Here is a 144,179-nt window from a genome sequence, read left to right on the forward strand (position 1 = left end):
ACGTCCCACCCTCAGTGTGCCTGCTTAGGCGCCTCTGCGAGATAGGACCGCATTAAACACGACTTACTAGAGCCCGTGAATGAGTGGTTCTAGCTCTCCCTTTTTATAATTGTATAATTATTCATGCCAAATTGATAACGGTTAATATTTGTAATTTGGTCGCACCTCTACAGGCCCAAAACAGCCAGTCGCGGGCCGCTTCCATAAGCCAGCCGCACGGTTCGGGATAACTTTCCCCATATAACTATATAATATATAATATATAATATATTTCCCCACATAACCATATTGTATATTAAAAATCTCACAATAAAAAGCACAAGATTGTACCAAATACAAATAAGTGTACAGTCATTTGAGATCACGGAACGTCGGGAATCGACGGACCGTATCACTGTTGTTTAGGAATAAAATTAACTTAGTCTGATAATAAAATTAATTAACTCAAAAATTACTTAACAATATGGAAAATAATATTAATAATAATTACTTGTTATTTAACATAACTTTTTAACTTGTTAATGCTCAGTTTTCCTTGCAAGTGTGTAGTACAATAGAAATATACAATGAAAAATTTTATAAATGTATATTGTGTAGGCTAATAACCTTTGTAGTTGAAGCATTTTTCTCCCTTTACAATAATAACAATGATAATAATAATCATGATGATCAAAATAATAATAATTATCCATCAAAATCCTCGTTCGAGTTTTGATTCAGTCTTGTCTACAATTTTAATTGTTAAAGTGTAAAGTATAACGTTAGCGCGCTCTACTCAATTATTTTGACGATAGTGCTATCTAACCAGAGTAATACATGTAACCCAATAGATGGCGTGAGGTGCATTGCTTAGTAAAAAAATATTTTATTTTATATACCTACCATCTATATAATTTGTCATAATATTATTATTTAATTTATAATATTATTTTAACACTAATAGTATTACACTTTTAGAAAAAAACATATTTCATTCAAAAATATCAAATATTATTATTCAAAATACGCATTCATATTATAATATTATTACTTTTCGATTCAGAGTGTTTTTTTGTGAGTTTTATATATATTTGTCAATATTTATTCTTGTTAGTATACAACTAAAAATATCACCAAATATAATTGATCGTTAAAAACTAAATAATATGTTTCTAAAAAATGTTCTATTTGCTTGTGATAGTTGTATTGTTGTAGGTACTGTTGTACTACCTACGTTTCTAAATTCTTATAACAATTTAATCAAGAAATTAATTGTTTTTAAAAAAGATTTAAGTTTGAACTTTTTAATAATACAATATTTATTTTGAAATAATTCATTAAATTAAATTTGTTTTCTTGTACAAGAATGATAACAAGTTATCTTACAATAATTTGCGTCCAACCATAATAAGCTTATAATTATTATATTATAACACTGATATTTAAATACAAAAGTTCTTAACGTTATATTATGTATAATGTATAAAATAAAGTGATTTATTCAATAAATATTCAACAACTAAAATTACTTTATTTTATGGCTCGTAAAGTTGCAATTTCAAAATCTATTTTTATTAAATATATTATTGTGTAAGAAACCATGGAAAATTTGATGACCTTTACACACTAAATAATAATAAAAAAAAGTTATTTTATAGGTACCTTCGTGATTTTAATATTTATTTTTGTGAAAAAAAAAATTACCACCAATATTAACAACAATATATATTTTTTTTAAAATTGATATATAACTTGCAACTATATGAACTAATTGAACTATTTAAAAAACTATACCAAACTAATAAATTGGCGTCATAATTTAACAATAATTTTTATAATAAAAAACTTTATTCTCCATAATTCTTCACTACCTTCTTATAAAATTCACAAAATTCCAAATGTTTGTAAATTTATTTTAAATATTAAAAATTAAATGAACGTCACACTCCCGCTATTTAAGATATTTTACATTACCTATATAAGATATTTTAATGAAATGTTGAGAAGAATTACAATTTTAAATACAAATAATAAATTCAAAGTATTTTAAAAGTTGTCCATGGCAGTAGGCACTACGCTACCAACAAAGATTGCTGCGTATTTGCGAGATTATATAATAAATCAGTTTAGTGTGGGAAAAACTTAGAAAAAAAGATAGTATTCTTGAAAGCTTACAAATTTTTGCGACATATAAAAAGATTTTAAACAGTTTCGTTACGTATCGATATACTCAATAGTTGCTTATAAACAAATTAGCAAAAACATAATTAAATTAAGGTTTACAAATGAACGATTTGGATTGTCTTTAATTTATACATTAAAAAAATGTTGTAACATAGATCAGGTTTCACTCTATGAATCGTGGAAAAAATACTTTAAATTTAGTATGTCTTTAAGTTTGCCCCATGCCAAATCGTTTTAAATAGACAAATTACTGATAGTGTACCGTTCTCTTAAAACACAAATCGTGCGTTGCAAAATTATTACAATATATATTTTAATTATGTCATATTTTTTCGACTAACAATAATTATTAATAATCAAAATTAAAATTAAACTAAATACTTAAACTTTGATTATGAATATAATTTACAACCATGAGGGACTTACCTTGTTATTTTAATTCGTGTTCTTACTTCTTATACTTATCTTATATCTCATCGTCGTATCATCGTCGCTCAGCATTATTTCATGAATATTTCACATACAGGGATAGAACAGAATTATACATAAGTAGCAACATATTTTATATAAATTATCACTTCTACATAATATTATCTTATATTATACAGTTAGGTACTTGTAATAACTTTGAGTATAAATGGTTTTATTAATTAAAAAATCCTTAACTCCTAACACAATATAATTAGGTATATTATGTAAAATATTAAGTAAAAAGCAAAGGTAAGTAAAATAATATTGTACGTCAGTTAATTTTAGATTATGAGCGGAGCGATGAATGTATTGGTTTTACAATAATGTGGGTTTTTAAATTTTTAATTGTTTTATTATTTGTGTCTGTGTACACGATGAGTAGTCGAAATAATGCTTCAATTTTCTACTTCAGTATCTTGTTCGATGGGAAAGTAAATCTAGTTGGTGTATTGGGTTGGTAAAATTTAAAATTCCCAGTAATTTTCAAAAGTGCCGGGGAAAACAAAAAAAAAATTAAGGAAAAACGGGAATTTTTACACAAAACTAGTATTTGACATACCTAATCGATTTTGGTTTTCGGTGTAACTCTAAAATAAATGATCGTAGAAACATGAGATTTTCACTGGTTGTTTATATTAGCATTTTTCCAGCAATTTTTAAAATGTTTTGATATGTTTGAACTGTATACGAATTTTACAACACTGGATATTCACTCGATTTCTCATATAGCGATTTTAAGTTCAATTTTTGACAAAATTTATCAAATTTAAAATTGAATAATTATTTTGTAGTTAAAAATGTATAACATTTTCAACTTTATATATAAATTACTTTATTTATAACAATATCATTAAATATACTTAGTAATATCATAAGCTGTCTGACCTTCTTCACTCATAATGGTTTTCTTATACAATGATATTATTATTATATCATTGAATTTAAATTTAACACCATCCATTACAGCTTGTAACCTACTGTACAACAGAGCAACCCCCCACTTGCCCACCTTTTTAAAAAAAAATGTAAATACAATATTAATATAATTTTTTTTCATAACTATTAATTTACTGCTTTTATATAATATGAGAAACATAATACTAAACTCACGCATATAAAATATCTTATATATTTAAATATTCTAGTATTTACTTACAAATAAAAATTGTATTATACTTAATAACATGGAAATACTAAAAGAAATTTAAATGTCTATCAATAGTTCAATACGTACTAAAATATTTTTAAAATTATATTGTGTTTAGAATAGTCTGAAATAAATATTTGGTGTACATTCCAATATGCTATAGTTAGTCATTTTTGAATTGCAATAAAAGAACAAACCCGCAATTTTGACTAAATGTGGTTATTCGTAAATATTACAATTTTTCATTTTCTCTGTTCATTTTGGAGGTAATAATATATACTTTTGACCTCTCAAGTTACTTACTTTATCCAATTTTCCACCAGAAATCACTTTTGGAGTTGAAAAATAACCCATTTTTTTCTTCAAAAAGTTATGACAGACACAGCGAAAAAAAAGACAAAATAATGTAAACACACGTTATTGTAAAACCAATGCGTTCAACGCTCTGCTCAGAATATAAAAGTATAATTCTCAGAGTAGTGGTAAAAATGTGTACATAAAAACGCAGATTATGTTGCATGAAAAATTCTACACACGATGAATTATGTTATATTAAAAATTATTATGTGACGGCAGGAGGGACGAAAAAGAGTTGACGAGGTGGATATCCTGCAGATATCTTTTTTTTTTCTTTACGAGTAATTTACGGTAATTTTTCAAGGTGAAAAATCGATTAGTTATAAAAACGGTGGGGCCGAATATTGTGTTAGTTGCGGTTGGTTTGCGAAGACGTTGAGATAAACGGTGAATATTAATAATTATATTAGAAAAAAAAGCTAGAAAATTAAATTAAATTTTATAAATGATGAATAATTCAAGTTTTTGTGCTCGATGTAAAAATGTAATACTTATATTATTATAACTACCTGTATTTTGTGATACACATAAAAAATAATTTATTCTTTGAAAGTTATTAAAGTAATCTTCGTCCCTATACAAATAATAATAAAAAAAAAAACTACTTGTTACTGAAGTGATTTTTTTTTTAAATAATTTAAGTATAGTAGTGTAACACCTACCTATGTAAGAAATTATACATTAACACTGTATATAAATAATTCATTTAAATGTATTTTAAGTTTGGTAGTTATTTTCTGAGGAAATGGTTCTTTGAAAATTGTGAATATAGAAACACAATGATCTTCCTCCGCGTGACGAAAAATGTTTGACTGTAGGTACCTATATCTACAATAAGTCTTTAAAGCCATTACGAAATAATAATAGTACAATGTGCCGTATAAATACGACAAACTGATAATCAATACCAGTGTTATATAAATAACATTTAAGATAACGACCATTTGGAAAAATAAAACGTTATGATTTTTTTTATTATAGATTCTTAGTAAATTTAAGAATAATTGTGTGGGTTATGATATTTTCTTTAACTTTTGCATTACCTATTTTTTCTACATACAATGATAAATCATATATATTACCTAACTATCTGAATCAATACAGATTCAATGCTCTTAAAACATTGTATTATTTTTTAAGTTAATACTGCTGCATAGGATACATTTTCTATGTAAGATAACAAGGCCATGTGGGATAAATATATTAACAGTGAACACGTCTTATTAAAATAATTTTAATAAGCACAAACATTTTATACTTCCAGCATTGTTTTAAAGTGAAATTCATTTGATTTCATCTAATCCGTTTTGAAATCGTAACAAGAATTCTCCCAGAGATTAGAGTTTTAAAACGATAAGTATTAGAATGACACTACGTTAACAAAACAATCTGATAAATATTTATGGCCACAAGTCAAAACGATTGCGATCAATTTAACTAAGAATAAAATGTATTTGGTTGAATAGATATTAATTCAATTTTAAAAATATCTGAGTAATAATAGGTGATTGTTTTTTGCACTGTCGGGAGGTACCTATGTTTTAACATGGTATACGGTTGATATCAGGAAATTAAGATTGATTCCATGTGTCTCTCAGCCAAAGCTCTAGGAAAAGCAATACATTTGAAAAAAACATTTAGGTAAAAATATAATTGAGCCTAAAAGAGAAACGGGGTTAAATCTGATTACAATAATGGCATTGAAAGGCTATCGCGCACAATAGAATTGCACTGATAGACAGCTTTATTGACTATCGAAGAAAAAATGTGAGTACTGTATACCTATATGTGTTACGGTAAAATTACATCGGTAAAACCACGGTTTTTACAACGGCTCTTGGACAAAGTTCGAATGACGGGCTTTAACTGATTGACTTCGGAAAATGCTAGCTGGATATATACAAAATAGTACGGTCTAATACTGAATGATTATTATGGTTTGTGGTTTCGTTATATAGAAATAGTAAATCTTTGGAGGATACACTGCAAACAGCAATGGTAAACGTATAAATATTATTGGATTTTACGGATCTTTGTAATTTAACCTTCACGTAATGTATTATGCATTTATACAGAGTTCTTTCATTCCAACTCTGTTTGAATTTGTTTTATATAAAACACATCAGGCGATAAATACATTCACATTTAATGTAATAATGTAAATACCTACATTAGGTACCTAATACATTATTTTTTATTGATTATCATTTTGTTTCATTTAAACTAAAAAATTAATTAAATACCTATCTATTAAAAATAAGTAAAACAATAACATGACTGTTTATAATTTTTTTGTTTTTAGTCAATACAAAACAGGATAAAATCTATTGAGGAAAATATTTTGTACAGATGAATTTTTAACAAAGCGAACCACAAACTTTGATGAAATTGTACATACAATTAAGAATGACAGCCGTCTATATACGGAAGGAAATAAACCTTAAAATATTGTATGTATCTAAATAACTAGTGGTGGTGGAGTAAAACTTTTATTTCAATTAAGAGAAATATAACGTATGCAATGAAAACTGTCTAAAGCGGAAACTCTAGACACAGAAACAATTCCATTTATGTTAATTTCGAGTTTTATTCGGGTACCTACCTACTTGTTTTGTAAAAAAAAAAAAGAATAATACAAATTTAAATTTATCAAAACTATAATATATTAAAAATATAAATTTTTCTTCTTTCTTTAATTCATAGGTAAATATTTAGATGTTCCTAAATTCCAAACTATCAATAGTATTATTTTCTTACCGTTTATCATTACTTTTGTTAGCATGGTAGTTACTAGTTACATCTTTATCTATGATGGTTTCCGGTAATCAAATTTCAACCAGTTGACTTGATCTGATCGTCGGAAAATATGTACCCATTTCCTTGTAGGTGGGTACCAAGATGTATTTAATTAGTACTTTTGAGATGTTGAATTAAAATTTTTAGCTATTTTCTACAAATACAAAAAAAAATCCGAAAATGGCAGAAAACCGTAAAAACACTGTTTTGTCCTTTTCAAGTTTTGTTTTTTTCATGGTTCATACTTCCAAAAACAATTATTTTTAATTATACAATGAAAAACATTTAATGAATAAATATTGAGCTAATGGTTTCTTGAACATGATTTAGTGACCCATAATTGGTCCATTCAATTTAGTGAACCATTGAATTAAATAATTTGTTTGTAACCTGACATAAGTCATAATGTTATTCTTATTTTTCTTTTTATGAAGTAATATGTACATTGGTGCATCTAGACATTTGAAGTAGGGGGTGCTTAAGCTCCAGGTTTTTTTGTGACTCAATGGGACCTAACGCTTAACGATTTTTTAGGGGGTGCTAATTTTAACTTAGGTGGTGCTAAGGACCCAAAGGACCTCTCTAGTTGCGCCAATGCATATGTATAATTGTATGTTAAACATACATAATAATATTATTAACATATTAATAGTAAAGATCATAATTTAAATGCAAATACTGTCTATTTTTTTTTAATATATTATTTGACAATATTTTATTCATAGAATTCTATCATTGTTTTATAGGTTTGAAAACTAATTATATTTTTTTGTATCTATTTGGTTTTTCGTAGAAATGCTTGTTTTTATTTATTTACTTTCTGGTTAGTTGACATATATAATAATTTTAAAAACGTAAATTTTTAGCACAAAAGGTAACACAATATTGCATTTGCATATCATTATGTTTTAATCTATGGTAAAATGTAATAATTATAATTCAATATTATTGCATACAAAAACATGCATTGTACTTGCATAATATCACAAACTAAATATTCCGATTCACGATACCCATAGGTATACTACAAACGACAAACGAATAATTATGATAATTGAATTAATCTATTCTTGTTTATATTTTATGACTTATCATATATATTAATTTTTTCTTAATATGTCTCAAACTCAATAGTCGGAGTTATTTTCAAGTATTTGTATTTTTAAGTACTGTATATTTACGTACATAGAGATTGTACATGGTGATTGTTAAATGTTGAGTACTTATCTCGCCTCGCTCATAATATCGACGCAACAAAGTTTAGCGTTATTTTTAATAAATTTGGAAACAATGATAAATCATTGCAATTTAAAAATATTCTTAGTGGAACTCAGTTTTTAATACTATTTATGTGGTTTTCCAATTTTAAAGTGCTCGTAAAAAAAATTGTGAAAAACGGTTTTTTAGATTCCTTAAATATAGTTATAGTACGATATCATTAACTGTGAATTAACATTTCAAGTATTCGAAACTAAAATTTGGAAAATTCAACTAAAAAAAGGTTAAATAAAATACGTCGTGATTCATGAAGCCAATATATTTTGCCCCAATTCCAACTTTAAAGAGGTAATTATGTTTATAAAAAATAGAATGGATAACTTTAATAAGAAACTCCTTAAAACTTGGTATAGCAAATGATATCACAATAGATTTAAAAAGCTCGTGGGTACCTACCTTGTGTACCATAGTATATGTTTGAAAATGAACTTGAAAATAAACCATAACATAAGCATTTTGTTTTGCTTACACGAGTACACAAGTGAAATAATACAAGGAAATAGTTTTTAAAATAAATTATTTACGTTTAAACGCTTTAATACAATTAATAGTTTGAAAATATTATTTTCTTTAAACTTAATTTACTCAAAAAAAAAGCATAGGTATTTTACGAACGTATAATAATATTATTGCCTGTAAGTTGTTTAATTATTTTATATTATTATTATACACGTAATTGTATTTTTCATAATTTCCATTAATGCGCCCACTTAAAAAAAATGTCCAATACTTTGCACTTTGTACCTTTTATTTCGCCATAAATTAAAATATTATTAACTTAATATTTATTTCTATAATTCTATCATTATCACTCTTATTTTATAATAATTCTATTGATTGATAACTGCAGTACAATACAATCATATAACATTATGAAAAAAAAAGTTGTGAACGAAAAAAATTATTTAATAATAATAATAATAATAATAATAATAGTTATATAAAATATCGCTGTGTGTGGATATTACCACTTTTATTTTGTGTTTTTTTCTCTGTAACTGTATTCATGTCTCAAGTGATATTATTACTTACTGTGAAATATATACGTTGAATGCAATATTTTCCGAGACGAATAAAAAGAGCCTGACCTGGCTCTTTTGATGTTAGTTAAATTCAAACAACAATGAAAGTGGATGTAAAATATACATTTATTATTATATTTTAACTTGTTGGTAAAAGTTTTAAATGTCACAACTATTGGTAATTTTTGAAGATACTATTATTAAAGTATGGTCAGAGTACGAGTCTATATAGTCTCATCCCGATCGACTCGGAGAAGCCAGTTTTGTATTGTTAGTTTAAATTCAAACCAACGATGAATACCTCCTTCATACAGAAACGAGTATGAATGAAGTTGGATCTGTAGAATATATTATATATATAAATTACGTCATACGTAATACATAATAGGTTTCCTGAAAATTAATTTTTGAGATGAATTTTTTAAAAATATTTAGTACTCGTAAAATAAATTGCGAGTACATATTGCTGATGGTAAATATTTGAATATAGGTATTTAATTCAGTAAATAATATATATCAGTGGCTTCAAAAATTAAATTAATTATTTTTCACCCCAAAACTACAAGATATTGTTTTCAGATAAATCTAAGAATAAAAAAGTACAACCTTTTAAGTAATTCTATTAAAGTTTGAAAACTTCGCCAAACATAATCTATAATGTGATGATATTATATTGAATTAAACGTTAATTGAAATGATTGCATGTAGTATAACTAACACGTATATATGCATAACTTAAATTAATTTACTTATAATATTTTGTTTATACGAAAATCTCCTTGGGTTTCAAAGGATGAATTAAATTACAACAAAATGTGTTCAACTCTTTTTACATATTTATCTTTATTCTACATACGAATTATTTTATAAATACTGAATAAACTTAAAAATAAATTGTACAATTATATTATGTAGGTAGGTAGATAAATTTACTAAACAAAATAAACTCATATATATATATAGTCATTAGGCATATACATAAGCGTGTAAAGAACTTAATATAATAGGTACATCATAATAATATGTTTTACTTATTTTTAAGTGTTTAAATTAAAACAAAAACTTAACGAAACTCAATAGCAAGAAAATTGTAGTAAAGAATACATATACATTGAAGTCGTAATGTTGTAAACGAATGGACAACAAACTATAATAGCTATTTAATTGTTGTACGAATAATTTAATGAAAAGCTATTTTAGGAAAAAAAAAACACGGTTCAGTCAACCAAAATTTTCGGTGCGCTTATAATAGTTATATAGACTTAACAGACTAGTTAAAATAAAACAATTTTAAACCTTTTCGAGATCACAATAATTAATTGTTAAAGAGCATAAAATAAAGTGGCGACCAACGCTTTAAGACAAATCCCGATTTGCGTAAATGTTTGGCGTAATTCCTACATTGAGTGGACGATGAATAATCTCTTTTTTTTGTTGGTGGCACAAACTATTATTTTAAGAAATCGATTTTTGGTATAAATGATTAAACGTGTATAATATATATGTATTCGTTTCAAACTATACATTTATGTGTAAATAACAAACGCACACGTTATTTAAGTATATATAATAATATCTAAGCTAATAATGTTTATTCGTGACTAGAATATACATACCAATATATAATGTTATATACATATTATATAAATGATATTATTTAATATGCATATAATATATAAATAATAATAATAATAATATTATTACAGGCGAAAGAAATTTCACATTCAATCGGACAATGCTTGACAGGGATACATACATAGCATCATAATATGATCGATGTCGGAAAACTTACGATTAACAGTTAATACAATAAAGTGACAAAAAACTTCTTACTACATAAGTACGTTACACCAGCGTTTCTCAATATTTCAATTGAAAATTTGCAATGCAGTTTAGATCGAGTGATTTGATTCGGAAATTATTTAAGAATATTATAACACTTTTTTTATACTATTTTCATATTTAAAACTTTTGACTTTTTGACATCTTTAACAACACGAATTAATTAGATTCGCCACTGATGAACAAACCTAACATCATGTGGATATTAGGATAATGAAAGTCAAAATAATAGTAAATTAAAACGATAGCTGAATAACGAGTAATTGACATACACCGACACTATTTCGAAAGCATTTAGGAGTACAAGTATATGTGAAAAGCGAATAACTATAAGAATATATGGGTACTGTAGGTTACCACCTTACCGCCCCATCAAGGGTCTACCCTCAAACTAATTTTATCAAAAAAAGTCTCCCGCAAAATTATGTAAAATTTTCGGGTGGCTCATTATTTTGTTATTAAATGACAATGGAAAGTTGTGTGTGGCAAAAAAAAATGCGTATTACTATCCGTTGACCCCATCATAAGCGACGCACGACTTGTGCGCGTATCCGAGGATAGTATTTTAGATCGTGAGATGGGGAGAGGGGGATTCGTCTTTACCGATGTGAAAAAAAAAAAAGAGGAATCCGATTGGAAAATAATCGTGAGTCGTGGGCAGGATGTCCGACAAATTTCACTATCGAACGAATCACACGCAATGCATATGACCGGAAATTCACGGTATTTCGGTGGGGTGCGGCAGGTGGGGTTGAACGGAAACGGGCCGACTCAGACTAAGTGTCCTTCCGTCTCGTCCGGTTTGTGCGCGAAAGTGGTGAGGACGTTTTGCGACGAGAACACCGTGACGTCAGGTGGCGGAGGCGGTGGAGGTGGCGGCGAGTAATAGTTAAGCTTGCTGACCATTGGCGGTATCGTTGGAGGTGGCACCGGTCGGTTGTGCAAAATCGGTGGTAATGGCACGGCCCGAGCTGTCGGTACGCCCGGCAAGGCATGATGAGGTTGCTGATGCTGATGCTGCTGCGGCTGATGATGATGCTGTTGATGCTGTTGCTGCTGCTGCTGCTGCTGATGCTGCTGGAGGTGGTGGAGATGGTGGAGGTGGTGGTGGTGGTGGAGGTGGGAAGTTCGATTTTCTGCAACACACATGATGAGCCAATATTGTTTCGGTCTAGTTTTTGTTTGTTTGTTTTTATATTGTCTTTTTCGCTAGCAGACTAGTGTCGCTAGCTGACACGTCGTGTGTTTATATTATCACAACGCACAGAATATTGCGATGATAGGTTAATCGAAACGTGCCATTATTACACGTTTACCATAGAATTATTAAGATAATACAATATTGTTAATATAATATTATCGTTATCATCATAATTTGTTATTTTTATTGCTGCGTTGTGTTATGTTATATGCATAAACCGAAACCATATTATTAATTCAAGCGTGTTGTATGTATAGATATACCTATATATATATAAATTGTATTATAATTATGTAAGACTCCGTCCATGCGAAGGCATTTTTTAGGACCGTCTTGCAGGCCTTAAAATTTAATTTGTGGCGGTTAGCGGAAGGTTTAACATTTTCTCAATTTACCGATATTTCTTCTGTCGTTTGTGTTTTCGTGCATATTGTAATGTTGCATCGATTGGTCGGAACTCATACTTAAGCCACCGCCGTATTGAACGTGTGGCTGCAGTGGATGATCACAATCGTTGATGAAAGGATAATCAATCTGTTCGATCAAATACGATTGTTCGGCAGACTTTTGCTGTTGATCGTCCTGTAAACAGTTTTCTATTTACTCGAGTTTCCGTGACAGCCATACCATATTTTCTATTTATTGCTTTTATATAATATACATATGTATCCCTTTCCCTTAAACCGCTTTATATGTATATTATTATAAATAACAAATATATTTATTGTTTCCTGTTTTTTTTCTTTTTAGTTCAACATACATGCAAATAACACTGACACAGATAGAATTATGTGGATTCTACTTACGTTATAATCCGGAGAAACATTTGAATATGTTTCCGATTTGGCCGAAATTGAGCTTAAATTTTCTTCGTATCCTCCGTTATATGTATTGGGTGCATACATTTCGATCGTTGGAGTTTTACTACTAGAATCGTTGTTTTCTGTAAAGTAACGGGAAATTCTCAATTGTAATTACATCAAAAAATTATAAATTATTTAACAATTACCGCTGGGACGCAACCTTTTATAAATATTTACATTAATAATAAACATCAGCCTAACAATTTTTTACCACTCTTTCGTAATAAATTCTTCTCTATAGATAATGTTGTGGATAATATAATATTATAATTATGCATACCATTGTTTATCTGTTTGTTGACGTTACGACGCCTGTGAATGCAGTACGACACAATAAATATGCTGACAAGTATCAATACACCGCCAAAAACTCCCAAGAAAGTGAACACGACGCGCATTCCTTGATCTTCGGCTGGCTTTTCTGCATTCGAATCAGACTTGGGTTGCACGTTTTCCTCTGTAAATCATAATATCAAAGGGTTTCGAATTAAAACGATTGAAATGATAGGTATGACCATGAAGACGTGTCTTCTCATAACATTCCATCGCCAAATACTGCCGATGTGAAATCCAGCACAATATTATCACAGTATAATATTATCATACAAATTGTTATTAGGTAAGTGTTTAAAAATCAAGATAACCTCATGTTATATGACTTTTTCACGAACGGATATTTATGGTGCTTCTATCACGTCATGAGTTAAACCGATAGAATGACTAATGACTGTATGTGACTAAATATAATACAGTGAAACATTCATATAACGAACTCAAAACTTCCATTTAACCACATTTTTTGTTTAACGAAACCAAACGTGTTTAATTATATTTAAGGAAATTCTCTATAATACGAATATTTTTTTGTTCCCCGTGTGACTACGTAATATGGAAGTTTCGCTATACTTATTATACAAACAAACAGGTGTACCTAAGTACCTACTTATTATTGTTGATTATTAAAAGATATTTAATACTATTATTTATCACATTATTACGTACTTGTTGTTGTTACTTTGAGACTCTGGGACACGTAAGAGCTGTCTCCATACAAGTTACGAGCCATGATGCTGAACAAGTATGATGTAAATGGTTCAAGTCCGACGACCGTGTGATGGGTTTCGTTTCCGAGGTCCTCGTACCGGTACATTTTACTGTCGGACGCCCGGTACCGAATGCGGTACGTAACCGGTTCGCCTAAACAAACGAATATTTAGCCCATGGAAATTATAATTGTATTCAAGTTTTTATTAGGTAAATAAAAAGAACAACTGTTGTTATACCTAATGTCTTATTACGCTATCTATTTTGCCCAGAGATGGACAAATTACTCGATTAGACGTAAGTTGTAACTGGTTACAAGCTACTAATTACAATAAAATCATGTATCTTGTAACGAGATACAAGATATTTTGGAAATGAGTAACTGCTTACTAGCAGTAACAGTAACTTAGATACATTTACAGCAAAAAGTTAGGTACTAAATGATTTATGTTTATTGTTTGAATAAAATAATAATGACACTGCTAATTATATTCTGTTGTAAGGAGTTAAAACATATTTATTTTTTTTTAAATGACTACAAATTATCACAAAATATAATTAATAGCTAATATTTGTATTATTCATTTAGAGCATAATATTTTTTTAGTAAAACATATCAACATCAAATAGTTAACGAACTTTAATGTATACTAAATAATATTTTGACACGAAATATGAATAACCTACTTAGGTACGCACAGAGAGTTCCTACTTAATTGCCATGCCGTATACGCCAGTCAACAATATTACAAGTTTTTGATATAATAAAATAATACATTAAGAATTTGCCATACTTATTATTTTTATCCTTCATACATATATTATTGTAAACTTGAAATATTACCAATATAACTACTGATTATAATGAAAGTACCTAATCGGTATATGAAATAACCCGTGTGAACGGATGATTATGTTCAAACTTTAAATACATATAGGCAATAGTTATATCAATATTTTTTGAAAAATAAACCACTTACATTTCGATGTTCGTTATATAAGTTAAATGCAATTTAAATTATAAATTCAATAATTACAACAAAAACTATATCGCTATCGTTCTACAATTATACCTATATAAATTGGTATGTTTAATTTAACGTTTCAGTAGCATTTTCAACCATCCACATTTTAAATCTACCTGCTAGAATATCATGGAATTGATTACTAGTCACAAGTTAAAAAAAATATGTAACTTTGTTACGTAACTTTTATGATTACTTCCCACCCTTACGTTCATACGCATCATCAATAATATTATAGTATGTCAGACGGTCATATAATCATATAATCGTTAACTAACACAAATAATATGTTTACCATCAGTGATACCTAAATATAGCACTACAGGTGCAACGAGTTATTTTCTCGATGTCGATTCTTTAAGAAGTTCAGCTGATTTTCTGTGAAAAGGTATTCATAAGAGATAAAAATATTGTGAGACAAACATGGAAACTAATCTTTAAATCGGTATTCATATCAAATACCCAATCTTGTAAATTATTGAGTATTGATATTTAGATACATTGTTTTGTGCTTCTCAAAATCAATAACTCATGTTTTATTACTAAAAACTTTTATTCGCATCAATTTTTTTATTCATAAGAACCGACCTAACTTGTAACCTGTGTAATTTTAAGTTCATAATTTGATAAATAATATATAGACACAAATAGGTAGTATTTATGTATATGATTATTAAAAATATTATCATTCAATATAAAACGATCGCCGAATAAAATCTTGTTGTTTGGTTGCGGAGGGAAGGGGGGGGGGTGAAATAACTCTTCATACGGATATATACAAATAAGTGCTTACAAAAGTAATAATAAATAAACAAACCAAAATTTAAAAAAATTTAATTTATACGCAGTTAACTGTTTAAATATTTGTATATTTACAATAATATTTCAAGGTAGTATTTAGAATACTTTTTTTTTTTTGTTAAATCATTAAATATGTACTCAAATACTTTTAAAAATGATCTTGTACAACACTCCCTATCCCGCTGTACATAATATTTTAATTACGAATGGAATACAATCATCGCAATAGCCCAAGTCCGTGCGCTCATGTCGACTACCAATTATATTATTATTTTATACGGGTGCCAGCTACTACGCGGATCGCGCGTATTGTAGCTTACGAGAACATGAAAATCAAAGAAAAATGGAAAAAAAATTGATCGAAAGAGTCGAGACACTCGAGGTTCGCGTTTAACATTCGTTTCTGTCCGGGTGTCGGAACGGAGTAGGTACGGATAGTGGCGTCTGATGCAGACAGAAAAAAAAAATAAACATCGTCACGCCCCTTATCTCGACTAAAATATACCTAATAATATTATAATACACGGCAACGTGCGTGCGTGCACCAGCCGTACGCGCATATTATAAAAAAAAAAATCATTAGACGTATTTTAAAAGTCGTAACTACAGGAGCAGCAGAGCAGGTCTTACCTCCGTCGAATCCGGGGGACCACGTCAGCATCACTCGGTTGTGCGTGGCGTTCGCCAATCGGAAGTTGGACGGCGGGTCGGGGTGCGAGAAGACGGTCAACCGGTTGACTGAAGTCGTCCGCCCGAGATTGTTGGACGCGGTGCACACGTAATCGCCGTAATTGAACTGGTCCACTTGCAGTATCGTCAGCGTCGACTCGTAAAACGTTTCGTTCAGCTGAAACGCGCGGCGCACAGTAAATTATTATTAATATCAGTTCGTATTATGACTCGTGCGTTGTTTATAACACGACGTGACGATCGACGATTATTGTTATATTATTATTCGTAGTGGTAGAAGAAGAAATAATCGTATTGTTGTATAACGACGCCGTATTAAATATGATCCCCCCCCCCCCCCGAGCGACGCCGAACCGCTGCAGTCGTAGATTATAATACGAGTAGTAACACAATAATATATTATTCATATTATCATTATATAATATTATTATTGTACCAGTCGACTTGGCACGACGCCGTAGGTATCAAAAGATGAGTATTAGGTGCCTACCTATACTAAAACATGTGCCTGCTACACTGCCTATTATACGGTGTGATTCGGTTTTGGTCGAAGAAAATCTAACGATCACGTAGGCGATACTATCTATAGGAGACTTGTTGATTACTTTTTCGCTTTATTCGTATTATTAATAATATTATTATTATTATTGTAATATGAGGAAGTAGTTGTAGTTTTCTATGCAAAATATGTTGAGTATATTCATAGAAAGCATTGTTATGATTATTTTTTTTCTTGGTAAATGTTGTGTTGAAATACAGAAAATAAGAATCATGTAGGTCAAAGTTAAATAAAAAAAACATGATATAGCAATAAATAAGTATCTACTGCTCATTCGTATTTATTATACAATATTATTAAACCTTTAGGTGTTATTTTGAAAACCATCTACGTTTATATACCACCAAAATATCTATTGAATATAATATACTAACTAAATATAATATTGATTTTTCAGTCAAATACCTAATAGGTATACAACGTATATACTTTTTTTAAATAATAGAGCAATATTATATTTACTCGTTTCTGTTCCACGATGTATTTCTCAGATACGCTTGTTATGTTCGACCCATCACGTTCCCAAGAAAATCTAATCATTGGAGCGCCAACTGCTCGACAATGAAGTTTAGCTGACATACCAGCATTGCTAGCCGTTTTTGATTCGTTTTCCATTGTCAGGATCTCAGGTTTATCTGTAACACACATGATTTGTAAAAAACTTAAAAAATAATCTTAATTGTATGGTTATAAAATCATTTTTTCTATTAAAAACAATAAATCTAGGTATAAGTAGGTATCGTGTAATAATATACAATTGCATATATCTATATGTAATACGGGCATTTTGTTTTCTTAGTGTATGGTTTATTGAATTATTTTTATGAAATATGCAAGTTAATTATAAAATGATGATATAGTGTTATAGTTCAAAAGTGTTTTTTTAAAAAAGGCAATACTTACGCTCCACAATCAACATAACAGAATGCGATGATTCGTTCCCTATACCATTGTTAACGACACAATAGAATAGCCCACTATCAAATTGTGTTGCATTTAAAATAGTTAAGTATGAAGTAGTGTTCTTAAGTAATATTGAGGTACGTTCATCAAAGAAAAAATTTGGACGCGTCCAGCTTATGTGATCCGGACCTAACGGAAAACCATCTATTCGACACCAAAGCTGAGCATCGTGTCCCTCCCTTACAATGACGCCACTTGAAGTATTTGTAATAGTTGCTCGATCTAGAAAAAAAAGCATAAATTCGATTTAGAAAATAGGTTAGTACCTATACAAAACGAATTCCATGTGTCGACATAAGTTATTTATTTATAGTAATGAATATAAAAGAAAAAACCGCCTCACTAAAACAGATAAATTATTGTATTGAGTAAGATTTAAAAGTGAGTTTAAAAAAAATTGTGGTGTAATATAATACTGATAATGATAAAATATCATATAGTATAATAAAAATGATTATATTATTGCCGACATGAAATACAAATATAACTAAATCATAATAATATAATATGCTTAGATTAGGAACTCAGATAGCTTTGAAATACAATTCGCATTGATCGGACACAAAATCAAATCAAAATGTTTTGAACAATTTTTTTTTTTAAATCTTAATCATAATTAGTTATCATCAAAAATTCTTACGTTTCACTAATATGATAAACGAAAAGGTTGAAAACCCTTCTGTATTTCTCGCCTCGCAGGTGTAATTTCCAGCGTCGTCGCGGAATATACCCGTGAAATTTATATTGGAATCTTGTACCCGTCGGTTGTGTAACGAATACAACAGTTTGTTGTTTTTGAACCACTTATAAGTGATCTGCGAAGGCCGTCCTTTTGCCTGCAGCGTGACGAATACGTTATCCCCTTCTGTATACGTCATTGAGTCGGGATACGAATCAAAAGTTGGTTTGTCTGTAAAATAATTATTTAAATATTTTCATAGCAATTCCTTTACATGATATATTTTTTTTTATCGTTGTGATTTAAACATTCACGGAATACAATAATATTTCGATAGGGTAACAATAATAATAATATATATATGGCATATGCGTATGGGTAGGTATGTCAAATATTCTGATGGAAATATAATTGAACGAAATTTACTGTTATTATTATTATTATTTTTTTCCTTTGGCTTATTTTTTTAGCCAATGCCAAATAATAAATAAAATGTGAAAAAAACATTAGATATATATTATGGGTAGGTAATGGAAAAACTATCAAGAGTAATATCGTTCTTTTTTCTTTTGGAAAAATTGGCATTCATCGTCTGATATTTATTTGGTAAAATTATTATGCTACTAAAAACAGTAGGTATAACATCAAAAGTATTTAAAAAATCCGATTTATTTAAATGCTCAATACAGATTCAGAAAAAATTTAGGTCAAACTTTTAACAGTGAAAAAGGGTTTTACACTCGTTCATCGTCATAGTACGTAAATTAAAAATAATAAAAAGAGAAAATCGAGCAAATGAAGGTAGTAAGCTAACAATATTATCGAAGCCGGTAAATAAATTATAAAAATAGAGAATGCAGAAAACCTAAGGGGTTTTAAAAACAAATTATAGTTAATTGAATGATATACAAATATAAATTTCCGAAAATGCTTAGGAAAAAAAATGTTTTAAATAACTATAGAGAGGATATAGTATTTTTTAAAAACTAGGGAGTCTTGTGCGTATAGACACATTATCGTTACACATGTTTCAATTTAATAATTGTGCGTACCTATATAATAGAACTATGCAACAATAAATTTCGTCTTTGCCGTTTTGGATGTGAGTTATATTAATAATAGAAACTACGCAGACGAGAGCCCACGCGAAATAGATAATAGTAACCACAATTTAGATTTCGAATGAAAATGATACATTTCACTGTGATCGAGGTCGACGTGAGTCGTTCCCTTAAATCCTGATACAAATAATAATATAGTATATTATTATTGTAGATAAGTAAATTTGTCCGCTACAGCGTATATATAAAATCCCCCGTAAGTCACGTAGTAATCGGGTGGGGTTTTTTTTTATTTTCGGTTACTAATAAAACGGTTTGGGCATCCGAATTGGCTCACATAGACAGGCCACGATTCATGATTGATAAAAGTGACATGGAATTGGTCCCTCGAATAAGTGATGTAAGTAGCACGCTTAGGATTCAGTATACAAACATATTATTATGTATACGTCTTTAAATCGATTTCTAAAGAAGGATTTAAGTTTAAAACCAATATACTATTAAACTAATAATAACTTAAATGTCGTCATCTATTATCTATTTACACAAGGTAGAAAAATATATTATTTATAGAAGGTCAATAATCAATGTATCATCGATACATTTAAAATAATCGTCAGTCGTAACTAGAATAAAATCGCAAGTGGAGATTGAAGAAATCGAATATAATATTATTAAAGTATTATTATTATGTGGTCTAGACATGGTTCACTATTAATGTAAATATTTTAAAAAAAAACTATAATATAAAACTACTAATAAGTAAAATACAATAAAAAAGGCACTTAATGTCGTTATCAACAGTTGTTGACAATATGGTACGATACGTGTTTGATCGAATCATATTAATATTATTGTTATCATCGTCCACGATTCGATCATGGATTATTTCGGGTGAAATTGGAATAGGTAGTAAATTCGGTGCAGTGATCTGTGAAGCGCAGTATCAAACATCGTGACATGTGATATTATGGTGGCAAGAGAGTGTTTAGACTTTTGTTTGTAGAAAAATAATATTAAACTGTTTAAGTTTGAATAAAACATTGTACACCTAGCTACAAACCCTTAAATTTTAAAATTGCAATGATCAAAAAGCGATCAGTATTCACCAATTAAAAAAAAAATGGACAACTCAATTTGTTGTATATTTGGATTAACACGTACTTTGCTATTAAAAAGATCATTGGGAATTGTAATTTTTGTGTTTGATTTGAATTAAATGACAAATTATCGCACACGAAAAACGTTTCTCAGCAGAAACGGTGGGTCAGTCTATATTTCTAAGAATAATCTAAAATTTATTTTAGACGACAAAATAAAAATCGATTTGGGTTAAATTTGCGTACAAAATGCAGTTTATACCTAATTTTTTTTGTTTATCTTAATTATTAAGCAAAACACTGTGAATTTAAAATTTTGACCTTCTAAAATTACCAACCAGATTCACTTTCCTACCAGAAAATATATATTGGAGTTGAAAATCAAAGCATTTTTTATACTATAAACTGTGTACACATACGCACAAAATATATAAACACACACTGTAAAATCAATACATACATCACTTTGCTCAGAATCGAAAACACCCACATCATCGTAAAACCAATACATTTACAACTCCGCTCAAATTCTCAGAATATTATAGGCAAGTTGAACCTGGAAATCCACCCCACATATACGATCACCACTGAGATGTTGGGTAATTATTTGAAACGGATCCTACTTCAACCAGAATGTTAAGTCATTAAAAATTATAAAAACGAAATCAGTACCAGACAGAGTTTACTATCGTCTCGAGTTTACTTCTTTCAAATTTGTTTAGGTACGAATGTCATAGTTGTAAGATTCGTAAAATATTATGAAAAAAACATTCAAGAATAGTGTCTTAGATATCAGACACCAGCCAATAAAATATTGCGGTAAGAATATAATTTAATTTTATCATTTCATTTAGCTATTGGACGTTTCATAATATTTAATTTAATTTTTAAATTTTTATTGAGTTAAGACTTCATTAGCTATGGTCATTAGACTGAAGGTTATTTTATAGGTATTTAACTGTGGGGGAGGGGACGGTTGGTTAGAATTCGTGTATATGTGGTGAGGTTTTGTCACTAAACCCTAGGCGGTCACCCATCCGAGAACTAGTGACAATGACTTATGATTGACTTCAGAACATGTTTGTGACTGAACCCAACCACCGGGCCATACCAGGCCACTGTCTTTAAATAAAAACACTCTGCTTATGGAAGTATTCTCTAAATGTTGATTGTTAGCGCGACTGAAGAATTATTATTTTTATTTGAATCTTTGGTTATTTGATCACTATAATATTTACAGTAGTTATAGTCGTTATTTTGATTATGAATTGATGAACAGCAGTTTTTAGTTCTACCTGTTTGCTGAATGTTGTAAGTACTTTGAAATGCAAAGTGCAGATTTTATGTCAAATTAAAAAAAGAAAAATATACTAGTTCCACTTTGGAAAAAAAAAACGAGCAGAACATATTTTAAAAAGACATTGCGTGCAATCCGTGCAATACCTTCTGCCTAGTACAAGTTGTCGAACATTAAAATATATTTTAGTGAGTCTACACAAAATATATTTGCAGGAAAAAAAAATATAATGACGATGGCAAAAACCCGGCAGGTTAATGGGATACGTAAGAGTCGCGTTTATTATAAATTTAAATCTTTTTAAAAACGATTATTTTTATTTTGAACATAAAAAAATCTACCCTATCCAAAGACGAAGTCCGGAGCTGCGTCTTGTTTTTGTTCATCGTAATATTATTATCTTTGGATTCATATTTTACGCTGAATCTGGAGAATTTGACAACAATTATTGTAGGTACACCGATTTAATTATAATACCAGTTATACTAGTATAGTAGCTTACCTACTCTAGTTTATCGTGTGTATTCACGTCGTCGTACTAGCTATTCTCACAATGTTACGCATTGTAATATTATAATAATATTATGAATCACCGCGGCTATATAATATTATTTTATGTGGTGCCATTTGAGCGTGGGGGGGGGGGGGTAGGTTGCCATTGGGGTTAAGTGTACATTTGTACCCCTGTTTTTTCTGCGTCTAACTTTCCAGCCATACAATTTACAAACATATCGAATATGTGCGTAAATAGTTAAAAGTACAAATACATTATGCATCATACCTATTCATGACCAGTGACCACACATACGTCCAACCTTCCAGATAATTTTTTTTTTTTTTTTAATACAATTATTAGATATATACAATATACCTAGATAAGTGTACCCATTTATTAATACAATATAATGTCTTTATCACTAAAAATAATGATTAACTACCTACGGCCGGGAAAATACTAGTTTTCAGTAAATCAGATCCTTTAAAAATCTTGAATATTAAATGTACATTTTAGCAATACACCAATTATATATCTTATATTATATATCTCGAATTGTTCGAAATCTCGTACCTACCCAATTTAAATCCCCTTGAAATAATAATAATTGCCATTACAATAAAACACGATATTTCGAACTTTTTTTGGTTTCGCTTGAGTTACGTACCTACGTAACGAGAGTTTTCTGTGTATTTATATTATGTATACCAAAATCCAAACGGCTGACGACGAAAAAAGTTCATATTTTAAATTCAATTAACTATTAAACAATAACAACCCTTAAACCCCCAGCACGCATGCGCCGCTGAATAAAATGCGCGTAGATATAGCTAGGCGTATAATATTCACTATGATGAATTATAGTGGTCCAATCGCGGAAACAATAATTATTATCCTCCTCGAGACGTGTTGACAGCTCACAAAACTCACATGGCGCTACTGTTAAATTAATGTACTTATATTTTAATCACTTACGGTAAACGTCGAGCGTGACCTCTTTGTGTATATTCTTGGACATCAGTGGATTGGAGCCTTGGCACATGTATAAACTGCCGTCCACTTCGGGGGTCACGTTGAAGGTCATCTGTATGGTAGACAGCTTGCCGCCGTGCAGCCCGGGCTTGGTGTAGCTGTTTATGCCCTCAGAGACCGGCACGCCTTGGTGCCACCAGCTCATCTTTAACGCCGGATTGCTAGAAGTCGCCTCGCACGTGAGCGTAGCCTGATCGCCAGGTTTCAGGTGCACCGGGTCGTGTTTGATGTTCAGGTGATCGGGTAAGACTATACGAAATAATAAAATATGACATCCATTATCCATATTGTGCTACCCTTATAATACTATGTGCACGGTTATAATGTTGTTTTGTGAAGAAGTATTTTTTTGAGTGTTTCTTATAATAATAATAAAAAAAAAATTTTCAATTTTATCAAATACCCAATCGAATAAAATTTAAAATTCAAAAACCGATTAACATCTTATTATGCTCCTGTAGTGATGCCCAATTAAAAAATGATAGTTTTAGGTCTGTTACAAATTTGCACAACACACGATATAAACCACACGTAACATTGTTTTTATAAAATATGCAACAGTTCGAAATTTCTAAATCTAGAAATATGAAACACTAACAGGTATGAAGACAATAATTAATATGAATTCATATAAAAAATGAAATATAAATTACAAATATAATATCTTACACAATATTACTACTTTAAATGAATACAAATTAGGAGTAACTCGTATGTATTATACGTCATGTGCATATTAAATTTATTTCATCTTAAAAATTAATTTTCAAAAAGTATTTTGAACTCTGAAGTAAAATCATTATTATCCAAACATAATTCATACGTATTTTTTTTTACATTTCCTTGTATAGAGTAAATGTAAAATCAACTTATAATGACTAAAGTGTCGGTTGGCATAAAAAGATTTATTTTTTGCGGCTCAAAAATATCAACTTTATACAGTACAATAATATTAACTTTGTCAAACGTTACGCTGAAAAATAATCATAACGGTCCTGTCCAATAACAGGGTAGGTAGATGTGTGTGTGTGTGTATAATATGTATATGGGAGTTAAACACATAATAAATATTCGCATTTTGAGTTAACCTGCGAAACGAGCCACAACACCAACCCGTTAAATTGTATTCAGTATTAATATAAATCGTAATAATAATAATATATAATAAAAATAAGCGCAACGCAAAAATAATATATAACACATTAATGGACCATCCCACCACTATTATAAGGAAATGTCTGGTGGTACCGCTACCGGTAGGGATACCACAGCGGTTCTGTATAGATTAGGACGCGTTTACGTTAATACTGCTTCGGCCTGTTGTGCAATGCAGGTGCATAATAACTAATAAAAAGTAATAATGCGATTAAATATTGATTTTTTTTTATTGGTTTTTAAACGTCCTGTCTTCCCGTTATCCAAAAACTATGCGTAAACGTTTCCGTCACTGCAGTAATATTATTATCATTATTATTATGACGTGCAACAGCAATAACCGTCGCGTGGACTTAGAACCTACCTACCGAGAATAATTATTATAGTATACCATAACGTTTCGTAATTTTTACGATGACGATAGTAATAATAATATAACTATTATTGCTCTACAGCGTTGTAGTAGTTGTTCGACTGAATAATATTATTATTATTTTAATATCGACGAAGATTTCGACAAGTCGGCGAGGTGTGCGAGTGGGTGCCGCCGCCGCCGTGGAAAGCGGTGGCTGCAAACAGATATAACCCCCACGTGCTGGTTTGCGACGAGGTACACACACATATATATATAAGTGGCCGGGAGTGGGCGCTTTCCGCTTTCGCGCGATAATATTATTACGATCTCGATAATCTATACAATATATTATTATTATTATTATTATTATTATGTCGTTTCGCGTGATCGGACGAGTGCAACTCCAATTCTATAATATAGACCAAACAGTAGGCGCACTCGACCAGCGACTTGTGTTTGTATTTGTGTGTGTGTGTGTGTGTGTGCACACACAATATCCGTAGGTACACCTAAACAGTGTTGTGTTCGTTCGAGAGCCGCGCACCGGACGCGACTCCTCGAGATTGGGTGTGCGCGCACTTAGGTAATCGTCTGGATGACATATTATTATATTAAAATAATTATGTAAAGACGCCGAAACGGGATACGAGTCCTACAACTACAACTGCCTACCACCATACGGACAGACTGCATCAGTCCACTTACTATAGTCGTATAGATCGAATCGGTCCGCGTGATTTGTTTTTCCCGCATTATATTATTATTATAATATAGTAGGTATAATAGTGCGACGACTATTATAATACATATTATTATTATTATATTATAACCGAACGTTTTTCTGCTTTTGTTATTTAAATTTAATTTCGCAAGTGGGCGGTCCCGCGACCGTCGCGTTGTACATTCAAAACGAGGCGAATAAGCTGTATATAGGTACCTACCTACGTCGCCAACGAGTATTTTTCTCGACAAACGTGCGTTTGGGGACAATATTGTAAAAGCGATTGCTATTTTTTTCTTTCTCAAAGTCCGATTTTCCGGTGGTGTTGCGAAAAACTGCAACGGACGCCGAAACGTTTGGTACCTTATTAACGCCATCAGTGCGTGTTAAAAATTATAATTATAATTTATAATTACTTATTGTTAATAGAACGTCGCAATTAACTATGCGTGCAGTACGTCAACTTTCAATTATTTTATGCTAAATATTCGGAAAACATAAATATAATTACATCCGAGAAACATTATCGTAATTCAATATTTACCATGCTCTCGAGTCTTAACATATTTTTCCGCGTTGTGATCTAACTAAACATTTTCCCATCAACTCAATCTTACCGACGAATGATTTTTGTTTTTTTTTTTTTTTTATTATTATTAACGCATTAATATAAATATTAAGTTTGTTTTGGTAATAACATGTTATAATATAATATTATCTTAGTGTAAATGTACTTCTCTTACATAGTACTTTGAGTTTCTGGGTTTTCATCAAAGGCACTGTTAAAGCCGGATGAGTCACTTCACATTTATAAGTTGCATCATTATCCGTATAATTGACCACGAATGCCAATTCAGCTGAAACCGAATTTTCCCCAGTTGTTACAATTGAATGTACCTAAAGAATCAAACACAATAAAATTTAACATTTTCTGGTATATACCTCCCATATAAACAATATCATACATAATATATTATATTATTGAGTCTTTATAGTATAATAATATATTATTAAATCTCTTACATTTTTTTTTTACGTCGACATAATATGTCAAATAATTTTTATGACGTTAGAAATAATTGTAACACATAATATTATATATCTATCATTGTATTGTTAATTTAATACAATTTTATAAAATCAATATACAATATTTTCAATTGTATTGGTTTGAGCGTTGTGGGTAGATTTTGATTTATTCATAGATATTATGATCTTATATTATATTTCAAATTTATCTCCGATTGAAAAATTTTAATCCTGTTTATCCTATTTATAACATTAATTAGTATTCGTTAATATTATAAATTTCAATGCGTCAAACTGTTTGACGTTTTAATAAGATATTACCTCGTGTAACCTAACCATATATTTTACAGTTATTAAAGTTACGACCAGATCAAGAATATAATTTTGTTCCGTTGGTTCAAATTTGATCTTAGAACTTTTATTATTTTCATCCAATGGCAATGCTTTTTGTAAATATAATTACGATAAAGAATCATTGTCTTTTATTCGATTTCACAATAATATTGTAACATAATAATATGTATGAATGTCCCTGTACAGAATGCTTAATAGTCGATGACAGACGTTTCGATAAAGCATTATAATAATATTATGAAGTAATAATTTATTCAATTAATTGATGAAATAGATTTTTTTCCCGACTCGTAGTATTTATGTTGTACCTTCTACCACGAATTTTTTTCTTCTAAATCAGTTACAATAGTATTTTATTATTAATGGTATGAATACAATTTCACAGTTATATGTACTCTGATTGTCCGACTATAATATTATAATATATTCATATACGCACTCACACAAAATAATATGTGAATAATACTCGAATGATATATGTAACAAATTACAATTCAAAAATTATTAACGGTTATGACGGTAACTAATTTAAATTAATTTAATATCACACTGTACCTTTTTATCGTTTTTAAACCATGCGACCGAAGCCAGTGGATTGCCGCCAGTAGACAGACAAGATATTTTGTGGACGTTTCCCGATGGAATTGGATTACCAGACGAGTGGTCGATTATGATCGGCGCTCCGGGCGGGTCTGAAACGTTGGAAAAAATATAACAGTTTATTATTATGATAATATTTAACGTGTATAAAACTTCCGTTAAAATTACGGACTCTCGTTAATATAAAACCCTCTGCTGGACTTATTCTATATATTTTGTTGAAAAACGTTCGCGTGTCTTTTTCTTTTAAATCTTCCAGAAATTTAACAGAAATAATTGTATTGAATCGATCTTTCAATAAAAAAATACCTATACTATAATAATATATATATAGGTACCTAACTCAGGTTTTTTTAAAATCATTTCGTATAGATATCAAAGATGACTCGCTATAAAACGTTCGTGCGATTTGTTTGTCATTAAAACATTCAGAAACACGATAGGATTCGTGAAAAAGAAAATAAATAATATTCTACAGAAATATTGGTACATAAAATTATATATATTTTCGACTACCGGTAAATAATAACTATATGGATTTGTTGAAAAGCGATGCGTTTGAGATGTCTTATACTCGACTCGGGTACTAATTACGGTATAGGTACTCCGATAAGTTTAATTCACGGCACCTGGATATATGATATTTGTATACTGATTTTTGACGGATGAAATTAATAGGTCAACGGATATTTAATATCTAGGAGTATTGCTCTAGACCATTTGAGCGTGTAATTCAATATACGTGTGACTTCACTACACAATCTTTGATTATGACATATTTGTACATACATATCCGTTTGTTTTAACATTTACTCCACATCTGGCCGCGCTATTATACGTCGGATTACTCGTATTATTAACAAATGTGTTTTCGTTTCACCAACACACATGCGCCAAAACATAATAATAATATAATAATAGTATTAAAGCGTATCAACCACCGGTTCACTAATGACTCCGGCAAAACGAGACACGTAAGCGAGTCATATTTCTAAACGCCGTATTCCTAATAAATAATACAAATGCGATATAAAACTGTACTCACGAAGTATGCTGATTTTATGCGTGTCGATGACTTTATCGAACACGCTGTTACTGATGGACTGGCACGTAGCCACAACGTAGCTCTGTCCGGTCGGTACGACAAACGACACGTTGGATTTGGTTATCCAGCTGGACTGCGAGGCTGGCACATTAGTGGACGTACTGTTTTCTTCCAGTTCACCGGCCACCGTCCATTTTATTAGCGCCGCTGGATTGCTGCGGCCGGTCTCGCAGCTTAGGGTTATCATTTCTCCTTGTTTAGCTTCATCTGGTCCCCTGATACGGACGTGATTCGGGCCGACTGCGCGTGCGCCATGTTGAGATTTAAGTTATGTATTAGGTGGGTTATGTTAACATATCGATATTAATAATTAAATGAATTGATTGATTACCACTATCGTAATACCTCCCAATACCAGACACCCACTCATTATACTTGCACAACGTAAATATTATATCAACACATCCGGTATTACAAATCGTATTTCTTACGCATTTGGATATCATCAGGTTTTTGCCCAAACCAAAAAACCATACTAATACGGATATTTCTTAAAATAAATTGTATTTATTTATCAATGACTAAATTTGATTTTTAAACTAATATGAATTTTATAATAATTCAAACTTGGTAGCATAGATGTAAGTAAAAAAAAAATATATGTAAACGCTCCATAATGTTTAAATATCAACCTCACGTGAACATAATGAAGAATTCAAATATGTTTAGTGATTTTTTTTATCATATTACTAGAGGTCAATGGTTTTTTATAATAGTAGACTACCCCCATTGGGAAAACTATCGCCTGTTCATGCGCGTGAATCCAGTGAGTTGAAGACTTTTACTTACACGAGCATGAGCTTTAAAATTGAAGTGATAGAACGCCATCACTAATACAATGGACTCGTCCTCGCTCATGATAACATACATTAAAAGCACAAAATCACTTGAAATAATAACAATATATTGAACTTCTAAAGTCAGCTGGCACTACATTAGATGGACATTATCTGTGTATCCAGAAGTCTGCGATTTTAGGTGATGAACAAAAATCAACAGCTTTACGATTTCTAACTGCCATCCGAAAATTATAGTCAACATACTAATATTAATATTTAATAGATGGATATTCCAAAACAAGAAATCATACTTTTGATAAGAATGACGTTATGTATGTATTTATTACTTCCATTAGTAATCAAGCAATATTTCAGAATAACAAAACCAAGGAGATGTATAGCTAAAAACAAATATCTCACTAATTAATAATTATATTATTTAATTATATTATACTATGGTGCGTATTTCGAGATAATACAAACCAAATATCAAATTATACATTTTAATTATAAATAGTAATATTGAACTTACTGTAGGAAACAAATTTATTGAAATAAGAAATAAATTAACGTTTTATGCTTCAACAATATACTTTTATTGGTGCATTTTATTCCATCGATAAAGATGTTTTTATTAGAAATAATATTGTATTAGATAGATAAAAAAATGTTAACTGCTTTTACTAATTTTATATTAAAAAATAAACGAATCTAAATTAACTGAAAAAAATACGCTAATGGTACACGCAGTACATAATCACTACTAGGATTTTACATCACGCTTTAAAAACATAAAAATATGCATTTGAAAAAAAGCCTATAATATTATGTTCTAGAATACGTGTTAGAATAATAGCTTAAAGCATTATTATAGCTACCTATGTAATTCATGTTTATTTAAATAATTTATAATTTATATTGAGTTAATAAAATATTTTAACTATTTCTTACATAATACCTATATTATACGCGTTGGTAATAAGAAAACAGAAATCAAATTCATAATCGCAGTTAAATGGCTGCTGCAGTTTGGTGCAATATTCCATAGTGCACCGACTAATGAGACAAAGTAAACGTTATTGCTTGCACATATACTTATTAAATTTAATCTGAACAACAGCCAACATCAAGTTACTATTTGGATATATAATATGTAACATAATATTTAGGATACATGTACAAGGAGTATTGTCGGATATCGCGAATCGACGTATCTATAGATATTATTTAGGTCTCTTGCGGAAGTCTTAATTTTCGCCCTTATTAATTTAAGAGCCATGAACGGTTTAAAAATCTTATGCGATAAAATAACTATTAAAATGGACGAATACTCAAGTTGCTATTTTGCGTATAATTTGTGTTAGTTACACAAAAGTAGGTTCACCACACATTTAAAATATGGAGTGTAATACGAAGCTCAATCAAAAATTAATATTATAGTAATTTTAAAATTGCACTTTATCTAAAAATACCGAGAGGAACACAATAACTCACTGTTCTCCCTAAACACATACACTTATAAATACAAAAGTACAAACTATTTTTCAAACCAAAGATTTATCTTTTTGTTTTTTTTATAACTCTATGTTATTTTTTTATAATAATCAAAACGTAAAACAAGAAATGAAATAGATGTTAATTTTTTTTTGAGGTTGAAAGTAATATAGTTAATTTTCTTTGTTTATAAATTGATGTGTGATAACTGGAACTTAAACTTCGACATCACTATGTTATGTATATTATATTTTAATAAATCCAAACCAGTTGATTGAATATATTATCGTGGTATCCTCTTATCGTTAAATTTTGGAAATTCCGATAACAGCAATAATATTAATTAACTATTGATACGATCAAGAACAATAATTTGTTTGTGAAAACATCGCCACTAGATGAAAGAGACACACCGATAGCCCTCCCCCCCCCCCCGCATAAAATGCACTTCAATATCAATATTCTACTCATTGATGCACAACAAAATATGAATTCATTCACATAATTTGAGGTAAAATAAACATGGCATGTATAACATATAGTGTGTACATGCATTGAGCTCAACCAACACAGATTTTAATTACACTGGAAATGAAAAAAATAACACTTACATGACACTGAGAGTACAACGTCAGCATATTGAGGAAGTGGGCTAATTGAGTTTTTTGCTTCACAGCGAAATCTTGCGCTGTTGTCCGAAACATTAGCTATGAATGAGTACGTGCTCTCCGACACTTTTTCCGTTGTACTGAAATTTGTGTTAGACGTGATTATTATTCAAGAAAACTATACACACATAAAAATGTTATAATATTATGTACACAGTTAATAGGAACACTCTAGTCGTATAACTACAACAATAATGTTTCCGAGATAGGATGATTGGATGAAAGAATAATGTGTCTAAATTATATTATAATATAAATATGTATAAACATTTATTCGATAATGTATTGTCTGTAGTGCATACAAAATATAACCGAAGTATGTAACTGAATATATTTATGCGAAAAGAACCACCGCTGAGAAATGCAAATAATATCCGCTTCGTATCAAATTGTGCGGTGGAGGTAGGTAGATACCTAATAATAGTGACGCGCATTAAAGGTACGGCGAAAAATATTTTATCGTAGGTTATGCGATTTGGATGTAATAAATCAAACTACTAAACAAAATACAATTTTGAAATAATAACGAATTGAAATGTGTGGATAATGTACCTGTAGTCGTTATGAATCAATTGGCCGTTTTTGAACCACGCAAGTTGTGATGGTGGATTTCCATTTCTCGATACGCAACGTAGCGACACATGTTGCCCTTTTTCCAAAATATCGCCTTCTGTGTATCCTTCGATGTGAGGAACTCCCGGTGGATCTAAGTAAATTACATTTCACGTATTTTGTATTTTAATATTTCAATATAAAATACTATAAAATATATATATATTACATAATAAAGTATCTGATACTTTGCAATAATTAGTTTTAGAGCTATAAACTGTTACAGTATATTATTGTTTGGTAAATAAAACATTGAAATTATCAAATAATATTTAGCGCGTTATTTATAAATTGCAATCTATCGTTCAGTTGAACAACTGCAGCCCACTATTCAGTTCAACTGTTGCTGCAGTAACCCTTATATTTTAAGAACGCTAAAAGTTCGTTCAAGTAAATAATTTATAAGTTATAACAACGTTATTGTTATGTACCTGCCTCGCGATATTTGTTAAATGCAAATAGATTATAGTTGGACGGTCGCAGGTCCTTTATTGACTGTTCTTTATTAATTATTACTATTATAAACGTTTGGTATTTGTGTACGAAAAGTTTGTTTGCTATAAATTTATGTTCAGCATAATGCAGTTTAATTTTTACTATTAATAGGTAAGTACTTGTATATTTTACGTTTTAGTTAGGTTAATTTTTCATAAAATGTTCAATATATTATGTGCTACATATATTCCTTGGATAATTTAGAACGATTAATTTTAGATTAACAAATTGTATTCCACAATTCACATAATGTTATATTAAAACGTTATTGTATTGGTTCAGGTAAAAAAAAAAACATGCCTCGTTTGCAAGTCCCTATAATAGTCTCACGTTTTATTATTTCATATAATGAATGTGAATTTAAACACATGATAGTACCTAAAATGTCTATTTTTCAAAATAAAAATATCACATTTTGGAAAAAGTTTTACAGAATCGTCTTATATATATAACGCATTTGTTAACTGCGTGTTTTAGTTACCTATATATTGCTGGTGATTATCCAAGAAATGTATTTCATTACTTTTATTCATATAAAATAGCGGTATAGTATAAAACCCAAGAAGTCGGAGCAAATAACGATTTATGTTTGGTTTATTTTTTCATTTTTAGTAAAATTAAAATAAGTCTTAATTGTTTATAAATGTTATTTATGATGTATTCAAACACAACTATTGTTATTGATAGGTATTAGCTAAGGTTAGATTAGTTATGTCTTTATTTCAAGGAATATCGAACATAAACAATTAATGCAAATCTCCTTTTATTAATTATGTAAATGTGACGAAACAAAAAAACAACATAATATTATGCACACTTTTGGTTCGCAAAAAAAATTAAAAATTGGTTGAGGTCTCACGATAATTGTGAACTATTATAATGTACAACAAATAATATTATATTCAATTGAATAATATTATGTATTGAAACACATTATTTTTATTTAATTATACATTAAAATTGTATTTTGAACGGTTTTTATATGGTTTATTTAACAAATTAAATATTTATCATATTATTGAACTAAATAAATTGGTATTACGTGTACAGAATTCATACTATTCAGCATTATCAAATAATAACAACTGGCAATTTTTATATTAATCGATTTGCATAGACTTTGAATGGCAATCATGAAATGAAACTAAGAAAAATCAGCAAGCTAATATAGGTAAATGATCAATAAAAGTTATTATTATGGCAACCCCTCCAAAAATAATTTGAAACTAAAGTATAAAACACGACAATATTACAATATATTAAGACTGTGTTTGATTTTCTTTGGCTGTCGGTGATATACATTTTATAATTTATTGATTTTATGATTTTATAGTCCAACGGTGATTAGAATGTAATGGTTATAATTATTTTTCATCGTTAGAATTTAATCGCAGAATCTTTCGTATAAACTTGGACTGAATAAACTAATATTACGCCACTTATTTTGTACCATTATTAGGGTAGGTATTATAGTAATAATTTAATGAAGGTTTAACAAAACATATATTATCATCATCTGCAGATTGAGTCTGAATTCCAAAACCGATAGTCTAGTGAAACGGAGCACTTTCAATGATAGGTACCTACTCTTTAAAATCAAATTTATATTAATATACGAATACGGCATGCAGATAATGGAATACACAATATTGTGGAATGTGAATAATTTCGTAGATGCTGCCGGATAATAATATATTTTATACTATCGAAAGGTATGAGATAGATAGGTACCTACTACAACTACAGTGCTACGCATCGTTAAATACTACGAGACAGTACATAATGTTTAAATAGTGTGTACCGACTCAATGCTGGAAAATAATATGATAGTTTTTAGAAACATATTATTAAACCGACGATCATTGTGTGTAAAATAATAAACTTATGGAAACTCACATAAAACCCTTATCTGAACGGTGGTTGAAAGCGGATCCGACAGAGCTTGGTGATGAGCTTCGCATTTGTATTTCACACGGTCGTCGTTCGACTTAGCGGTTACTTTTATTCGGCTTCGGACGGTGAACAGTTTTAATTTTGTCTGGTCCGCGGTTTCTTCACTTATGTTATCGGACCGTTGCTCTGGTAAATAATAATACAAAAAAAAAAAATAATGGTATACCTATTGAGTGTATGTTTTTAAATATAAATAACATTTTTAATGATTCATTGTCGTCATTATCGTCGTCTTGTCGTCACAATATTATTATTGATTTGTTTATTGAGCACCATATGGACATTGAATGTGATTCAAGTCCGTTCAAAGTAGGTAGGTATACATAATAATAATAATAATAATAATAATATAGGTACTCACCGGGATTGATTTCTTCATCGCCGCGAAACCATACTATTCTCGAAGCCGGTTTAGAGTTTCGAGCTACACACTCAATAGAAACCTCGTGGTTTTCTTGCACTTCCAATTTTGAGCCTTCGGATGTGTTTATAATTTCTACGGACGAAGGCGGCGCTGTTCAAACAATATTCAGTTCACATGTTAGACATTACCATCGAAGTAAAAATTAAGTTGATGATTTCAACCTTATGTTTGTAATCAAAAATGGGCTGTAGAAAAACAGAGAAGACAATTTATACTACGCAACCCCTCTCCCCCCCCCCCCAATTAATTGTATGGATAAATAATAATGATAAGCAATGATAGTAAGTTTATTATACAATTGCTTAAATGTTATTTGACAGTAAAAACATGTTTAACATATTTATTTATTACTGCGAGCGGGGTTCGTCATTTATGATTTATAATAATTCATGTGTTAGCCTTAAACTTATTTTTTATGGTATAACAAACATCTGGCTTTATCCCCTCTGGGATTTTAAACATAAAATGACACAATTAGACTAAAGGATAACAAACTAAAATACTTTTGCTCTCTAATAAAATTATTAAATTTGTTTAAAAAAAAATAATATTTTTATTTAGTGAAAATGATAAATTTGATTCGTTATTATAATTTATCAACGCGTATTTATGCGATGGATTTTGAAATGTGGTTGTCGAAACATAATAACATTGTGCTTTGTAGTGTGAATAAAAAAAAGAATTATTACTTTACAATATTTTTCTTAGGTTTCAATAAACAAATTGCAAGGTAAACGGTAGTATTATATTATTAATTTAAACGCGTCATTTGATTGTAAAAAAAATATGTAAACATATACCGGAAATTAATACTTGGACGTTAACATTTTCGGGTCTTACGAAGGGTTTCGTTGTTTCAATTAAAACTTCTAAGGGTTTTGTAAATTATATATGCGTCGTAGTTACTCATACTTATATAAGTAAAATTTTCAAAAATAACTCGTCACCGACAAAATGTTAAATTATAACAATAGAATAAAACAGAAAAATATAAACATTTAAAACTATGGTGTAGGTAGGTATAGGTACCAAAATTCAATTTTGATGACAATTAAAAATATATTGCAATTATTATTGTTTCTTGAGTTCACGGTTAGGATTGATAATGATGATGATAATATATAATTGTATAGGACCAAACGAGTAATTATGCAATGAACTTCGTAGAAAAACGAATTATTATTTTTTGAATTAAATACAACATATATTTTTTAAGAATATTTAAATAAATTTCCAAATATATTCATAGTTTTATAATACACTTATATAAGCCTATATATTTTAAATAAGGGGCGTCTAATACAAACCAATTAATTGTAATACATGCGATGTTGTTCTTTTTTTTTTTTACTACCGAATTTTTGACTAGGTTAACATAATATTATGAAAAAAATATAATTATAGGTTCAAAATATGATTCAATGTATTTAGAAATTAGAAACCAATTAGTTTTATGTTAAAAGAAATAAAGTGTTTTTTTAAATATATTGGTTCTATATGTGCACTAACCATTGATTTTAACATTTATAGAAGCCGTTATTTAAAATGTAGAATAAACATGTATGTATTTATTAAATGGTGATTATACGACGATAAAATAGAATTTAAGTAGAAACGAATAAATAGAGTTAAAAAAAAAAAATGATTGCCCTTACTTGGCTAATTAATTAAAAATTGCATTATACCTACGTGGGAAAACATGGGAAATATACCTATTTATATAATCATCAAATTAAAGTTAATTAATATTTTTATTAGTTCTACTTTTTCGTGAAAAAAAAAAATGAATTGCTGTTATTTTACGATTGCATTTCGTTTGAAATACTTATGTATTAATTAAATGTATAATATTATTATTATATATTATGTGTAATTTCCAATTTATTATAGTTTGTGGCATTAATACCGTACAAAAATATATTTTATGGTCTTTGAACTGATAAAAAATGCAGTGTGAGTAATAATACACGATATAACGATGTAGTATAACTTTTAAATCATCACATATGACGTGTGGGTGTGAAATATTTAAAAAGCGCATTATTTCCTCGAATTCAAGTATCCGGAAAATAGCTTTGTTACGCCGGTGTGAGCGACTGGATAAAAATCGGGTTATTAGTAATGCATGGTATAAAAAGAAGGTGTACTCATTATACCTAAAAAAAAAACAAATCGACTCGTTAAACAGCCCACACAATAGTATGTATATAGCATACTGCAATAGGCACTGAACAATTACGGGGCAAGTAACGTGTGTAGTGTGTACCCAAATATAATATATACTTTTTTCTCGAAAATCTCGAAGAAGTTATTTAGTGCGTTTTAATCGTACGCCTACCTCCGTCTCAGTAATCAGTCAATTGAAACGAAATTTAGGCGTCATAGTTATTTATTTATTATTATTATATATTATATAGGCACTATTGGTCAGCAAAAATAAATTAGTTTTTCCCAAAGATGAAGAACAAAAAAAAAATTAAAAGACGATGTGAACTCTGTACAATAATTATTCACTATTGACATACTTATTGAAAATAATTAAACAAAATAAGTAGGTAGGTATACAAATATGTCATCAGATCAACAGCTTTTTTAACAGAAAAAAAACAGAAAAGAATGACGTAGTAAGTATCACAATAATATACAATGTTATTATACTAGATTGGAGCTAATAAGTGTATTTTCTCCTGTTAGCGTATACATATTTTTAACAAAAAATCGTTGTGGCTAGTAGAAAAAAAAACAAAATAAATATCATAGGGCAACGGTTATGTTAATTCATACGATCCTATACAACTCTATTTATGTAAATACTGGTTAAAAATATTGGGTTCTGCAGGTGTGTGTGTGTTTGAGCGCTAGAAAAATAATATTATAATGATTACGATCAAAATCTGTGATTGTATTCAGTGGTTTTTTTCGAAGCTACGGACTTAATTAATTTTATTCCGTCGCTACTGTTACCACATATTTAAATTTTATCGATTTTTGTTCGTACGAAACGACAAACACAATAATTATGTATATACGGGGCTCTTGTGACGATAAACTAAACTGATGTATGCGTATATAACGTATACCATACTATATATATAACCTAACCTTTCTATATATATAAAACGATGTATATGTATTTACAGCGTTTATGATTTGACAGCGTACAGTCAATAATGTGATTAAAAATTCAGACTGAACGGATTCAATTTAGCAGAAGTCCCTAATAATTGTCGGGCACGTTAAAATATTTTCATTGGAAACTGTACGTATACGGGCATGTATTATGAAACTTAAAACGGCAGTGATGCGGCGATGATACTCACTCAGGACGGACAACGTGGCCGATGATCTAATTGGTTTGCTCCCCGCCGCCGGCCCGGGGCTCACTTGACACTGGTACAGCGCATCATCCGTTATTGTCACATTTCTGACAAGTAAATTGTACACCCCATTTCCGGCATCGGTCATCATAGAGTGCCTCGGATGTCCCGGTATTTCGGCTGCATAACCTGAAATTGAGACATATTATTATTATTATTATTATTATAAGTGTTTTTATTGCCGTGCCGATTTTTTTTCCGTGCACATTTTTGCCCTCTATATACAGTAAATTTCTGGACGTCCCCTGCCGGCCGGCCAGACGATTCACTGCGGCTATTAAAAAAGGTCGACATTCTGTCCGAAATAATAACATTTGCATAACGCGATTAACCTACCCAGAGCTAAACCGTCTTTAGTCCACTGGACATCACCAGTGAGGTCGTCGATTTCGCAGAGCAACGTCACATTCGAACCTTCTCGAGCGTTAACGTTTTTCGGTTCCACCCTGAACTTTTGCTGTTTGAACGTCGTCACTATATAAACAAGAAACGAAAAATTTTAATTATATCATCAAAGTCACAATATTGCGTGTTTTAATCACTATATTTTTTTATAGATCGTTACGACGAGATAACAATATTATAATAGGCGCAATACAATGAAATCGACAATTCGACCAACGACAACGGATATTATTTTATTTTTTTTTTTTGAGTTAATTATATTATAACCTCGTACAATGGATTGGATTATATTTCTAGTTCACTTGTATTATAATAGTGTCCACTGTAGTCTTAAATATAACACAATAATATAGATACGTTTAAAAAAGCAAAATGAGCACATTATTAACCGTTTCTGTTTACGTCCCACCAGCGTTGTCACAATATTATTATATTATACTTGACGGGGAACGATGATAATATCTAATCGTAAACGAAATCCCGTTAACGAGGATAAAAGTGATAAATAAACGAACTTAAATGATTCCAATCCAAGTGTATCAGACGATCGCGATTGTACAAACCATATACACCATGAATTGTTTACGATATTAATTGATGAATAATAATATAATATAATATGGGTGGTGTTTGCCACGGTTGCATTATTTTTTTCACGAACAATATATTGTGCACCATAATAATATTATATTATAAAAATACCCGAAAATAAAATGTAATTAAACGTGTTTCTAGAAGAAAAAAAAAGATGAGTAGGTACTTTTATGATGCTGTTTTATTGCGAAAAGTCAAGTTTGGGACGTCTTGTTGGATGGTTGTTTGTGATCTCGAACGTAATTAAAATTATTAATTGGATTTTTGAGATCATTATGTTATACCTTCTCGTAATTTCCAATATCAATATAGCATAATATTTTACATAGTATTTGAAGCTTATATAATACAATTAGCTTTATCTAACCGTTTATGCTTTGATATACAAACATCGTTTTCAATATTAAGTTAACACAATACATACTAAAATGTAGTATTACTACTGTATTACTACATACGTTTATAATGAATTACACGAAATCTGTTATAGGTGCATACATCTGTTTTATGCTGACATCGATTCGGAAGTTGCTATCACAGAATATTATAATAATTTGTAAACACACTTTATGAATAGTTCTGTAATACTATAATGGGTACTTTCTATTACTTATTATATATTTAAAGTATTTTTTACTGGAGTAAAAATATGCATAATGTTTAATTAAAACCGGTAATGTTTCATAATTTGATAATAATAATAATAATAATAATAATAATTGTAATAGTTGTGTATTTGACGTAAAAGTTTTACATTTAAATGTATTGTTATAACTTTTAAATAAAATTATAATAGTATAATATTATTACGTAATGTAATATTGTAAGTTCATAGTTTTGGTTAGTTGGATTCCATTTATGTGCAAGTAGGTGTATGATTAAAAATGAATTAGTTTAGATTAAGTATATTCAATTATTTTTTTTATTTTTCTGTTGTATGCTTAAACCACAGCTAGACCGGGCACAAATGTTAATTAACAAAAAAAAAACCCACATTTAGTATATTTTCACACGCCTAAAACGTAGTGCATGTAGGTACCTACATACTGCATAAGAAACCTGCTTTACGACGAATACGTAATTTTGAACATAATATAATATTATTATGTAAAAACCTGATTATGCGCACACCAATATAATAATAATAATAATAATAATATTTAAAATTATATAGGTGAATGACATTATAAAAACCATAATTGATTGACAAATGTTATAATTTTATTTAAATACAAAACGTTGCGCACAAACGTAGGTATCTCCGTATGTCTTAAAACAATGTTTATACGATATGTTTGTATTTTTATTACCACTGTTGAACGTGTTTTATAATAATAAAAAAATATATATATGGATAATGTTTCCATTCCGGTACAACTGTGGTTTCATGTTATAACCACGTTGCAGTTATGGTGTCTTATCGAATGCTTAAATCTTACGTGATGATTAGTGCATGGTCCATCTGTTTTGTTTCGGTTTAGCCTACGCATGTAAATGATCGATAAATAATTACTGTCTCGTGAGTGTCATTTTTTTCCACATTAAATAATCGATTTAAATTAATAACATCTGACGGTATTGTGTGTACGAACATAAAAATCGAGAGTAGTCGTTTTTTCTATATTTTTTCAAACATTGTAATTTATTATTGAAGTGTAAAGATTAAACAATTAAAAACCGCATAATTTATGCACTTTCCGGTGGCGTAGCCGGGATTATTGGGGCTGTAATGTTTATTTTAAGAATGGGTGTGTGTATTCTACTCCTGTAGAATTAAAAGTAAAACTATTATTTTCAAAACAAATCGTGAGAAACTTGATAATTGTGTATTATTTGGAAGGCGAAAACAATAATTGTATCCGGTTTTAATGGAAAATCTAGATTTAAAAATTAAGAGTATTATTTTTTGAAAAAATTAAAATAAATTGTATATAACTATAATATAAATTATGCGTGTGCCGTGTGCGGATGTAGCATACGAATTATATTTAAATAGCTTGAGATATTTTATTCAGTAGTGTATGTATGATAACGATTTGCCGTCTTCGTAATTAATAAATTAAAATACAAGTCTCGATCAAAATTACACGGTAAACAGGTAATCGTTAGACAACTTGCCTTGCTCACTTTTTTAAACATCTTCGATAGGTTCACATTAAACATTCATAGTTATCATATCATATTAAAGGCAAATGACCAATACAATACAAATTTAATCAATTTAATCTCAAAGAAACTTTTGTTTTTTTTATATAGCATAATCTTTTTAAGTTGAATGATAATTTTGTCAGTTTCTTGCTTTTTTTTTTTATTAATTACGTAATTGAGAACAATATTTGTTTAATTTGAAATACTCAAATTGTGACCCATATTGTCTATCTAATTTTCTAATATTGTCAATTTGATATTATTTAATCAACTGCATAAATGAAACATTTATGTGGCAAGTGGAATCAATGAGTTCGGGCCCCGTTGGCTACTACCCACCTCATCATAAGCTAAAATGTTTATAAATAATAAACTGTTGATTCGATATTCGATATTTAGTTTTCGAAATCCAAAAATATGTAATTAAGCCCAGTTTTAATGTCTAAAAAATAATGATATAAAAAAGGATTTAACATTTATAATTTTTAGAATCATTGTTAATCGTGTAATAATTAAGTTTAAAAATTGCATAAATCTAAAACTAATTTTATATATTATATAATATATTGTATACCTTTATTATTTATTTAGACTATAGTAGTATATTGTATATTATATCTAAAACTCTCATAACCTTGTCAATTAAAAAAATATTTTCTCTTGAATAACGAAAATTATCCAACAATAAATAGTAATTTTATTGTATAATATAATATTCTATCATTATGTAATACCACGTGGGCAATATTATGCTTGACGGCTCAAGTAACATAAAAAAAAACATGACATTTTTCCAATAAAATATTAATTTTACTATAATATTTCTGTTAAAAGGCAATAATTGTAATTATAAAACTATGAAGTTTCGTTTTTATCGCGAAGTAACAATGTTATTATAGTCTAGGATTATTAATTGTAATGGTTAATATCAAAACATTTTAATACCATCATTACCGCTTTATTATTCATTTATAAGATAATACAATAAATACGTATTTAATTTTACAAAGTTGATACTAGGAATTTATAATTATTTTATTTTACGGTCAAAGTTGTTAATAATTTTTATTTTTAAACAAACATGTAATGCATCGAATTCGACGTATAAAATATATATAATATAATATATTTGTTATATTTCAACGAAATAATTTCCTATCATACTTCCCATATTTCATTGTAGCAATTAAAATGTAAATTACTAATAACTAGGTACATTGAATAAGTATATTTAATTACATCGTAATTGGTAAATATATTTAATCTGAATTATGTAAATATTGACGCGAAAACATTCTCATGCAACTGTTATATTTATACGTACAATACGTTTCAAGCACACTATTTTTTTTTTAACAGCGTTGTACTATACAGTTAAGTCATTGCAGATTGCAAAACTAATACATTTTGAATTTTTGAAATTAATATAATTTCAAACACATTTTGTGGGTCCCTATGTCAGAATTTTGTACGAATGAAAGTACCCGTACATGTACATAATACATTTCTGTACGTTAGTATCTACCTACTACCCACACATTTTGAGAAAAGTAAAAGCATTTAATAACGATCATATTATTATAATGATTTTCCGCTTTACAACATGTATCGACTCTCACAGTATTCAAAGTAAAAAATATATAAACTGACCTCATACATACACAAAATGTGTATTTTTAAATATTAAAATAAAGACCGGTCTTCTATTAATTACTAAAACAGCTCGAAAGAGGCATCATAAATGTACATATGGTAAGCAGCTGGAACCGTCTCTAACCGAGAGTGTATACCTCGTCAAGATGTGTGCGATACGAAACCACACGGTATTATTATTATTATTATTATTATCAAGTGTCTACGTGGGAGAGGGGTGTTTAAAAAAACAACACAATATTTTGTTGACGTTTAACGGAGTTATTATGCGAAAATCGTACGGCCCAAATGTACTATTTTTATATATGTACAACATAATACGTACATGGCTAATAATACATCGGACCAATTTGGAGTGAGTCTTAAGTAGGGGTCGTGGTTTTTTTTTTCACTCTCCGTCTGAGATTGAATGTCAAAAGGGCGTTAAAATATAATATGGAGTACAACGCGTGTGTTGCAAGTGTGTGAAACCACACGCATCGATGAGTGAAAGGAAAACGCCAATAATATATTGCATTTTCGCAATGTATACTTCATCTACCAACGGGTTGGGCTAGGATGATGCTATTAAAATATTATTATTTTCCTACACGATTTCCGGTCATTAAAACGCACAAGAAAAAACGGACAATAATGATATAATTTTTACATATTTTTTATTACGATAATATTATTCTTGTTAGATTAGCCGAACACAAAAGTTTGGACCAAATCGCCCTCGACAGAACACCTGACGATGTAGTTACTCTTACAGCCGTTCCAGGTGTTTTCCTCGATTACTGATGTGTTCATACTATAGGTACATTGCGCAAGGTGTTTTTTGACCACCTGTTATTTTTTGAAATATATTAAACAAAAGTTGATTATTTTTGTCTGGATATTAAAATTTCATGATATTACATATTGTCGAAAAACCAAAATTTAAATATATTCATTGCATGGGCAATTTAATAATAATTTGTTATTTATTATACTATGACTATTGAAAAGTGTAGTATATCCTCAGAATAAAAATATTACGTGTGTAATTATTAGAAAATAAAACGTCCACTCTCAATAATTATTATTTTGCAATTTATTTAGATTGTGTTGGTACACATTATTTTGTTCGAAGCTTCAGTACCTTGCTATTCAACACATCCTGATTGTTATGAATTACCTTCTGGTTGTTTAAATAAAACTCAGCTAAACAATCAAACGTTGTGTGGAGGATATTACAAAATCGTTAATATGCTTTAAAAGTAAATATTAACAATATTAATACGATATAATTACATATTAATATGAATATACTATATTATTATTTTATGGGTAACTATAAATTAGTACCTACTTATATAAAATAATCGATATAATTTGTATACATATAATGATTGCAGAATCTTGAAATTAATACTTTTTTGTGTTCCTTTTTATTGTGGTCGATAATTATTTGTACAAAGTTTACTGTGACTTAAACTAATCTTTTTTTTATTGCATACAATAAATAGTATATTATTTATAAAGCGTCACTTGGAATTTAATATCCCTCTTTCTAAAATAGAACAGAAAATTTTTTAAATATATAAACATATATTTTGTATATGAACGACCTTTTTATTGCGTTACTATTTTAATTAATTATTTTTCCTAAGTCCTAAACCTCTCATTGAGTATTGTTAACTCTGAAATGTCGTGGATTACTTTTCACATCTACCTTGCCATAGAATTAAAAATAGAAGGATATAAAATAATGGTATGGATTTAAAAACAAATTAGAACGCGCACAGAAAAAAAAATATAAAAATCGTAATATTTGTATTTAGATTATATTTTCACATGCACAACAATACAATATCATGATTCTTGTAACAAATATAAAGCGTAAATATTTTTTAAAAAAATGTGTTTGTTCATGGTAAAACACACAACTGCACACTATCATCTATTTTCATAATAGTGCCCTCTTTTTTAGTAATATTATAGAAAATAAACGCGTTTATGCGTCTAAATGCATTTAAAAAGTTTTTCGCTAATAACTAATAAGTAATTTAGGCATTGGTTAAAAGTTTCTAGAAGTATTGTGCGTTCTTAAGATTCAACAATTATTTTACGATCGTGTCTATTGTCATAAAGCACACGTGTACCAGAAACTGATTACGTGTTTTTTATTGTTATTTCTTAAACATTAAAACTCGGCGGCTCTATTGAAGTTTTGTATTTACGCTAAGTATCGATTTTACTATACACTTGGGTTTTTATATACAAACACGTTGTTTGGGGATATAATAGCGGCAGCAGAACGCTAAACAACTTCATCGATAAGTTGATAAAGTTAACTTTTTTTTTCTTTCCTAAAATTTGATTGTTAAATTAAAATATAATATAACTGTCGTCCAGACAATAGTTGTAGTCGTATAAGAATAAGACAAATTATGAATTTATTAAACAGTTGGTATAATAGGTACAGCGCGTGGGGGTATTCTTTGCTGGGACATTGGTGGCGTGTTCACAACTTTTAAAATACGATAATTGATAACCTAATTACAGCTATTATGACAGTCGACATAGTGAACATGTATTATATTATATTTAGATAACCAGGACAGATGAACGCCCTTCTGCGTAATATCCATGTGGCAGCGGGTGTTGTGCGTTAAAATATTATATCGCTCGACGTGGGTTGTTATCATTTGGAGGGAAGTGAAAACAAAAATATGATTCATTTTTCGTACATTTCAGACACATTATTGTTGTTACATTACGTTTGTATTTTTTTTTTTTTTTTTTCCCACTTATGAGAATAATGTTTTGATGCGTGTATTTCATTTATATAAGTTGTTTGACCTCCATCAGGCGTGGGCACCACTTCTTGCGCACCTCTCTCATTCACATCTCGCGCGCGGTTTCGTTATAATATTATTATATTATAGCAGGTCCAAGGAACATATAATATACGATTATTCTGGAAAAGTTGAGGTCCTCGTGTAGAGGCGTATACAAACGCTCGCGCACTTACGCACACGCATACATATACACACACGCACACACACACACACATTCACACTCACACACATACACATGCATACACTCACACACACACCGCAGACGCAGTCTTGTGGCAAGACGCCAGGTTGACTCTATTGACGAGACCTAATAGTACTCGTCGTCCGAATTACGATCATCAATCGGTTAATAACGTGACGGCGACGACGACGACCGCTCCGAAGCCGACGGGATAGGCTTGTAGAGGAAGATGCGATGACGGGGGAGAGGGGGGGGGGTATGAGGAGGAAGAGCAGAAGAAGAAGAAGAAGAAGGAGAAGAGGAGGTGGAGGAGGAGGAAAAAACCGGAAGTTGGGCCGCAGGTTGCAGGTGCCGAGGCGACAGGTGCCCCGCCGCCGCCGCCGCGCCGGACCCACTCACGGATACAGAGCGACGGGCAATTATTATTACTATACAACCACTACTACACCGACGACTATACGGCTACTATATATACTACTACAGCGACCGACCACTATTCTAGACGTAAAATATATTTAATGATGGCGTGCAACAGTCCAGTTTTTTTCCTTCCTTCTATTCTTTTGGATCACACGGACACGGCACATCCCTTTTACAACAGCGTGTGTATTATATTATATCCACTACGCACCACCCGTTTCGTAAGTCATAACATACACACGATGGTTTGATATATATTCTTTCTCTTTTTTTTTTTTAATTCAACAGCCCAAAGACCCCTTTTCACTTATTATAGGTGTATCATATATAATATATTAGATACACGATACCTACCGGACGAAAAGAAGAAAAACTTTAAATGAACGCCGCGAACGGTCGCTCCCGTAACCCATCTGTGTGTGATTGTGTGTGTGTGTGTATGTGTGTGTGTGTGTGTGTGTGTGTGGTGCGCGTGCGTGTGTTCTCTCTTGGAAACTTTTATAATATAATCACAAATGCATTATTTATATAGAAACATATATTTATGGTATGTACATAATAATAATATAAGCAAACCGCTATCTCAATGGTATATCGTTAAACGTTCGAATTAATTTATGAAACACGTTTTTGGTTTTTTTTTTTTTCTTTCGATGGCGTAGTTGCTAAAATATATATCGATATTATTCATGTTTGATATTATTTTACCATGTTGATAAGTGTTTAAAATTTAATACGATTTAATGAAACTAATTTTTTCGAACGTTTTATATTTTAGAATTATTGCAATTAGTAATATTGATGGTCTACTATTATTGTAAACATAATATTTTATCATCATGGGATAAGAAATAAAATTTAATTTCACACGAAGATTAAAAAAGTAAAACGTTATAACAAACTAGTTATAGGCAGGTAAGCTCGGCCGGCACCATAAGTTTGATTTAATGACCACAATGTACTTTTATCGTGTAAATAAAATATTACTTATACATTTCAAATCGTATTTTATAGGATCAAAAATAAGTGTAACATAATATTATAATATTTGTTTTTGTGTCTGGGTACAATTACAATTTTGGTCGATCGTGTAAATGTTCATGATTCATGAAGTCGAAATCAGTTAACGAAAAAAAAATAATAAAAAATGATTATGGGGCAGGTTAGGAACAACACAATCGATGTTCTGGTCTGATGAAGATGGTCGTGTTTATATTCCGACTGTTGCATTGGAAAAAATGTCTTTCAGACTTTCTTCGGTTGTATTTTAATATATAGGTACTAGTTGAATACGTTTAACATTTTAGAGTACAAAATTAGTAGGTGAAACGGAATTGTATTTTTACGCTTCAAAACGAACCGTGGTCATTTGTGTAGTAGATGAGTGATCCCTAAATTTCGAATAATTAAACATATTTTTATTTTAATGGTATACAAACGGAAATTTAATCGTTCTGATATAATGCAGATTACCTGATTACATCTGCTTGACAAACTATTATAACACTATCAACGCAAATACTTTTTAGCTTACGCATCTAATATTATATTCAGGTATAACTAGTTCTTTAAATTATGTTGGCTGACTTTGGTCAATTTGAATGTTACACCGACGAACGTATTTTAAACCATTTTATAAATTTTAACACCAACGACGTGATAGTTCATTTTCTTATATATCGTACTATAGTGTTGATTCGCCAATGGCAAAGTTGTCAATGCGGTATGAATATAAAATAAAAATAATAATTTCCCACTAAAACAAAAATTATTATTTTAATTTATAAATATGAATGTTTTGTTTATATTTGATTTAATGTATTGGATTTTCAAACATTTAATTATGATATCGCAGTTACATGTTTTCGATAGTTAATTTATTTAATTATTATTAATACATTCATTTTAGTTGGATATAATATTATGTCATTTAATGTTTACATAATAATTTTTCTAATAATTTTATAATGTTTCAATTAAAATTATTCATAAAATTATGTAGCCGTAAGTTTATTCGGTTTATTTAATGTGTAAACGTATACAGACAAACCGACGTCATCCACCGGCATTAATTTGTATTAATATATTTATATATTAATATATTATATGCTTTTTTTTTATGAATGGTCTGATAAGTTTTATATATTTTATTAGTACTGGTTGAAAAAAAATCATGTTCCCACGGATGCCAGTTCGGAGTGACCGTAAACAAGATCATTAAGCGTTCAGCAGTATTATATTTTTATTTTTTGTACGTTTTATTCTATTATTATTTTTTTTTCATCTACAAAATTATAACTACCATTGGCAGAAATCAATTAACAAAAATTCACTAACTATGTTTAATTATATTCTGTGACAAAAGTGTACAATCCGTTGTCTTGGCACTGTGTCAACACAGTTTTTTGTTTTGGTTATTTCATTGCCAAATAATGTATAGAAAAAATACAATGAAACACAAAACAAGAAATATTTTTATAATACATCGCGAAATCATATTACTGAAATGGCCACTTGATTTAATGAAATTAAATCGGATAATAATATTCGGATAAGATTAAATAACTGTTTATTATTTTGAGGTTAATGATAAATCCGAAAACACCGTGTGTAATGGGTGTTTTACAACAGTAGTCCCCATTGTATATAATAGAAATAAATAAATAAACAAATGATTAAAGATGTACACGATAATGTTGTGTTCAATAATATGTAACTAGTAGATAAGTATCGGTTACGACTGGTGGTGTGAATCTGAATTACCAGTTGTACTACGGTTCTGACAAGAATTTCAAGACAATTAAGATCGTAATAGGTTCACATAAACGGGTCGTGGAATTTGACATTTCGTGCTGCGGTGTCCAGTGTCTATGAGTATAATAATCGCGAAATTGTGGTAAATTTCCCTTTGTCGAGGAAAAAAATCAGTTTCACTCGATTTGTCCACCAGCCACAGTAATGGTAATAATAATTATTATTGTAGACAATATAATATACGATCGAAAACGTCTACGACGACGACGACGATGACGTCCTGTTTCTGGGCAGTGGGCTTTATTTAAAACGGTCATAATGACATGGGTAGGTACCATCATAGTGTACCTGATCCCAATCAGATTTTATTATTAATTTTGTATTGTCACGGCTGGAGGCTTCGAGCGTACATCCTCCATGGGTAATCGCTGGTCACGTCCGTGATTAAAGAAGACGGTGAAAAAAATCTGGCGTGAAAAAACTCACTGCGATGACCACCCATTATCAACACATTCGGCGGCAGCTAAATCAACATTTTTGCGAATAACGCGAAGAATTATTTTGAAGAGCGCACATCTCCACCGTTGACATTAACCGCGTGACGAAAAACATCGATTCGGTGCCCGAGATTGGACACTTCACTTTCTACAAACAATATTAGTAGTGGCTTATATGTCGTACTCTCTGCATGTATATATATATATTCGACTTCGGCACTTATTTTATGTTATTGTTGCTATAAATATTGAAACCGTCAACGGGGGGGATTAACTTTCATAATGAGACCCTGTGACGATTTAGTTTACGTAGGTGACCTTATATATTGTTTGTTCTACACAACGAAGGCGCAGACGGAATCTATGGAACACATTGGAAAATATTTTCACACGCTCGCAAGAAGCATCGAACCACAAACGTCTGGTAATTAATAATTTATATACCTAATAATACTGCAATAATTATCAAGTTATTTTCAGGACTAGGATAATATTACTTCACTCAAAACCGAAACAATCGCGATTGCAGTTATTGTGTAGGCATTGTGCAGTATTAATATTGTAGCTAACTAAATAGTTCACCGTGGTGTTGAAGAAATTAAATTGTGTATAAAATGCAACGACGGTATTTAAAAATAAAGTAACGAAATTAATAGATAATGATATATAACCATTTTTTTCAGTAAAATTTCTATTAAGATATTTGTATTAATTTGTGCGCGCACTTAAACAAAACTTATTTCAATATTGATCAATAAAATAGTTAGGGTTGTCTCAAAATATTTTTATATACAAATGTAAACCAACGCATAGGTACATATAAACATTAACACATTTAAAACTAACCATCTACCAGTGTGGTGCATTAAAACCAAATCGCACTATGAAAACATCCTGGTTTTAGTCGTCATTGGAATCGTATTTACATTTAGATTTTTTAATTGAATTGTGTTTTGTTAGATAATATTATTGTTCTTAATGGTTTTTTATCTATATTATTTTAAATAAAACATAAATAAAGCATCTCAACAAAGGCACTTGTACTATTGTGATAATATAATATGTGAGCTATGAGTTATTGCGATACATACATCAGGTCAACTCTTGTGGTTAAACGGGCAAGTTAAAGTTTTTCAATGCGTTATAAACATCACAGCATTACCAATTTGTTTCAATAAACCACAAGATTGGAAAGTTATAATAGATGTATAGCTGATATTTTTAGTAAACGTACCAATTGTGATGTATTTTTAAAAAACAGTAAGTTGTGTGATTGAATTTAAATTGTATTAAACTAGTAAGCAACGTACAGAATAAAGAACTTATCGATAAACTTATACTATACATTTTACATATTATTCTAATGATTTTAGTAGATAAAATTACTAAGTAAGTAAAATTTGTTTTACAATAATAATAACGATATGTCTGAAATATTATTAATTAGTTATTCGTCTTCAATAAAGTAAGTATAATATTATGATTTATGTTTAATTTATTAAACCATAATCGTTTTGTCGTGATGTCAATGACATTTATTCAGCTATATTATTAATTAATGTAGCTATAATATCTTATATCATGAATAAACGATGTAATACCTACGATGTTTTAGAAAACGATTTGACCATTAAAATGTTGCAAGTTGTTATACCCCAAGTAAATTTTATTCGTACTTATTATTTCATAATTTTTATAAAACGTCGTAATCGCGTAATGTCTTAAATAAGAAATCACATGATTATGAAAATAAAATACAAACTTGAAATGTGTAATATTTTCAGGTGCAACGGACCTGATTATTTATAATAAATTAATTATTCAAATATTAGTTTTCGCGATTTCACTCATCTCAGTCATGTAGATCGTGTAATCTGCACCTACTTAACGGACATCCATAATACAAACTCATTGCGGTTTATGTTAATTGTGACAGTATAAACTCTCAAGTGCATTAAATTTCATTGTTTAATGGATTCCGATTCACTAGAAATGGATTATCAATTGATGGAAAAAGTTGAGTGTCGATTAAAAATATTTACGGGATTATTTAACTCAACACTCAAGAGGGTAACAAATAAAATTGGAAAAATAACGTTTTTCGGAGTGTACGGCGAAACATGTTAAATTCAGTGTTAGCACAAGTCGAGATTTATCAAAAACCGCATAAATTACGGCCGTTTTAGTGCTATTGTTTCGTGTTTTTTTTTTTCAACTTCGTTTTTAATGTCTTCGGTAACGTTTGTGTACGATGGTTCCCTGAGTTTTGTAACCGTCAATGATAGTTTTAGGTACACGGTTATATATTAAAAGAGCGGTACACGTATATATTTAGTGTACAATAACAAAATACAGTTGGGGTGGGGTAGGGGTTTTGTCTTATTGGCCACCGAGTTTCGTTGATGTATTAGCCAACATCTACGTGTTAGGTATTATTACAGGGGCCCAGACAGGATACACAGAATGGTGCGAAACCGGAAAAGCCGCGTCTTTGTGGAATAAAGGACTATTTAAGCGTGTGGGAAACTCAATGCACCGTAACACAGAAGGCCAGGTCTCATCTACAATCTACAATTATTATTATTATTATTATTATTATTATTATTATTATTACTATTACTATTATTGTTATTACTATTCCCTTTGGCTTCGTAGTCCAATTAATGCAGTATAATTATTTGAAAAATAAAACTACAATAATAATAATATAATAAATTAGACTGACAGCACTGTGCTGAATTTTGAATTGAATTTTTTTTTCTTAATCTATACGACGGCTGTTCATATCGATTCATACAACCTTATATTAACATATTTTGTTAAACGCATTTGTTGGGAATAATGATTAAGTAACCGATCCAAATAAATAGCTCCATTAACATTTAATATTATTCGAACAAAATGATATTGACATGTTCGACGTAAAAATAAAATCGCATAAAATAATTATTTATAATTGGTACCTACATAGCATAGGTAATAAATAACAATAATAACAATAATAACAATGACATATATCTTTGAAATAAGACATAAAAGTATTATAGTCAAAAGGTAAAAACATTGTAAGGAGACCAATTAAAAATGTTAAATATTCACGGAAGCGCATTTATGTTTTAACTATTGACGATGCTGTACTGCAATAACTCACGATAGTTTATGGATTACTTTTATATGAAATTAAAATGTTGTGTTTCGGCACTTAGGTAGGTATTAATTGCCGGGGTAACAATTGGGTATGTATTATACACGTCATTGTACGTATATATATTATGATATGAAGTTTAACCAAATTACTATTAAAATCTAAAATAAAATCTATAGTTTGTTCAACTTAGACAATTTAATTTAAAAATATATAATCATTCGTAAATACATTTAATCTGAAACTGATTAAAAAAAATTTTCAATTATTAAATGGCATTTTGCCAATTTTATAATGTCGTATTCAATTACGTTATTTTTATAGTTTTAAAAAAAAATAACAATCAAGTGTTAAAAGTAAATGTAATAAGCAATATTTAAAAATAATTACATTTTTCAATAAACACAATTATTTCTATTTTTCGTTATTAGTGCTTATAAAATAAACCAGATTTATAAAATGTAAATTCAAAGAAATTGTACTTATAAGTTATAATAGATATTAAAAAGAAAACATAATGAATTTAAACCCACTCCTCCCTCTTTTACTATCAGACAAAGGCATAATATATTTTTATTAAATAAAGCTTACTACATTGTATTTTTTTCGGAAGTTGGTATAAGAAATGTTACTTAATGTTTGGATTACATTATAAATATAAGATCAATTATTAAAAGATTATTATTTATTAAACAAATTAAACATATAATATTATTGAAATACCTACAAGTTTTCTCGGAATATAAAATTAACTGTGAAAATATAGTTTACATCACCAAAATATTAAGCTTCCAAACATAATATTCGGGAAAAATAAACAGTGAGCAAACACACTTGTCCATAACGCTCCATACTTTACAATCTTATTACAAAATAAGATAGGTTACAATAATTTAAACTGATGTAACATGTACAACCCTTTATCGGCTAAAATACATATTAAGTTATATAATAATTTAAGTATTAATCATACTTCTTCAAATAAAACTATGACAGATCTTTATATCAAAGTTATTTTATCTTTAGACAGGTTAAAAAAATAATCGTAAAACATAAAAGATAATATTATTTACCAATCAATCTTTGAAACCAAGAAATGTAGCGAACATATAACGTAATAAATGTCACAAATTCATGCGAAAAACCTCAACTAATTTAAATTGCTGTTACTCTGCTAATTTTACACTCAGAAAGTTGGCTAAGCCAATATAATTCATGGAGACATAAAATCAGTGATCAATAGGAGGGGGGGATTGTCATTTAAGAAAAATAAATTGTAAAAAGCATGAGAAATTATTTTAATACGCAGTAAAAAATCCAGAGAGCATGTAAATGTTTATCAATAAATATGATAAGTATATAAATAATAAATAACTGAATAAAATCGAATGTTTCTACGCAAAAATATTTAATCTCTTCAATTAGCGTTTACGCACTGTAGATACCTATGTCATCTAGTAAAATGTTGTTATTTTAAATACCTATTTTAATTTATTAAGCGAAGCATTTTATTATATTTTTCGCTGACGTAAGTTATTAACATAATAATTACAAAACAACCGTTACAGAAAAAAATGTCCAATTACAAAACGGGTGCCAATAATGAATCATGTAATAGACAGGGTGACAAGAACAGATTCTGACATTTCGTACGGTATTTCTCAAAATAGTGGTCACGACCGCATTTTGGGTCACGAATGATTTTGAAGGGGTCGCCGATAGACATAATTAAAGTGTTTTGTTTTAACATTCAATTACATTTCGTTTATAGGCAAATAACAGCACACAGCGCATATGATTATCAAAATACCCACTGCACGCACCGGTACACTATGCCTTAGTGATTCATTAAAACTAACTAATAAAGACACTAATAGTGTAAGGCAGTGTCAGTATGAAAAATTTATTCAATTTTGTTCAAATAAAATGTATGCGTTTATTAAATTATCAACGGATCAGTGTCACTCAAAAATATTTGAAAAATCATAAAAATGTATGATATAACAGCTGAATACGTGGGTCGGTATAAATTATCGATAGAGCATTTAAATGTATCGATTGTTTTATTTAAAAACTAATTTAAATATAATATTATTAAAGTTATATTATAGATACCTACTTTGTTACAGAAACATATTACCTATTACTGTTTTTAATTGTGTTGCGTTTCTTATTTGGTTTTTAGTTTTACAAACAATTTAAATCAATGTTATTTCTGAATTGCTGTGAAACCATTGTTCCAATCGGAGACAATATTTGTTTTACAATGAAACTATTTTTCCTGTAAACACTTTTTAGTATTATAGAAATACTGTGAAAGTTTCATTTAAGTTTTTCTATTGAAATTTTGATACATGTAGTTGTATGATGCTTCACCATTGTAAATTTGTCAATATACATATATGGTATTTTTTTCTCCCCCAAACTTATGAATTTATAAACTTTAAATTTCTATTAAATGTATATATTTAAATGCACGAACTTCATAATTCCATACCCTTAATATAAACTCAAAAAATTATTCCATTTTCTGACACAATTGTTACCTTAAATTCCATTAATGACGTATGTAGGTAATAATGTTTTGTTTATTAGCGTTTTAGAAATGTGAAACCACAGTTTAACCTAGAAAATACTATATATTTGTACAAAATTAATTTAAAACAAACCGATGTCTTAGATCTATATTATGTTCTTTTTTTAATTTAATATCCACCACTAAAATCAAGATTTGAAATAAAAAACCTTCATTGTCTAAGGGCAATGTATTTTATTAAATTAATTTTAAAAAAGTATTGCTTATTTTTGAATTTCATCTGGTAAATCTATCATTGATTAGAATATTGTAGTAGGTGCCTGCTATTGTTTCGAAAATAATAAATAAACAAACACTTCCAACAAATATAGTTATAATATTATTTTTAAAGCACGCATCATTAAATGATATAAATTATTGTTTACTTAACCTTATATCTAGTTTAGTTAGTATTGATATGATAGATCGATGAATAAAAATAGTATACATTTTAAAAGTTAGTCAGGTGTGATGAAATTGTCGTTTTTATCGCATACATTATTGGAAAATCAATTTACTAGGTGGTAGTATCAATCTATGTCAATTAATATTCATCATAATATTATGTAAAATGATTTAATATTAATACAATTTAAATGTCATAATATTAATTAATAGGTAGATGTGACAATTTTAGAACATACTACGTGTATTATAGTACGTACCTACTATGCCTAGTACAATACATTAGTTGGCTTAATACTGTCATAATATTATACTGCCGTGTTATGTATTATTATAGTTATCATCAATAATGATTGTTATTTCAGTAAATTAGTGGAAATTATTTTAAATGTACAAAACGCAGATTCGTCATTTGTTGATATAATCTCAGCATTATTAAAATATTGGTTTTGATCAGATTTTGCTGGGAAAGACTTGATTAAAACGAGTCTGGAAAACTTAAATGTGTCGTTTGTTTATATTTTAATATTATCAGTATTGACATGATTTACTACAACCGTTGGGCAAAATATTTATTTCGTTTAAAATATCAATGTTATATCATGGTTTGTTTGTAATTGCAATTACCAATTCTTATGAAATATAGCGTTAATTTTTTTTTCATTCCTATGTAGTTTGGTCGATAGCTGTTCTCGTACAGATGATCTTGTTGGTAGCTAATTTTTTTTTATCTTCTCCGTGCGAACGTTGTTCGAATAAGACTAATCTGAATAAATTACGATGTCTGTTATAATTATTACTATCAAAACCGGTTGTAGTAGTAGCCCAAGTGATCTGATTTTGTTGGAAACCCATTCTCCTCCTCCCAGTCCGCTTTTTTTATTTTACACAACAAACATGATCCTACCGGTGTGTATACGTCCTAACTCCGAATTCAGAATGAGTGTTGGTTACTAACACGTTATTAAGTTAACAAAACATTAGAGATTTCAACTTCCCGCGAGAGACTAGAATGAAAACAAAAAAAATAAACATAATATATATTATATATACTATAATATCTGAATGTTCGAACATTTTTAATGTTTATTAAAACAAGTTTACGGGTAGTAAATATAGATTTATTTTTATATTTACATTACAATGAGTCCAGGTATCGAAGCAAATAAACTTGAATTATTGTGTATTGTTTTATAAGCTGTTTATAGTGTAAATGTAATATTTTCCTTAGTATTTTTATTAATTAACACGTTAAGGTATTTATATCGTTTTAAAATTGATTCAAATATAACTTATAAATACGCATATTATAATTTTTTATTATTTAAAAAGTATAATTTAATTAAATTACAAACTAAAAATAGTTAAGTAGGTATTATAACATTTAATAGTAGATTATTAATTGTTCTTATTCAATTATTGACATATTTTTACAATATTATCTTTCAAGTTGAGTAAACTCATATACCAGCTTATTAGTTATTTACTGTTAAGACTTTTTTCGTTTGAATTTCTAATAACTTGTTATAACTTATAATACTTTTATTTCAGTTTGAACACAGAATCAAATTAATATAATTTATATATATATATATATTATGTGCGTATGAATTATGTATATAAATGTGGATCATACTATTTATTTATTTAAATATTAATTAACTCAGCGTAAAAAATGTCAAACTAAATAAAAATATTAAAATTTAAAATTTTGAAACTAAAAGTTATTATTGTTATTAAGATATAATGAAATACTTTTGGATACGACATCCAGACCAAAATAAAATCTTCTCGGACTCGACCCAACCTGTTATTAGTACATATAACCAGGAATAACATTGTTATAAAATCATTAATCATAAATCATAGACATCATTAATTATTGAGTACAAATAAATTATCAAATAATGTAATGTGCATTTGGTATTATAAGATTTACCTAAAGTTAATACAACATATTAAAGTACCTATATTTAAATTGCATTTTTTTCTTTTTATTTAAATTTAAAATAATAATAAAAACATGTGTTTGATAAAAAAAAATAGAAAATTCTTTTCAAACTTTTCAAACTTTTTAAACATTGTTGATGTTATGTCATTATACACGAATTGCGTCGTTTTGGTGTTTTTCTGACTATAAAACGAACCCCGTACCTTGATGTTTTTAGAATATAATATATATTTGAAAATGCAATATTTTAATAATAAATTGAACTGGTATAACGTATTATGATGAGGATTTGACGTGTCGTCGATAATTCTGTACAGGTTTATAACGTGTCATTGTTGCCATCGTTCGTCCGTTCTTGTCGTCGTGCTTTACTATATTATTATATTATTATTATCATTATTATATACTTTGTCGAGTCACGTTGGCGGTAAACATGACCGATGCATATTATGCATTTAGGCGTATAGCACATATTATGCACTTACTTCGCCGTGTAGTTCCTATACAATATTGTCATTACAGTAGTATAAACGTTAATTAATGTCTCCGTCCAGCTGCCTAGTCTCAACCTACAGCCTCAATGTATATTATACGCAAGACGTATGTAAATATGCGTTAACTAGACGAGTAATGCCCATGCGGTGCTTACCTCTCAAACACGAGAACAGCAACAGAAGCAATCCGATCTGCGGAAACGATCGGAGTGGATTTCGTCGAATCCTCCTGCCGCTGCAGGTACGACGGCTGCAACGGTGCATAGCAGCAGTTATAGGAGTCGGTCAGCGGTGGTCGGCCGTTTTCGCCGGGTCGTACGACATGGACGTGTAGGGGGCGAATCGCGATGTGGGGGGTTGGGGAGAAGACCGACAAAAAAATTTGGGAAATTTAAGGGATGAAAAATTCTATTCGGCAGGACTAGAAATATTACACAATACTATTATGATAGTCTTTAAATCTAATGCACCACCGTCGACGGACGCGTGTGGGCAAAGTGACGACGACGACGACGACGACGACGACGACGATGGATAAGACGCGCGCGAGCGAAGAACCGACCGTGACCGAACGACTGACGATACTGAATGGTAGCGCGCGAAGACGAGACGCCGCGTGTGTGTTGCGTGTGTACCACCGCGGCCGGTCGGTCGCCTCGTCGTTTGGTCTGCGACGGCTGCTGCTGCTGCTGCTGCTGCTGCTGCGGTGGCACCAAGAAACAGGAACACGCGCGTGACAGCAGCAGAACAACGAGTAAATACTCACACAAGCACATATAATGCGTGTACACACATGTACCGTGAATTATATATATATATTTGTGTACGCCGATACATCTGATCGTGTGAGTGTGTATAGACCAATAATCAGCGGGGTGGTTAAATGGTAATACGTCGCGGTAAGTAGTGTGCAGTAGTAGCTTATAAATTAGTAGGTAGTTGTAGTAGTGCGAGCAGCCGCCACCGCTAGGACCGGTAGCCCCCGGAGTTTCTATGCACGCCGCCGCATCTGCTCCTCCGGAGAGGAGTCACGGGCGTCTCGTCCGGAGACGGATAGAAAAAAAAAATGGAGAAAGAAACGATTATCGCCATTAAAACCCGGCCGCTTGCTAATCGCCGTCTCGGAGGCCGTGCGCGTTATGTAATAATATCGATATGAAAAAATAATTAAAAATTAATAAATAATAACGACGACATAATAATAATAATATTAAAATATTATGCTATACTTGTGACGACGACCATAAAAATATACAATTTTATAAACACGTGTGCGCCCGTACACCCTCTATTTCAGACGTGTCAGTGGATGGGAAGGGCTTTATTTTGGCTTTCGGCCGTGGTCTTACCATAAGGCATAAGTACGAAACGGAAAGAATATTACAATATAATATATTATTATTTTACTGCACGTGTAGAATATATATGGTGAATAATACGGATCAAAACAATTGACAAAGAAAACTGCAGGGCATTATATTCTTCTCGTCGATGGATAATTCGTTTCTGCGTCGAAAACGCCCCAATTGGTGTTGTACATAATATTTTCCATTATCATTATTATTATTATTATCATTATTATTATTATTTCTACGTTTTTTTTTCCTTCTTTTCTAATGCACTTCAAAGGGCGATTTAAGTCAACTACACGCGATTCGTTTTGTAAACTGCAACGAGATCACGTGTTTTGCCGTGGTTGCCAATTTAAAATTATTATTATTAATAATAATTATATGCCTTAAATGAGATTTGGGATTTTAGTATTTCAATACCTTAAACTCGAATATTCTATGAATACGTAATAATAGAATGAGCAAATTATGTCCCACACACACACAAAACCCCTCGCCCGCGCGTTTATTTTAAATCCATATTAAAAGCACGATGAACGGAAAAGTATTTAACTTTTACATGTTTAACCGACAGAAAATCCCTATAAAGTTCATCTGTCTATTTTTTTTATTTTATGTTTTTAAAACGTGTCTAAAATGGTTTGTCAGAAACGAATGTAAATTAAATAATAACGTTAATAATAAATAATGATTGATTTTTTTCCTCGAGAACTTGTTTTACCTACTCCTCTTTTAATTAAATATATTATTATTATATAAAAGGATCGAGACGTAGAATTATACCCAATTATACATTCATTGAAATGCCTTTTATATTACATATAGTAGCATGTATTTGCAAGAATAAGTAAAAGTATATGGCGTTTTTATATGATAAAATGTTCATATTAACGTGCGTGTACTTACATTTAAAGTCAATCATTCGCAATAAATTATAGGCACTTATCATTCTATTATTATCTATGTGTGAACGGAAGTGAGGAAGTTATATTTGGTTTTACAATATTATTATATGTGTTTTCTCATTAAAAACTGGCTTGGTGTTACTTAATGATTTTGAAAAATGAATAAATTAACTTCACTAATAATATCGTTAAATCATTATTTATCGTATTGTTACAACTATAAAACAAAGTTTTACTATAAATGAGACCTTAAATTATTAAGGTTGAGAATTTACGTATGTTAAAGGCTTTATAAGAATACGTATACCACAGAAGCCCGAGAAGGTAGTAAAAAAAATTAGAATTCTGCGTTTATTTCTAATCGTATTATTTTTTTTTATCACATGTAACTTCTAAAACGAATTCGCTTGAAATCATTTTTTGGGGGCTTTACTATTATTGCGTTCAAATTTATCAATAAAACTAACACCCACCAAAAAAGTGATTTAAAATAATTTTATCATGTACACGTGTTAAATTTTTTTTTTTTTAGAACTGCGTGTTATGAACATTTTGTTTAATAGCTTTCAATAAATTTGTAATTGTAATTTGTTTTATAATTATTACCTTTGAAAAAACAAATTTTTGTACAACAAGTTTAATATTAGTATACCTAATATAAGAAAATTTAAACGTTAATTATTCATATTTTTAATTTAACTTCTTTGGCATCAAAATACTACGCAGTAGACCTTATAATATTGTCGATATATAGTTTCGGTTCAGATGAATCTATTCCTATTATACAAGCATATTTTCCATTTAAGATGTTAGGCAACTATTAGAATTTATTTTTTCCGTAATATTGTAATATTTCTTTGTCAAATTCAATTTATATTTTTATTTATATTTATTGGCCCGTGGACTTTTTTTATCGTCGAACTAACATGATTTTTGTTTAGCTACCTACATCGTTCCTGTATAAAATCACGTAATTTTGCATGATATTATTATAAAGTGCTTATACATTTATACATTATATTGTCTCAATATGTAATATTATGTACCTACAAATGTGAAATGTAATTATTATCTTAGAGATACACTCATAATTTTAAACCGTGAATGTTTTTGTCTGAGAAAACTATTTGGGGTAGTAAAAATGGTTTGAATGTTGGAGATTGAACGTAAGCAACAAAAGTACGTAGGTATATACAATGAACTAAAAATGTTGATTAAATTGAAACTTTTTTAACTTGTTCAAATTGACCGTACAATCATTTTAAATTTATTGTGTTTGATATTATACGTTAACGTTGTTATTTTTTATTAAAATAATGCTTTTATAAAAATATGTGAATAGCATATTTATTTTATTTTCAACTCTAATATAGACTGTAAAATTAGTCTTATAATTTATTTGTTTTAAAAAAAATGTAAGAAATGTAAATTGTTCAAATTGTTTTGAGATCTTTGAAGTTTCTAAATACTCTTTTCAAAAAAATTATCGTTTACACATACCCTAAGTTTGTCCGTAATATTTGACGTGTCTTATTATTCAAACTTCAATATCATTATTTATGATTAAAATTAATTAGGTAAGACTGTAATTTGTTTTTAAAATAATATATAAACTTGGTGTTAATTTGATATAGGGGTTATGTGTTTTATTACATTATTTAAAATTAAATTGAGAAAAACAATAATAATAGATCGATGGCTTTCAGTATAAATTGTAGGGCTTTCAAAGTAGCATGTTACAAAAATGATGGGATTCGGTGATTACATTAAGTTTTTATGTGATTCAAATAATTATTATAACACGAAAATATTATAAACATTGTGGTGCAACCAGCGGGGAATAATGGGGAGGAAATTACCACCCTCTGTGAACATAATTGCTAGTTGCGCTACTAGATGAACCCTTATTGTTTGCGTAAACTACTTTGATGACTACATAGTATCTACGTCAAGGGCCAAATCTATTTTATTTAAATAGGAAAATATTAACATTGTATTTATTCAACTGCCAACCATCAAATAACAATAATAATATATAGAGAATAGATAGGTACATTGTATTAAATATTGTTTCACTCAAATTTGTCCTTATATTTGAACGTGTCCCCACCCAAATGGTTTCTAAAAACTAATAATACGTACAAATAAATGTTGTATGCATTATAGATTATGTAGTATTTTAATAATATCATAGGACATATAATATAGTTATATTTTGGTACCAATATACATATTTATAATTCATATTATAACATGATTCTTTCGCGATGGCTGATAATATACATAATAATTGCATTATAATTTGATACGTTTGTTTTGAAATATTTTTTTCATTTGAGTATGATATTTACAATTGCTTATACGTCCATCTGTTTTAGATGTATTATTAACATTCAACACGTTCTAGTAATCTAGTACAACTTTGAACTCAGTATTAAATATAATTAAAAAAAAAAAAAAACACTATAAATCAAAATAAACAGGAGAACCCTATATTGAAATATCCCCGGGCAAGGTATTAAAATGACGTCCAGCAAAGACCAGATTGTTATGATAATGATTTCTATACGGTCGATAAACCGAATCCATTTAATTTCGAGATTTTGCTTTTAGTTTCGAATCGATGAACACGGACGAGCACTTGAGTTCTTTGTTTTCTGATATTTTCCGCATGATTTCTTATACCTAGAATCAACCATGGATAATAAAATGCAGAAATTCGGTTGTATTTTTAAATAATTATTTAATAGATCAATATTAGCGTCAAACGTTAAATTAATTACCGTTTTTCACTTAAACCTGGAGTATTTTAATTATTTAAAATAGTGATTAAGACATGAAATATATTAAATTTATTTGTACACTAATTATTGTATAGTGGTAACTGGAAATAACAAAAAACTAAGTGTAGACATAATAATGGTATTCAATCCAAATTCCATAATTGATTTAATTTCATATTATACCTAGGTACTTAATAGCCAATAAGTACTTAATACCTATATATGTTTATTTTTTTTTTTTGCTTATTGGTAGTAGATTTGACGAATCGTATTAATAAAATGACTTATATACATATTATGTGCATAGCTATATCTTATTCATAGACCATGTTTTAGAATTTTTTAAATTGTATGTAATCTAACCATGCATATAATACAATTTGGTTTGTTATGATCTATGAACTGATCGCAACAAATTGTTCTATGGTCATTAATAAAAATGCAACATATTATATTATTATAATTTTATTTAAAATAGGCATTCAAAATATGACTATAGAATGGATTATAGGTAGATTCGTGTACAAACCAATGGCTACATAAATGGACCGCAATCATCGTAAATTATAATTTTCTCGTAGGAACATAGCAGTGTAGGCGACCGTAATGAAGTTTTAAAAGAACCTTCAGGTGAAAATCCTGTTTAAGTGGAAACAATCAATTCAAAAGAGTACACAATACAGTAGTTTGACTAAAATCCAAAATTAAGTATAATAAATTATATGAACAAACCTGTCGTAAAGTAATAAAGTAAAATGTTTAAAGATAGTAGAAGTAGATGCCTCCTAGTCCCGAAGAAAGTGTTAAGTGTCTTAATTTTTGTTGTTGATGTAAATAAAATACTAATATTTTATTATTAACGGTAGATATTGTATACACATATTGTGTAAATATAGTACATCGTTACGATTACAATTTCGTAGCTATTTGTACATTTTTGTTTATTGATCCTTTTAAATTTATACCAGGATTTTTACAATACGTGAAAATAATCATAGTAAACAATTCGTTTTGTAATGAGTTTGGTAGAAAATTGCAAACATTATGTGCGGTTAAAACAAACACATGTTGTTTTTTTTTTAAATTGAAATAATTTTAAACAATGTACAATATCAATGTTTGAAACCACATTGTTTATTCAGTTAATAATTGTTAATATGTTTTTACTGTGCAAGTGTTATTAAATAATTTAAAATAAATCTATTTAATGGGTTTTATAATGAAAAAGCAGTTTTATAAATAATTACAAACTATAAACATATTGTATCGTGTGCTATAATACCACATTATTTTTAATGCTGGCAACGAGGGCACAATTATAAAGCAGACATTGACATCGTGAAATTCACAATTAGGTAACATAATAGGAGTTTATAACATTTGATATAAGTCTAGATGTAAAGAAATTTAATATTTCGAATTAAATCTGTGCTAAGAGCGTATAAAATAATGTGATAATAGGCTATACATATTATCGTATAATCAACAAAATCTGTATTTCAAACTTCAAAGCATAATATTTAATGTTAAATGCCCCAAATCACAAAACAAACCTGCCCAGGAACATGAAACTAATACTATACACACATATTACGTATATAGATTAAAGTATGCAAAATTATTCCTCACTCACATTGAATATAAAAAATTAATATATTCGACATTGTATGAATTTTGGAGTTATATCTGTGATGAAATACATAAATAAGTACCTAATTTTAGAATGTAATATAAAGTGCGTAATGTAATTTTTCCGAGCAGTAGTAAGAAAACAATACTAATTTAAAAATGATGTGTTTTTTTTTTTATTTGGTAAGGGAAATAATTAAAGTGTTCCCAAACTTATGTATGTGGCATAATATAATTTTGTTGGGAGCTAGATTATTGTAATACAATGTTATAACATAATTTATTTTGAAATCTGATTTGATAATATTTTTAATTGTTGTAGTAGTTATTGTGTGCAGTATACTATGTTCAAACAATGCAATTTAAAAATCTGCCCGGTCAGTTCATATCACTCGTCTTGCCAAATCACGAAGTTTGATGGCGGCCAACTGCTGCTATTGTTTTATTTTGAATTTGGACCTTTACCACGTTTAAAATATCACGATTCTTCATCGGGATACCACTATAACCAGAAAGTGGTAAACATTTTGTCGTACAAGTGTTCCTTACATTTCATTTTGCTTAGGATAATTTTCTATGAAACTTCTTGTACTTTTTAAAAATTGCCTTTTCTAAAATATTACCTGTGTATTTGTATTAAATTTCTTTTCCTTATATCTAATATGAGCTGCATGACACTATTTACGTCACTCTAAAAATATATTCATTGTAATATTTTTTATGAAAATATCACAATAATACAAACTGAAAAACGTTCTGAATCATCTTTCGAATATGATAATTAATCACATTAATGTACTAACGATGTTTACACATCCACCTCTTTTTATAAAGCTAACTCGAAATAGTGTTCTTCATAATATGTTTTTAAAAAAAATGTCGTCATACATATTATTCTTTTCTGATGGAATTATCCTTGATTTGTTTATACAAATTAATAATTAAAAGCAATTATAATAAATAGACTTGTAATGTAATTTAGTAAGTATATATGGACTCATTGGTTGTGTTCACTGAATAAACATATGAATAGAAATAAATTATTAATTTGTACATGGAATTGAAATATAAACTGAAATGTGTTTCCGTTGTGTGAATTTCATAATTTGAAATGATATCTTTATTCTTGTGAGTCATACAATCAAATTATTTTGTAAACATTTTCTTTGAGGCCGTGTAAAGGGAGTGAAATTAGTTCGCAGACTCGATGTTAGCCGGAACAGGAAATGAACGTATTTTTACAAGTATTGTCACAATAGAGTGGTTATTACTATGTACATTGTACACTGTACCTACCTACATATAATACTAAGCGGCAATTGACTTAGTAGATAATAGTGGACACAAAATATCACTTATTAGTTTATTCTTGTAGTATTTAGAATTTAGCTAATTTATTTTTATTATTGTTTACCTACGGCAGTCATCGGTCTGAAAATTAAATAGAACACATCGTATGAGTGTATGACCTCTAGTATAATTTTAATTACTGTAAAAAAACCTCTTAGTTCTTAGAATATTACATAATATCGGAAACTAATAAATTGTTAAACTCCACTTGAATGGTCTAAATTGTAAAATTCATTCTGTTTGGTAACAATAAACTACTAATTACTATATAAATTGTAAGTTTGCCTATAGGAAAATTAATTTTACAGCGTTGAAAGAGCAAAACGAATAAAACAAAATTTGAATATTATGCAGTTTAAAATATTGTTAGCACCTAAGAAATAATAATAAATCATAATGTCAAACTTATTACACAATTTTTCTTAACTTTTAATTGGGCCACTTGCACACACATGGTTGACCGGTAACAAGTAGTATTACTAAGTATACAAAAAACTTTTGCACAGTATAGTGAAACGGCTGTAGTTATGAGATTTTTTAAGTAATACTATTTAATCCAATTATCGCATAGTGTCTGGGAGTAAAAAAATAAAAGTAATTCCACTTGAAATCTTCACAACGTTCAATGTAATTAATTTCATGCTTTCTCAAAGTTTAATGGTTGGAAAATTAAATAAGTCGAGCTTATATTTAATGTCTTCTTTGTAATTAAACATTATAAGTGGCATTGGACATTGTACATGGTTTTCCGAAAAAGAAAAAAAATTTATAATTTAAATGATAATAATAATAATGCATTCTATTTATTTTTAAATTAAGTTGGTATAACTGGTCAGGAAAAAACCGTTTATACATTTTCCTTCTCAGGACCTTTTTCACACGGAAATTAGCTGTAAAGTAAGTTGTACCTACTGATATAATCAAAATCATTGTAATGTCAAAGTATATAAGATATATTTTATATATGCATATGAATAATATATATGTGTATAAATATATAATGTATAGCACAAGACCGTTACAACTAAATCGTTATAACTAGATGATGTTATATAGTTATTGCATGGTTTATTTATTTTATATTTCGTGAAAATAAATCTTGCTTTGCAGTAAAACGTATGCTCACATTATATTGTTTCTTATAGAATATATTACCTATGGATACATAAAAATGTCAGTGTTTTACTCGAGAATGTAAATTAAAAGCTTCATTACAATATAAGTATTATTATATTATCTTTTTGTAAAAGATCTTGTGACGCAATATTCATACTACAATGACGAATATTGTGATATTTTTCAACGCAAAATCCCCTAAATATTAAACCGCATATATTGTATATTTTGTTTAAAAGAAGGGAAAACTTATTTTTGAAACTTGTGGGTTTTCGGGAAATATCTATAATTTCTTCATGTAATTTGATACCATATACCAGGGTAGCTTCTTAAGCCTATTTATTTCTTAGTATCCCTTTATATATTGCTTGTTTGTTTATTTTTTTCTGAGATTTATATTAAATTATTATATAATATGATAATAAAAATATTGTTATTTGATCTTATCTCTTCGGATAAGTACTTTTAATGTACTCTACTTTTTTTTTCTATAAGGAAAAATAAATTTTTTTAAACTATTACAAATGATATAGGTACAAAAGAATTTCTGTTATTCGAAACTTTATAAATTGAAATTTTTGGTAAGTAATCACTAACAAAAGATTTCTTCGTGAATTCGACAAAACGCACAGTTTTTTAAAAAAAAACTCGTTTATTCCAGTAAAATATAATATAATATAATTATATTATATTCGATGTATTATAACTTCTACGTTCTTACAATATTTCGATAATTTAAAATACGACCATCTAACGAATACCAATTAATTAAAAATAATTCAAGACATATAACTATCAGACTTAAAATTACATACCTTAATAGTTAAAATATTTTTGCAAAGGATAAAATGTGAAATAGTTGTATAAACTTTAAGAAGAATATTCTTTTTTTATATATTTTATATAATATTAAATTTGATAATAATAATATTAGTAGGTAAGTATATTAAAAAATAAATTAAATATGTATGAGTTATTATTTATTAATTTTTATTTGAGTTAACATGTTAATTCATTCAGCCAGTCGTATTGTTATTTTATCTTACCACCATTCAGGTTTAACAAGACATCATCAATTTTGAAATGTTATACAGTTAAAATAATTAAAACATAAATTGAGGTAGCCGAAAAAGTGTTGATAAATATTATTAGTATCTATATGTTAGATTAGTTGCATAATTAATATATTATTAAATGAAATTATACTAGGTATTAAAAACATGTAATACGTAAGTAATAAGTTTAATGTGTATGAATAGTTCTATAATAAATTTAATCTACTTTGACATATTTAAACAATTTAATAAACTCATAGATAGTAAAATGATTTTTTTTTTTAATTTATTTACAGAATTTACGGAAAACCTATAATGTACCTATATTTATTTATACCTAAATACCTACCTCCCGTTGCAGATGAAAAGGGTATTATTGGGGAAATACCTATTTTTATAACGTAAGTTGAAAACTTCCATTTATACACACAAAAATGATCTAAACTATAACAAATTAAGAATAATAACTCTTAGGCGAATAACCTTAAAATGTTGAAGCCTTTATCTTAAATAAAAAAATAATAATAACTGTATTTGAGGTAAGTACATTTTGTTAAATTTGTATTAAAAAGTGATTATATGCCATAATATAGTTTTTATAACAAATTTACTCCAACAAAATATCACTCTGATAATAAGGTAAAAATAGAGTTAATTTTTCATAAAGTGCCTATATTTTATATTGAATATTTGAATAGATTGGGTCACGTTTTTGTAAAGACTGTAACATTATCCATTTTCGGTTTTGAAATCTCTAGCCTGAAAAAAACCTCATAATTTCAAAACCAATAGATTCCTCAACTAATATGTTCTAGGTACCTTAATAAATTATTCATAAAATCATAACAAATTCATTTTAAAACTTACTTACCTAGAACAAAATTTAGTACGATACTGTAATATTTCGTTGATATTGGTTTACAATATTACACAATATATTTCACTATGTATATTCAATTCATCAATATGAGCGTAAAACTTCGTTTTTATCCGTTTCTCACAAAATGATTAGGTTACTATAACGCTATAATAATAATGCTCATGTATAACTTACAGCAGGATTTTACTTGTTAAGAATATATAAGAAGTTATCTTTGCAATTTAATTTTGATATGATATTAATTATATTACTTATTATGATTAAGTGTTATCATATTATCGTCTTAGGTTTTAATTAAATATTCACAAAACATAATCGCCACCTATAAGAATTTATTGCGTTTTCTAATAACCCTGTGTTACAATTATTTTTCTATAATTTACATTTATGTAATATGTTTTTAAACAAATATCTATACAGTTTTGAGTAAGAAAATGAAAAATAAACTTTTTTAAAAAAATCCATGTGAATACTTTTTTTTTCTGAAAAATGGTATGGTCCAAATTCATAAATTCATTAAAATTATATTTTTAAATGTTATTTTATATATATAGTCGACAAAATATAGTACCATGCTGATATTTGATGTTTCTATTAGAGATGCGTATTCATTTCTATCTAAAATTGCATTACTAAAGTAATAATATTATAATATTATAATAATGATCAACTAAAAAACAATACTAATTTCAACAAAAATCGTACCTACCATTCCTTTTTTCACTTGATTCATTTTTGGCCAAACCAATAAGTTTAATATTTCATTTATGTTACACATATTAAAAAGTATTAAAAACATGAGTTGCTTAAATATTAGGCAATACATAAATGAAAATAATATAGGTATATAATCTTTGTCATTAATTATTTGATCGTCGAGTTTGATTGTGGTGGCAAGTGGAAACTTCTATAATATAGGTATTTGTATACCCAGAACAAAATAAATACAAAATAAATATTTAATAAATAAATAATTGGTAAACAACTTATTTTGTTAATACTGTTCCATAATAATAATATATACCTAATAATATAATACAATAATATTATGTAATACATTGCATAGTATAAATAGACAAAACATTACAATTTCTTAGTAGGTACTGATCAAATAATTATTGACAACAATTATATCTTATTATTTATAATACGTATCCCTATCATATCATTTATGTACAACTTAAATTTTAAATTATTTTCTAAATGTATATAACATAAATTAAATATTGGCTTGGTTGAAAAGGTAATCAACCGTTTTCAAATTGGGCCTAAAAGTAAATAGACTGAAAAGGAAAGGGCACGATGTTGATTATGTTCCTATACTAACATGTGAAAAATATAATATAAAAATATTGTGCCTTTGATTTTTTTTTTAAATTATTAATATGAAATTTCAATTAAAAAGTCTATTTGCAATAATTCCTAAGCTTACGTTATAGATGTATAATAATTGAATACAAAATAAAATAAAAACCGGGAAACTGTAGGTATATAATATATGTAGTAACCACTATACCGGTAGGCTTCTGGTGGATCTCGTCATTGAGTCGGTCACTAAAATATATATAAGATATATCACGTATTTCTTAAGGTGGTTTATATTTGATATGATATTTATATTATTGTCGGGTATTAGTATTTCCTTAATTCGGTATGTAGGACCTACGTTGAACGAGCTGTTGTATTGAACAATTAATTGTATATATGATGAAATAATCATATTAGTAATGGTGGCCAGTGACAAGTAATTAATTGAAATAAAAAAACTTAAATCGTTAGAAAAAAAAAGTTGTTATTTCGTTTAAATATCCAATTTTGTGAAATTTACAACGATTATAAAATCAAATTTTATCTATATTTAATATTGTACTGTATTTTTTTTAATTGCTATAATAATTACTTGTGAAAAACACTGTAAATCATCAATATTTTTAGTCGAGAAAAAAAATTTAATTATATTTTAATTTTAGTTTCTAGTTAGCATAATACATTCCAAAAATATTTATTTCAAAACGATTTAAAGATTTAAAATGTTTAATATTTTACAATATTCAATACCTGTAATTAAATAAATAATTATAGGTATGGTCGAAAAAGTATAATAAAAGGTATACCTATTAAAAGGTTTAATAGGTAGATATACTTTTATATTTTGAATTCGACGAACAGAAGAAATATATTATTTAGCATACATATTATAATGTATTCAATATAGGCCCATCATTAATTTAATTATAACATCTTGGGTATATAGAATATATTTTTTTAAACGTCTATAATATATAGCTATTATATTAAATATATAATATAAATTATTATTATGTTGAGGTGTTGATAGTTGAATGTTGATAGTCACCAGTGAATGTCGATATACACCAAAAGTCGTAACTATATTAAATGTTGCCAAAATGGCCTTTACGCGGTCATAGACCTATCATTGTTGACATTTGCAATTTAGTGTTTGGTAAGTTTTGAGCACGATGTAAACTTAAGGACATTTTTGATAGTATTAAGACGTTATCGCTCTATCACAATATTTTGAAACTTTTAAACTGTGTTGAATCGTTATTCGCGTTATCGAACCGGATATAGTGAGCTCGATATGCGACAATCCGATTTTGTAACACGTTTGATTGCTGGATAAAAATCGTTAGAATCGATGCGTACCTATTAACCTAGGAAAACGCTTTTATATCAATATTAAATTAAACTTGAAAATGGAAAATATGAAAAATGTTTTTATAAATAGATAAGTGCACTTTTAACTAAAAAAAATCTAGATAACTGTTTTTATTTATGTTTCGACAAATATAATAATAATACCTATATAAGTAAAATAATAAGTGCTAAAGAGGAAAAAATGAACAGAAAACTGAGTACAGGACATTAAATCGGTTTGCTGTTATAAGTATTATGGGTAGTCATAAACTATAATCGTTTCATGAGGTGAAACTAAAATTATTCATTATGTAAAATACGAAGAATTATATGAAATTACGTATGAAACTCATATAAAAACTGGTCATGGAGGGCAAACCAGAATGATGAGTGAAATACAGAACAAGTTCAAAAATATAACACCCGATATAGTTATAATATTCTTAAGTTTAGGTATACTATGCTCAATGCCAAATCATGCAAAAAGTTCCGAAAAAAAAGGTATTGTAATTAAACCTTTTATGAGGAGTGGGCTTGAAATGTCGGTGTCAAGTATAGACTTATAAGGAGATATGTATGCGAAATTGCAATTATTTCCAAATTAAATTTATATTAAATTATTAGGATCACCAAACCAAGTTTATAAAATATTAAGGCCTTTTTAATATATCACTTATTAAATATATTTCTTATTTTTGGTGCTCCAAATATTTTACATTCAGACAACGGACGAGAGTTCGTAAATAAAGTATGTACCAAATAACAGAACAATGTGTGGTGCCATTATGATCATTGGCACAATTTGTGGGGGTGGGCTTGGGTTTTACTTAGCACCCCAAATTGTTTTGTTAGTTTTGATTTTAATAGTCATTATGCGGCTATCCACAAACATAAAATAATTTGAAAATGAATACAGGGGCTTCAGCACCCCCAGTTTCTTAATTGGAATTGCGCGCCTCGTGGTGGTGTCAAAATAATTGTAGACGGAAAACCACGGCACAGACAAGGATCGATTGAAATGGATAAACAAGATTTCCAAAATAGTATACTGATAGCTATAACGATGGAAGATCATAATTATTGTTAACGATCTGGGCTTGCAAACATAATAATAATGTTATGATTGTAAAGTTATATTTGACAAAAAAATATTGAAATTTTTAAGCGTAATTATAACGGAAATCGATAATCAAAAATAATTAAATGCCGCAAAACAAAACATAACGATCAACAAATTATATTATATATCATTAAACAAAACATAACGCAAAACGTGATTTATAGAATATCATTAAACGAAAAATAAGGCAAAACAAAATTTATAGAACATCATTGACTGAAAAATAACACAAAATGAAAATATTTTAAAATTTATTTATTTAAAAAGTCTATTGGTTTCGTAGAAACATTTATTTCATGCAAATAATCTAAGAATTGATTATGTTATAATATGATGTATCCGAGCCATTACCTACCCGCATTAGTTATTATTTTTAAATTTAATAGGTATTAACACTATTTTAAATAGGTAACGATAGTTAATGCAAAACGTGTACCTATAACGTTTTAGTTCGAAATAGGGATAAACGCAAAACTTGGATAACGTTTTAATTCTGAATAACGATAAACGCAAAACTTGGATAACATTTTAATTCTGAATAACGATAAATGCGAAAATTGAATAACGTTATAATTGTAAGTAACATAAAATGGAATTTTTTTTCAAATCCGAGAACTGTTTACCATACTACAAAATGGTGAGAAGTATTATGAAGTATAATATAAAGTTATTTTCACTTGCTAAATTTACGAAAAAATTGAGTATTATCTCAAGGCATTAGGCAAGCACCACACGTAGTTATTTTTGGAAATTAGGAATAAAGAAATTTTATGGTACTAGATGGACTTAAAATACAAACAAGTGTAATGCTGCAATCGTCGTACCAAAAATGTCCGTCTGCTCAAGTGGGCGATGCTGTTCGAGTGCGTGTTCCAGATATCAACAGAGGATGTATGTATAATTCCCAAAATATCTTAGACTTACTTATGTATGAGATAATGGCTTCTACAAATTGTGAAAGAAAACACGACGACGTAGGATTATCAGTCAGCAGCTCTACACTCGTAATCAATTTGCAGCGTGATGCAAAAAATGGTATCATTAAACGACGTTTTATCTGATAAGACGATATCTTTGATGCAGGAATCGACAGCTGTTCCCAAACGTGGTGGTTAAGATTAAGTAATATGCTTTTGTAAAAAAAAAAAATGTAACACAAAACAATTTAGTTATAAGATTGGGGGAGGATTCTTTACAACAGTAAATTCTACGGCATAGTTTAACATGTTGTAATAAATACAAAATAATTACAGAGTAAAATATTTTTTATTATAATATTAAACTTAAGTTATTTACAAAATTTTCATTTATTTATCTATTTTATTACCTATCTATTCTATATTTCTATATATATATATTTATATATCTAACTAATTATTAATATCAAAATAATTGTAATTGTAATTTATGGTTTTCATTTGTATGTATAAACATTCACAAAATAAATATTTTGGATGTCAACAAACACCGGTAAATGTCCGCATTATGATGTACCTATTTGTAAAAATGTACAACATCTACCAAACGATTGGTAAACGTCCACAATTACCGGTGACTGTCAACACTCAGCACTCACTGTAAGGTGGTCATACACCATAACATAATTATTATAAATTAGGGATTTACAAAATACGATAATAATGTGTTTAATACAATTATTTTGAAATCCAATTTCCTCAAAATTATTATTTGGTTACTAAAATGACTGGAAATTTCACCAGGATACCCATTGTAATATTTTAACATGGTTATACGTCATTTGATTAACATCTCATGAAAATTTTAATGAAATACAATAGTTTTGAAATGTGCACTCTTAACTGTGAAATGTGAATATTCAAGCAATACAATTTATAAAAGTTAAAGATGTGCTCTGACACGAGTAATGGGAAATTAAAATTAGTTAGTTAACGAATCGAAATTATTTGTCGTATTGTAATAGAACATCAGAACTACTAAAAGTAATTATAGTATTATACTTGCGCATTTGAGTAACACATATTATGATAATATAAATATATAGTGATGCAGTAAGAAGAGTTTTAACGGGTAGTGGGATTTCGTTTACAGTCTTAAAAAATGAAAATGTGTATTTTATTATTGGTACAGTAATAATTATTAAGTTTTGATCATGAACACGATCGGGGGTTGGAACTGAAAAAGGGGTAAAACTCCATGATTTCACCGTTAGATTAGGTTAGGTTTTCGCTTTCTTGCAATAATATTATTAATTCACTACAACTGACTGCTCACGAGAATAAAACAACCGAAAGAGCGATCATGGTAATAATAAAATTCGGGCTACGACTATAGGCAATTATAATCTCTGGTGTTGGTTTGTTAGTATCCCGATGGGTCAGATACGAAATCAATAATATCGTGATCATAGTATTATTATTATGTTTTTACTGTCCAATTTATTACTCTTGATTTTCATTACTGTTTATCGGAGTTTTCTACAATCGAAACTAACAAAAAAACCAAAATTATCTCTCGATATTAAAATGTGGTTTTTAACGTGTCCATTACAAGGTTTTGTTGTCTAAACACTATGCGCGTACATCAATGAAACTCGAATAAACTAATGAACAACGTGTTCATCACGTATTTTCATGCAGTAAGAATCATTATGATACGTAGCGCCGTTAATCCGATGTCATACATGAGATATTATTATGAGTATGGATAAACATGCTCGCAATGACTACCCACTGTTCTGTTTAAATTGATGTTTGTTGTATTTTACTTATACCTAGTCTAAAATATCAATTTTAATCCCTTATTTGTTTGGTATATGATCGATGTATTTGTCACCGTACCTATATTATATGTACTATAATAATATACACACCTACGATCTACATAGATAAAACACTATAATATAACTTATCATTTGTTTGGTTTGCATAGTATTTTTCAATGGATTATACCATCTGCACCAGAGCTGCGAGTTTTTATATTATTCGCCTGACCTAAAAATTACCTAAACACGATTAGAAGAGTACGCTAAATTTATTATTTCAAAATAATATTTGTTTAATAGTTACACAAGGTAGGTACATTGGAAAAACTCGTGTTATCATGTTCGGCAAACATTGGTCCTATTTAATAGTCTATATATGCATTATATTCTCCGAGAACTAATGTAAATATAAGGGAACCCCTTTTTTTTATCACTATAAATTATTATGAATTCCGCGCGTAATTATAGTGTGACAATCTGGATTTTAGTTGTTCAATATTTTGTGCTCATTGCTTATACATATTCATAAGTTCATAAAAAAATACGATAATTATTAAATATAATATATATTATATCATACAGAGTGTTATAAAAAGATCTGACAAAACAAAAAAGTGGTTCTAGATAAACGTATAACAAAAATTGTGAAAATTAAATAGATTATAAATAATTTAAGAAATATACTCATGTTAGGAAATTCCAAAAATAATATTTTGAAAAATTTCATTACGTTTTAAATTAATTTACTAAAAAAAAAAAAAAACTATTAGACTTAGATAAATGTTTTACCATCAAAATAGTTCTTCCAATAAGATTAACGAATCGGATATTATTCTGAAATTTTCCAAAAAAATTTAAATTAAATTTTCAAATTTTTATTTTCTATTTTAAATATGCATGAAAAATGTATACTATAATTAATATATAGCATAATTACAAATTATATAAAAGAAAACAAAATGTATTGCATTATTCAGTTATTTTTGTTACACTCTGTTCAATAATAATATATCCTTATACGTACACAATAATTTATTTGTGAGATTAGAATAATTTGCTTGAACTGAATACCTACGTCCCCGTTATATATCGGTTAAATCGAATTGTTTACAAACAATATCTATTCAAAATAACTTTTTATATGTCACTTGCACCTGTTATAACACCTGTATAATATTATTCTAACAATTTAAGCAACTATATTATAATAGTTATCAAATAATATATTATAATTTATATTATAAATACCAAATATTTAAAGTTTAAATCACTAATTCTCCATCAGAGATATGTGGAAACCCACTCACTTTATTTTAACAATTCATATTAATATTTTTACGTACAACTAATAAACACTTTTACAAATAATTGTGAATTAATACAATTAAAAATTGTTTTATTTGAAAATCCATAAATAATGACAATTGTCTTAAAAATATGTATTATAAAACAAAACTTAGGACTTAGGAGAAAAAACATTTAGATTTTTATTATATCATTGTAATGCAATTTAATTTAAAAATTGATATTGGTACATGTCATTGCAGTATGATTAAATACTATGTAATCATATCATTATAAATATTTGACACAGTCGAAACAAATAATCATCAATCATATAATAATTTGATTTAATTCGATAATTTGTGTAGAAAGTCACTATAATATAACAAATACATTTGAATAAAATAATAAATACAGAAAATTAATTAGGTGTTAAAAAAAATAAGTGTATATATATATATATATAAATATATAAATATTCATATTTTTGGTCAATAACCCAATAAAAAATAATTAAAATCTACATTTATAATAGTACGTAGTATTAAATAACATAAAATACACGAGTCTAGTCTAGGTATTGAGTTTCATAAATTATTTTTGATTATTTCTTCTTTTTGTAGCCGAATTCATTTGTCACTAAAATAGATAAAAGGACCACTTTAGTCGTTAGTATGAAATTATTAATTATTTATATTACGTCATACCTTTATAGTTGTCTTCGTAATAACACAGTAAGTTCCATAAATCTATGCCTTGGTCGGTTTCTATGTCCATGAGACCACCGTATTTAGTTGGTAAACATTTGGCATCCAGATGTGCTAATAATGATGAGTGATCATAACCGTGCAAAAGCATCTGAAAATTTTTTACAACGATTATAAAATAAAATTTCTCGACATTTGCATTGCAAGCCACTATATTTAAAAATCAGCCACTGGTGTGTATTACGTCATGAGCGATGTAGGAGGTTTGGGCATATTGTTCACAAGGCCCTATCAATATTTGGGAAATGTAAAAATTATATTTTTACAATTATTACAATATTTTCTACATTTCCAAGGAAAAGTTTACTTCCTGTGAGCAATGTAAATTAAGTTAAATAATTATGAAAAAAAAACAATATAAATGGAAGTATTTCGAACGACGCACATTGGGTAGTATAAAATATTATAATAATACACTATGGAAATTATTAATTTGGGTAGATAAAGATTTACATAATAATATAAGACTTTATGTAATATAGTATAAGATACACACAATTTTAGTTGAACAATTTCCGGACAATTCTGTAACATTAAGTACATTAATAGTGTTCACGTAAGAACAAATAAAAACATTATTATTTTGTATAATTTTAACAAATTTAATTTGGCAGGTAGTACCTATGTTCATCGCTTATTTTAATAGTCATATAATTGTGATATAAAAATATTATTAGAGGTTCATAAAATGATATTTTTAATTCGTTTAATTTATTGAAATTAAATATTACTCTGTTTGAAAAAGTTTTATAGTTTTTATATTTTATCTCCTTTGCCCACCTTAATTTGGTCGTTGAAACAATGTAGACTCCTCCACCCCTCGACCACTAAAATCGGACATTAAACAATTTCCTACTTTTCTTATAACATAATATATTATATTATGTATATAATTTAATAATATAATGTATATAACACTGTCACACATCTATATAATATATAATTGCAATAAGTAATTTAAGATAAGGCGCATCGGGTTCTCCATGCGTTTAATTTAATCAAATATATTTATTTTTTTTTGTTATATCAAATTTGAGATACCTGAGAAGTGGAATTAATTATGGTATACTTTTAATATACTTAGGTTTCTATAAAATTTAGAGTATGAACCTTATTAAAAAAAAAATAAAATAAAATAAGGTCAAAGTAAGTAAATTAGTTATACAAAAACGTATCCAGTATATTTTGAATATAGCCATATAAAAATGCTGGTTTATCAAACAAAAAGTCTACGTAATGATATTATGTTAATTTTAATTAAACCCCGTTAATCGGTTCTGGCGCAATTGACGAGCTATATACCAGTTTTTATTATTTATCGTACATGACCAACGAAATACAAAATTCTAAATTTTGATACATCGGTAAATATTAGATAGTAAATATACTATTAACTTTGTTTACATTTGTTATGATACCATAGTCCATACATTGATGATGTAGATTCTTAATTTTAATGAACGTATTTTTTTAATATATTTTTTTTTTACTTTTAACAAATATTCATTATGTAATAAATGTTAATAGTGACAATAACGAGAAACCGTAATATAGTATTATTTTTTTTTTTCCCAATGATAAAAGTCCAGAACTAATTAAATAAAATATACAGGTTAATAGATTTTGGTCTTTTAAAATCTTGTTTGTATTTTTTAAGCAATTAATTCAAAACAATTTTACGTGAATATAAATTATTAATATTTCTTTAAAATTTAAATTTCAAACGCTCATAAAATTATTGTGGATTTATGTTCAAAAATTATTTTTAATCTCAATAATAATTAACTATCTTAAGATCAATATAAATTAAATTTTCAAGGTTTTTGACTATACGAAACAGTTTTTATTAACATTTATAGGGAAAAAAAATTTTGGAAATTAAAAATGTCTATAAATAGCTCAAAAATCGTATTATAATTAATACTATAATTATTTTGAAAATTATAAAAATTTTAATTTTTACCTATCTAAATTACCTGCAATTAGATTGACTTTACTAAAAGTAAAGATATTAAAGTTGAAAATAAAGCATTTTTTCTACAGCAAAACATATACACTACTTGAAAAAACACATATTCTCCGCTCAGAGTCTTAAATAAAGCAAACCGGTTAAATTTCAAAGAATGTTTGTGCAAATCTATTATGTCATATAAAAAAGTAAAAAGAAAAATAATAGGAATGTACCTCCATGGGTTATGCGTCGGATAAAATTCACTTTTATGTGCAAACACAGAATAGGTACAAATAAATATTATATTCGTTCCAAGTCTTTTATATGTTTATTCAATACTACACAATTAAACTTAACTTTTGTGTTGATATATTATGCACTCGAAACACATACATAGTGTGTACCTACATACAACATAAATAATAATATATTATAATGTGCCAAGTGATTAACTAACGACTTGCATTAAGCTGGTGGCTGTATTGGGGGAAACCGAAACTCCATTAAGTATTCCAATACAACACGAGTATAGGCTCCCGAGGGCTACCCCTCTTATTAAGTAGCTATTTCTGAGATATCTGTCTCGTTCTATATTTAATTAGTTAAAATTTATAATACTTATTAAGCTTTACAATACCTACCTACAATATATTTGACAAACATATTAATATCATAGTAGTTAAGTAAGTGTTAAAAGCAAAGTAATTGTAAATCTATTAAAAAACTACGTGGCGTCTGCGAGTAAATCACTAAGAACATAGAAGAAGTACTTAACCATCTCAAATAAAAATTAATGATCTTTCTATGTTCTAACATATATGTAAATTCATTAAAATGGAATGAATTCATCGCCTAGAACTTCCAAAATTAATATACTATGGTCTATGGAAGTATTCTACACTCGTGCTCTTATACTTAAAAAAAAAAAAAACACACAACTGTCGATCATAATATAGGCTTATATATGTCTACTCCCCAGTTCGTTATGAATGTTTTAAAAAAACACATGATTTACAAACAAGTAAAAAATTAAAATATATTATAACATATGTATATATTAAGTGTATATTATAAACTCCTATATTATTATACCTTTATAATAGGTACCTATAAACCAGGCCATAATATTAATACGCAAAAGCGATAAATATTTCTAATTATCTATGACGATGTTATATTGTATTATAGTTATGACTTAATAAATGTTATTGACGTGTTTGTTAATTATTAACTTTTTTTCTAAGTGCTATGTAAATGTGAATTTTAAAATGTAAAAACTACTTGTCTCTGCATGAGTTTATATACTATTAATAAATGTTTTTTTTTATATAGCTATATACCTACTGTTCAATTTTTTTATATTTCGTAACTGGGAAAAATGTTAAAACAAAATTACATTTAGGTATACCCGGCGTTTTAATGCATTTTGAGTGCATCTTCATTAAAGTTGAGTTCAAAAAAGAATACAACTGGTACTCATTATCATTATTATTCATTCATAATCCGATTACTTTATTTATGTTACACGAGCTGAAAAATTAAAATTAATAATTTTAACTCGTTGTGTACTAGAAATCATTACAATATACTATAATATAAACCTGCGTCATACATATTATTAAAAACTATATTATGTAGGATACGCAACTATGTTTTTTAGTATAATATACAGTACCTGCACCTATGCATATTTATTAAAACGATACGCAATTTTGCCCATTGACTGTACAATTATAAAATATATATAACAAAATATTTTTTGTTCTACAATTTTGGTAGGTAGTTATTAACTTTCTTTTTACCAAAAAAATGATTTAAGCTTGTTTATACATACTCTATTTCTTAATTTTTCTTGCATAAATGGTTTGAACATTGCAAAAACCATGTTAAATATGTATGGTTGATTTACGATGTGCACTTCTTTAAGTCTTGCGGGCATTGAATACTGAAACAAAATATTTTCGTTAATTAGTAAATACTATAATATAAGCTATATACCTAGTGAACTAGTGAATAGCACTGAATAACAATATTATTTCTATGATTTTCATGAAAATTAGTTGATACTTAATAATTATTAGTAAATGGTTACAAATAATATTAATGTATCTTGAGGTATATGACGTATTGAGCATTATTGGGGGAAAAAAATCTCTACGAAATTTTATTTATAACATATTATATTATAAATATATAACTATTATATCAGTCGATATATTATATTTATTAAATCATTTTAGTTTATTTTTTATTTTATTTTTCTCACAGATCAGGTTAGTAATTATTTTTTTTACTGTATATAGGGTACAGTTTAAATATCTATAATACCAATAATAATATAAACATCATTTTATCATTTTTATTTTGCATTTGTTATGTTAAAATTGTTAGTAGAATAATAAAAATCGTTTTGCAAATTGTCAAAAAAATGTATTGATATTGACTTTTATATTTTACCTTAATAGGAATCAATAATTGAATAATAAAATCATTGGATACAAACAACCAATTGCGTTATATTTATTTTATACTTTCCTTAGTATATTTTAAAAATAAATATTTCACAATTTAGTTTAGATTAGTTTTTAAATTGTGATTTTTTTATTCACTTAAGTGTATGTCTCCAGTGCTCAAGAAACCTTTGTAGTTTATAAACATACGTAAAAAAAAGGCTATATAAAAAAAAATGTTACAACTTCTAGTATAAAATCCACATTATAGTATATTAAATATGGATATTACTTCAAAATCGTTTTTCTGAATAATTTGGTATATTATTATTATTATTAATAACTTTGTGGAATATAATTAAAATACTATTTGTAGGTAAATTGAAATCATTGTTTTCAAAATTAATAATGTTTATATATTCTTTGTTTTGTACTTCCTTTGAATATTGAATGCATGTTTCAGATTGTAATTACGAAAAATAAATTATGCCACCTGTTTAAAACTATAATCGATAATCAATATATTATGTTATTACGAACAACGAGAATATATACAATTAATTGTTATCGTTTAAATATTATAAGCTCGATTAGGATTTCCGTTAATAATAGAATAATATGTATCATTATAGCAGGAATTTTAATTTTGTCAATTCATTATTATTTTATAATAATATCAGTCTTATGAATAATTATAATTCACTATAATTGTACCAATAAACATATGTTATTCTAATATATAGCTTTCCCATAATTAACAATATATTATTATATATACGGATCCTTGAGCGCGAATCTCGGATGAATAAATAATGTTTTAGTGGTGAGAAAATTTGCTTGAGTTTTTATTTTCGTTCATTGTTCGCATAATGAAATGGGACCATTAGATTTTATAGTCTTATTATATTGCTTGCAAAATAAAAGAACTAAAACGAATTGTACAGTTGTATTCTTTATTGCCTCGTTATTTTATCAAAACAGAATCAAGAAGTTTTTTGCTTATGACTGGTAAGTAGGTATTACCTATACGTGCAACGTTAGATGTTGAATGGAATTGTTTAACTATTATTATTTAGATCACTGCAATATACGGTGTGCTTGCAACATATTTCAATATCCTGCAAGGATTTCGAACTAGTGATTTTCGTGGAAATAAATTAATCGAATCAATATTCATAACCCAATTAACGTAGTGGTTAAACTCTAATAGTCTTATGTACTTGTAACCCTAAGTAAAAATATGTAGTGCGGTTAATAAAGTGTTCGAGACATTTTATCTCAACAAGTTTTACCAGAGGGTGGATAAAAAAAATTAATCACCACACCGAGGGATTTATTCCTTAAATAATATGTTTTTTTCATATTATATAAAAAGCAACAGGCTGCACCAATAATTATTTGTTTATACCTATTATTGAAATTAACTATAAGTTAATAGTCCTTACCATTATTACTATACTGCAGATTAAACTGGAAATGTAATTATAAATAAATATTTATAAAAATGCTCATATAAAATTAAATTTTAAATTGAATGTGCTAAATTTTTTTATACATTTATCATAAAAAACTGGGCTTAAAGTTGTGAGAAATATATGGTTCAAACTTTTCAAACCTATACATACATAATTATAATAAGTAACTATTTACAAAGAGCATAATATTACCAAGAATATAAAAATAAAATAATTGGTAACTTAAGTTTTACGAATTACCTCCTATATAACTGACATAATAATATTATATAAAAAAAAAATGGGTCAAATATTAATTTGTAACCTATAGTAACAAACACAGGCACACAGTGCCCTGAAATTAGATAGGTAGGAATAAATGGATTGTTTTTACCTGTATCCAGTCCAAAACAAGTTTAGCGAAGTTTGGCGTGAATTGCCACACGTGGTTTATGGTCAGACCAGCAAAGTCAACCAACAGCACAGTGCCCGACACTTGAGTTCTAGGCTCGAGAATAGCCGCTTCAATTACCAGCTCGACACCGCGAAAGATCTCTGTCAGTGTGCAATTTTTAATTTTCCATCTCTCTACACGAAACGCAAACAATTAGTCCATATTAAATAAAGTTCCGATCATAAAGCGTTGGGTTAACAAGGGTATTCTAACAACAAGTAGTTGCTTATATATTATAATCGTATTTTATTCATTGTTGTCAATGCAGTATACTATATGCAGGGGGACGGAGTGGCCGAGCGGATTAACGCGTCGGTTGTAACGCACACCGGCGCCGGTTCGAATCCGGCCGCGGGTGGCATTTCTGTCACTGTGTCCGGAGAGAAGTGCCGCCATCCCCCACCCGGGCATGGCAGATACCTATGGGTGCCCAACCAAAACACACATGTTTACTAACCTACAATTCTTCCCCTACAAATAAAAACAAACAGCTAGTGGCCATAGTTGCCGGGCTTCATGATCAATAAAAAAAAAATATTTCAGCACTAATTATTGAATGCAGGTTTCTCATACCTCCACATTGATTATACAGCAGTTTATTATAATATTATCAACACCATTTTGAGAAAAAAATAATAATAAAGCACATCGACTTGACAATATTCGTGAACTTTAAATAGCAACGCAGTGCATAACAAATAATAATATTATGTTTTTTATATAATATACTATTGTTCACAATGCACAATGCACATGCATATGATAATATAAACTTATTTAATTTCTACTTAAGTGGGTATCTACATTTGCTTATAATATTAATAGTTATGAAAATTAATTATTTACATTAAATGTATAAAACCTATCCGATGAGGAAATATCCTAAAACTTAAAATATTTTTTTTATAAATGAAATTAAAAAAGTAAATTCCTATGAGCCATTCGTTAAATTAAATAGGCAAGCAACCATAGACCAGTGCAGATCAGTACAAAGTACTGATACCCCAATTTAGACATGCATATATTGTTTTTAATTTTAGGTTTAAAATGCTAAAAAATCCAGCATTGTAAACTATCTAGTCTGGGTCATGGCCCTCGGGGACACATTACTCTGTGACTTCGGCACACGTATTTATTTACATTTATACGTTTTAATTGATGTGTCATTGGCCATCGATGAATAATTTTACTTCACAATGAAGTTCATTTCTAATAACTTTTACAACAAATATAATAATTATTATTTAGACGTACGTCCACATTCTGTGATTAATATTCTCCTTCCATGTTGATCACGTGATGGTAAGACTGTAAGAATATTTTGAGCAAAGACATTTTTTTCTAAGCTCGGTAGTAAGTCATTGCAGTACTTTGGATTTTTCTGGCGTAATTTGTACAAAAATTTCACCTAAAAATGAATTGTGGTTATATTAGTGAAATTACAAATTTACAAATAAAATAATTAACTATGGAAATAATACTAATAATGAGCTTAGTGTATTATATCTAAATATATAAAGTGATGTTAACCGTAATAAATAATAATTATCTGTTAAAAGTGGTAATGAATAATTAATATTAAGTAAAATTGTATATTATGTTAAGACGTATTCTCCAAATTGAACAAATTAAGATTTGTGCATTAATCCTTGTTTTAAATAATTCTAAGTAAAACTCTCTAAATTAGTTTTTAAAATCGTGCTATATAGGTATAATGAAAAATAATGATAAATGTAATAACGAATACAACGCATTCGAGGAAATATAAACTATTATGTTCAAAAAGGCAAATCCAATCAATTAGTTAATTATGTTTGGTCCTGTATATACTGCTCGTATAATACATGATAATATTTTTGTATAACATAACGTAGGTAGGTACATGAAAACGAAATGATATACTAACCCTTTTGAATGCACTATCCGGGTAGAATTTGCAGACTCTCAAGAAGGCTAACAAGTACAGTTCTGTGGTTTCGTCAGTTGGAAGGTAAAGTTTTTTCTCCTCTGAAAAACAAAAGAACAAATAAATTATTACAGACGTGTTATTATTATTATTAGAAACGTATCAAAAACGTGTACACTCGGTAGTTGCAAAACCCATGCAGTGGCTCTGGTTTAGGGCTCAGATAAATGCATATAGCTTCATAATAATATTATAATATTATGGTATACGATTTCGCGAATACTTAATAACTGCAATAACTATTAAGTGCGTTCGTCAATATATTATGCACATGTAAAACAGATCAGACATCGATGATAATATTTCTATATTATATAATAATTATATATTCGTATAGTGTTGTCTATACATTTTATTATGACGTATGCAATACGCACGGCACCAACATTTTCCATGCGATCGTAACAAGATTTATTTGTTTACATTCGTAATTCATTGTATTTATTTACTCATTCATTGTACTGTAACAAATCAGCACTCGGTGTTTGTGTGTAAGACTCCTCTATTCATAACGGGGCAAAAAATAAAGCTTACAAGTTACAATACACTCACGTATTGCTGTGTTTTCCCGTAGTTTATATGAGCATTTTTATGAAGAGAGCACATTATACGACCAAAAGAATTGTAAAATATATTGTTGTTAAAAATATACGTGCCCTATAGTAGTGTATTGTGTTCAATTGTGAATTTAATTTATTTTTAATAATAATAATTTAATACGTATACGTTGAATACACAATTTAAAAATGGTTAAGATATAAAATGTTAGATTTTTCCGACGGAAAATCATTGTATATGAACGAATAAAAAATAGTACTAGAAAAATGTTTACATAGAAATATATAGGTGTATATAATAAATGGGTACATTTACTAAAAATGGATAAGAAACATGTAATTTAAAAAATCGAATAAATAATTTAGAAAACTAATTATATAATGGAGTATACTTTGTAGACTATAAAATATTTAAAAATTTATTTTAGTTGCTCGTTTTGCGTTCGTACATAACGCAATTAAAAAAAAGTTATTTGTTTATATATTTGTTTCACTGTTTAAAACGTTTATGTGTTGATATTTTTTTGTGCACAAAATTATCAAAAAGTATGCCAATTAATAAGTTAGTATATTTTATTCAGTGAAACATTATGAATCATAACGACCTAATTTACAAGTTTTTTGATTACATTTTTTTGGATAGTGTTTTTCTGTTTTCAATCATTACAGTTACAGATAATTACAATAAATGAGTGGACAGTCATCAAACAACCAGATCAATTATTTATTACAATTTTTTTTTTTTTTTTGAGTAGGTCAGTTTACTGACAACTACAGTAACACTAGTGAAAAAAAAAATCATGGTTTTCAGTTAGTGTACCTACTACGAGTGAGTTTTGGCAATAAAAAAAATATCATGCAACATTTCTAAATGTAATTTTAAAATATTTACATCCAGAATGCATACACACTACATTCAGGTACTCTTTGAGCCGTTGGTTGATATTTATTTTACCGCAGTGTCATAAACATCAATAAAATAATATCAAACATATATTTAATAAAAATAATTTCATAAATTGTATTTGAATATTGAGAATCTTGGGAAAAGTGTTGATTTCTATCCAACGTAAATCTGCAAAACTAATTGATTCGTATGAAACAAAATACAAGAACACAAAATACTCTCATAATATTATCAAAATTGGATTCAAAAAAGGCACCTATCTATACCGAAGAAAGAAAACATTTCTTCCCGTTATCCGAAAACCAAATTCGTTATTACGAATGTCTGTATTTTATTTTTATTTTTATTTTTTTCAATAATATCATTCCCATTGCATTGTGACGATAGATTTCCCATTTTTATAAACATCTAAAATATAGACTTGCGCGTTCTTTAAAATAACCTCCTCGAAGTCGTTTAATAGGCTATAAAGTAAATACATATTGGAGATGTATGGCGTACCGTACTGGTAATAAAAATCAGCAGTGCAATTTTAGTGCAACATTATGTCAGAACTCACGAATGTTCATTAAAAGTTAACGACATGTTGTTAAACGGCCGAACCATCAAAAAATAGATTTGGCACCATCGAAAACTATTTCATGGAATATGTACGTGTAAAAATCTGATGATAAATTCAATTTACGAGTTAATAATGAGTATATATCAGTGCCTGGAGAGGAGATAATATACTTTTAAAGCATATTCCATAATGTGCACGGAAAAAGAGATGTATTTTGTACAATAAAAAATTTTACATTTCCTATGTGTGTGCAACTTTTGCACGGTGTTGCATACTTATACATTATTATTGTATATACTTGAATAACGCGTGCAGACATATAAACATAAATAAATACATATTATTTTATTGAATTGTTAATTCATTGTAACACTTAGTCTATATGTAAAATGAATAAAAATAACTAGGTACTTTAATACAGAAGACATTACATAATATTATTAAAACAAGATTTTAGTTTCAATACATATAAAACAAAATAGACGCTCATCGCAACGATATAATTGGGGATCAAAATAATACCATTTTATTATTTAGAAGAATTTTATTTTTTAATAATAATAATTATGTTGTTGGACGTTATAGTAATTTGTGGCGATTGCAGCTTTATATAATTGAAATTTATAATTTTAGAAACGATCATTTTTCCAGAACTTTTTTAAATATAAACTTCAATGAAGTTGTCTAGGTAGGTACCGATTTTAATGAAAATATAATATGCCATTTAAAAATATAGACATTTGACATGCTCAAAATAATAATATATATGGCGTATTTAAAGCATTTCCCGAAAGTACAAAAACATTATTGTGTATAACGCCGATATGGCAATACCAAGATACCTGTTGGCTATAATATCTAACACTGAAATCTTAAACGAAACAGCCACGCTGTTATGTACCTATCGTAAATGATTTTGGTTAAAATTAATTGAAAAAGGCTGCGTTGATGTTATTCCAACAACAAATCTCTTCTCTTATCCTTACGACCCATTACGAATTTTTGATATTCTCACGCTTAAGTTACTTCAAATTATAATTTGTAAATCGCGAATAAACGTATTCGTGGAAGTAAACTTTAGGCATTTTACTTTCGAGACATGTTCGTCTGCAGCGCTCCAGTTCGCGAGTATATACACAATGTTTTGGATTTTTCTTCTATAGTTTTGTTGCGAATAAAGACGTGGGGAGACCAATACACGTGTTGTCAAACACACGCTACAACAATAGTTACTATGGTAAGCGGAATTTTAATATTTAGTATTTTTTTTTTTTTTGAACAGCAGCTCATGTGGGGTGACGAGGGATTAAAGACTTTTGACATATTTGACGGCATTCAACGCCAGGCTACGACCCTGCGATTCTCTGAAAACCATAAAGTACCTCTACGCGTATATTTATATATTTTACACATGCATTCAATGTATATCGTTATTATGTATACACACATAGTTACTAGAGGCTAATAAAATTAAAACTTTTACTAAAAATAAAACTACTTCTGCCAATATACAACTTCTGTTAGATTACGTTTTGTAACTGCAACACAAGTGGGTCGACCGATAACCTGCAGATCGCCTCGGTAACGACACCGTAACCTAATTAGCGTTTGCTAGAGAGAAATATACTTTTGTTGATATAATACGTACATTATCAGTAAACCGGTCAATAAACTCCATATAGTCGTCATTATATTATATTATATTTGTTTGATCTTCGAATTTGGATTGATTGGCAAACTTGTTTCTCTTATTTTATTTTATTGTAATTGGCAGTAATTTAATTGAAAAATAGATATCATTAGCGCTGTAGTACACGTCGTTTGACTTTTACAAATTGTAAATCTCAGACTCTGTATTGAGAGGTTTAAGTATAGGGTTTCAATTGGTTTATATACCTGACAACCAAACGTATTCTGAAATTAATTTACTATCTAACGTTTACTTTTATATTGTTTGTTCCTTGTACGACTACGTCATTTTCGAATGATAATTCTTTAGACCAGTCCACGGCTGCCGAAGGCGAACTATTTTTAGTAAAAATAGATTTATAATATATATTTTTTTTTTCAAAATGGCTTTATAAAATTAAAATTGAATTACACTTGGATTAAGAAGGTTTCACCTTCAGCCGATTTGGATTTGATTTTTTTGTAGCTTACAATTGGCTGAGAGAGGGTTCGTTAACCATGTTTTATATTATGAAAAGGTTTTTGTGTTTCGTCAGGAATTAAATATTATGATCGATACTCTGTAGTCTGTACTTATATATATATATATATATAAATACATTAATTATAAATATTCTATGAAAGCAGTATTAACAATTTATAGACAACATTTTTTTTTAGCGATGATATCATTAGGATATGGCTTTTTAATAGAAGATCGTATAAAGATATAGTTTTTTTTTAATGTAGCATGTCGATCAACAGAATTTGGGCAACAGTGCATCACTACAATCTTAACTTAAATCAAAATATATAAATTAAAAATTACTGTTTAAATTATATTTGAGTAGTTAAACAGTAGTTATTATAAAATATAACGATGTACCTACGTAATAATAAAAAAAAAAATGTGTTAAGAAAGTCATTGGGAAATAATTTGAGTGTATTAGTAGACATATTTTTTGTAATGTGAAAAAATAATATATACTCAATATTAACAAGAATTCAACATAATTCAGTTTTATACAAAAATAACATTGGTGTAATTATATAGGGAAGACACTTAGATTCTTAAGAAACTTTTCAAGCCTTTCAAGAAAAAAAAAAATGAACTAAATAACGTAATTATACGAGTTATATAAATTCTAAAATACACTTTTGCCACAGTTTAACCTTCCTGTAAAAGGTTTTTGACTTATTTAATGTTACTTGATTTAATAGAACTTGAAGGGCGTATCTTTCGCGACATACTTCTTCTAAAACAATTACTGAACCTAAACACTCATTATGTTTTATATCAAATTTTCACCAGAAAATAACATTATGCCACTATGAAACGTTAAATATTATATTATTATATTAAACACGAAAGAGCAGTGAAATCGCGTATAAAGTATTGACTTATATAATAATGTAAGTACTTAAAATATTGTGCTGAAAACATTTTTACTCTGCATTATAAATAGGTATTGATTAGAAGAAGGGCTTACTGCAATTTAAGTTACTGAAACATTAGGTCGAATCACTTTATGTTTTACAATAACTAAAAACATAGTATTCCACTATATACTTTTTATTAAATTTTAATATTTTTATTGGATAAATACGCCAACGGATTGGTTCACGTAATCAATGTTAGGCAAGTATGCTAATTAAAAACAACTGCACTAATACATATAAGTATTGATTATATTTCATCGATCATTATAAATATTAATTGATATTGTTCTGCAAACAAGTATCATTGTATTTTAAGAATGCGTGATTGGTGATACTATGTATTTTACACTTTAGACTCAATAAATAGAGCAGTTAGGTACGCAATAAAGTCATGAGATTATGAATATTAACTACAAATAGAAGACAGTTTTCTGATAATATGCTTAATGTAAACGAAAATAAGCATTTACGATCAAAGGTAACACTTTGTACTGAAAATATTTAATTACACCAAGTCTGATCGAAGTTTTCAAATGACTGTTCCGACATACTGAATCAGTGAACTGTTAGCTATACATATTTTGAGGTACAAACAATATCCATTAAAACAAATGACAATGTAATACATTTAACAAAATATGTTATTCATTTTCTCACGTTTTGTTTTAAATAAAATAAAACAACGATACGATATTAAAACAGTAAAATGAGTGTGATGTATTCTGGTAAATATTCAAACTGTCATATTGTTTACGAGTGAGAGATCAATGTACAAAAGTTTAATTTAAAGTTTCAAAGCTATAATTACATCCACGTACAAAATTCCGCTGTATTTTTCTCAAGATTTAATATTACAAGACTTTCTTTTAACGTATAAAATCCAAATAATACAGTCATCTGTTTGTTGGTAATAATAAATTATAATATACATAGTATTCCCGTAAACATATGTTATTTGAAATTAACCAAGTAGAAGAACAATAATTGCAAAGCACTACATTATTTTTATTCAGACAAATCCGTATTGTAATAAACTAATTACCATTGGCTGTCACACAAAAAATGGCAAACATCAAAAGTACCTATTACGTTGCACATTAACTATATCTTTAATGAAACACGGTAATACCGACATAAAGCACTAATTTGTATACTTAAGTTAAAGTTATCATTGATATTAATTTTCAACAGCATTATACACATAAATATAATATTTTTATTTTTTATTTTTTTTATACATACGCCTCAACTGCTAAGGTGATTGACGTTTTTAAAATACATTATATTTTGAAGATTTATACAAAATATTTTATGAACAATACATTAAAGGCTTATGTTAATTTCATTACATGTGATATAATATAATATATAATATATATATAATATATTTGTCATATTTTTTGGATCAAGTTCGCCTCTTTGAGGATTATGAGAAGCTTAAAAATAATTGATGTCATCTCTGAGTTGAATGCTAGTATTTTTACATTTTGATTATAGGGGAGCATAAGTCTATCCCTGTATCCCTGGACTACTTCGTCAATGGGAATTCGGTTAGCAGGTGTTTTATTGCAGTTGTAGTGTTGCACGTGGTGAATTTTTATTGTTTATTTTTGTTAATTATATGTTTGTGAGTGTATAAGGTGCGACCAATAAATATGACATTGTTATTGTAAATGATCACGGAATCACCTGTTGGCGTTTATATTTAAACGTTTACCTATCTATGAGTTTATAATTCTAAAGATTAAAAATTGCATAAAAATAAACCAGGCAGCTATACTCTGCTCATAAACTTTTTAAATACACTTTATGGACTGGCATAGCGTAATATATTTGGCAATAATCCATATTCTATACGTAAAACACAAAACAATACTTTTGTACCTATATAATATGCATACGTGATTTTTATCGGAGTTATAACCACAATAAACTTTATGACAAAATATTAAAAAATAGTTGGTATAAATGCTCTACGCTCACTTTGTAAAATTTTAACAGTGGTTAATTTACGAGTTACTCACTGAGTGTTAGTACTTAGTCAACTGAGTGTTAGTACTCGTATAATCCAGCTTTATATTTCATACATATTTTTATGGACATCAATTATATTAAAATCGATTTGTTTTGTGTTTTAATAAATTATAAATTGACCATAATTATATCACACTTTCCGAGAAATTGATATAAAAATAACATCATTCAAAGATACAATTGTTATTTTTGAGCTAAATTTAAAAATAACATTTTACATTATAAAACATTATGCATTATGTATCATAAGGTTAAGACATTAAAATATATTTATATTTAAAATGAAACGAAGTTCGTAGGAATATGTACATAAAATAACAACTAGTTGGATACCTACTAGTACCTAGGTAATTTATTTAAATATATTTTCAAATTTAAAAATTAGTACCTATAGGATATAATATATCGGTTATATGATTTAATAAACATTATACAATTTTAGTTAAATTTTCAATATTTTTTTATTTATAATTATTAACTATTATGGTTCCGTACATGATACAAACATGTTTGACTATACATATTGTAAGTTATGAAGATACATTATTGGAATCTCAAGTAGTTGCTTGGCATTGACCTTAACCTCAGATAATTATTGTAAACGTATTTTAGATACCACGAACTCTATAGATCCTTATTCAATCCCACATTGTATATATCATTGAACTTTTAACCACGAGTGGTTATAAGGTTATACAGTTGCTATACAAATTACAATGTAGGTACCTATCTGATTTATTGACTATTACGCTCTTATGGATATATTTAAGCACAACAATTTTATAAAACCGGATAAAACTATTATTTTTCATCACTATAATATAATATTTATAAAAACTGTACGATGAATTTATAAAAATTAATTGGTGTCATTATATATGATGAAATTGTATCCGTGTACAATATCCGGTATTATACCTATAGACAATCTAGGTACAGGATATTACAATATACACTATTGAGATGATTCAGAATTGGTCACGTCATAATATCTAAGCTACGTTTACGAAACTCAGTGTGGTTTGTGCATTGCTAACTTTGAGTTCACATGAGAAATTTAAGTTTTAAGAAAGTATTATCGATATGTATCAATGTTGTAATTATAGACGTAAATAGCTTGAAAACTCTGAAGTATATAAATGCGTCTATCTTAGCTATCTACAGCTTCGGTAATACATAGGTCACTAACCACGCGATAAGAAAAACAATTTGAAACCATGATACCTAATCTACCTAGGTTGGTAGTCGATATTTTTCGATTCCGTATGCTTAACACCTCGTAAAATTAATTGACAAAATGTATAAGTTAAATATTTTTCTCATTTAATTTTTTATAGATCTTCGGGTTAAAACGTCTTTCTAAATTTACATAATATTAAGAAACTTTATTCGGAATATTAATTTAAATCATTAAACCAAATCAAATAGTATATCATAATATTATGAGTTCGTAAAAGGTTATAATATGAAGTGTGTAATATATTTTTAACTGACATGGAAGAAAACGAATTGGATTAACAAATAAAAATATTGAAATGTGTGTTTTTATAAACGATAAATACACAGGTAATACCTACGTCAATTTCAATTTTCATAAATAATTTATTAATGCTTCTGGAGAAAAGCCAAAAAAACATATTTCTACCTTTCCAAGTAAAGTTCTGGGAAAATTTGAGTCTTATTCGGACGTAGATTCCTAGTAATTTCTTTTTCAATATTGCTACATAATAATAAGACGTATTTTATCCAAAATAATCAATAAATATTCAATTTCACCATATTAATAAATAATGATAAACGAATTATGTGCGCTGCGTATTATTTTTAATCATCACATTCATGATATTACTTAAATATTGTTTTCATATTTTAATAAGCTTGATGATGGATTAAAATTATATTAATGGTCACTGGATAGTATGTACAGACCAATCCATTAAAAAAAGGTGCGTTTTTTTTCCTATCTATAGTATAACTATACATTGTGAAAGTATAGTGTAAGGCTTATCTTCTTCAACTGTCTAATGATTTGACTTTTCAAAGGACTTTAATGCACATGATAAACATTTACCTACTATACAATTATAATGAATGAAATTTTTACTGCATTTGCAAGTTCTAGCGAATAATTTAAAACTACGATTAAACCTACCGATATCGTGTAGATAATAACATATTAGGCTAAGGTATTTAATATTGAATTTATTAAAAGATATGTACCGCTTCATATTATATTGCTTTACAGTAGACTATTGTCTTAAAATATTTATTGTCAAAATAATTATTATATTGTAATATATCGTTTACAATATAATATAATATGTGTGTGTGTGTGTGTGTGTGTGTATGTATTATGGACTTTGCTCAAACATACATAGGTATGTTGTTTTAAATCCAATAAAGTCAATATTTGTTTAATTAATATAACACAATATACCTACCTGTATAATAATAGTGCAGGTGTAGTCATATAATATATTATTATAATCTCTTTTTTTTTTCATCTAGTCGGCGTCCTCATTATTCATGTATAATAAACGTGTGTTGTAAATATTTACTATAATTTATTATTTTCTATTTATTATGGGTAAAGTTTTGCTTAGACAAGCAAAAAATGATTCTGTCTTCAAAGCCCGATGGTTTGAAATTATACATTTTATCTTCAGAGGCGGTAATAAATAACAAGTTTATTATCATATTTTTGTTTAACTAAACTTCTGAAGTCCAGAAAGTTTTATATTCTTCGAATATTTAATAAAAAAAAAATGATTATGAAATAATAATTATAATAAAAACATAGGCTACGGTCTAAATCTCAATAATATTATTACCAGCGATTGTACCAAACTTGTATTACTGGTTTAAGTTTATGAAATAGGTATAGGTACCCTAACTCAATGTCTGGATACAATATTCAATCGATTAAAAACAACTTAAGTTGAACCTTTAGACTAAAACGTGTTAACACAATAATTAAATGAAACTACATAATGTATATAATTATTGTCGATGTGACCCATCTCAAAAATATGTATTTTGTTCACTGTCTATGCGAAGGTACGCGAAAATAATATATACCTACCCCTATAATTTATCAATCAATAGTTTCCTAGACCCTCTTTGTGTTTATTATGCATCTCATTTTATAATAACAGTTCTGTAGGCTTTCGAATATTATGTATTTTGTCATCTTTGATATTATCGTATACAATGCAGGTTGTGTTAAAATTTAAATTATATTCTACATAACTTTATTAGGCAAGTCAGGTTTGTGCGTCATATTTTACAATAATTCATCTAAATTATTGCGTTAACCGAGACTGGGTGAAATATTATAGAATATTATGTGTCGTAGAACATAAAAATAATATAAGTAAACAACATTTTGCTCAGATGATATTTTATTTGTTAACGGCAAAGATGACGTATCATTTGTGTCGACTGTAGGTTTGTATAGGTACCTACTTTGTTTAATGACCCATTATTACATAAGACCGTGACGAGTGGATACTTATAGATGAGAAAAATACATATTTTAATTTTAGTTATACCATCGACGATTGTTTAGGTTAAACGGTGTGGAATTAGCAGACCAGAAACGATTTTTTTAGCGAATGGTATGTATAATATTTCACTATATAACTCATTACGACGTCTTGCCACGTCGCAATATGGTTAATATTTTAATTAAAATCCATTTGTTGTATACCAATTGATAATCGACACCGTTCGTCACCGAGCGAGTGCTTAAAATAGCGCTCCTTTTTATGTCAAATGTGTATGGTAATTGTCACTTAAGAATCACACCTTTGAGGGGTTCTTCGCCTTTAAAAAACAACTTTTCTCGTTACGCATTATTATAGTTCATAATATTTATGCAATACTATATACCACACGGGCACGAGTACCCAAGTATATACTACGCGAGTTTTATGTCTGCAAAGTCCGTGACGTGGGTGGTGAAAACTCATCCTTTGTCGAAAGGACACGATACGGAAAATTGACTCAGGTGGTGTATACAGGGTGATTCATCAATCACGAACATCCCGATTTTTTTCTATTGTTAATAATTTTAGATCAAACAAGTTCTGATTTTTGTAATACCTACATTTTTTTTCATTACTATAAAGATAAATTCATCATAATAGTTTTGCATACGATTTAAAATATATTTATCTGATACTATTACTCTAATACATGTTAAACTCAGACGATTTGTATAAATTATAAAATGTTAATTGAATAGTAAAATAAAATTGCTATAATTTATTTTGAAATCATCATACTATATATATAATATAACCCTCATATTATAATATGTGCTTAATCTATATTCTTATTCTTATTGAATTTCAAGATAGATAGGTACCCACATCAAATTATTCAAAATAATCAACGGCTTGACAAATTACATTAAAAAAAGTTGGTTCTCGTTTAAAAATATAAATTTGTAACAAAACGTCCGGAAACACCTTAAAATGTTTAAAAAAATCTAAGTATTTTAAAATATAACAATTAAGTACTCGTGCCTATTTCAATATTTCAAAAATTATAATTTTAATCATATATATTATGTCGTATTTTTAAAAGAAAACACTGATTCGAGCATGTTTGGTAAGTCACTCTGTAAATATTGCTATATAGCTATATAATACCTATAGTGTTATGCACTTATTGAACAGTATATATATTATGATAACGATATTGTATCTCTTACGACCATTCCGGGAATTTCACTCAAAAAGTTTAAGTTATACATACACGGATAAATAATGGATGTATCTGATAATAATTGCGTTCGTGAGATTCTGAGAGACGTCATCATAACACGTACGTGTTTGTTAACAAAAAAAAGTGTTAAAGTAGATGGAGAGGAGTTTTTTTTATTTTGTACGTACGGAAATAGGGGTTATGACCTAAACATCGAGCACGAGTAATATTCATTGGGTACCCATCGCAATTTTTTTTATTGAAAAATAAAATTCATCCGCAATAGTCCGAACACGAATTTTGAACGGACAGTGACTGACGAGCGGATCGTTGCAGGCTTTGATGCGATTTCAAAACGTATAGGTATCGAAACCGTCGGTCGCAAATCGAAAAACGATATAATATTATATATTGTTATGTTATCAATACATTCTTAAGAGTGGGCACGCGGTCTGCGATCGGTGTGAGTGACATAGGTGCGGTTAGAAATGATGATATTATCGTCATGAATTAGGCCATACCGGGCCAGCGATGAACGCATTTTAAATTTAATTTGTGACACGCCGAAATCCCTTCCCCCGCCAATCCATACACGGACCACGCATAGCCATTCACATGAGTATGTGGAAATAACTTCGTTAATGACGGTATTGTACCTACTATTATAGCTTTAACATAAAAATAGGAAGTAAACATAATGTTTGAACAATACGTTTACCGCAAATATCCGAACAAGTTCAAAAACAATGAGTCCAAAATATTTTTCTAGATATATGTTACCTATATTATCCGTTTCTGAGTCATGATTTGGGTTGGGAGGAAAAATTGGACGTTCTTAAAAAGTATATCATATGAGCTCTCTTCAATGACCGGCCAGCGACAAGCTGTTTGTAAATAAATTTATAACGTGTCTCAAAATGTATATTTATTTAATTCAATATAATTAGCCGATAGGTAGGTGAATATAGCTTAAAATAATAAAAGGAATAAAATATAGTTTAACGCGTAGGCCATAGATCTACCATAAAAGTTATAATAATTATTAGTAATATAGTTAATTATGTAATTTTATTCTATATTATGACGAAAATATATGATAACTTGTTTTTTGAGTATTATATCTATTAGTATTTGCGTGTATTTGCATTCATTATCAATATAATTATTAATCTTAAATGCCCATTGCCCACATGATATCAAAAATAAGCTATTTTAATTGAACAATATCCAGGCTAATGACCGCAAGAAATAATTTGCATTTTTTATTACGTATTATGTATCATAATTAATCATTGGATAGGTATATTATTATTATATTTGATTATTTTATTATTTATAAATAAACTTAACCTAGATTTGATTGAAAATAACTCATTATTTATATTCAGTTAATAATATCAATAGTAAAAATCAATGGAGTAGAAAAGTTAAGACTAATCAAATTTTTAACTTGACTTGTTTATTCCTCAACCACCCCCCCCCCCCCGCGTGTACTAATGCACATAGTTTCAAATGTTACCATTCCATGTGACCATATGCATATTATTTGTTGTTCTTGGGCTTTTCATCTCTATAAATTGTGTATTCTTATAAGAAAACTGGAAAATTAATTTAATAATTAATAACTTGCTATTATAATTTTTTAAAATGCGATCAACTATAGTTGACATCGGTCATTTTTAAGATACCCCCTGTCAACAATTTAGTTGACGTGAGGTTGTGAACGTGTTAACTCATTCGGACTGAAATCCGACTCAGGTCCCTCTGTGATTCCGATGAGCCGACCGTGAAGGTACTCGACATACAGCCAGACGAGCTGTTCAGCCAGTGAGTCGTCGAGACGACATCGTTTAGGTACCTACTACATAACACTATCGGAGGGCAACCAAACTGGTTCGGACCGGCGGCGGTACGCGGTTACGAACGATAATACGACGCGCAAACGTTGCACAACGAGCGAATATAATATTATTATCGTCACCACACATTTGCCCTAACCCGGCGAGCGGTATAGACACACACGATCGCCTTGACCCAATATTGCACTATTACGATCTCACGCCATGGGTGTGCGACGGTGACTTTTATTTTCTTCCCCGAAATGTGAAATGCATTAAATATATATGTATGGGTACAACGCGGCCTATAATAATATTATTATGTGCCTTATACATATTTTATATATTATATTACAGTAAGTTGCTGTGCGTAAGTATACAGAGCGATTCCCGCGATACCAAAATCGTAAATTATATGTTATTATTATTATTATTATGAGTACTATATACGGTTTGATAATGTTGCAGGAGGCGTGACAGCATTACGCGGCAGTAACTAAACTATTATTGTTATAGGCATCGATCACTTATTACAATATTGTTATGTGTATCGTATATTATATAAATGTCAGTTTTTGTGTTTTTGGAATGAAAAAAATAAAAATGAATGTTCTCACACGATTCCTATACCTACATAGTGCAATCTAATTAGATCGGCTACAGACGATATAATATTTTCTATGACCATTTCGACGTGTGCAGAATAAAGTAAGTACCTGTACAAAAATCTTTATTTTATATTGTAAGCGTTTAAGTCGGTATATCATATTTTGTGCTAAAATTTGCAGCACAATTACATATCATGAAGCGTCTTCTACTTCACGTATATTATACACGTAGCTTTAGCTATAAATGTTTAAAAACAAAAACAACTACCTATTGCTTTAATATTTGGTATTTAATTCCTCTACATTTCATTAAAATATTTCGCTTCAGAATACGAAATTAAAAAACACGGTGTGTTGTCGTTTAATCGAATTAAAAAGCTCTATATAAATTAAACTATATTATGCTCTCGCGAAAATGTATTCGGATACTGTTGGCTAAAAGTACTTCAAATTCTATTTGTGCCCACATTTTTTTTTCCGAAAACTAAAATTTACTGGGAATATATGTGTTCTGTTTTAGAAAAATCAACTTGACGTATATAATATATACTATAATATATGAGTAATGTGTACGTTACGTTTCGGATCCTCGACGAGACGAGGTGGAACGTGTAAGTACATTTTTCTCTCTCTTTTTTTTTTATCGCGATGGCCTATTAATGTCACACACGCCACTGTTTCAATCATTTATCGAATGTGAAGGTAGGTACTTACGGCAAATATTTATTATCGTTTACACAAATACCTAATCGATTTGTTTTGTCAAAACCAAAATATTATTATATTTTAATGCTTTTTTGACAAACGTGTGAACGAATCAGTGATGTACAACTTAATTCCAGACATCACAGTATTTCTGATATCACATATTATTTTGGAATATGCATTTACAATAATTACTCTCATTAAAAATGCATCTCACAGATTTTTGTTCAAATTTAGATTTTAGACTTTCACCTGCACGATGTTTAATAATTGTATTACATTAGGAACTAATTGTTTTATTTTTACAGCAGGTACCTCCTATATCCTCAAAACAATATGACGATTTTATTGTTAACACTTAACAGTCACAATATTGAGTTATAATTTCCTTGAACGTGTCGAGGTGACAATAAAAATTATTAGTCTGGATGTATTTTCCTGACAATTTTGCAATACCTAATAATAAATAATAATGTTGTATGAAAACTGTATATTGGTACCTAAGATATATTTTTACACGTTGTTTAAGAAGATTTTACGGTGATTTATAATATGGTTCTTTTATTAAATTTCGATGACTCAAACGCTATTATTATACGACTAAAATTTTATTTTTAAAGTTTAATCTTGAAATTGGTATCATCAAAACTCTACACATATAAGATTAGATATAAGTTACCTTCAAAGACATGTAAAATATTGAGTTTTCTAAAGTTATCATAGACTTAGTAGTTTTGGTTATTGCAACGTTTGGTTTTTTACTGTATTACGTGCGTAATCTGAGAAAAATATGTATACAACTTTGTTACTTTTATCAGATCCATTCCATTACAATCATTTAACTTATTTTGAAGAATGTATGATTGGATATTGGGTTGAATATTAAAAGCTTAGATGCCACATATAGGTACGTTGCATCCGTTTAACAATTAATGGTGTTTGTTGCTTGCTATGGGCAGACAAAATATAATAGGTAAGTACGTTCATAGTTGTAAATAATATAAATTTTCATCCCTCCATTATCAGAATATTATTATCCGTAAATTCAAAGAAATAATTTTTAATGTATTTTGCACACGTTCCCGACGTGAGCAAACTGTCATGATCAGATTACGTTTGGAAGATTGTTTTAAATGGTATCAGCTGCAGTATGTTTTGAATTTCTCGAGTATAAACATCGTGTATATTTCTATGCTCCTCGACCCAACCTCATTTTCGAAGTTTAATACCATTGGTTTTTAGATATTCGTAATGTGATCACATTGTGTAAATGTGTACAGAAATAGATAAAGAAACAAATTTAATGCAAGAGTTAAAACATATGAATTCTCGATCAAATGAGTAAAGCAACATAATATAATGATATAATATAATATAATGTAATGTAATATAATATAACATAATATAATATAATGTTTTGAGTGTAACGATTTTGTTTTATAATATTCTAATTGGCTTGTACGTTGTACATACATATCGCAATAAATAAATTATAAACTTTGTGATGTTGCAAACAAAACAATTAATTCATTAGACACGTTCTTATTATACTATTTTTTCCACTGATCAGTTATTAGGTACTTCTTCGTTGCTAAACCAAGTTTAACTTTTTTAATTAATGATAAAAACAAATATTATGAACCCTCTTTTTTTATTACCAAGCGTATAATTTAATAAATAAACAGCACAAATGTCTAATAATATTATATCGAAATTTATATTTATAGGTACCTATTTGTTTGTGCATCGTGATATTTGAGCACGTGAGGTAAATAAAAACGTACTGAAATGTAGGTACATATTATTTCTATTTATGAGTAGGTATTCATTTTTTCGAAAATCAAATTAAAGTGGTTCAACAAAATGTTAAGTACCTATACAAAAATGATAATATTTAAACATAAAACTCTATTTATAATACTTGTATACGATATTATCGTATAATTAATATTGCATATTAGATTCAATTTATTTTACTAATAAACTACCCATACATTTTCCAAAAGTAGTAAAATATTATTTTTATATTATTAATTTTATATAGTCGATATTTACCCACTACATAGGTACATAATTATTCTAATAATTAATTATATATTATTACGTTCGTTCTAGAAATGTATTGTTTAATAAGAATTAATTTGAGTGTCTATGAGACGCAGTCAATTCATAGTAAAAAATGGCTTAATATAAATGTATACCATCGAAATTAAAATTATTTTCTTTCTACATGAATCGTAGCAGAGGAAAATTGAATAAATATTAAAATATCTGAACTAAAAAAAAATTGATTGTACTAATATACTTCAATAATATACATTAATTAAACGTTAAAATATTGTATTTATAATAATATATACATTTCAATATACATTTTGTATTAAATGTTATCGATTTATGGCTATATAGAATACTTAAGTGCATATAGAACACGGAGGTGTATTTTATGTGCGTGATTTATTGGGAAAAATTTACTATTTTATAACAATAGGTAGGTGCGTTGTTATCCACACGTTATAATATGATGGCTTTCAATAGAAAACAATTGATTTTCATCATAGTTTATTATTTCTTTTCTATTTTTTTTGTTATTGATAATTATTATTGTAGCTGGTTTTGTTAATCTAAAACGTGAGAATATACTAATATTTTCTTGACTTTATTTATTACATTTTTCCATCCCTTAGACCATGATATTTAGTAAATAAATAAATTATACATCGATTTTTTTTTTTCAATTTAAATTCTTCTTTTGTGCACACCGATAAATAATAATTAATTAGGTACCTTCACATGCATTCGATGATCAGAACAATAATGTATACTATGTTATGTAATACATTAAACTTTGCCATTTCTGAATGAGGTCGACGACACATTATAATATTATGAATTATTTAGATTATTATTTAGATTATTATTCATCTATTTTGCATTCTCGGTACATAATTATCGTATCATAGATCACCTATATATGTTATATTCTGTTTTGATAAAATATTTATTAGCCAATCTGACCACTCGTACTCAGCTTATTAATAATCGGATTATTTATTAACCTCTGTATTGGGTTAGTAATTGTATCCATAATTTTGCATATTCCATTTTCGATACGAAAATGATAACACTACAATAATAATATGTTTCATAATAATTGGTTATTTTTTTTTCAAATAGGTACATAATAATTATTACAATAACGATTATCATGAAGCATACATTTTCGCTATAATACATCTAGGCTTTAAATCGGTATCTAGATGATTATAATATTCATATAATGATGTATATTATTAAATCGCGCTTAATTATTGTCATACTATATAGGTAACGACGAGTGCAAAACGATGGTAAGTATAACACGATGTTAATAATAATGCAGATATCCGGGTGATACCTAATCATATTTGTCTACGATTTCAACATTCGGCAGGCCGGACGAATAAATTAGGGGTTTTCGCATGGTGTTTGTGGACATTGCAGTGGTTTTCACATAGGTTCTAGCTTGGGAAACTTAACAATTATTCCGCCACCAATACGTCATGTAAAATACTGAGCACCGTGGGACAACGCGCGGCTATGCATTTATATCATATTAATTTTGTATTGAGCATTAATTATGATTGTGCCTTCCACCTGTTCCGACCTACGCGATACAATGAGTATATGAGGTAGCTACGCGTAATTCGTGGAAGACCGATTGTGATCGTTTATAGCATCGATAACGGTTATTAAATTAATCTCGCCTTTTAATCTGGGAGTTATTTCAAAACAATAATAATATATACTCTGATTTAAATTAAATTTTAGAGTTCGTTTTAAGACAAACAAATAATAATAATAATAATAATAATAATAATAATAATATAGTAATAGCTCAATAATAGCCCGAACGCTGAAATTGAACGGTAAAATAGAATACGATGACAAAGGTTATACGCTACACACTATAGGTACATGGGAATGACATTGGTATAGTTTGGAATATTAAGTTAACCCCGACGTATGTAAGTCACGTTTAAACGATATAGAGGCTTGTTCTTAGAGCGTTTCTCGGGGATAATGGTAAAATGTAAATTCGGTCGACAAAGAGCATAATTATTATTACTTTTAATTCTGTTATTCAATACACACCGCTCTTAAAATATAATCAAACACTCTCAAGTATATGAATTCAAAAGAAAAACAATGTTGCGACCGTTTTACATGTGAAATGGAAAAGGTGTTAATACATCCATAACTGCTAAAAGTACGCATGCTAAATTATTTATAACATCCCTCTTTTTGTATTGAATAATTTACACAATCATTCCCGGCGGTAGTATTATTATTATTATTACTCGTAAAAGTTTCTATAGAATATACATTTTACTATGACATTTATGATATAATAGATACAAATCGCTGAATTATTATAACTCCGAAGGATTTCGTCGAAACTATGAATGAATAATGAATATTATAATAGTAATCTAATTCAGTTGAAATAACACCATATTATTATAGTCTGTATGGTAATTATTAAAGATTATGACGTCTTACTTGCAGTCGCAGTTCATTTACCTATCTTTCCTCCGTCTTTCATATTCAAAATTATAATACCAGCTGCATAATTATTTACTTACATTGTGATTGTATCAACGAGAAAATCGAATGAATGAATAGAAATTATTTATTTTTCTTTATTGCAATTTATTGATATATACTTATGACCAAGGCTGGGCATTAACGAGTTAAAAATTAAAATTAAGTTAAAACGTTAAGTTAATTTTAATTAAGTTAATTAACTCGTTACTTTTTTTTTCAAATTAACTTTTAACTTAATAAGTTACTTTTTTTTCAAGATTAACGTGTTAACTTCAAGTTAATTTTATTTCAAAAATATCTAAATTAAGTTAATTTTCGTCCGAAGAATAATGCAAATTTTTGAATGTGTTTTTACTTTGATGTATCATTTTAAATTTTCCCAGTAATTTTCTTGGACGTAAAGAAAAACGGAACTTTTCTCCTTTACGGGACACCCTTTTTTTTGGGTTTTTTTGGGGGGGACTTAGTCATTTTTTGGGTAAAAAAAATGTTGGTGAAATCAGAATTTGGCGCACGAAGTTATTCTCGAAGTTATAGCCCAATTGAAGTTTTAACTTTATATAATAACCCTTAAATACCTATGTCCTATAATGCTTGATTTCTCGCTACGCTCGCTCGGACATTAAAATCGAAAATATCCCCCTATTTGCTGTGTAAACCACCACTGGGCCACAACTGGGCCCGCTTGGAGACGTGACATTTATAAGTTATTAAACGTATTATATTATACTAACTTTGAAGTGTCATAACTTCGAAACTAAGTCTGAGCCCCAAATTCTGACTTCACCATCGTCTTCAGCGTACTTAACTACATAAGTATCAAAAAAAAAAAAAAAAGGTGTCCCGTAAAGTAGAAATATACCAGAAAAACTATCTAACAAGCCATATTATATGTGTCTGGAATTTTTATTTTTGCAAATTAGCAAATTTTAACTTAACACTAAGTTAAGTTACTTTTTTTTTAAATTTAACTTTTAACTTAACGAGTTAACGAAAAAAATATGAGTAACTTTTAACTTAACTTAACTTAATTATTTTAAAATAACTTAACTTAACGAGTAAAAAATCGTTAACTTGCCCAGCATTGCTTATGACCACACCGTTCGTTGTTGTACGCGCATACTATAATATACCAATACAAATGCAATTTGTTTTAATCAATTTTTAATGTGTCGAAAAAAGTTGAACGTAATAATAAACTGAATTACAATGTATTATTAATAATAATCGTACAATTTGGAAAATGACTGAACTCTCAATAATATATTCGAAAATTTGGTAAATTTTAAATAATGTAGATATAGATCAAAAGTTCATTGGTAATAAATATTATTCAACTCAAACATGTAAAATATACATATATACACTTATATTATGCAAAATGTGTTATAACGAACTCGAATTATTGTTATAGTTATTAATATGTGTTTAAAAAAAATTTTGTATGTAGGTACCTAATACGTATATATATATACTATGAAAAATATCCAAAGGTTCATATCGTAATGTAAATCGTATTATTCCTTATTATAGATATTTAATTTACTAACTTTTTAACTCTATTAAGGTTCATCGAATGGATAGATATGTATATAAAGTCGAATTCCATATAACTTTTTATGGTGGCATAAGGCTATCCTCCTCTCGCGAGAACGCCAATTTATTTTAATAGGATTAAACGAAAAAAAGCTCTTTATGGACGAATCAATTATTGTTATTAGTATTATTTTAAACTCGCCGTTCACGGGGTGTCCTGTGTTATAAACAATGAAAACGGATACACATACATACATGCTTATTACCTGCCTATAACAATAATTACAATATACCACACTGCAATGATATGTTATTATTATATTTTACCAAAATATTATGATCGATAACATCGGCGCCAAAATCATCACAACACGTCGCTCACCCGCAGAATGTCGAGAGAGGAAACCTTCCTACCTACCCACACTGTTAAATCATTTCGCACAAAAGATGTTTGTCGTGAGCGTTACCTCTGATAAGTCTCCGGAGTTCCTCTAGAGCTTCTGCCCGGCGCTCCGGCGTCTCGCGCAGTTCGTTCACGGCTCGCTCCTTGTACAACTCTTCGAAATCGGCGTCGTCCTCGAACCGCAGCTCGTGCCCGGAGCCCATCTTCACGACTGGCCCGTAATTGTCCACTTCCATGGTCGACGTATGGTTCAGGTTTCAAAATATTATAGTTTTCGGACGTTGACGGGACGAACGGGGGTGTCACTTACACCCTGGTGACGACAAGAAAAAACGATAATAATAATATAGGCACACGATAACGTCTATAATAATTGTGGGTTTAGCGGACGAATGATCAAAGTGCCGACGACCCAAAGGCTTTACGCGAAAATCGCCAACAATTTAATATGTTACTATTACAACTTACTAGTCGTGCGACTTGCCGATCGACCAACCGGTGCGGCGTGCGTGTGCGCGAATGTGTGCGGTGCTCGGACGTTTGGATGTAAATGGAATTGCAACACGACCGCAGCGGTATTATAATGGCCAATAGGCAGCGATAATAATATTATTACCTGCAGAGTACTGTGTGATAGAATTATTATTATTATTATTATTATTATTGCTATGCGTGTTATGTAAGTCTGCAAGACGCTACTCCCGCCGTCGTCCGCCGTCGGACTGGTTTCGTCGGCTACTAGCGCCGACCGACAGGTGGTTTAACAGTAAACTATAGAGAATCTTGATTTTGAAATTGTATATTATACACGCAAGTATTGCCCACACGACAGCAAATATTATACACATCTCTACAATAGTATTAAAGTTATCTTATGGGAGCACCTATCATAGTAGGTATTTGTTATTATCAATGCTGAGAGGGGGGGGGGGGATAACCGAATTGCCTGAGTTAAGTGTATTTAACTTGATTTTTTCGGTTAATTTGTGTATAAACTTAATTTTTGACTTAATCAATAAACATCGCTGATTGATATAAACTTAATAAATAACGAGTTTCTTTCAATTAAATCAAAGTTACGTTTATTTATAAATATAATACAATTACTATTGCTGGATGATACATAATAGGAAATTAACTATGTAATATTCTTAAAATTATTTCTTGTTTCAATTTTATTATAGTGAACATTTTTAAATTAAAATATTTTAATTTCAAATGATCATTTATTTTAAACCATCTATTTCTCTAAAATATTAAGTTTACGTAAGTAAAGCACCCGGTGCTAATGTAATTTTGTTTTAAAAAATACACCCATAGGTAATAGTTATTATTCTGTTCTGGAGAACCAACCAAATATAATTTTTTTTTCAGTTTATATAAAGGGTAGTATTATAAAACCTGAATTTAACTTAATCTTTCAAAATTTTAATCTTAAGCTTTAAAATATGTCTTAAAAAAAAAAAATTAAGCTTTTTTTACAAACTATTTTGTACTATTATTTGAAATAAAGTAAAAAATTAGAGTTCAATGAGGGCTGTAGCAAGTTTTATTCTTAAAGTTATCAAGGTAAAAAAAAACCGTTATCAAAATCCAAAAATTGTACTACCTATAGGCCTGAACATTTGTTTTCTGAAGTTTTCTTATTTATATAACACGCTGTAATAAAGCCCCAATCATAAAAAGGTATCAAGCTGAAAATTAGTGGAAAGTATTATGATTAAGGTGACGACTAAAATATTAAATATAATTATAAAATTGTATAAAATTGCTGAAAATTGGCACTGGACCCCTTGAGTTAATTAGTAAATTGTTGGAATCTATAGAACTCATAACTTGGACAAAAATAAGCTATTAAAAACTAGTAAATTTGAACTTTTTGAACAATTTTCAATAAACTTAACTTAACTCAGTAGTAAAAAAAATATCATTAACTTACTCATTGGTCATTATACAAAATATTATGCATTTATAAAACCGATATAATTTGATAGTGATAGTAATATGGCCGTGTATTTCCATTACAACGTACATATTTCCTGACTCAAGAACGAGTCAAGCATCATCTGAAAATAAGGAAACTGTTCATCGATATTACAGTCGTAGATACTTCCCAGTTTTTTTTTTTATATATTTTATAAACAGTTCAGCATTATTGGCATAGTGATTTTCTTTTGCGTGGTTCAGAGCAATAATAGTATAGAGAGAAACATTCAGACACCACGCACTTGACAAATTGATATATTTTTCATTTTATATTTGTATTTTATATGCCACAAGATGTTATATACAAGTTGCAGTGATGACTGTATTATGGATAGTTGTTGGAGCGATGTTGCGGTATCCAGTTTTTTTCACTTTGGCATAGTTTATTGGCGTTTCAAAGTGATTCTTCATATCGTTTTTAATGTTAAGCATATATTTTTTAAGCATTTTCTTTACAAGGTAAAGCGTTATAGTAAAGTTCAACTTACTTGATTGAAGTTAAAGAACAAGTAATTACCTAAATATAATCTACCCATCCAATATATACACAAATATATGAGATTAATACAAAGTGTATAATATAGGTACATAGGTACTTGTTAATTATTATATCATACCTGATATTATGTTACACATATATAAACGAAATGTGCTTCTGTTGCCTGTCTGGCAAGTGAACGGTACAAGTCCGGTGTATGGTATCTTGGACGAAATACATAGGTATTATAGGTATTATTAATAGTATAATATTATTTTTTTAAATATAATGTCTCCACGTGGACCAATTTTTTTTTTTTTTTTGATAAACGTTTACATAAACCTGCAGCTATTTTTACGTGAAAAGAGTCACACTGTTCAGTGTTCACACACGCGTCCTCATTTTTCGAAATGTGAGTGTAAGGTTACCCGGTTATTTACTGCTTGAAATTGTTCAATCTGAAATTGAGTAGTTATTCGATTTCAACAGATTAGGTAGGTACCAAAAATATTTCATACGTTTCTATTGTTTTTATACGCATAATATCATACCTTAATCATGTTATTGTATATAAAATTAATTATTTAAAACTGTGAGAAAAATTGTGCATCATATTAAATTAAATATAGTTTTTTTTCATCATTATTTTTTCACATTAATTATTTTACATTTCAAAATTGGTTATACCTTCATAATATTTTATAAGTTATGTATTTTCAACTTTGTCTCAACAATGTGTGTAAGTATTTTACGTAGGCAAAATACCAACAGGTTTTCGTTGTTTCTGCAAATAACCGGTAACGTCCTGTTATTGCAAACATTATTGGTTTTTAAGGTACCTATACTCAGGTTTATATTATTATCTCATTATTAATATTCGTAATTCTGTTTTTAATTATATAAATTATGTTGGTATATAATATAATAGTAAATGTTTACATTTAAAATTTTATATTTTTCTGTTTATATGTTTTTGAACTTTTGTATAAATTGTTACGTTAAATGCATTTTAATGGGTAGTAATTAGTAAATAGTAGGTAAATGCCTAGTAATAAGTAATTTGTTTTGAAGATTAAAATTTTTTTTTTTCATATAGTTTAAAGTAAAATATTTGTTAATTGACTATCTTTTCCTGCCTACCTACTCTAATTTTTTAAAAGGCCATTTTTTATCAATTTTTTATCTAAGTGATATGAAAGACTTAACAGTACTAATAACCATCAAATAACGTTAAGTAGGTACTTAAGTAAATGTCAGAAATCATGATTTTACCCAAATTCCATACATTATAATTTTTTGAATGTTAAGATTTATTATTGCTCGCAGGTTTACTGTCAGACCATAACTTTAAGAGAAAAGTGAGACTACGAGTGTCCAATATTCGAACTCAATATATTCTATCTTTGTTTTTGTAATTTTGTGTCAACAATATACATATAGGTACACATTTTATTCACTTAAATTATAGATTATATTTTACCTTTAGACTGTATGTGTACATTATATAACTAGTAAAAGCAATAACTGATTAGATATACTGGGACAGAATATCGATAGTGTTTTGAAATGCCATATTTTTTTTTCTTATATCATTGATTGGTATGTCAGTGATTGTGACAGATCAGTTAACTTGTGAGTTGTGAAATGCTCAGATTTTCAATACATATGAAATACCTAATCCATACCAAAAATTGTAGAACTTTAGAAGTAACTCTCTATAATGACATTAACACTGCCCTTACCTAAATACCTATACATTTTAAATAACTTTTAAATGTTTTTATAATCTGTATGCATTGTTTTAGATTTACATTTTGAATCATGTAATCGTATATATGCGTTATGTACACAAGGCTTAGATGTTTTCAAGACAAATATTGTTATAAATAATAGTAATAAAAAAAAAATGTATAGGTACTCATTACAAGACTACGCAATTTCTAAGATTCTTACTCTGGAAATCATGAATCTAGGGACTTACTTATAAATGTTCTACATACGTATTATAAGTCCTTGCGTCCTACATATGTTACGAAATAGTTTTCTCATTATATAATATCTTTCTCGTATACTCCCAAAAGTATAATAATTGATAGTAGGTATAATTTATATCATCATATTATAATAATAAGCTCATCGTTCAAATTAAATCATCCATTATGTGAAATGTGTATTTGTAATATTATGGTATAAATATAAAATAATTGACATAGTATTCTCACATCGTACAAAAAAATATGTTTTCTACACTACAAATGGGAAATGTATGTTTATGTTTATATTTTTAAGACTATACACTGGAAACCTTGACCAAATCGAACGAAATACTATAATTATTTATTATTTGTATAACAACATATTTATAATATTGATAAACATTTTGATGACAATATTTTTTTAATTCAGAAACAAATCCATTCAATGTGTATAGGTAGAGTATACTTCTTTATACATTTTAAATCAATCTAATAAAATACCTACATAACATTATATTATAAGTACCTACCTATAGTGATCAACTAATCCAACAACATGAGCACTACATTTTAGTTACAATTTTATTTGTACTTTATTTTATTTTATATTATTTTATGTTACAATTGTTTCATTTTATATAAAAAAAAAAAGCTCATTAAGTTGGAAATATTACAACTTCAGTCGCTTATAATTAATAATAATTATTAAAGTTGTGGCTAAAAAAAACGAGGATTTTACAAAATCTTAACACTTTCAAGCTGTATAACTTTGATACATATTTTATTTAATATCTTATAATTATTAGGTATGTAATATGATGACAAACCTAATCTAACGAGACTAATAACAATTACTATAATAATATTATGCGTACAATAAAAACAAATCAAATATTTATTTTATTCATAAAGAAAATTATATTCTTTTGAATAACTACGACATTATTGTGTGTCGCAGGATTAAAGTATAATCAGTCATTAAAATGTATTGTATTAGGTTTTTTTGTATTTGTCTATGATTATTTGAGGATCTAGGTGGTTCCTATATTATAGACTTTAACAAACGATTATATAAGTTTGACATAAGAGTTGTGTGCAATGTAATTACTGTATGCCTGCGGTTTTATTAGCCTACTGATATCCTTACCTCATACCTTCTGTAGTAGGTCATCATGTTTAAGCGTTTTTCACAATGCATCTATAATAGTAATATTTTTACCAATAGATCTTTAAAAATAATACGTAAAAATCCAATGCAAATTGTCAAAACGATAATATACATCATCAACGGAATTTTAAAATAAATGTTATTTAAATACCTTGGCATACAAAAATGTAAACTAGGAAATATTCAAATATATAATATTATTATATAAAACAAATTTTCTAATTCAAATTCAGTTTTAATTAATATTAACGTTATTGGTCCAACCTTGCAAAAATAAATATGTAAAATTGTAAATATTAAAGTATTAATTTCCGGCGTTTAATTAAAAATTATAAAATAAGAACAGTGAAACACACATAAGGATATTATACTAAATATACAAATCTATAATGAAATAACTTCCGCCATTTTGTTTTCGTAAAAAAATAATATATTGATGGATGATTTCTTCCCTGTAAATATTAAGATAATATTTTTATTTTGGTATCCGTGAGTTATTAACCATAGGATTTTATATTGGTTATTGGACGTTATGGTGGTGCATTGATTTTCTAATCATTATTTTTATTAATCACTTCAGTTACGTTTAAATATTAAAAAAAACAATTTCAAATTTGGAAATCAAATCATTATTTAATTTAGTTTCGCAAAAATCAAAATAGCCTATAATGGACACACAATTAGTTTCTAAAAACACAAAATTTTCACGTTCATACATCACTTCTATTTGCACCCCCACTGATGTTTTTACTGACAACACTATTAAACAAAATGATCATTCTAAATGTCAAATAAAACAATCATTCAAATCCCCCTGGTTCAAAATCAAATTCCAGATAACACTTGCAGACACCTAATAATTATAAGGAACTGATTTTGGAGACCCATACTCTCCTTAGATATCTTTTTGATCTCTCTTGCTCTAATGATTCTAACCTTCCACCTCAGATTTACTTATTAAACATACATTCATTTTACAGATTAAAAATAGGTATCTTATATTAAAAAAAAAGAAAAGTTTATCATAATATTAAATATGAAAATGACAATAATACAAATGCATTTATACATATAATATAATAACAAATAATAAAATATAAAGAGTTAATTAACTCGCAACTATACAAAAAGTAAAAATTAAATAACAAATTGACGTTAATTATGAGACGTTAGTTCTTTTTATTATTTATAATATTCTATTTATATTATTATTTATTATCATTTTCGGACAACTAATAAACACAATTAAAAAATTAAATGATTGGACAAATAATTACCTACAATTACCTATAGTTACGTCCTTTGGCTATAATAACAAACAGGTACTAAATGTCCTAGCATAATATTTGACAGAGATGAAACTTCTGAGAACTAAATTTTTTAATGAGGACGAAACAGCGATATAGAACTGTTTGTTTACCTGGGAATACAACTAAAAAGTTTAGGGTACGAAATATTGTATCACGTTACTTTCATAAGAAGTGTAATGTGCATTGCGCACACAAATACTCTATCTAAATTTATAAAAAAATTCTAGGTATGCAAATATTTTAGTTTAATCAGATTAAATTAAATAAATGGATCACAAAACATATTTTTTGCACCGCCACTAATAATTCTTATAATTATTCAAGACTATAATATTCTAATTTATTCCAATAAAAATTTGAAATCATCTTTTTTCATTTTTAACAAATCGTTTCATTGTATTTGATTTCATCTGTATATTAATCTTCTAAATAGATCAAAAAGATACATAGGTACGTCATAATGCGTTATGCTTTTATCAGTTATCGGTCAGAAATATGTTTGCTCTGTTTTCCTATCAATTAAAATAAACTAAATTTCATAATATTGGCATGGTTTTAAGCTAAAAACAGCTGACTATAAAATAAAATTATTTTCTTAGTATTTAAGAGATTTTTAATTAATAGAAATTGTGATTGGTAAAATATCATCGCTTGGCTGTTACTTTTGTGCCGTTAAATTAGAAATCAACTAAAATGTAATCACGTTTTTTGTTGTTAATATTATCATGTTATTAATTTAAGGAACTTCTACACAGCATTATAAATTAAACTTTAAAATAATTTTAATGTGTACATTAATACAATATTAACATAAAGTTTCATAAACTAACATTGTTGTCGGTTGCAGAGAATTAATCAAATAAAATATATAGCAGGCCTCGACGTTTTCTGATTGTTAAAACAACTTTCTGAATGGTGAAAAATATAATCTAATAGATTAACATTAAGTTTTAATAGTTTTTGGTTAAGGAATATATAATTTTGATTTGATAAAAAAATATTTTCAGATCATTTATTAACAAAACAAAGTTATAAAATTAAAAAAAAAAAATTAAAATTTGTGTGTGTATTGTGCATTGAGCGGTAAGTACTTATAAGTTATATTAGGTATAATTATGTATAAATAATGGACGGGCATCACTGCCGTTGCACTTACTGCTTTGAAAAAAATATGTAGTTTTGATGAGAAGTAAATGTTTTAAATTCATATCCGATGTTTTTAATAAAGTAATTGAATAATAGTATATTCTTAAGTTTAGAGTCAAATTATAACAGCTGTTGTTTATGTTAACTATTGGTGGATCTTTTGATCCGTTATGGTAAGTGGTCACCGTATAATATGACATGTTAATTATGAAAGCGGAACTGCCGATGTTTTCAAGATGTAAATTATACATACGTTTGACCTAAGGATAGCTGGTAATAATCGGTAATTGTGGTATTAATAAAACATAATATTATAATGTACTAATTGTTTAAATACTACAACAGTATAGGTAGGTACACAATCATTATTATTATCTTAATGTTTATTATAGTTTATTATAGTCTCTTAAATCACGTCACATAAGTCTAAAAGTAAAAATTGACTATCAGGATCAATAAACTGTTTTTTTTTTTTTAAACTACTATAAAATGATTATATTTCAAATGTGCTTATGTGCTTAAGGTGTACTTAATTATTTTTTTAACTTTGTGATAACAATAAAAAAAAATACAATTTCTGTAAGTATATTATATTTACCTATTTATTTTCAAACTATGTTTTACTATTACCTTTTACGGAAGTACATCAAACAATCTAACAGTGAGTATTGCTATTGCTATTAAGGGTGTCGGTGCCAGTATTTCCCATTTTCGAAATTTCTATGCTATTTGAATATTATGTTTTATATTTTAGTTATTGCCTAAATTATAATACTTTTCCACTAATCTACAGCTCGATACTTATTTATACGGGGTCGATACGGTGTATTATATCAACGAAAATGACTTCACGGGAAAAACTCTCACTCCCTGTAGAATTGTCAGATGTCGTTAATTTTTTTTTTATCTGAAAGATGAGAAGCTTCTACAGATCGGATCAAAGCTTGATTTTTTATTTTACTTTGAATAGTAGTAAAAAATACGTTTGAAAAAGGACAAATATTATGCATTTTTCAAATGCATATTCCAGTTTCTATAATTATAGTTTTCAAAATCGGGCTTTAATCCGACCTACAAAATGTTCTCTACTTTAAGATAAAAAAAAAAAATTTAACGAAATCCGACAATTCTACAGGTCTGTAACCTAACCTACTGGAAAAACTTCCTGTAAGACATGTTTTTGTTCCAAAAAACGCACTGGCCGCGGCACCGACACCCTTAATTGTAAATGTAGAAACGAAACATTTTAATTTTTGTGATCTAGGGACTAGGATTTGAAAGTTAGTTGGTCTTTTTTTAGGAATGAACCTCAACATTATTACATTGTACACAACAATTAAAATGTTTAAGAAAGGAACTAAACTTAAATAAACAAATGTATAATAATATCATGTGTTAAGTACTATGTACAATATGTGTACACAATTTTAATTTTAATATCGTATAAAACAACAATACATTAACTGTGTGAGTTAACATTTTTATTAATTACCTACAATGTGATCCGCTACAAAACTTATCACCTTGTGATGATGTAACGAACCTGTGTTACCACACTTAAAAGTAAATGGTAAATACCCACACCAATAGTATCAATAAATCATTCTGTAATAGTTTAATATTAATATCCGTGAATATACCAATAAAGCATATTAACACCATTCAATCAATCACGATAAATTCTAGTTCATTGGCAAAATAAAAATTGATATTCTTTTTGATTATATCTTTTTAATCAAAAATTAAAACAAGAATATAATATTTTTATTAGGCACGTCTCGTCGTCAGCTGAATAACCTGTAATAGGTATAGTAAGTGTTTGTAGAAGTTTGAATATCCAGTGAAGAATCGTCAAATTGATGAGAAATATTAACAATTATAATTTGTATATTATGCCTTAATTTTGTAATACATTAAAAATTTACAAACAAATAATAACACAAAACGTTCATTAAAAAAACGAACAACTACATGCATACTTATGCATTTTTATCATAAAACAATATGCGTTCTATTGAATTTAATGATATTGAATAAACAGTAATTAAACATCACAAGCATTTAAATAACAAATAAGTACTCATATTATAATAATATATTAAAAAATGGCATTAATGATATATAATGTTTTTATAATATTTTATCGTTAGTTAGTATTTTTCATTAACTTATATCATTGAGTATAATATAATATACTCAATGCTAATACAATAGTATTATTATTGAACAAATTCCTTGAATCGAATTTTCAAGTTGAAGAGAATACCCATGGTCGGCAAGAGATATCTGGTCGTTGCCCTGCAATATTCAATTTGGTTGACATAATACTGTTTCCCGTTTTACATAATACTATATTAACATGTATAACAGCGGTCATGGCCGAATATTCATCAAATCACTGACATTATAATATAGTAAGTATTAAGTACTGATTTTGTAAATGTTGAGGTGAATTTCAATATTTTTCACCGTCTTAGTTTGCACTGTTTACAGAAATGGCGAGTACAAAATATGTACAATGATAATATATTATTACAGGACCCCAATAAACCGTTCGGTTTGAAATCTCATTTTGATGTCGAAAATTTGAAAGTGTAATATCATATGTTATATACCTACTTAACGACTGTCTGATTCTCGAGGCATTCGTCTCCCGTCATGATAAAATATATGAATAGATCTATAATAGTGTTTAATGATAGTAAACATGTATCATATTTTAAATCCTTTTAATATCATCATAATAATGTACGCATTATGTACACTTATATATTGTGAAAGTTGAAACGTCTGAACTTAATCTACATCATTATTTATTAGCTAGGAAGGAATACTACTACATATACATATATAGGTACCTACGTCCTACTCATTATGTTTTCGGTGGCGTTTGACTTTTCAGTCTGGTGCAACGATCGTGCCCGGACTAGGACAATTTTAAATTAAAATTCGTGCGTTTTGCGAACTATACCCGAAAGGATAATATTAAAATCACATTTTGACAACAACGCGTGTTTTTTTTTGTTTGCGAGAGAAATAAATGTATTGAAATGGTAAATTAGCGAAGAGACTGATTTTATTATTATTTTGTTCGCCTTTAAATAATTAGTTTAGGTATGTACCGAGGCAGCAAGCAATATTATTACGTTGACATATATTATTATTATTATACTATATATTTTGAATCATACACCTTCATCCTTAAAGCCTATTAAAATTATAATGATTATATTAATATGACATGACTAGTCTACTGTTGAAAACGTTCTTTAGGAACGTCGTTATTAATATGTAATTACACAAAACAAATTAGGCATTGTCATTAATTGGAAATATTGTGTAACAAAGTTTGTCCTTTGATCGGCAAACAACTGAGTAGATGCACTTCAAACTACAAACCGTACGATTTCGATAAATTTAGTACATTATAATATATTGTTGACTTTAATCTTGTACCTGTTAAATCATATTGTTATATTCATATCGATATTAGTTTATATCATATACCGCATAATGTTATATCATGCACCGTTCATAATATCAACTCAACTATTGATATTATGACTTAATAATTATTATAAGTAATTATTTGTATTCGTATTATACCTATTTTAGTTTGAGATTTATGTGTTGGCACGTATGTTGGTATTAAAATGTTGAAACCTATCATGTTTTATCGGAATATTCTAAGAATATTTGTATTGTTATGTACACATTTTGTACATATTAAAAATATATAGGTATACTTACAAAAATCGAGTCAACAAAAAAAAAAAAAAATTAAATACAAAATCAGAACTAAACATTTTCGGTTCATCTCCACCACGGGATTCTCGACTCAATTTTTTATTAAACAGAAAAACCACAATAATTTAAACTCGTGTTTTCCATTAATTAAACAAAACAAATTGTATGTCGGTGCTTTGTCCGTGGAATATCGATATATTATTATAAATTGTGTGTGTATATCTATTGTCTACCATTGCACATCAAACATCATCAAATAGAATATGTTGGCACACAACAAAATGAAATCCATTATTGTCCTCGTTACATTAGTTTCGAAATATTTTGTAATTGTCATTACTGTCCACGAGGCACCGAGACACGCCGCAGTGATCAATTTGGTGATGTTCATCAAGTTGTGTGTATGGAAAAAAAATTAGACTAATACACGGCTATACGCCAATCACGTCTTCACAACAATCGCTCTCTGCGTGCAGTCTGCTGTCGAAAACTGTACCTACCTACCTAATAGATAAAATTACAAAACGTTACAAAACTTTATTTCGAAATGTCCACCAATGGAGCGCTAATGTACGATGAAATCAAAAAAACAGAAGAAGCTTTTTCATTCATAACTCACAAAAAATATTATGTATATAGGTAAGTACCTTTATATTGAAATGACCTTGCTGGTAAGTGGTAATTACTCGGTAGGTACGGTTACAATGTATATTATTATTTATTATATTATGTGCAACGCTCGTTATTATCAAATTCGAAATCGCCGATGTGCTGCAGCTTAAATTATAAGTAGAGTGGCGGATAATTTTTTTTTTTTTTTAATCTGAAAATCAGTTATTAATGGTCCTAAAAATAAATCCAATCGCAAGATATTACAAATTTGTTCTATAACACTATATTATTATATCGTTAAAATTAACATTGTATTATTAAATCACAACATTATAATATTATAACGATTAATCAGAGTTTGGTAAGAACAAGTTTACAAACGCGCGTTCATTACGCCCTATATATATATATACACATCCGTAACTACTCGTGAACAAATCGTGAATAATCTTCCTCATTTTTATCAAATTGGACGTGAACTTGAACGAAAATCATATATTTTTGGTGAATTTCGAACTTTTCGGGACGTTTATCGCACATATTTGTACAGGTTTTGCTGGGTAGACGTTAGGTGTTCTTATAATATGATTTTAATATAATATGAACGAAATGTCAAAAATAATTTCACGTTAAAACTGAGCATTTTCCTCCGTAGTACACATACAAACTGCGTATACATACTGCTGCACTCCTTTAATATAATATACCCCATTTAGCGTATAATAAGAGCCCACGCGTGATAGGTAGGACGCAGTGGCGGTAGTGGCATATAAAGCATCGCCACAATGATGATAATATTATTATTATAATAATAATATTACGAGACCCACGATACTATTATAATTTATAATAATGATAACAATAATAATAATAGATACGCGGTATAATATTATATTGTAACGCGTGTACGTATACAATATTATTATTATGCAAACTGACGATTATAAAAGTTTAATAACCCCGCGTGTTTGGTTAATGCGACAATATAATAATTGTATTATTATGACGTTGGTGCCTATATGGCCGTATGGAATTTTAAACGATTCCGACACATAACGGGTGTCTATATATTATATATGTGTATAATACTTGACTATATAATACAAAGGTTACATCTATTATGTTTCGCATGATAATGTCATTAACTACTACTGTATAGGTAGCAGCCGTTCTAATATTACTGTAATTATTGAACTACCTACCTATTATTATTGCATTAAATGTTGTTATTTTTCAACACAGTCCATTGCACTGTTAGAGGTATTCAATTACTTTTTTTTCTCATTCGATTATTGTTCATTTATTTGTCACTGTATAAAAGGTGTCAAAATACCAATAGTACGCAGTCTCATTTTAGATCACCATATATCACTTTAATTACCTATACCTATCAACCACGTAGTATCTGTATGATTAAAAACTTTTAATGATCTGGTCGTATACCTATAACGCGAAATTTGGCAAGTTATACATTTGTTTTAAAATTCAAATTAGTTAAGTTAATATGCATTATCAAGTTAAGAAAAGTTTATTTGTTTTCGCTTGTAGCACTGTGTTGCTTACTATATAGTGTGTAAGTATAAATATAGTATTTATTTTCTTTATAGTACTTCATTACCTAATACGTCTTTTGACATGAAAAAATTCGATTGAAATATAATAAAATAAAACTAAATTGAAAATAAAATAAGTAAATTAACTTCTTAAAATGAAAATTTAATTCGTTGATTTCTTGCTAATTTGTAAACAATTAAGTTAAGTTAATGTAGTTAAATTAACAGAAATCCAAATTTAGATAATAGATAACTAAAAAAATTTAAATTAGATTAACTATTTAACTTGTTAATGCCCCAGCCTTTAATATGATAAATTATATTACATTATTCTGTTGCACGTAGGGACCTGACAAAAAAAAAAACAACACTGAAGATCCTTAAACAATATATTGTCATATCTATTTTTAAACTTATAGTCAACATATTATTAACAATATATATAAAAGTCGTCTGGGACTAAAATTATGTACATTAACGACAATAGGTATTTATTAGTATTATATTAGTATTTGTATTATACAGTAATACAATGGTATTAACTAATTATTGCAATCAAATAAGAAAGTTTTTTTTTTATTATTTAAAAATTTACCAGCTTCAACAACTAAGGATATTAGCCAATAAAGTGTTTTATATAATACGCAATATAATACTTAGTGTTATATAATAATGCTATTGTCTATATTATTATAATATTAAGAAATATATAACAAATCGTGATCTTTAAAATTTCATGCTGATAATTCATTATTGTTACGGCAATAGTTACTATGTTGTTTTAGTTATATTATGAGCGTGTAGAATCTTCCTATATGCAATTTGAGAACTTTTAGACGCTCAAATTAGCAAAACAACATGTTATTATACATGTGATGGGCTACATAATATAATATTTTCTAATTATTATATTCGTACGGGTCCGGTGACTGGCAAGACTATATTATGGAATATTAGTCATTAAAAGACCGCAGCAAGGCCATTCAGTTTGCTTATACCCTTCGTTTAGAATAATAAAAAAAAAATACACTGAATAAAGTACTGTACGTTGTGACATGAATATAAATGAAGTACCTACTCAGAAAAGTGCCACTGACACTCTTATTGTCAACATTTTTATTGTTATACCATGCGTACGTCTGTAGTACATGCGTCGTCGTACGATGAGTGCTCACCAAAACATGTAAGCAATGATAATAATATTATCGAGGTGATGGTAATATTTTTCGTCGAGCCAAATCGTTACTATTACTATTATTATTATTATTATTACGTTTCAGGTTATACATGGTTATACCTGCAGCAGCTGTCAATGTGGCAAGGACGGAAAACAAAATCGTTTGATATGGACGTGCAAATTTGTTAAGTAGGTATAAATTATTACCTATACGATTGAACAACAGTAATATATTATTTTATATTGTAATCTACGAACATCAAATACCACCAAAACAAAGTACGATTCGGTTACCTACATGTTTGGTTGTTTATATAATATTACGTTATCACCAGTGGGGCGTTGTTTTGTAAACGATTTGAAAACATTATATAATAATACACTATTTAGGTACTAAGGCCAAAATTGTTTAATAATAATGATTACAAATATCTGATATCATGAAATAACAACAAAAAATAATACATTTATCTATACCAACGTGGGTAATTATTAAACAAATACTATTATCACCGATACTATGATAATATTATAAGATTCGACTTGCACGAGCCTAAAATGTTATCGAATATTGTATTAGAATTAAACTGTGCTAAACAGTTTAAAAAAACATATATAATATGTATGTAACTTACGGACAGGGAATTATTTGAAGTATTGTTGTACGTAGGAAAATAATGATTTACTACAAATTACAATAACTATCAAGCGTGTAGGTTATATTAATGTGAGTTGCCAGTTGTAGGTAGGTATAGGTACTTATGCCATACTGTTCAAGGTGGGTATTTCACACGAACAATTAATTTGATTCATTTTAGGTAATTTATTTTGATTAGGTATCATAAAATACTCAAAATAAATATCGTAATACGAGTGGTACTGATGATAATAGTCTGTTGAGTGACAGTCGTGTCGGAAATGACGTAACCCGTGGTTTGTGTGGATACACTACAATATATTTTACGAAAAGAATAAACAAATAAAATAATGTAAATAATACGATGAAAAATACAACACTGGCTCTTGTAAGTTCTCCAGTCCGTGTTTCATTTATTTACCGAGTAATCTGACGGTAGTCTGCAATATAAGAAAATTAGTTTACTAATCACTATCATGGTACAGATTCATATTTCTATAAACTTAACCTATATTATTATTATTGTAATATTGTATATGTGTGCGAGTATAGAGGTTGCAAACTCGCGCATTGTTGTTATTTTATTTTTTAAAACTATAAGTAAAAAGTAATTTTCTTTTGTTTTTAAAAGGTGCAGTGAATAAAATTTTTTAAATTTGTTGTACGCAGATGATTGTATGCATGCAGGTAGATATTATAGTACTTCATGTTATCGGTGTATGCACAAAGTAATGTTCACAGTTTCATTTTATATACTTTAATATAGTTTAATGAAAATAATATGATACCGTTAAATATGCCAAACAAAACTTTCGCAAAATCAAGATGTATAAGTCAAAAGCTATTAGTATTTCTTGTTACCGATATTTATTTATTTATTTTATTCAAGTTCAAAGTGAATTTTGATTAATTTACATGAGCTTGTATGGGATACTCACTCTTCAGTAAGCAAAATGATGCCAAGTGTTCTGTGTTATGTTTAATACCATAATATTACTTTATATGCTTTTAAACTATCATCTTTATAATTATTATGACGTATTGTATTATTACAATAAATTTACCAAAGTTCCATTTACGACTTAAAAGCCCATTAGTTTAACTTCTCAAATTTGGAAATATTTAAAATCACTCCAAAATAATGGGGGTGTTCTCTGCTTACACGAAATTACAATTACTAATTGTATGGCTTTATAATTATTCACAATTTAAATTTATTCAAAATCATTTAAATTTTTGAATAACGTATAATTAATAATTATTCGTGTATACACCCCGTATATAAGCAATATACATATCATCCAAACTAGAAAAAAATGTACATAATTTAAAATTGAATTAATTATCTACGGCTTTATTTTTAGTTCTGGGCTTGACACGATAAAAAACCACATTACTTAATCGTTTAAAAATGAATACTATAAACATATTATAATATATATTATATTATAATATGTATTTGTGTCAATGTATTCAAACCACGTGAAAAAAAACTGGCAATCGCCCTCGAGAAATATCGTAATCGTTTATAATTTCTATCTATTCTTCGTGGACCCGATAAAAAAAAAATAGCATACAAATCGTTAACATATTGCAATACCGAATATTTGCGAACCCGATTTTCGTTCAACTACCTGTTTTGTTTTTAACATTATGATGGGAGTTAATAGTGCTCCAATAGGTATATAATTTGGTCGTGCTTGTAGCTCGTTACATGTCACACGACTTTTTTCAAAACAATTTGTATTTAAAATCCTATTTATTCAATTAAATAAAATACTGTGAAGGATGACACCATTTATTTATTTGTGGTTTACCGTATATGACTTATTTTTTAATTTTTTTTTATTTTTGTTTTGTTCATTCCGGTTTTTAAATGCCAACACATGTTTTAAATTTCACATTTTGATGTAAAATGTTTTTTATTTTAAATGTTAATATTATATACCTAAACACGGAGTATATTATCGAATCAATAATTATTATTTATTATTAATATAATTATTAGTATTTAAAATGTATATGAGAGAAATGAGTGGCAGGAAACCCCCGAGTTTCACACCTTTATTAGTACATACAACTTTGTGCGTACACTCAACTGTGGAAACGCACTAAGTGTACGTAACCGCCGGCGTTGCTAGTTCCCGGATGGGTGACCACCCGGGATTTTTAGCAACGAATCCTGGCCACACATACAAACCGTTCCTCCCCCTAATAACAACCAACAATCAAACAAAATATCTAATGGTCTAAGTTTCCTGGCTCAAGATCAATAATAAAAAAAAAAACTTTGTTGGTAAATAATACATTTTTTGTTGAATATTGGATAAAGTATATTTTTTACATTCGGATTTTACATGAATAATTTTGAAACATATGCAATTTACAATTTGGTTAGCTGAAAATAAACTTATAATTTGAAAATGTAATACATTATGAAAATAAAAATGGGGGTACTAGGTATATGTAACCACTCTGTATGCACTGTATAGGTATTGAGTGTACCGATACGTGATACGTGATACGTCATTGAGTAAAACACTGTAATGGATGAATTATCTTTGAATTCAAAAGATAAAAACATTATTCATTACTCATTAGTCATTACATACGAAAAAAGATTCTAAGCGAAGACGGTCGTCAGATTATATTCCTAAGTATATTTTATAATATAATTATCATTTATATTGCTTTCATTAAACAAAAACGGAAAAGGTGAATTAATTTTAGCCAAAAATATTGCATTTATTATATTATTAATATTTAATTATTATAATGGCATATTGGCGTATACATATCATATATAATTGTTATTACTTATTACATTTGGAGTCAATTCCAACTTGTTGTAGAACGGTGTGAATAATAAATTCATTATATAAATAGACAATTGCTTACAATTAATCTAAATATTTCGAAAATGTCATTGCGTACCTCTTTTGAAATATATTAATATACGTAAAAATTTCAAGTCCCGACGAAAAACATTTTTAAATTACAACTGTCTAATCCGGAAATAGCCTCACTCAATCTTCAAAATCACCTAACCCTTATGGAAGACTGGTACACGAAGTGGCGGTTCAAAATTAATCAATCCAAGTCTATCCACACAACATTCACTCTTCATCTCTCTCCTTGCCTTGAGGTATCTATTTTTGGCATTCGAATTCCTACTTCTTTTACAGTCAAATATCTAGGACTTACACTTGATCGCAGACTTACCTGGGCTCCCCCACCTTAGATCTAAAAGACAAAATTTAAACCTACGGCTGAGCCTGTTAAAAACTTTTTGCAATAACAATAAATACACACACATTAAAACTAAACTCCTAATTTACAAATCTCTAATTAAGCCAATCGGGACATATGGCATACAACTCTGGGGTAATGCAAAAATATCCAACACCAACAAAATACAAACCTTCCAAAACATAGCGCTAAGGAAACTACTTAATGCTCCACCTTATGTCTCCAACCTTTCCATTCAGCAAGATCTCAGGATGAACTCCGTTAAAGATGAAGCAAAACTCTACTATAAGCGGTTTCACGGTAGGTTACTTAATCATCCTAACCCTCTAATAGACAATTTAGCAGTCCCTTCAATTCCGGGAAACCCTGTCAGACGTCTTAAACTTAATCGGTGTCGTGATCTGCTGGATGCTTGAATCCTAGACCAAATTATCCTAATAAACTCTAATCAAAATAGGTAGTGTCATCATTGGGTGGCTTCTTCCGTCATATTACTCATGTTTTTATTACTCTTGTCTAATTTGCTTATTGTTCTCTAAATAGATTAGATTGTAAATATCTTGTAAAAGTAAAAATAAAAAAAATAATAAATTACAACTGACTTTCAACACAATTTGAACTTCAAATATCTGTATAAAAAAAATTGTATTTATATATTTTTAGATTTTTATTGGTTTCAGTATGAAATATGAACTATTAATGAAGGACATTTTAATACATTTACAAGTCTAAGCTATACAAATTGAACAATTTATAAATTATTAACTACAAAATAATTTTCTCATTTTACTATTTTAGTAATTTTGACGAATTAAATCTAAGATCGAGTTTGTTGAAAACTAGTTTCGCTTGAAAATTCCCGTTTTCCTTCATTTTTTTTTTGTTTTATAAGACTGTAGTTATTCCTAGTAGTTTCGGTAAAGTATTGTGATTTTTTATACTTTCCACCCCCCTCAATATCAACTAGATCCAATTTGCTACTAGAAACAACGTAGCAACGTTTCAACGTTGAAAAGTTAAGCATTTTTACTGATTCAAACTCTAATGTCAAAAACAAAAAATGAGTAAATAAAAAATCGCACACACATCATCATAAAATCGACCGCTCAGCTCAGGATATTAAATGGTAAAAAATATTCAATTATCAATTACCATATAATCACTCTTATATACTCTAAATACTCTTATAATATTATGGATATGTTGTTACCCATATATTAGACAGATTTTATCTCCTGCAATGTAGTTTTATACGGACATGCGTTCTTTAAAAATCACCCATGTAAACTTATCAGCGCAAGGCAGTCAACATTTAAATCAATCTAATAAATTTGTTAGTAAGTTGTTTGAGATTGTTAAACAACTTTCAAAGTTTGTTAGACTTTATGTTTAAAGCTAGACAACGAGAAAATAGCATCGCCAAAATTAAGTATTGTGTTGAAAATAAAGGCCAAAAAACTTTGAAAATTGGATAACAATCTCTAACAACATACTACCTCATAACTACTAACTGTTAGATTGATTTAAATTTTGAACGTTGACTGTTAATTTTGCACTGGTTACAAGAGTTTAAAAATCGTGATTGTAATCTGAGAATTATAGCAGTCATTTCTTAAAAACAAGTTGTTTACCTATTTTAAATATATTACGACAATTATTGTGTGAAAACACATTTACTAGTTAAAATAAAATTATAAATATTCTAATAAAAAATTAACGTTATTATTTCTTAAAAAATGTATATTAGAGTAAAAATGCATGAAAAACGTTTAATGTCACGTCAAATTAATATGGACTATTCTTGTAACCACTATTCAATTATACCCACTTATATTTTTATTTTATTTAAGCAGACAGATGATTATAAATTATCTGTATGGAAACAAATTTTTAAATATTGAACTGTGTTATTGCTGATTGTACAAGATTTTTTTAAATATTTTATAGCACGTTGGAACTTGTGTGGAGGTAACTATAATACAATGTAAATATTGATGTGTGTGGTCACTGCAGTGAATCCGAACACAATGAATACGCTAAACTTGCCCCTCAATTTGGCATCATGTTTATATACAATATAGTTTTGTACTTGCAATATTATTAACTGGTAATATACCTTAATACAATTATAAATACCTATGTTGGGAAACAAGCTATATCCATCAGATAACGCTTAACGCTTAAATTTTTAAAACGTTTAAACGCTTAAGTTGAATAACGTTTAAATTCTATATAACGTTAAACAGTCATTCCATCATAACATTTAATAGGTATACATATAACGTTAAACAGTCATTCGATCATAACGTTTAATATACATATAACGTTAAACAGTCATTCGATCATAACGTTTAATATCCATATAACGGTAAACGGTATTATTATTTTTCATTTAAGCTCTGTTTAAAAGTTCGAATGATTTTTAGTTTTGCCAGATTTTGTTGATATTACAAGCCAGCAGTATTTTAATTTTAATAAATATAATTTACATTTCAAATCTTTTTTATTGTATTATTTTTAGTTTATACTAAAAATATTAAATTCTTAGGTTACATTTCTTAATGGTTATTTATATTCTCAGGTCATGGAAAATTCAAAAGCTACCTTAATCATTGGCTGAAACGAAAATCCTGCTGAACCCCGACTCTATATTGTCTACTACTATCAAATACATTCATTGTAGCTACTAATTAAACTATATTATCTGTTCAGTGATCATTAAGTTGTGCACTTCATGTAATATGTGTAGGTATATGTAAACTGTGTATAATGTCATGTATGTTGGAATCTCTGTGAATCACTCCTTAGCAGGTGTGCGCGTGGGTTAATTATTTACTCCAGTCGATATATTTTAATGTGCTATGCATTTTTTTTGTTAATTTTCTATATTCTATTGAGTAGTGCTATCTGTTAAAAATAATTTTCGTAAAATCACATATTTCTATATTCTTGAATATCCACAAACCTATTGTTTTATAATAATTGTATAAACATGATACATCAAGGGCCGTTCTTACATTGTCCGGTTTAGTGTCGGTTAAGATACTAACCGGAAAAATTCTATCGGTAACATAAGTCATGTGACAACTATCATCGTCGTTTGTTGGTGATCTGAAGACCATTATACGTACCTTCACCAACAACAATGACGATGAATCGGTGGACGTTAGTATACTGATCAAAAATTCCGACTTCGATTCGATGAGAGACAACGGTTGGCAGACGTTGGACGACTTGCAGCGAGCTGATGTGGAATCAGGTGGTTACGAGGTGTACCCATTAACTGGTAAGAATGCCAATCATGTCGTCGGTCGTCCGACTGCGGTCGTGAAGTTTGTGAGTCTGCTTAACGTGTTAAGTCAGTCTCGGTGACCAAACATATCGTCATAACAGTCAATGCAACAAATCGTTACTCCAACCACTTGCACAGTCGATCAGTCTTTGATCCCCGCTGGTCCAACCGTGACACCGTGTACCCATTCGATGTGTTCAGCGTGTCGCGTTCTCTCCTACAGGTCCGTATAAAACAATTCATTTGATGTCATATTATCGCCTATAGTGGTGGCTTAGGGGATACTTTTTCATGGCGACTAAGGAAGACCTATGGGAATTGTGTTATGTGCTTAGGGGATGATGTGGCACGCCGAGCACGTCGAATGGTTAAACGAAACGGCCAAGTCAGGGTCGTAGGCTAATCAGCTGTGCAGGAAGTTGTAGTAAGTAACGGTTTGTTCAACGGCTCATGTCCTTAGTGCCCAGAGGCTACCCTCAGCCCACCACTTCACCAGCTCACTGGTGCCCATCGAAACCGACTCTTGAAATGGTCCTTGACCCGAAATTATGGTTGATCGGCCAATTGTCGAACAGACTTCATGGCAAGTCACCCAATCAATTTGTCCTGTGACGGCACTAAGCAGGAACTCAAACACGTTTAAAGCGATGTAGTTGGCTGTACACATGTGATGACACCCACTGCCGTGAAATATGCTGGAGAGTTGCAGTGAGTGTGATGAGAGTCCACATGGATGTTTGATTACATGGTTTTACAATGGTGGCGTATCAGCCGACGATGATTAGAAGTTTGAGTTTCCCGAGTGATAGTCTCGAGCCTTCACTCGCCAACGCGTTTTTTGCTTTAACAGCGTTTCCAAGATGCGGTCGACTGTCAGCCGTGCAGGTGAGGCAATTGTTATTATGCAAAGCTCTACCGATAAACTGTCAGATTCTGTGAAGATGATTAAAACTACTTTAAATCTGCAGTTGGACATGATGATCAGTTATGTTCTTTTTTTGCTTATTTTTATTATTGTTAAAATTTGTTAAAAACTTTAAATGTATTTGATTTTATCGAATATCCAACAGTTGTATTTTTTTCACCGTATTTTAAGGTATCTTTCTACATCTGTGATTAATACTGCAGATAACTACAAAAATTACTTCTTCAATGCTCTAATGGTGATTCGTATTATAATATGCATATCATCTAATGTTTCACATCCGTTGACATGTTTATAGAAACTATATAATACTGCAATGTACAAGAATTTATACAAGAATTTTTACATATTTTACATATTTTTGAAAATGGATCATTGGATACGTATTCAACCTTCAATTACTAAAATTATGACACACTGTAAAACGAAAGTAAAAACTGTGCAGTGACGTTACATTTTTAATAATATAGTAATTTATATAATTATTGTGCTTTAATATTAATTCTATGTTGTATATCATAATATGATGTATATAATAAATAACCTATTTAATATCTATATACAATTAGTGCATATTTCAATGTAGATTTTATTATTGCCTATTATTTATTTATGGAATATCTATCACATTTGTTTTGTTTTTATTATTTACTTAATTTAGAACTCTTGTCTTCTACACAAGCTTAATCTTGGAAACTAATTATTTTATATTTATATTTAATTATCTTAAAATGTTGTATAATATCTTGTCAAATAATAAAATTAATCTGCTACTGCTAAACCTTCATTATTGTATTTATATTTTATGAAATGTTGTTATTTACTTATTAATAAACAATAATTAACATCCATAAGGGGTAAAAACATACATTAAATTTCGTAAATAATTAATACAACAATTCGATACACCGAAGTACAATTAACTAAATACTTACCATCTCAATTTGGTTATTTGGATCAAAACTAAAATCGAAATTGACTAATTCGTTACCCAACTTAGGCAGGTGACATATAAGATTTGTATGTACATAACTCCTAAAAAAATGTGGAACATGAAAACTAGACTTATTTCTAGAATAAACAGTGACTCTAAAACCAGTTTGTTTTGAAAACTCATGAAATCATGACCATCTATAGTAGCGTTTATTAACTTGTACAGTGTACAATGTACGCGAACACTTCAGAATGCTTCCGATGAGTAGCTAACGATATTAGATCAATGCGGTTAGCAATAAGATAGAGATATCAATAAAGCCCATTTTATAAAAAACATACATATGTAAAACGTATTTGTACTTTCTCAAGTTTATCGATTAGATCAGACTGAGACGGGATCCAAACCTTAACAGACCCAAATATTCTAAATTAGATTTCACCAATGAAGTGCAGTAAGACAATTTATATCTTATAAAAATATAAGAGTTTCTCATAATTAGTTAATACTTTAACAAATAGACTTCATAGATATTTCATAATTTCGAATTTGGATGAAATTTAATATTTAAATGAAGAGTTACGTTAGGTACTTATTTTTTTTAGTTTAAGTTTAAATATAGTATTCGTGGATACTTGAAACTTTTTAAGTATATTATCATATTCTATGCACACAATTACATTTTCAAATGCTATGTTTTCGGTAAATATTATTTCGATTCATTGTATTTCTAATAGTAAAATAAATTATTACTTTAATAGTTTAATAGTAATATCATATAATATACTTAGTAGCTAGTGGTATAGGCTGACAATCCGTCTTCGCTTAGAATCGTTTTTAATATACACTATACAATGATTTGAAATGATTGATTTTAAATTATTAACACGATATCTATTACAATGGCCCACTTGACACCTACTGTTCAGCAGAGCGGTACACATTTGCGAACCCTTTTTTGTATGAAAAAAAAAATAATAAAACGCTTTTGAATCAGATAAATCTAATGTTTCTATAACTAATGTCATAAAAGCAATTTTAATTTCATTATTATCAGGTAAAATATGTTTGTAGCAATTAAAAAACATGTGAGGAAATATACACTTATAATAATTAATAGATTACAATCGGATAATTTTTAAACACATATTTATTATTTATGTGCTTAGTATTATTTAACATTTTTCACGGGAAATACAAAAAAACACTTCTCACGTGCTTTACCAATCAGCAACTTATTAATTCACGGTCTTGGATTTGCGATTACAGGTAATCGATAGGTACAACGTTTTAGTAAAATGTGTTTAGTATTATTTAAAATATAATGATGGAATATAACACTTATTATGATTTATAATACAATGAAATTCAATTTTACTTTTAGTGTTTCCTAGTATTATTATTTATAATTGTGATTTTTTTGCATACAAATAGATGTTTACTTCCTAGACAGAAATTCAAAAGAAATGTTATTTTTTTATTGTTTGAAATGTTATATACATCCAATATAAATAATAAGTTTTTTTACTACACAGTTTTCATAACATTTGATTGTATTTCTATAAATGATCGGTATCAGTATAATAATATATTTGAATAACATTTTATATATTCTCAAAATGTTAATAAGTTGCAAATAATTCCAGACTATGCAGACCAAAAGACGAATATTTATTAACTTTTACCGTCCCAATTTCATTTAAAAAAAAAAATTTTCTTTCTTTTTTTTATTTACTTAAAATGATTTGTTGTTACTAATAATGTCATTATTGTATTGTAAAATAATAATTACTAGTTGAGATGCTTAAACGTTTAAAATTATTGCAGAAAATATACGATGCACACCTATTGTATTCAAATGGATGTCATTCAAGAGTTTCTTGAACTACATTTACATGATGCAAGTTAGTTTAAACCGAATAGTAGGTACACTTGTTTGCGAGTGGTGACTAATTTGTATTGTTTCGGTTATTGTATTATAGTCACATATTATGATATTATAATTATTATATTTTCGAGACAAGAACGCATTGACATTTTTTGAATCCAAAAAACATAAGAGTAACAAATTCCGTAAACACGCGTGACCTTATTTTAGATCGCATGTTAGTGTACATTTTCTGCATATCTTTCTGTAGATAGAGGCGATCCATAGAAGCGTAAAATATAAAAGAAATTAATATTATTATTATGCTTGTACAAAGTTAATGTTATAGTACAGCTGGTGTGTCTTGATGCAGTGCTGTAACTAATATATTTTAGACGATTCAAATAAATATAATAATTTAATCGACATAATATTTTAATAATAACGAAAACACTTACGGACAAATTAATGATTATTCATAGATGTATAATAATATCATCGCATAATATATATTATATTGAGAATTATTTTGAAGTTGGTGGCCGAAATGTAAATAATATAAATTGAGGCGGGAAAGGGATGTGTATAAGCGGTAAGCCTAATTAATTTTCCCGGGAAAAGGACCAGAGGGAAATGTATACAGGATATATGAATAATATGCTTATGCCCACTGAGGTAGGGGTAAGGTCACTTTCAACAAGGTGATAGGAGAAAAGACACGATATTCGGAGATTGCATCTGTGACATTGTTAATAATATGTCGGTTCGCCGCGCATCTCACTGTTGGATGGTGTTGCCTTTGAATGTCGCCCATAGTATCGAGGTGTCCTAACTTAACCTAACTTAACATGAACAATAACGGTGGCCATCAAATCGGATTTCGGGACCTACCAAATATATATATATATATTATTGTATAAATGTATTACTAGACTAGTTGTTCACAGAGTGTAAATTATTCGGCGTACGTTGTTTATTGTCGGCTCAACCATTGAACCATGCCGAGAAGGAAAGTTGTCGAGCAAATAGAAAAAACTTGCGAAATTAATAACAACTATTACATTATAGTGAAAATTCATCAAATACGATTGCATATATTGAAATCAAAAGCAAAGCGTTTATTAACCGTCTTGGTATTGTAATAATTGCAGTTGATACAAATAATAACGTCATTTCTGCGATGATAATAATATATTTTAGTTATTTTAGTAATATAATTTGTACAAAAGGTAACTAAAATAATATTGTTTTAATAATTAAATGCGATTGCAAACTGAGATCATATTTATACAAGTTATGATATTAGTTTGCAGTAAATTTATAAAAATAAATAAAGTATAAATAGTATTGAACATTTTAATTAATATTTTAATAACTATAACACGATAAAGCTTAAAAGCATTTTAGTATTTTACTTGCGTCTTTTTTGTCAGTTAACATTTAAAATCAATATGCGTCATAAATAGTACCTAATAATTATAATACCATACATAAAGGACAATAAATTATTCGAACCCAATTCCTAGTGAAAATTGGTTCTTATTGCTTACTCAAGGCTAGTTTTCGTAGTAAATTAGAAAATATTTTAGATTCCTAGAGCAAAATGAAAGCGCTGAGAAGTGGAGTGAAGATTTCCAACCAATCGAAAGAATTAGGTACCTTCTTATACGAAATGCATTATATAAATATGTACTATTTTAAATGAGTTTCTGTTTTTTATATTTTTACAGTTATTGTGCATTCGTTATCGGCTTTATACAACTATAACAGTTGATAGGAAAATAAAAACCATTTATAAATAGGTACCTATACAATATTTGAGAATTTATTAATCAGTATGTAAACTCGTATATGTAATGCTTAACAATTTCTGTGCTTAAAATAACATTAATTTATCACTACTGCTTATTATATACTTTTGTTCCGAGGTATTACTAATTGGTAATTTCCTTGCGCACTTGCATCATGCAATTTAATAAATATGCATCATTATCAATTTTACTCACTAAACATATTTAAAGATTGTAATATATACCTAATCAAATAGATTTTATTAAAATATTTCTACTTACAAAATTCACAGCGTGGTTGACGCATAGGACGACAGTTGTTGTGCATATTTTCTGCAGAATGTATTTTTGCATTTCCTTAAACGTTTAGAACCATTAGAAATTCAAAATTACATTGTAGTAGGATTACTGTTATACTACTTATTATATACATATTTTACTGTAGGTACATATTTTAATAATTGATGGTTACATAGTTTTAACTTTGATGTACATCATTTTACCGTAACAATAGGATTCTTATTAAACCTATACTCCAGGAGAGAGGCTTTCCTCTTTTGCCTTTGAATGGCACGTTAAAAATGTTCTCAGTAATTCTCGTTTGACATCAAACTAGATTTTCTACCACACGCAACAACATTGGCATAGTAAAATCTCATACACGTTTTGTCGTCGATTTGGTAACGTCAAGATTTAATTTCTGTGGTTGTATTCACACAATAATGAAAATCCATTAAATATAAGTAAATTTATTGACGGCGAGGCATTCAGCCATTTCGAGTCACAACTGGAAAGTCCCATAAAAGTAATAAAAAGAATCATGTTTCAATATTTTATATTGCTATTTATATTATGCATATTAATTAATTAAATTACTTTATAATCTTGTAATATTATTTTCTTTTTCCAAAAATTGAATGTTTATACTTTATTAGGTAATTAATTGACAATATTAACTACCTGACTAAAATGTATTTTGTAGTAGGCCTTAATGTCTCCGAAGGGCATAGATGGAGATATAATACTTACAGGAGCTTTAACCTTTCAAAATATAATACTTCCCAATAGCTCTCTAGATAATTTTACAAATATTATTATATTACTATAGCTTGTATCTACTATTGGACGAGTTGTTTTTATTTTGAAATTATTTTTGTATGCCTTATACTATTTTATTTGAACATTAATATCATTACCTAACAATCTACCCAATGGCCCACTTTCCTAAGCGTGAGTTCAATGTACATAGGTATTAAAAATGAATTTTCTACGTTCACTTATTGGGTTTTTAATAATGTTAGAAAAGTAGACGCCAGACACATCTTCATTAGCCTCTCCGGGTCTTTTTCTGCCACTAGATGATTATTTTTTATAAAATTAAATATGTCAAATTGTTTTATTTTTTTCATGGACGTCTAAACATTAATATAAAAATTTAACTTTTAGAAATTAAAATATAAATGTATGCAAACATTATGAAATATTATGTATTTCACTTTATTTTCTAACTTTAACCAACCACGCCAACTTTATATTCATAGCGTACTAATATATAATAAAATCATTATGAAGTAAAAGTAAAAATATAAAGTTTTTCACATTAATATGATTATTATATTAAAATCTTAAACATTTATTCAAACGTATTTTAATAAAAAAGCAAACCAGGGAACACTATGTTTCAAATTTCGAGTGTACCTCGTCATTGAGTAAATCACTGTTGTAATTATGAACGTGTTAAATTTGATTTCAATGAAAAATCATTTCATACAAAAACCGATTTCTAAAGATATTTTATAATATATTTATACCACTGTATAATGTTGTGTTATTATTGCGTTGTTATTCCATAATATTTTGTATTCACTACTATTTAGTTTTAGTTTCCTCAATTATACAGCAACACCACCGTACCAAAACTAGATACATTTTGCAACCAAAGAACAACCTCAAAGTTGAAAATTAAAGCATTTTTTTTTTAATCCAAACCATTAGACAAAAAAAATAGTTTTAAAAAACAAATAATTTAGGAAATGTGTATACATTTATCGCTTCAGTCAGAATCTAAATAAGACAGGCGAATGAATAGAAAAATACAGGCATCGATATCAATATTTCTGTGGATTAAATTACAAAATTAATGATATGTAAGTTACATAATGTAACATTAAAGAGAAACAATTTGAAATGGACTTTATTTATTTATTTATTTATTTATTTATTTACAATAAGTCTTACAGTCTTACCATCTTACCGATTACCAATGCTATTTTTAATAATTTCTAGTGACTATATTATATCTTATACCATGGTAGAAAATAATATTCAGTGATTAGTAAGAATAAATATTGGCTATACAGTTAAATAAAAAACTCAAATATTTATAAAAAAAAACAATACACCATAGTTCCACTCAGAATCTAAAATAATTTATTAATTAACTTAGATACTTACATAAATGTATTTAATATTATTATTTTTTTTTTTTTTTGATTGTAGTGAGTAAATTGAAAACGCGGTTTAACGATTTAATGGCTTAAGATCACGCTACCCTATGGGTGTCGGAGCCGATGCGTTTATAATACAACTTGCATAGGAACATAACTCTCACGCACGTAAAATAAGATATTGATATATATATATATATATTTTTTTTTTGTTTTTTGAAAGATAATAGACTTTATGCAGGTCACATTGGATTCCAATTTTAAAAATAATATTTTCATAAGTTGTAATAAACATATATTTATATATATGTATATCACTCATTTTTAAGCCGGGATGTAAACCGGTTTTCTAAAAAGTTGGTTAAAACCGCGGGTTTTCATATTTGAACACGATTCAATACCAGAACCGTAACCAAAAGCTTTAAAACAGCGGTTAATATATCGTAACTGAAACGTTACCAAAGTTCTTAAAAAACAATTTACAAAACCTAAACCGAAACCTTTGAATTGAAAAACCGTTCTTAAAACCAATTGTAATTTAAAACTAATATTGTTTTCTTCGAATCGTATAAACTTAATTACCTATATTATTTATAATTCTAGTTAAAACGAGTATTTTTATGCGAAGAAAATATTTGGTTTGAATTCCGATGTTATTACTGATTATTACGTAATATTAATAAATATTCTATTTATATTTTATATTATTACTATACTTATTAATTCAAAATTAAGAGGCTGTCAGCGCACGTTTTGTTTTCTCTCTCTGGTTCACACGCAACATAGACAAAATGCATTTACGCAAAATCATCTTTTCTATGTGTTTGAGTAATCTCGAGTAATCTTGAGTATAAAGTCACCCACGACAAAAAAAGATAGAGAATTATTATTCTCTATCTCTTTTGAGGGAATGACATATCGATTTATCTAAATATTGTCTCAAAACAATTCAAACATCATTTAAATTTACAACATTTTTTAATTTATTTTGAAAGTCGAATACAAAGTTAAATAATAATAAGATATAAAATCGATATGTCATTCCCTCAAAAATATTATTTTCTATCTTTCTTGTACCTAATAGGCGACTTTACTCTAAGATTACTTAAACGCATAGAAAAAATGATTTTGCGTAAATGCGTTTTGTCTATGTTGCGCGTGGGTCAGAGAGAGAAAACGAATAGTGCGCTGACATCCTCTTAAAATACAAATATCACAATAATAAATTGTTATTTTGTTGACCCCTATGCGGTTATGACTCTGTACGTCTGTATTGTTGTTATTTGAAGTATTTGTGTATATTATTATTTATTAATGTTATTACAATTGTTTCGTATTCGATTGATCTGCGACTTTTCCGCAGTCATCAATAATTGCTTGTCATTATAATCAGTCTCCTCGGTGTGTCCCCTGAATTACAAATGTTGAAATGTGTATATTAAATCTTATAACATGTATTTGAATCTTTACAGTAAACCTTTTTTAAATAACAATACTTTCAATAGTCCAATACACTTTTTTTAGTATCCATTTAAATTAATGTTTTGTTCAAATATCATTAATAACAAGAGATTGATTATACTGTGATATAGTCTAATGTTATTATGAATTACAATTGAATATGTATAATTAGTTATGGATTCGAATAATGATATAATAATGTATAATCTGTATATATAAGAATCTAACTTGATTTTGGAGACGAAGGAAACCGGTTTGTTTGTTTATTTGTTATTATTATTAATTATTTATTTGTTTATACTTGCATTTTTCCATTTGAAATATATATTATTCATTGAACAAATTTATTGTTAACATTTTTTTCTACCTTATCTCTATTCTATAATAAAAAGAATACAATTTACCACTCCAGTGGTTGAATTCAAAATGTAGGATATATAATTTTCAGAAATTAGCAATAACAATAACTACAATATGTAATTATATTATATTATTTGTATAGACAAAAAATAGTCATATGTTTTTAAATTAAATTATAAAACATTAATTTCTCCCGGAGGAAGGTCGGGCAGCTAGTAATATATAATAATGATATATGCAACAGTAGGTACTTACAACATATTAAAGTTAACAACATAAAATCAGTTCTACTGAACATAAATTTGGTATATTGTATGTATCTACACTAGTTACCCATACGAATTGGCATAGGCGTGCGCAGGGGGCTCGACCGGAATCTTTTTGGGGGCATAGTAAAATGTTTGTCTATACTTATTATAAATTATAATAATATGTCTGAAAATTTTATTTGTAGTGACAGTGAAATAAAATAACAACTATTTGTGTGTACCTCTACATTAATTGTATTCATCTAACAAAAACATTGTGTACAAAATAAGTAGGTACCTACTTTGATTAAATACATTAATAAGTTGGTTATAATCTATAAATAGTATACATATACATGGTGTTTATTTAATATTAATATAAACCCGAGTGCGGACGACCGTAGATGTATTGCTCCACGGAAAAACCTATACGTGTATAATTAGTCGCTTTCAAATAGAAGACCGTAAACAGACTGATCTCTCATTTCTCAATAATCTATTCACTAATCAGAATGTTAAGTTGTTAACTGTTTATTGTTGTCACTCAGTCACTGCACACTGGTCTGTTAGTGTTTAATGTTTAATAATATTTATATTAAAGTTCAGTGAATTAATATGATAAGACATAATTATTATAATTAATTTTATTCTTGACAATATCGGTCGTTTATTATTTATATCGTTTTAATTATAACATTAAAAATATATGTTTAGAAATTAGCACATATTATATGTTGTGTGCATATTTAACTTGATTATATTTTTACATATAAATATTACACTTTTTATATTACACAAAATTAAAATTTTACAATAAAAATTTATGTTAATGTGTAAAAAAAAAAATAGGGGCACTGTCAAAGTATTGGGGCACTAATTCTACCAGGCTCGACCAGAAATTGAAGTCTGCGCACGCCTATGCGAATTGGACATATTTTAGGGCTTTAGGCTTAGCGCCTTAGCCCTTAATAGTCAATAGATAATACAAATCGGGTCTACAGCTATTAGGTAAAGGAAAAAAAACAAATGTTCAAAAAACGTTCTTGATACCGATAAATTTGAAAAACCGATATTAAAACCTAAACTGAAACCAGAAAATGTAGAAAACCGTTCTAAAAAGCCAAAACTGTAACCATTAAAATTTGAAATAGTTTTGATCCCTGTTTATAAGTATTTTGAAATGTATTTTGTTTTCCGTTATTTAAAATTAATTCAAACATTAAAATCCAATATGAACCAAATAAAGTTTTTTTTGAAAAAAAAACCATTGACATCTGAATATCCTTAATAAATAGCTTGATCTGACACGTTAAATACTTATATTAAAAATAAGTTATTTTTTATATTATCTAATTAATGGCCACTCAATACCTACAAATATAGTGCACCAATAATAAAAAAAATATAATATCAACAGTATTGGTTATAGAAATAACTTAGCCACCACGAAAACATAACAATACCTAAGTAAATAATCTAAGTTAAAATAAAAGTAAAATATTTATTCATTTTATTCAGACTAAGTTTCAGCAACTGGTACATACTGGATTATTTAATTTTAATATATCCCGTAAAGAAATACCTGATACATAATATATTGGTATACGAAATTTTGATGATCACGTGTAATGAATGATAAAACTCAACAAGTGTGGTTGGAAAATGTTAAGGTCCCGTTGATAATAATATTTTTTTACTAAAATAATAATATAAGTGTTACTTTTCGAGAAACCGTTTCATAACGATTTCTGAATTCGATTACTGCGTCAAATCGCTCACGAAATGCCGAAGTGCAACGATACCTACCTACGTCCTACATTATCTTCCACGAGCACCCTCTATGTAAATTAAATTCAATGACGTATAAAACGTATGTGGAATGCACAATGTACACACAGTGTAAACAACAGATCGTTTGGAATTCGTTATCGAAAACATGAGTGATTAGATAAAAAAAATACATAATAATAACCGCTTAAAGCAAACAAAACATGTCAATAAATAATAATGTTCCTAAACTGTAGATTTTTTTTTGTTTTTTTTTATTTATTACCAATAACACTATAAGTATCAACACGGTTTTAAACCATAAAAAAAAACTATAATTTAGTGCTTTTCACATAGGTAGGTTATAATTTATGGTTTTGATGCCCTAGGTAAAGCTATGACGACGTCTATTTTACCTATTGCCCACCTTTGAAAAAACGACCTGAAACAAACCATTATTTGTATACAAAAACTTTTTTCAATAATTGAATACTTAAAAACAATCAACATTTTATACATACATATCAAATCTTGTTTCATACCTAGTCATTAAATAATTATTTAGTTTACAAACTTAAAAAATAACAAGTGCATTGTTAAAATAAATTGATTTCTATGTCTAACTTTCTAGAATCTGCACCACTATTTTTAATCTTTTGGTGACTTTAGCGAGACATTGTATACCTATTTTATTGTTCTTATAGTATGAAAAAATTATTGCACTAAATTAGGTAAGTAGAATAATTATCAACCAAAGTTCAAAAGATTTAATACAATAATTGTAGATTATTGTATAGGTAGTTAAACCATGATACACCTTAACAAAATAAGATTTAAGAATAATGTCAACATTAATCATATAGTGAGGTAGATATATACTATATATGTTTGATTACCCTGAAAAACTAAATTATATGTTAAATAAATTATTAAAATGTAAGATAACTAGGTAGTGACTAACTTGCAGTAACGCGATTAATAAATTAGATTTGTAAATTTAAATAGATCATTTCAAGCGATATAGTGGTGTATCATGTTTGTCAAATGTTAACCATATGATAGATTACGTACATAGTTTTATACTATTGGATGTGACCAAATCAATACTATTTTACCAAGTATGATAACATAACTGAAATTATAAATTTAACTATCAATAATAACTAAAAATATTTATAAATTATTAATAAAATAACCTTGACTTTTACATAAATTCGCGATAATATGATAAAAAATATTCATTTCTTTTTATTGACGACGGACGACATAATATTATTTAAATACATTTGAAAAATGTAAGTAATCATAATAAAACCAATATGAATGTAATTTATGCAACTTGGATCTTGGGCATTGGTACTTTTATGTATTCATTTTTTATTGTTGTTTACTAAAGTAGGTACCTCTATAATATATTATATTACGCCATATCTACATAATAATTTATAAAAAGCGCAAGTGATGGCTTGAATACATATTATTTAATATTTAAAAATGTACAAGATAAATATTTGTGTTGCGT

The 144,179-nt window shown here is 28.4% G+C and overlaps 2 protein-coding genes and 1 long non-coding RNA gene across 3 annotated transcripts; 1 reads left to right on the forward strand and 2 right to left on the reverse strand.

The window, feature by feature from the left end:
- Positions 1–11,077: 11,077 nt before the first annotated feature.
- LOC100167052 (nephrin) lies at positions 11,078–59,669 on the reverse strand. The gene is made up of 20 exons (XM_001942934.5): positions 59,211–59,669; positions 39,345–39,482; positions 38,952–39,137; positions 35,569–35,721; positions 35,151–35,333; positions 32,700–32,853; positions 32,091–32,227; positions 29,147–29,446; positions 28,057–28,193; positions 26,862–27,015; positions 23,831–24,136; positions 18,863–19,132; positions 18,163–18,444; positions 17,722–17,894; positions 16,641–16,857; positions 14,143–14,337; positions 13,421–13,597; positions 13,084–13,220; positions 12,673–12,859; positions 11,078–12,212 (listed from the first exon to the last, which is right to left on the reverse strand). The coding sequence occupies exons 1-20, from the start codon at positions 59,317–59,319 to the stop codon at positions 11,848–11,850; spliced, it is 3,960 nt and encodes a 1,319-aa protein (XP_001942969.2). The 5' UTR covers positions 59,320–59,669; the 3' UTR covers positions 11,078–11,847.
- An 18,591-nt stretch (positions 59,670–78,260) lies between these two features.
- LOC100169193 (alpha-tocopherol transfer protein-like) lies at positions 78,261–109,082 on the reverse strand. The gene is made up of 8 exons (NM_001162841.2): positions 108,996–109,082; positions 108,592–108,840; positions 86,913–87,013; positions 86,261–86,414; positions 84,947–85,140; positions 82,483–82,593; positions 78,638–78,788; positions 78,261–78,569 (listed from the first exon to the last, which is right to left on the reverse strand). Exons 2-8 carry the CDS (start codon positions 108,761–108,763, stop codon positions 78,535–78,537), a joined length of 918 nt encoding a protein of 305 aa, NP_001156313.1. The 5' UTR covers positions 108,764–108,840; positions 108,996–109,082; the 3' UTR covers positions 78,261–78,534.
- Positions 109,083–123,251: 14,169 nt separating this feature from the next.
- LOC115034020 lies at positions 123,252–132,522 on the forward strand. Its single transcript, XR_003839368.1, has 3 exons — positions 123,252–123,686; positions 123,784–123,869; positions 130,148–132,522. It is a non-coding gene; the product is annotated as an uncharacterized LOC115034020 (long non-coding RNA).
- The last annotated feature ends 11,657 nt before the right edge of the window (positions 132,523–144,179 follow it).

Source organism: Acyrthosiphon pisum, chromosome X, assembly GCF_005508785.2.
Source record: "Acyrthosiphon pisum isolate AL4f chromosome X, pea_aphid_22Mar2018_4r6ur, whole genome shotgun sequence".
Lineage (NCBI taxonomy): Eukaryota > Metazoa > Arthropoda > Insecta > Hemiptera > Aphididae > Acyrthosiphon > Acyrthosiphon pisum.

Coding starts and splice junctions, on each gene's coding strand:
- LOC100167052 (XM_001942934.5), bottom strand. CDS start 59,319: ATGCACCGTTGCAGCCGTCGTACCTGCAGCGGCAGGAGGATTCGACGA. Junction 32,854..35,150: donor CGTTCAGATAAGGGTTTTAT/GTGAGTTTCCAT, acceptor TAATTTACTTAG/ATCCACCGGGAGTTCCTCAC. Junction 14,338..16,640: donor GTCCCCCGGATTCGACGGAG/GTAAGACCTGCT, acceptor TCGTTTGTTTAG/GCGAACCGGTTACGTACCGC.
- LOC100169193 (NM_001162841.2), bottom strand. CDS start 108,763: ATGGAAGTGGACAATTACGGGCCAGTCGTGAAGATGGGCTCCGGGCAC. Junction 87,014..108,591: donor ACTCCGGAGACTTATCAGAG/GTAACGCTCACG, acceptor TTTGTTTTTCAG/AGGAGAAAAAACTTTACCTT. Junction 78,570..78,637: donor TTACGAAGACAACTATAAAG/GTATGACGTAAT, acceptor TATCTATTTTAG/TGACAAATGAATTCGGCTAC.